Source organism: Crotalus tigris, unplaced genomic scaffold (assembly GCF_016545835.1).
Source record: "Crotalus tigris isolate CLP2741 ecotype Arizona unplaced genomic scaffold, ASM1654583v1 scf7180000018168.854452, whole genome shotgun sequence".
Classification (NCBI taxonomy): Eukaryota; Metazoa; Chordata; class Lepidosauria; order Squamata; family Viperidae; genus Crotalus; species Crotalus tigris.
In genome coordinates this window covers 660,275-804,453 of record NW_024096861.1, presented here as the reverse complement: position 1 = coordinate 804,453, position 144,179 = coordinate 660,275, and the positions used below count along the sequence as shown (strand labels likewise).

At 36.5% G+C, this 144,179-nt stretch overlaps 4 protein-coding genes across 18 annotated transcripts; 3 read left to right on the top strand and 1 right to left on the bottom strand.

Annotated features, from left to right (window-relative positions):
* Positions 1–32,643: 32,643 nt before the first annotated feature.
* RBM12B (RNA binding motif protein 12B) lies at positions 32,644–84,397 on the bottom strand. 6 transcript variants are annotated; one of them, XR_005557331.1, is made up of 8 exons: positions 84,074–84,397; positions 81,500–81,545; positions 45,748–45,816; positions 43,710–43,874; positions 41,872–41,961; positions 40,131–40,183; positions 36,267–36,516; positions 32,644–33,373 (listed from the first exon to the last, which is right to left on the bottom strand). XR_005557331.1 is itself a non-coding variant. In XM_039348697.1 (3 exons), the coding sequence occupies exon 3, from the start codon at positions 80,913–80,915 to the stop codon at positions 78,612–78,614; it is 2,304 nt and encodes a 767-aa protein (XP_039204631.1). In that variant the 5' UTR covers positions 80,916–80,943; positions 81,500–81,545; positions 84,074–84,397; the 3' UTR covers positions 78,171–78,611. The 6 variants fall into 6 exon arrangements, 2 of the variants coding, with proteins under 2 accessions (XP_039204631.1, XP_039204632.1); XR_005557330.1 differs by having other exon boundaries at positions 81,500–84,397; XR_005557333.1 differs by having other exon boundaries at positions 41,931–41,961; positions 81,500–84,397.
* Positions 64,816–75,980, top strand: CIBAR1 (CBY1 interacting BAR domain containing 1). Of its 5 annotated transcripts, none has more exons than XR_005557334.1 (9): positions 64,875–65,137; positions 67,913–68,147; positions 68,624–68,731; positions 69,468–69,569; positions 70,354–70,359; positions 71,702–71,806; positions 72,607–72,720; positions 73,738–73,869; positions 74,699–74,730. XR_005557334.1 is itself a non-coding variant. In XM_039348700.1 (9 exons), exons 1-9 carry the CDS (start codon positions 65,106–65,108, stop codon positions 74,786–74,788), a joined length of 912 nt encoding a protein of 303 aa, XP_039204634.1. In that variant the 5' UTR covers positions 64,951–65,105; the 3' UTR covers positions 74,789–75,980. The 5 variants fall into 5 exon arrangements, 4 of the variants coding, with proteins under 4 accessions (XP_039204636.1, XP_039204637.1, XP_039204634.1 ...); XM_039348700.1 differs by having other exon boundaries at positions 64,951–65,137; positions 73,750–73,869; positions 74,699–75,980; XM_039348701.1 differs by having other exon boundaries at positions 64,970–65,137; positions 68,624–68,692; positions 73,750–73,869; positions 74,699–75,980.
* A 2,198-nt stretch (positions 84,398–86,595) lies between the features above and the next one.
* TMEM67 (transmembrane protein 67) lies at positions 86,596–118,118 on the top strand. Of its 4 annotated transcripts, XM_039348689.1 has the most exons (29): positions 86,596–86,787; positions 88,061–88,149; positions 88,261–88,354; positions 89,212–89,311; positions 89,772–89,841; positions 90,442–90,516; positions 91,315–91,377; positions 93,013–93,167; positions 93,260–93,368; positions 94,249–94,335; positions 95,822–95,887; positions 97,910–98,069; positions 98,770–98,893; positions 99,955–100,060; positions 101,082–101,138; positions 101,235–101,333; positions 102,560–102,658; positions 102,764–102,772; positions 103,013–103,099; positions 104,172–104,271; positions 104,701–104,840; positions 109,142–109,282; positions 110,161–110,241; positions 110,905–111,021; positions 112,228–112,344; positions 114,078–114,182; positions 114,680–114,782; positions 117,031–117,173; positions 118,036–118,118. In XM_039348689.1, the coding sequence occupies exons 1-29, from the start codon at positions 86,613–86,615 to the stop codon at positions 118,114–118,116; spliced, it is 2,952 nt and encodes a 983-aa protein (XP_039204623.1). In that variant the 5' UTR covers positions 86,596–86,612; the 3' UTR covers positions 118,117–118,118. The 4 variants fall into 4 exon arrangements, with proteins under 4 accessions (XP_039204623.1, XP_039204626.1, XP_039204624.1 ...); XM_039348692.1 differs by lacking the exon at positions 95,822–95,887; XM_039348690.1 differs by lacking the exon at positions 102,764–102,772.
* Positions 118,119–126,529: 8,411 nt separating this feature from the next.
* Positions 126,530–137,370, top strand: PDP1 (pyruvate dehyrogenase phosphatase catalytic subunit 1). Of its 3 annotated transcripts, XM_039348695.1 has the most exons (3): positions 126,646–126,853; positions 129,153–129,187; positions 132,337–137,370. In XM_039348695.1, the coding sequence occupies exons 2-3, from the start codon at positions 129,157–129,159 to the stop codon at positions 133,989–133,991; spliced, it is 1,686 nt and encodes a 561-aa protein (XP_039204629.1). In that variant the 5' UTR covers positions 126,646–126,853; positions 129,153–129,156; the 3' UTR covers positions 133,992–137,370. The 3 variants fall into 3 exon arrangements, with proteins under 3 accessions (XP_039204628.1, XP_039204629.1, XP_039204630.1); XM_039348694.1 differs by lacking the exons at positions 126,646–126,853; positions 129,153–129,187 and adding an exon at positions 126,530–126,576; XM_039348696.1 differs by lacking the exon at positions 129,153–129,187 and having other exon boundaries at positions 126,652–126,853.
* Positions 137,371–144,179: the final 6,809 nt, after the last annotated feature.

The following is a 144,179-nucleotide window of genomic DNA, read 5'->3' as shown; positions in this document are numbered from 1 at the left end:
ATCCTTGCCAAAAGTCTCTTGAGGCTCTGAAGGCAATATACTCAGCACTTAATGCCTGCTTTCATGGCATAATCCTGAAAGAAGGAGTAATAAAAATGTATTTACTCCTGTCAAAACTAATCGGTTAATTGGGAAGTTTGTGGTGAGTGAGCTTTTTCACAGGTTGTACCTAAAGGAAAATAGAGCTGTTTTCCTTGAGCAGTGAGCATCTATTGTGCAGGTAATTGCAAGGCCTAGGCTGACCTGGGAATGAGGTAGTCTATATCTAAATACCTGAAGTGAAGGAGAAAAAAAGATATGAAAGCCGAGGCCCCATCTGCCAGACCGTAATGATTGTGCTTTTTGAAAGCAGAAAGGTACGTCTGAAGCAGCTGGTTTCTCTCCAAGTGACCTTTTAGCATTTCTGCTTTTGCCGTCTGACAGATGTGTCAACTCAATAATTTCAAAAGCCCCTGAGTAAATAACCAATTGTGAGCAAGGATGACCCAAAGTGACGACAAAATGGGTGCATGCTGCACATTATAGAGCATAATATCTACAGAAAGAGCCAGGAACATTATCAAGAGGAGAAGGAAGGAAATTTACTCTTATTTTTAAATAAATGAATTTCACTGCCTGTAGTTCCATTCTTTGCTGGGAGAGGTGGCAGAGAAAAAAGGACACACTGTTGAATGAACAGACTGGCATTGTGAGGTGGTTTGCCCTTGGAAGACTTCTGTTAGCTGGTTGCAGGACTCAGATGGTAGGTCAGAGCTCAAAATGGAGTCTGTGCCCTTACTCAGTGCACAGCTGGGAGAGAGTTACTAAGATCTATACTAATTGTTTTGGTGAATAACTGGAGAGCTCCATCAAGGTGATTGCAATCAAGCCAGGTCTAATATCAAATCTGAAGCCTTCAATGGATTTTGAGGCTCAAGGAGCTTTCCCCAACCAGGTGCATTCAAGGATAATAATGTGCTTCCCCACTCCTTCAGTCCACCGATCAATACAGCTTTTATTGCTTTTTATGTGCCTTGAAAAATGTTGCATTTAGCTGCCCAATCTGGATTCTACCAACACTGGAAACTAACTTTATACATTTTGAAGAGGGATTGCACATATTGAGGAGTCATTCCCTCCAGCCTCTAAGAAAATATATATAATGTGACATAGTAAATTTTATTATAGTATACCTGCAATTATATTAAGTAGTTTTCATGATTCAAACACAATTGTCTTTATTTTTCCTCTCTTCTGGGCCAACATACTTTGGTGCATTCCCTATGGTAATATTAATATTGCTTCTGTGTTTTTAGAAGAGAGGGACAATTCCTTTTGTTTCTAAATGCCAATTGTAGCCCCACAATAACTATGCCCTCAATCCCCAACCTAGGTGAGCAAGGCAGTGTAATCTAGTAGTTAAGGTGTTGGACTAGGAATGAGAGACCCAGGCTCTGTCTTCTTTTCAACCACAGAAGTTCCCTGTGTGACTTTGGGCAAGTTACTTTCTTGCAGCCAAACTTACATTACAGGGTTGTTGTGGAGAAAAAGAAGGGGTGGGAACATTATGTATGCTGCCAAGCTCCTATGTAAAAGATGTGATATAAATCTACGTACTTAATAACAATAACTGCTACCTTTGAATTGCATGCTACATTGCTGAAATATCTGTCTGATTTTTGAATTTAGTAGTTGCTTCTGTCTTTTCTAAGAATATGTCCATTAGGGATTTCTGGAGAAGTCTTCTACTGGCACATTCTTTAATGAGATTTTGGTTGTCCCTTAGAAAATTTATTACCAAAACTATGAAAGTGGATGTTAAATAACTGGCATTCATAATGCATTGCTTCTCTTAAGTTTTCTGAAAGTCCCCCAAATCTATCCAACAGTTACTCTGTTTAAACATATTTAGCATTATCTGTACCGTTTAACAAATTCTATAAAAAGGAGCACTCAGTTCTTTGAATTTGGCCTTCAAACAGCTGCAGATAAATTCATTTCCTCAGTCCAGAAGAGATGTTACAAAGTGGTTTAATAAAGTATTATCTTTAAAATTAATAAGTTTTCTTTTACAGTTATTTCCTCCCAAAGTGAAGAACAAAAAATAACAAACTAAAAATCTAAGAACAAGCATGAAAAAAAATGTTAAAACCAAAATCAATAGTTAAAACCAAAAGTACTCAATAAAGATCAGCTCCAGTAAAGTCTTGATTCTTTTCTAAATCACAGTTAGTTGATACGTTTTAAGGCTACTTGAAAACCTGTAGCACCAGTTGAAAGTGAATTCTTCACAAGTGCAAAACCATTTCAGAGAAAAGTCTGTCTCTCAAGTCAAGCAATTGAAGTGCTCATAAAGGCAACCATACAATTAGGGCCTCTGTTACATCTTAAGATAGAAAGACATAGGCAAAAATTATCATAAGCAACCATGGGGAAGTGGGGGAGAGAGGATTAAAAGAAAAAGTGATGAAATGTATGTTGTGATGTTGTGACTCAAATTCCATTCCCTACTGGGTTGCAATAACGTGATGCAAATATAAATGGGTGGAGTTTGTACCGTATTACAATGTTATGATATACATTTTATCATTCTGGTCATAGAAAAAAAGTCTGGGATCTGAAAACTTGGACCCAAATCATATGTACTTCAAAAGCAATAAAAGGCGTGAAATAGATCAAACAAACATATATCTGATTCTCAGTTGAAATTTCAGATGCATCTTTAATGTCACTTCCTTGTAGTCACAGCAGATAACATCATCTAGCAGGCCCTACTAAACTCAAAAATGTCAAGCAGGGTTGGACCTGGATAATATTTGGATGATAAATTATCTAGAAAGGCCAAGGCAGTAGGACTGACTAAGAAGTAAATAATATTAATTCTTCCCAAAAGGCGGAGCAAGCCACTTCTATGTGAACTACATGAGATCAGCAGGAAATGAATTGAGGGAGGGAGGGAGATTAGATAGACAAACCAACAGACAACAGACAGACAGATTTCTTTTTTTTAATAAAGATTTTATTGGTTGTTTTTTTTTCATCAACATATGTTAATTTTTCCAATCAACAAGTTGTCTGGAGTTTGCTGTGCTAATACATGTTCAATTCCTAATCCTTCATTCTTTCCTCTAGCCAAGAATAAAATAAGTTCCAAATTTGATAGTAGTCTGTATCTTCTTTATCTTTCAACCTCATAGTTAATCTGTCCATCTCTGCACATTCCAATATTTTCCTGATTATTTCTTCCTCTGATGGCAGTCCTTCATTCTTCCAGTATTGTGCAAAAATTATTCTCGCTGCTGTAGTGATGTGTAAGATTAAATATAATTTTTGCTTATTAGTCTTTTTAGGCAAAATACCTAGTAAAAAAAGTTCAGGCTTAAAATCGACTTATTCACCCAATATTTTTTCTAACCACATATGTATCTTTCTCCAATATGCCTTTGCCTTACCACATGTCCACCAAATCTGATAATACGTGCCTATATTATGTTTACATTTCCAACATCTATCTGACATATTTTTAAACATTTTTGCTAATCTTGCTGGTGGTAGGTGCCATCTATAAAACATTTTATACAGATTTTCTTTGTATGAAGTTGACATTGTTAATTTATAGTTTCTCTCCCATAACATTTGCCATTTTTCTAATTATCAAAGTAATAGTAAAGAACCTCACAGATAAACAAAAAAGGCAAATACTAGAGAAAACAGAGGTACAAATAGTGAAAAAAGTTAAATATTTAGGTATTCATCTTTCAGCTAAGTGTTCATCAATAAAAGAAGACAATTATACAAAATTATTGAAGCAAATAAAGCTAGACTTGGAAAGATGGAAAAATCTGCAGCTGTCAATATTAGGAAGAATTGCTACAGTAAAAATGAATGTGTTGCCGAAGATTTTATTTCTATTTCAAACGATTCCGATAAAACTTGAGAGAAAATTCTTTCAAGATTTAAATTCATTGGTTTTGAACTTTATTTGGCAGGGAGGGAAAGCTAGAATTAAGATGAAAACATTACAAGATGCTAAGGAAAATGGAGGTTTTGGGTTGCCGGAATGGACGTTGTATTACCAAGCATCTGTGTTAACATGGGTGAAAGAGTGGATAACACTTAGAAATAAAAGGTTATTGTATTTAGAGGGACATGATTTTACAATTGGGGTGGCATGCTTTCTTATGGTACGTGAAAAACAGAGTCCATAAGTATTTTCAAAATCATTTTATAAGAAATGCCTTGTCAACAGTATGGGAAAAAATTAAAGCTAAAATATATTTAAAAATTCCAGGGTGGTTATCAATGATGGAGGTATTTATACATCCGAACTTGGTAGACCTTGAAAAAATATGGACATTTAAAGATATTCTAGATATTGATGGGAAATTAAAATCTAAACAAGAATTGGAAAATCAGGGAATTAACTTGTCCCAGTAGGCACATTTACAGATACAAAGTAGATATGAAAAAGATGTAAAAATGTATGAATTTTACAACGATCAAACTGTGTTTGATAAGATTTTGTTAACCTCAGATGAGAAATTAATCAAGAAAATGTATAACTTTTTGTTAATTTTAGATATGGAAAGTGAACAAGTGAAAGAAACAATGACAAGATGGGCAAAAAATTTTGGCTATAATATAGAATTAGAAAAAAAACAGACAGATTTCTGAGCGCATTCTTCGATGTTTATTTTGGAGTCCAGCTCTGTCAATGTAATTTACCTATAAAATAGATCACTATGATTATGCCTAAGCTGCCATGTGGATGCTGTGAGACTACAGGATTAGCAGAGGCCACCAAGAGAGACAGGAAGACTTGAGATTTAAAACAGAGATCTAAAGATTCATACTACAATTTCCTAGAAGTATAAAAACAACAATAGCAGTAAATCTTGGTTGAAAATAGTGTTGATTGCGCTGTCCAATTAGTGGTGGAACCAGAAAAATCTCCTTTAGGAGAATGTTCCTAATTCTGGAAACCTCAACTAGAAAGGTCCTTTTCATTAATTTATATGGGTAAATAAGAACAGTTAAGTAGAGTAGTAAGAGCCTGGACTAGAAACAAGAGTTTGTGACCTAGTCCTTCCATAAGCATGGAAGGCAGCTGGGTAACTTTAGGCCAATCATATTCTCTCAGTCCACCAAGCTGTTGTTTAAAAATAGGAAGTAGAAACTTTTATAAATCAAATAAAAGAATGAGAGGAGGAGGCAGGGAGAAAGACATTTGAATGTCACAGAACAAAGAAGCCACCACAGTTGTAGTGGTAAATAATCAACTATTTCTGGCAACTTCCACTGGTGCTATTGAATGAATCAATCAATCAATCAATGAATCAATGAATCAATGAATGAATCAATGAATGAATCTACATTAAAGTCATTTGAGATTCACTAAAACAACCTTTCTGTAACAACATCTTGCATGAAACTGGGAAGTTCTTTGGTGCATGGAGGCCTTTAAGCTTATAAATGCCTTATAGATGCTTATAAAGCAGGGAGTTAGATGCTTAAGGTTTAAAAAGATGCAAGGAAGAAACAATTGTCTGAAGCCTTAATTTGAGTAATGATAGGAACTTCCTGACAAAATGACAAAGGAATCCCTATGAAAAGCAAAGCACCTAAGCCATGCTTAATCATTTTTTTCTTCCTAAAGCACTGTGAAGGAAGACAGATCATTTTCTTTTTCAAACAAAAGCAAAAAAGAACAGCTTTGAAAAGGTTGAAAAGAACAAGTGACTAAGATATAGATAGGCTACCCCTCATTGAGACACGCACACATGCACAAACACAAACGGAAAAAAAGAACCATAAGCCCAATATGCCATCTATGTCCCATTCTTCTATAGTATATGCAGATGTGGGAAGTGATTTTCACTCCACAAAAGTTATTACATCCCAACTGTTTTTACCCATGCGAAAGTTTTCTAATCCCTTATTCTTCCTGACAGTGTTTTTCAAGCACCGCAATGACATGGACATTCAGAGGATGTAGATTGTTATTAGCATTTTCTTTAAAGTCCTGGGGATGAAAGCTGTATAAAGAGACTCATGAACAAAATGAACACTAAGTTTTTTAGCAACCACTTTTGATCCTTTGGTTTGTGCTTGTGCTTGTGCTTTACCATCAATGTATTTTCAGAACTAATTTTGTGGAGGCCACCTCGGAGAATCTCTTTGGGAATGCTGAGATGCGGTTTGCATGACATTGGAGCTAACATTGCTTGGATCTGTTCCTTTTAAGGATTGTGTCTGTTGTACATTTGTAAGTGAACAGAGTATTATAACCCTTTTCTTCCAAAGGAAAATGAAACTATAAAACACGAAACAATAATTAATCCTCACAAGATTAATGATTTACAGTGGCAGTGACATATTCAACACTGAATGGAAAATGTGCTTTTAAATTTATAAATCAGCAATAGAAAGGAAGCCCAGCTTGTTGCGCTGTTATGAAAGGAGTAAATAGAAACAAATTATCTTGAGATGATTAGAGGGTTGACATAGAACAGTGGTTCTCAACCTTTTTAATGCCATGACCCCAACCGATCGTAAGTCGAGGACTACCCAACCGGTCGTAAGTCAAGGACTTTCCCTGTCCAGGAGCGCCGCGCATGCATGGTGCCGCCCCCTGTGCCGGCCAAGGCGTAGCTGGCAAGCGGCAGAGACGGAGCAGGCCGACCACCTGCTGGGCCACCAGCTGGCCCAGCCCAAGGGAGATAAGGCACCCACCGGGCCCCACACGCACCAGCAACCCTCCCTGCTCCCACCGGCCTCCCACCTCCCATCCCTGGCCCTCTTTTACTTACAATTTTAGTAGTTGCTCAGCAGGGAAGGGTTGAAATTTCTAGACAGCTCGCCTTTGCTGCAGACAACTTGCAGCACCGATTGCAGAATGGGACTTTTGGCGGGCTCAGCAGGGCAGAGACAGCCTGGACAATTCCTATTGGCTTTTGAAAGCCAATAGAATTAGACTCTATTCAAGAGAGTCTATTCTATTGGCTTTCAAAAGCCAATAGAATAAAAGGGAGTAGCACAGCTAAGGAAAAGGGGAAAAAATGGCGGACTGTGTTTGGCGACCCCCGTGAAATGGTCGTTCGACCCCAAATGGGGTCGCAACCCACAGGTTGAGAACCACTGACATAGAATCTTGCAAACTAGTATCTTCCAGAAAAACATATTAATATAATCTTGCAGGTTTTTTTTTAATTACTAGACAATCTGTGCTCCATTAGATCATTGTTTTAGAGATATTCCTTCAAGTAAACAGAGAAACAGAACTGACAAAAAAATATTGGAAACAGAAGTGACTTCCACTTCTCACTAGCTGCCCCGTTGAGTTTCCCTGTGGGAAGCTGGCAGGGAAATCTTTCTTCCTTCTGTTCTTCCCTTCCTTCCTCCCTCCCTCTCTCACCCCTGAAATGTCTGCTGGCTTCCCCATTTACTTTGCTTGTGGGAAGCTTGCAGGAAAATGTCAGTGGGAAAGCCAGCAGAAAGTTGTAAGTCTAAGGTCAGCAGGCAGGTAAGTGGTTGTTACTGGATGGAGTAAGGGGATACATGGGGATGCAGGTCAGGCATGGTATATTGGGGTGCACAAAAGGTGCTGCAAAGGTTAGATGTATAGGTGTGCATCAGTTGCCATATGAGCAGGGGAGGGAGCACAGGTGGACAGCATAGATTAAAAGGGTGCCCAGAGGTACATAAGAATTGCTGTGTGGGTTGGGGAAGTCAGGCAGGGAGGCAGTACAGGTCAGGAAGAGTGCATTGGAGTCACGAGGGAGTTCAAGAGGTGCTGTGCTGGACAAGTGGGAGAAAAAAGGAAGGAGATAAGAGGAGGTGAAAGGAAGAAGGAAAAGGGAAGAGGAGGAGGAGGAGAAAGAGGATAGGAGGGTGTGGAGAGGAGGTGGAGGTAGGAGAAGAGTTGTCTTCTCATATATAAACAAAATGCTCATTTCCTTCTAGCATTGAAAATGTTGCCTATTCTGGTAATGAAACATCAACAAGAGAACACCAAGGACTCTACAATTCCTTACTCATTTACAAAATGAAATGTCATGAAATATCTTTGATGTGTCTGTGGTTTTGCCTTTGGGTAGGCAGTTCAAAACGTTATCAAGGGGCCAGATTTAGCCCAGGAACTTGCAGTTGCCAACTCCTACATTATGGTAAATGTTTCTGTTTTTAACTTAATATCCTTGTGATGGTCTCAGAAAGGGACAATTCATTTACCTAGCAAGCACATTTCCTGATTCGAAGCCAAGAATCATTATTGTAGTTCTTCATTAGCTATTTTTTTTATAGATTTAGGAAACCATTGTAAAAAAATTAGTTCCCTTGTAAACCTTTTAAAAACATTTTTATTAGATGTGTAAATGTAATATTAAATACTATGCCTGAAGAAAACTGTATTCAGAAAATTGACAGATGTTCCCTATCAGTAATGAGAAACATCTTTTCTGTCAGACATTAATGAAAATGAACACATAGCCACATATATATTGTAATGCATTTGTCTTTAAAACATAATAAAATCAAAAGCTGCTTCCAAGAAGAAAATATATAAAAACAGATAAGCCTAAGACTTTTTTCCCTAAAAAGCTGTATTAAAATGTAATCCCAGATTTTTCACTTAAAACATTTTGGAATTGATTACACAAAATGGCAAAGAGGATTATTATAGTAATAGTTGCAATTAGTTTGCAATTAGTTTCAACAGTTTTGGTGAGGTATGATGGAGAATTACAATTTACAGCAGACATGTCAAACACAAGGCCCGGGGGCTGGATGCGGCCCGCAAAGTGGTTTCATGTGGCCCGCGAAGCCATCCTGGAAACAGTGAGGGAACGGCCCCCGCTGTCTTGGCCCTGACCCAGGCCAGCCAGGAGCCAATGTACAATTTTGTGGTGGCCATCTATGCTGAAATGTATTCAGTCTTAGCTCTACAAGGCTGTCTGGAAACAGCAAAGAACCAGCCCCTGCCATGTCAGCCCTGCCTCCTGGATGCATGCTGAGGAGGTGTCACCCTTTGTGAGGAATGAAGAAATGCACCATCACCTGGAAGTGGCCAGCAAATGGTCCTGGTCTATGTCACATATCCGGCTTGATAGGCTCTGCTCTGGTCTCACCCCTTTCTGCCAGAGACCCTCAGATCTGTCCCACTCCTGCCCAGGCACCCACAGGCACCCTTGACGCAAATGATGTAGAGCTGGACAGCCCATCCAGTAGGTCACACACACTATATCCACGCCCAATAGGTGCACCCACCCTGGCCACACCCACCCAGCCCCCCGAAGGCAACCGCAATGCTGATGTGGCCCTAAATGAAATTGAGTTTGACACCCCTGATTTACAGGGTCATCCAACATACACTGAGTTAGATATTGTTCCCATTGTACTTAATAGGACTTTTCCCCAGGTATGTCTTTTAGAACCAAAGGTTCTCTTGTGTTTCCTGGAATTTGTTGGTACCCTACAGGAGGGCTTCTTATCCTTAATGGTGTGGTTGCAGTTCTTGTATCTGGTCTTGTATCTGTAATTAGTCTTTCCCACCTAATCAGGGAAAGAAAGCAATCCTCAGGGGAAAGATTTCAATTGCTATTTCCTGATATTTCTAAGCAAAAGAGATTATGTAGATATACACAGTAGAAAAGCAATCTTGTTCTTTCTATGGTATAAGGGAATTTGACTGTCAGTCTGCTTACTTCAGCTTCCTAGACCATGGTCTGCATTACCTAGATGAAGGGCTACTGGCAAGGGATGGACTGCACCAAACAAGAGCTGGAAACAACATATTGGGAAAACGACTGGCTCATCTTATCAAAAGGGCTTTAAACTAAAATTGAGGGGGAGGGGGGCAATCTTCATAACCTATAGAACCTAATTCCAAACAAAAACCACTACATAACCAATCACATAAGGAGGAAGGGAGTAAAGAGAAAAAAGAAATAAAAAAAGAAAAACATAATGAAGTAGAGAGTGATGGAAAGGGTGTAAATCCCAGTTACAAAGTAGGAGATATAAGAAACATACACAAGACCAATAAAAGACTCAAATGCCTCTACATTACCACTCAAAGTTTAGGGAACAAAAAGGGTGAACTTGAAATATTAGTACATGAAGACAATATGATATAGTTGCCATTTCTGAAAATTGGTGGGATGAAACTCATGACTGGAATGTACTAATGGCAGGATACAAACTATTCAAAAGAAATGACCTAACAAAAGAGGAGGTGGAGTTGCATTATATATAAAAAGATCATTACATCTCTACAGAAATACACAAAACCAAGGATGAAAACTTCCTAGAATCCATATGGATCAATATAAAAAGGGGGGGGGGACACATTGCTATAGGTGTATACTACAGGCCACCCAACCAAGCAGAAGAAATAGATGAACTCTTTGCTAATCAATTAACAAATGTATCTAGGAAACATACCACACTAGTAATGGGAGACTTTAACTACCTTGATATCAACTGGAAATCAAACTCTGTAGCAAATGGGAGATCGGACAGGTTCCTAACCAACTTAGCTGACAACTTTGTCATCCAAAAGATAGAGGAGGGAACTAGAGGAACAGCTATACTGGACTCTAATTCTTAGAGAAGAAGTGATAAAGGGAGTTGAAGTTGCCAGAACCTTGGGCAAGAGTGACCACATCATATTGGAATTCAATATAATGCAAACAAAAGCAATAGAATATAATCCAACCAGTTTCCTAAACTTCAAAAGAGCTGATTTTAACAAAGTCAGAGATAGCCTAAGCAAAATTTCATGGATAAAAATCCTAAAGGGGAAACAATTCAAGAAGCATGTGAAACACTGAAAAATATGATCATAAAAGCCCAGTCCAACACAATACCACTAAAAAAGAAAAACAAGAAATCCAAGAAGAAACCAGCATGGTTGCACAAAGATCTCTCTGATAAACTGAAAGACAAAAAGGAAAAGTACAAAAAATAGAAAGAGAGACACATACCAGAATATGTGAATATCAGCAGATAGCCTGATTCTGCAAAGATGAAGTCAGGAAAGCAAAGGCTCAGAATGAACAAAGATTGCAACAAAAGTCAAAATAAAAAAGTTTATTTCAACATATAAATAACAAGAAAAAAGTCAAGGAAACTGTCAGTCCATTAAAGAGAGGAAAATGGAAAGAAAGTACAGAGAAAGAAAAGCTGCTTAGCTCATTCTTTGCATCAGTCTTCACACAAAAAAAACTATAATCCAACCTACCATAAACATAACTGTAAAAGACAGACTAGAAATAAAAATTAAAATAAGCAAGAAAATGATAAGAGGACACGTATCTGACCTTAATGAAAAAAATAACTGGGAGCTGATTACATCCCAGAGTTCTGAAGGAGCTGGCAGATGTTGTCTCAAATATATCTTTTAAAAATCTTGGAGCACTGAGGAACTACCAGAGGATTGAAAAGGGGCTGATATGGTTCCCATCTTCAAAAAAAGGGGGGGAAACCAGACCTAGGAAACTACAGACCAATCAGCCTAACATCAATTCCTGGGAAGATATTAGAAAAAAATAATCAAAAATCAGATCTGTGAACACCTAGAAACAAATAAAGTTATAACTAGAAGCCAGCACAGGTTGTTAAAAACAAATCATGCCAAACCAGTCTTATTTCATTCTTTGACAAAGTGACTAAATTAGTAGACCAACAAAATGCTGTGGACATAGTATATTTAGACTTCAATAAGGCATTTGATAAAATAGACCACAACTTACTTCTTGGTAGTACTCCAAGATATCTCTCACAGTCTGTGCATTTGTTTTTTTTTTTTGTTGTTGTTGTTGTTGTTTTGTTTTGTTTAAATGTAGAACCTTACTTTTTTCACCACTGAAGTTCATTTTGTTAGATATGTTCAATGTTCAAGCCTGTCAAGATCCTTCTGTATCTTAAGCCTATTATCTGGAATGTGGGCTATTCCTACCAGCTTGGTGTCATCTGCAAATTTGATGAGTTTTCCATCTATCCCCTCATCCAAATCATTGCTTGAATTGGGTATGTCTGGTTTAATGAAAAGAAGGACTAGGGGTGACATGATAGTAGTGTTCCAATATCTCAGGGGTTGCCACAAAGCTATTCTCCAAAGCACCTGAAGGCAGGACAAGAAACCATGGATGGAAACTAATTAAGGAGAGAAGCAACCTAGAACTAAGGAGACTGTAAGAACAATTAATCAGAGGGATAACTTGCCTCCAGTAGTTGTGAGTGCTCCAAGACTGAAAGTTTTAAAGAAGAGATTGGGCAAGCATTTTTCTGAAATGGTATAGGGTTTCCTGCCTGAGGAGGGATTTGGACTAGAAGACCTCCAAGGTCTCTTCCAACTCTGTTATTCTATTCTATTCTATTCTATTCTATTCTATTCTATTCTATTCTATTCTACTCTACTCTATTCCATTCCATTCCACTCCACTCCACTCCACTCCACTCCATTCCATTCCATTCCATTCTATTCTATTCTATTCTATTCTATTCCTCCATTCTCTTACTTTTTCTTAAGGTCTCCAAAGAAAATGAGAAAGAGATCTTTACATGGAAACAACAGAAAGGGAAATAAAACAGAGGTAGATTACAAGTCTCTCTCTCTCTCTCTCTCTCTCTCTCTCTCTCTCTCTCTCTCTCTCTCTCTCTCTCTCTCTCTCTCTCTCTCTCTCTCTCTCCATGTGGATGGATGGATGGATGTCATAAAGGTTTGTTTTCATGTTTCTGTTCTCTTTCTTCTTACTAATGGAATGATGTCATTGCCTGAAGTTGGAACTTGGTTGTGTTTTAAACTTCTCTGTACTATATATCATAATAATGATTTTATATTCATGTGTTCAAAAGCTAGAACTGATAAATGGACATGGACAGGTGGCTTTTCTAAACTGTAAAAGAAAAGTAAATTCTTCACCAAAAGAAAGAGTGAAAAAAAGTAAAAGATAGGACTTTTCACACAACCTCTCAAAGGTTCTAATGAATTTGTATAATGCAGTAAAAAATAATGGCTCAGGTTCATTCAGCTCAGTGTAATGAAAAAGACAGGGACTGAGTAATCTGTGCCTGTTTAATTTGCAGGAGTTAATAGGCAACTTCAAATGCACTGTTCAAACAAAAGGTTGTTTGAGAGGGAGATTAAAAAGGCCTTCAGCAAGATGTATTTATGAGGAAAAATCTTTTCTGTGGTGTGTGAACACTTCCAAGGCAAAAATAAATGGCCTGCTCTATAAACTTTTAAAAGAATCCTAAATATGTTTTCCTCATCAGCTTTTGTATTAAAACTATATTATTTGTTTCTCTTATTTTATGTAGTTATATTATTTTACATAACCACTTATGTATTTTGCATAATAGATAAAATGTATATGTTAAAGCAGGGGTGTCAAACTGCCGGCCCTCAGGCCGGACGTGTCATCCAGAAGCAGCGCCCACCCCATTGCCAGCAATGGTAAAATCGTCCCGATACGTTGCGCGACATCACGTGATGTTACGAGTTTGAAATGTCTGTGTTAAAGAAATGATCTTTTCTGTCTGAACTGCAATATTCTGAAAATTGGGATCCCATTCAACAATATCTTAAAACCAGTTCCTCTACTCTGCATCATGGAAAAAGTTTGTGCCAAAGATACTGGTTTCTCCAAAATGGCTCTAATGCTAGAAAAGGTGGAAGGAAAAAGAAGAGGAGAACCAGCAACAAGGTGGATGAACTGTGACAATGAATGCACCTTTGGAAGTCCAGGTTAGGGGCAGATCAGCAAGGAGAAAAATCTCTATCTTCTAAGAGGCAGCAATAACTTATTGGCACATAATCATCAATCATCAAAAATATTGGTACGGCTTAACATAGCAATGGGAAGATGCTGCAAAATAGAAGACAAGCCATAGGTCTGTACATGTTCCCAAGTCTTCCTCAAGCTATATTAGAACAATTACCAGCAAGTGCAATACTGGTTACTAGGTGGAGATACAGTAATTGAACTCTGAAGCAAGCATCATGGAGATGTGTGCTTACTCTTATATAGATGCAGCATTTGTAATACTGTACAATTTCTGGAATGTTTCTTGGCACTTGTTTCAGAGCTAGCTTTTGTTGATTCTTCCAAGAGCAAACTAATGAGTTTCTTGGAAGAGCTTTGGGGCTTTCTGTGATTTAAAACTGGCAGTAAAAGAAAAAGAAGACAGAGAAGGTAGTTGGTTAATTGACCTTTATTGTGCCTTCTGGTTCATTTAGAAATGGAAATTAAATTAACATGATAATTCAGTCCTACTGAGTTAAGGCTGCTATAAACCCATTAAATTTTATGGCAATTGATTTAGCATTTTTTTCTATTAACTGGGTTTAATTTTCAATATTGTCATGCAGATTCAGAGAAGTGGTTCATTCAATTGGGTTCCTTCAAGTTACCAATCTTAGCTGTTTTATGAGGGTAACTTAATTATGGGAGAGCACAGGCCTTTACCATCAAGAGCATGTATTAATCTTGAAAATGAGGTGGTGCAAAGAGCATAGATAAACAGGGGGAAACCAGAATATGGTGCATTAAATTCCATGATAAAACTCACTCTTTGGTACAGTTACCAATGCATTTCCTTTTAGTTCTGCTTTTAAATAATCTTTTTAAATGAATTGCATTGGCTACTCATCATTAACATTGCTGGTTTATATATCCTACATTTTGCAGCAACTTGCTTGAAATATTATTTGTAAGCCTAGTCTAATGGCATTGAGTATTTTTTTTTGTTCTGCTCCCTATACTTATTTTAGCTAAGCTATATTTTGAATCTCTTTCTCCTATATACAATATAACTGAAAACAGTTATATTGTGCAATGAAATAATTTGACAATGGATTAAATGGATTCAGAACCATAATCCCCAAAATAACTTTTCAGAGCACATAGTTATATTAAAGAGCCCCTAATCTGTGGCTCAGTCTAATCTAGTTCTCTTTACTTAAACAAAGAAAAATAAGGAAAAAGAGACTTACCTTCTGTTCCTGCCCCCCCCCCCTCTCTCCTTATCCTTCTGTTTCAGACATTACTGATGTAAAAGGAAAAAACTGAGAAATATAGGTTGCAAAGAACCAGGGTGAAGTGCTAATTGGCTCCTAAGAAACTGAGGCATCTCTGAACATTTATTTTTAAAGTAAGCTGAATATGACATAGAACAATCAAAACAACACTCCCCCCCATCATATCCATTAATGCATTTTTTCAGTTTGAAGTTGCAACATTATATATTCATAACCAGTAACCTATATAATAATATATCTCATGATTTTTTAATGATATGCTCTTAATTTTCTCTTTACTAAAGTATTAAAAAGATGCTTATATCTCTATGGCCTATATAGGGCATATCTGCACTTACTGTTTAAGCTGCTCCTGTCTTGTGCTTATACCAGTTTAGACTTTAAGCCAGTTTAAGAAATATCATGTGTATGTATGTATGTATGTATGTATGTATGTATGTATGTATGTGATTATGGCTAACATCTTTTGTTTTTTAAGACAGATCATTTGGATGGCATGGATATCCATGTTACAGTAAGGTTAATGTGAGATACTAGAACTTTGTCAAGGAGAACAGCAATAGCAATAGCACTTAGACTTAAATACCACTTCAAAGTGCTTTAGAGCCCTCTCTAAGTGGTTTACAAAGTTGGGATTTCCCCCAACAATCTGGGTCTTCATTTTACCGATCTCGGAAGGATGGAAGGATGAATCAACCTTGAGCCGGTGAGAATCGAACTGCCGAACTGCTGTCACTCAGCAGAATTTAGCCTGAAGTACTGCATTCTAACCACTGTGCCACCATGGCTCAGTGAATGTCATATAAGTTATTATTGACTATTACCAACTACATAGATTTTTTTTCATATGGCTTTCTAATGCCTTAAAGACTTACTCTTTATGAGTGTTATAGTAGCATAATGGTTAGACTGTAACTTGCTTTGTAAATAGAAATTTCCTCAACTCTCAAGGGAGGGGGGAGATCCTACTTTTTTTTTCAAGCTTTCTACTTATTCCCAAGGTTGTTATTTTAAAAAACTTCTGCTTTGTGCTGTGTTATTATTTCTTGAATATTCTAAAATAGAAGGGCTTCACTTTCACCTTACAATGGCCTGTAGGATTGCCACCTCATCCTTTCTTATCTTTTAGTTACAACTGCTTTTTGGAATCAGAGTAAAGAGCAGTATTTCTTTGGTACAGAATTTCAGATTATTTTATTTCCATGTAATATGTGTGGTCCACTACTGCAGCCATATGGAATTGATTTTGACGTTTATGTATTTATTCTAAGAGCAGCATCAGCATCAGTTTATATCATTCTAATGTCAGGAATCCCCAATATGAGGCCCAAAGCCACATTCCTTTTTGGGGTTGCTACTGCAACTGCTGAAAGGAGAGATATGTATTGTATTATCACCATTTTCAGTCAGAAAACTAACAAAAAATATATATTATGAGTTCTAAAATCTAAATCATATTAAGGGAACCCCATACATTTGGACAAAAACAAATTTAGAAAAGAAGAGAAAATACAAGGCCTGCCAATGTATGAGTGCCTCGTAGCTCATCTATAGTTGCCCTCGGCTTTCTCAAAATTATGATATTGCTTCCAGCCTCCAAAAAGCTGAAGACTCCTGGTTTATGTAGAGGCAGATGTAAATCAATAGTACTTGGGGCAGAGGGGAAATATTAACTGGATGTTTCAGCATAGATATGGCCATATAAAAATGATTCTCTCTAAAAGTTTTGGGTCTGGCTTTACTTACAAGGCCAATTTGGAAATAAACCTGCATTTGGTTATAAATGTCAGACACTAGCGGATACATAACTTTTATTACACACATTAGAAAACTACAACATTACATTCAAATTGAGACACTTACAAGGTTTGAAATTCCTTAGTAGTAGTCGCTTGGCACCAAATCTGGGCTATGGGGGGAAGTGATCAAAAACATTCCAATGGGGACTTCCGGTTTGTGTTGCAGTGAAACGGGATGCAGGAAGGCAGGGCTCTGCCTTCTGCACCCGATTTCGCCCTGCTTGGGCCCTAAAAAGGGCCTAAAATTGCCCCGAAGAGGTGATAAAGAGGAGGGCTGCCTTGTTGATCACAGAGAGATGGCAGTCTTTCCATTCAATCCAAGGAAAGCCCTCCAAACTGGCAGGGGAAAGACCAGCTACATTCTTGTGGCTGGCCATTAGCTGCTGACAACCAAAGAAGAAAAAAGCACTACTTAATACTCCTAAGCAGCATGTTTGGAACTGGGTGAGAATATTGATCCTTTCTTTACTATTTTACAAATGAATTTCCTGGGAAAGGTTCCCAATAAGCTAAAAACTCCAAACATAAATGGAAGTGGCATTTTAATTTTAATTTTTAATATTGAAGTGGAAGTAACATAAAACTACAGCTTTGATAAATTTGAGAACTGAAATAACTGTTAAGATTTTCTCTTTAAAAAAACAAACATTGACCGAAATATTTAAAAAAAATCAATCTTTTGTTTTAAGAGTGGAAATGGACTTTTAATGACATCTAGTGGTGGATTTGTGTATAGCACTACAATTTGCTTCCTAGCTGCTTGCTGATTCCTAGCTTGGGAGAACAGCTGGCAATAAAAGAAAATATTTTGGCATACCTATCACCCTGATCTTAGATTATAAATACCTACTGAGCTTGGACTTTTAGCTTCAAGAGCTAGTGGGATAGAAAGAAAAATTGATCTTGGACTATGCCTGGTGGGGAGAGACTTTTGAGCTGTTTTCAGAGAAGTTGAACATTTTGAACACTTCGAATGTTGTAGATTATGACATTGCCTGGTTGACAACTTTTTGAATATTTGAGACAAAGGATTAATAAAAAATATTGCTTTCAGAACTGAACCTATACTTTGGAATCTATTGGATTATAAAGGATACATATAAAGACCAGAAAACTAGAGGAAACTTTGATCTACTCTTACTGAAGCTGGTCACACTAGAGGATCTCCAGGAATGATGCCTCAAGAAAAAACAAACACCTTTCAGAAAGAAATATATTCTATGCTACAGCTAATTCATTAAACAATTGTTGAATGCAAAGAGGACATAAAAAGAAATCATAATGAGACTAAAAACAATTTAGACAATATAAACAAGCAAATCTCCAAATTAAATCTACAACTAGAAAGTTCCCAGATAACGACTACAAAGTATGAACAAATAATCCAGAAATCAGAACACAAAACAGAAGAAAGGGTTTAGAGATGGAAGAGATAAAAGAATACTGCAAGACTTAGCTATAACAATGAAAATGCAAAAGACCTTTTACCCTTAGGCCTATAAAATATATTTGATGGCAAGGAAGAAGATTTTTAAAAAGGAATATAGAGGTTTTAAGGGAAATGTCACAACTTGGGAGAGAGGGAATGAAAAGAGAAATGGAGGGAGAAAGGAACTGTTTAAGGAATATAAATGGGCAGAATTCCCTCCTCCCAAAAATACCCTACCTAAATTGCCTTCCTCATGCCAAGCAATTTATACAAAAATAAAAAGAAAATTCCTGGGTGATCTAATTGCTCTGGTTTGGAAAATGACTTGGCAAAGAAAGAAAGTGAGAGTTAGATTTAAAAAACAGAAGATTTGACCTTTTAGAGAGGGCATTATATGTTTAAATATTTTTGAAAAAGATTAAAAGAATGGATGACACTTAGATATAATTAGACTATTATAATGAAAGATATAATTTAAAATTAATATAGCATTTTTTTCCTTTTTCTTTGATATGGGAAACATGAAGATAAGAGGAAGATTGATTTGAATAAAACTTTTAGCTATATAAATGTAATTAGTATTGGGAAAATCATAACTGATAAAGATGTTTCCAATACTGATGGGAAATCAAACCTTAACAAGAGCACAAAAACAGGATATTGATTAATGAATTGACATTATTGATTTACGAATTGATATTATTGTTATTTGTATGAAATTAGTAAAATATGATGAAGATGCTTATATCTAACTTTGTATACATTAACAGTACCAAAAATTGTAATGAGGGGGAAATGGAAAAAAATACAGAGAAGAAAGGAGGAAAATATTGGATTGGGTAGTACTGAATTTATATTGAAGAAGTTAATGTTAAATACTTGAACCCAGACAACGTGTTGTTTACTAAGCATTAAAGACTGTAATTTTTAAAAAATAATAACACTTTTTTTAAAAAAAAAAACACCCCAACAAAACTGCTATGTGTGGGTGAGCATTATTGTGAACCAATTCCACACCAGAAGTGGTGCCATAGAAAATCCTACCAAATGTGAAGATGCCAAAGGAGTACTGCTAGTAAAGTTCATGGAGTGTGGTTTGACCATCAATTTAGAAGTCTACTGTCAAACGTTACGAAAACTCAGATGAGCCATCCATAACATGCGTTGGGCATGCTGATTTCCAGTATGGTGTTGGTTCACAATAATGCTCGCCTGCACACCACTAGAAACAACCCAAGAACTTTTGAAGCAGTTCCATTGGGATGTTTTTGATCACACACACACCCCAGAGCCCAGATTTGGCGCCGAGCAACTAGTACTAAGGAATTTCAAACCTTGTAAGATATATGACAAGTGCCTCAATTTGAATGACGATTATGTTGAAAAGTAATGTAATGTCATTTTCTAATGTGTATAATAAAAGGTCTGTATCTGTGAATGTCTCTCATTGGTAACCAAACGGAGGTTTATTTCCAAATTTCCCTGGTATTTGTGCTCTACTTGGTTTCAAAGCATGATGCCAAGGTATCTGAGAAGCTGTCTAATCTGATGAGACTATCCCAACCCATCTGATGGGACTGTCCACTTGTTCCAGCAGAAAGGACCTACTTCAGATCCCATCTGCCAAAGAATTTTGGCTGGCAACATCCAGGAGAAGAGCCTTTTCTGCTGTGGTCCCCTCTCTGGAATATTCTCCCATTGGAGGTGAGGTCTGCCCCCCTCCCGCACTCCTGGCTTTCTGGTTCTACCAGCTGGCCTGGCCCCCCAAGAGGTGTCTATTATGTTGGAGGGGGGAGCTGATGGAGTACAGAAGATCCCCACCCCCAAATTGCCTATAATCTTGGTTTTTAGCATTTCTATTTAATTCCTCTAATTTTAATTGTCTTGTAGGACTTTTATCTACTTTTATCATATTGTAAGCCACTCAGAGTTGCTGCATCAGTGAAATGGGTGGCATAAAAATTAATAAGTAAATAAATAGCTAGCACAGAATCCTTCTGTATGAAATGGAATGGAAATGAAAATCTGGAAGGAACTATTCCCATTAAATACTACTGCATTGGGGGAAAATGTTTCAACGGATTTGCTGACATTTTTTTCTGACCAAAATAATAGTTGAGCAGGCACTGAGGATACATTAGTAATTGTAAACATTGGCAATCAAGGTGAGGTTATGCCTAGGGAATCATGAGAAATATGAAGTTAGAACATGTTTCTTAATTATTGTGTATGTATATGTGCTCATGCACTGCCTGTCAATCTCACAAATGCATATACACAGAATTTGATTCAACTATTGCACTAAATCATGCTTTTGATTAATTGTGATTTGTTAAATAAGCTATACTTGGCTAGATTTCCTCAAGACAATTCAGTAAACCATTTAAACTAGCTATAAACCATGGTTTATATAGCAGAATTATTATATTTGGAACATGGTAAGCTGCAGACCATTGCATTACATCAGTATGGTTTACATGTATGCTATAAAACGTATAATGCAGTATGTGGATCTTAGCACCTACACAGAAATACACACACACTGAATCTAAAATAAAAATAGTTGGAAGTATATATAAAGGTTTGCATGATGCAATCTTACATATTTTGTTACATAAGATGGCTTGGATTCTGTGTCTTGAAACAGCTACATATTTTCCCATTTCAGTGCCCACTCTCAAAAGCCTGGTGATAACAGATTACAGTCTGACATACAACAATCAGTTAAATATACTTTGAAAATACTGAATTGCTGTATTGTTCATTTAAATGAATTAACATTTGAATGTTTTTAAATTCCATCTGTTATGTATTTATTCCCCTCCACAAGGATTTATTTCAGTTTCATCCAAATTGTTTTATATTTCATTCCATTCTGCTTTTTATTCTTTGTTTTTTAGAGATATATTTACCCTCACTGACACATCAGTGCAAAATTTATGATGTGAGCATTCTGTTTTGCAGAACGTCCCCTTTGATCAAATACAAAAAGCTATTTGCCATTAATTTCTCACTGTAAAATATTCACCTGCACACAAGAGTAGCTTCTGCAATATTTATGGTTATGGGAAATATGTCAGATTCAGTCATGTAAGAATTCAGGGGAATAGGATGTTGACACAGTTTCCAATTCCTACCAGCTAATAAAAAAACAACAACTGCTTGAAAATTGCTTCTCAGATAACTCCAGGGTAACTCAATGAACTCCCTGTACACTAACAATGTTTAATGTGGAATGGGACTGCTTTATCAATCATCATGGGGGGGGGGGGTGTAGAGAAGTGTCCTATATAGTCACAGGCCTGTCTTAATTATATTTTATGTGTGACACCCATAATTCACACCCTTATATTCTGTCCATGACACAATGTGCACACATGCACACTGACAAACTGGAGAAAAATAACAAATCACACAATAGCAGGAATTTTCAAACAGCATTTGAGGAAAAAAATGCTGAAATCCATCTAGCATTCAGAATCTCTCCTGGGGAATTTCTTCTTGAAAGTGTATCTGAATTTGAGTCAGAGAGCTGAATTTCATCTTGCACTGAAATCAGATTATTACTGCAGTCATTTTGTGTAAGCATCCAGGGTGTCTAACATGAGAAAGTTGTGATTGTTATTTTAATATAATTACAAAAAAGAATGAGAAAGAAAATAAAACAATAGCAAAAACATAGTTAAATTAGATAATTAGGTGCCATCAGATTGGGTCCAACTGTTCACAACTGTATGCAGCCTGTTCAGTAATAATCTATAGCAGTGGTTCTCAACCTGTGGTCGAGACCCCATTTGGGGTCGAATGACCATTTCACGGGGGTCGCCAAACAACGCAATCCACCATTTTTCCCCCTTTTCCTTAACTGTGCTACTCCTTTTTATTCTATTGGCTTTTGAAAGCCAATAGAATAGACTCTCTTGAATAGAGTCTAATTCTATTGGCTTTCAAAAGCCAATAGGAATTGTCCAGGCTGTCTCTGCCCTGCTGAGCCCACCAAAAGTCCCATTCTGCAAACGGTGCTGCAAGTTGTCTGCAGCGAAGGCGAGCTGTCTGGAAGTTTCCATCCCTCCCTGCTGAGCAACTACTAAAAATGTAAGTAAAAGAGGACCAGGGGTGGGAGGTGGGAGGCTGGCGGGCGCAGGGAGGGTTGCTGGTGCGCGTGGGGTCCGGTGGGTGCCTTACCTCCCTTGGGCTGGGCCAGCTGGTGGCCCAGCCGGTGGTCGGCCTGCTCCGTCTCTGCCGCTTGCCAGCTACACCTCGGCCGGTGCAGAGGGCGGCACCGCGCATGTGCGGCGCTCCCAGGCAGGGAAAGTCCTTGACTTACAACCGGTTGGGTAGTCCTCGACTTACGACCAGTTGGGTAGTCCTCGACTTACAACCGGTTGGGGGTCGCAGCATTAAAAAGGTTGAGAACCACTGATCTATAGCTCTTTCAAGGATATTGTCCATTGTCTTTCCCTTCTACTTCTACTAACCTTGCCAAGTATGCAGATAGTCCTTGATTTACAACCACAACTGAGACCAGAATTTCCATCGATATGTGAGGCAGTTGTTAAGTGAGTCATGCCCAGCTTTGCAACCTTTTTTAACCATGGTTATTATCTAAATCACCACAGTTATTAAGAGACTCAGATGGTTGTAAAGCAGAATAACAGAGCTGGAAGGGATGAGGGATCCTTGGTGCTCTCTGAGCTTGTTTTCTTGCAAATATTCTCCTTTAGATTGGAAGGGACCCCCTGCTCAGGCAGGAAACCCTAAACCAGTGGTTCTCAACCTGTGGGTCAGGACCCCATTTGGGGTCGAACGACCATTTCACAGGGGTCGCCAAACAAGGCTGTCCGCCATTTTTCCCCCCTTTTCTTTGGCCATGCCCCTGGCACCCGGTGATGTATAAATGGTTGGGGGTCACCACAACATGGGGAACTGTATTATGGGGTTGCAGCATTAGAAAGGTTGAGAACCACTGCCCTAAACCATTTCAGATAAATGGCTGTCCAATCTCTTCTTAAAACTTCCAGTGTTGGAGCATCCACAACTTCTGGAGGCAAGGTGTTCCACCGATTAATTGTTCTAACTGTCAGGAAATTTTTCCTTAGTTCTAAGTTGCTTCTCTCCTTGATTTGTTTCCATCCATTGCTTCTTGTCCTGCCTTCAGGTGCTCTGGAGAATAGGTTGACTCCCTCTTCTTTATGACAGCCCCTGAGATATTGGAACACTGCTATCATGTCACTCTAATCATTCTTTTTGTTAAACTAGACAATTCCAGCAATTGTTCTTTATATGTTATAGCCTCCAGTCCCCTGACCATCTTTGTTGGCTTCCACCGTTGGCTTTTCCGGAAGCCAGCTAGAAAGATCACAAATAGTGATAATGGATGCTGCAACTGTCATAAATACATGCCAAATTTCAAATTTTGATTTCAGATGTCATCTCTTCCAAACCTGCTATTATTTTAGTATAAATATACAGATATTGAAAAATATATATTGTTGCCTCATTTCCTGTCCTATTCTAAACCACACTGTTTCTCCAACCCCTGTTGCAATATGTATTGCAAATAGGAGAGGAAAGAGACAAGTTAGAATTAAATCAAGCTTCTTCAATTTTATGTTCTCCAGAAAGCGTGATGTTATTTCTCCAGCTAGCACATTCCTTGCTTTGGTGAGAATTTAAGTCTGGTATCTCTGGAGAGCACCAGGCTACAGAAGTGTGAATTATATGATGGGGCATCCATCCTGAAACCAGCAAACTATGTAAAGTCATTTCCGTCATTTTCAAACTGGAATTTAATATAGATATAGTTTTGGTTATCCTTGTAGATGACTTGTGCCAGAGTTGGTAATAGGGCTACATCATCTTTGTGTTTCTTGATCTCTTTGGAGTTTTCGTATCATTGATCATAGCATCCTTCTGAAATGACTTCACAGGTTGGGAATTGGGAAAACTTTCTCCTTCCTCCAAGTATAGTTTGGTTTGGGGATAGGTTGCTCATTAGGCCCATCCTTGTGGATTACCATAGAGCCAACTGTCTCTCCACTCCTATTCAACATCTACATAAAACCTCTGGGTAAGGTTAAGGGTTTAGGATCATCAGTACTGTCTCTTTCGACCCCAGTCGCAAACAAGGCTGCTGAGGTCCCATCCCAGTGCCTGGAGGCTCTGGAGATTTAAATGGGGAGGATCTATCTCTGATTAAATGCTACTCAGTGGCTACAGATTAGGACCACCTACAACTGGAGATATTCCATCTGTAGCCATGGGTAGGGTGGCATGTCTTTATTCAAGAGTAGTGGGGATTTTTCTAGACTCATAGTTCCTGCTTGTTGAGCAGGTGTCAGCTTGGCCAGGAAGAACTTTGCACAGCTTCTTTTGGTATGCCAGTTATTCCTATTCTAGATCTGGAGTTCCCTCAGACAGCCACTTAACCCCATGGGGTACTGCAGTGCACTCTACATGGAGCTATTTAGGAAGACTATCTGGAAGTTTCAGTTGCTGCAGAATATAGAGGAATGATCAATAAAGAGCATACCTCGGTATGCCCAATATGACACCCCTGCACTACTTGCCAATTTGCTTCCAAGTGTGATTCAGAGTGGCATTTATGACCTATTAAGCCCTACATGCCATAGAGCTGGTACCTGTTTCCCATGGTATCACACCAGCTAGTTTGATCCAATAGGATTGGCATGCTCTGAGTTCCTTCACTCAAGCAGTGCTAGCTAACATGACCTAGAAACAGGCCTTCTCTGCCACAGCATGGAAATGTGGTTCCCCCAGAGATATGAATGGCTCTCATCCTGACGACATTCCAGAGAACCCTTAAAGACCTGGCTCATCTCTCAAGCTTTAAGCTAAGATGGTTGGAGCCCCTTGTAGGACACATGTATGTTACTGCTGGCCAAATTTGCCATCTTGGTCTTTGTTTATTCCATCTGGATTGCATATTTTTTATGCTGTGAGTGATCCAGAGTTGACCAGGGTTTGGCAGTGTCCATATTGAAATAAACAAATAACACTTGATGATGTAGTAGAACTGTAGTATTAGAATAACAGATAAAAAATGGAAAAGAGAGAAGCTCAGAAAGTAAAACAGTAATTTTTTAAAATAAAAAATATCTGTAACAAGCAACTGCTTGTAGGAGAATAAAACTAGCTTTGCTTGTTTCAACAAAAATCCATTTTTTGCAAAAGGCTGGATACTATTCTTAACCTTTACAGAATTACAGAGTTGGAAGGGACCTTGGAGGTCTTCTCATCCAACCCCCTGCTCAAGAAGGAAATCCTATACCATTTCAGACAAATGGTTGTCCAATATCTTCTTAAAAACTTCCTGTGTTGAAGCATTCACAACTTCTGAAGGCAAGTTGTTCCACTGATTAATTGCTCTAACTGTCAGAAAATTTCTTCTTAGTTCTAGATTGCTACTCTCCTTGATTAGTTTCCATCCATTGTTCCTTGTCCTGCCTTCAGGTGCTTTGGAGAATAGCTTTACTCCCTCTTCTTTGTGGCAACCCTTTATATATTGGAACACTACTCTCATGTTACCCGTAGTCCTTCTCTACATTGAACTAGACATACCACCATGTTAAAATTTGTATCTTCATTTTTCCAATATTTAGAATAAATTCTATCAAAATATACACATTCATAATTTTGTTCTAAATTTTCACCATTATTGTATAAGCTGTATTCACCATTACTGTATTTTCACTGCCAAAGATAGCTACCTTGACCTTCAATACATTAATTTTCAGATCATTTTTTTTTATTCACAGCCTTACTGAGGCTTATTGACAGCCGGTTTGGTGTAATGGTTAGGACATTACGCTACGAACCGGGAGACCATGAGTTCTAGTTTTGTCTTAGGCACAAAGTCAGCTGAACCAGTCTCTTTGTCTCAGTGCTAGGAAAGAAGCAATGGCAAATTACTTCTGAAAACCTTGCCAAGAAAACTGCAGGGAGTTGTCCAGGCAATCTCTGAGAATTGGACACAACTGACTGGAAGAAAAAAGAATTATTGCATCATACATTCTCCAGCATGATTGGATGGAGAACCCACGGATGGGTTGTCTTAATCTATCTGCTCCAATTAGACTAAGTCTGAAATTTAGTACCGCCCCCTCTGTGCCAACTGCACCCCAGTTTTAGACTTAGTCTCTTTGCCCCAAGACGCGTTTTGTCTTCGATCCTGGAGCAGAAGACTGTTTAATTCTATTTAATTACTTAGCTCAGGTTATTATTATTATTATTTGTTATTTTATTATTGATTCAGAATCGATTATATCTAGAAGAAAGATCAATTATCCCAGTCTGAAGCCTATTCAGGCTGACAGACTCACAATCCTCTCCCTCTGCAAATTACTCCATTTATTCTCAAAAAGGGTTTATTTCCACCATAAGAAGAGAACTGAGGAACTGAACAAATAAAGTAAGTGCAACCTGCCTAAATAGAGTTTAGCAAAAGTTACCCAAATAGAGATTAGCTTTTCCCTAAGCACTGTAGTAGACCAGGAATCGCAGAGTGATAAACCTTGCTAGCTGGTTGTTCATCAATATCATAGAGCCTTTCACACAACTCAGTATAGTATTTGGTCTTTGATTTGTCTATAGATGGAAAGAAAGCTGCAACAGTATCAGAGTTCCAGAAAGACAAAAAATTGATTGAAACTCTGAAATCTCCCAATCAATCAAAAGCCCCCAATTTGACAGCTTGAATTATTCCAAATTAAAATTTAAAAGAGTAACTTCTTTCTGACTGATTTGTCCATTCAGAGCTTTGTTCATTCCTAGTAACCTGAAATTATGGCATAAGATTAACATGTGAAAGGGGCAACTTTACTATGTTATCCAATTACATTACAAAATTATTTATGAGATATACATCAAAATACACCATCCTCTTCCGCATTATATTTAATAATCACTCAGTCTTGCATTTCTTCTTGTTTAAATATAATGTATTCTTCCCCACTGGCACATAAATACACCTATTCAGATAAAATCTGAATTGGAGTCCAATTCATATAACTCTATTATTTTAATCATGTTCTAATATGTCTGTTCAAATAATAAACCTGTGTACAAATGTGCATCACTTGAGAACATTTGTGTTCATTGGCACTCAGGAAAATACTCCTTGTCTGCTAGGAAGAAGGGCAGTTGAGGGAAGAATGGTGGTGAAATATAATTTATGTTCAAATCGGTTTTCTGTTCCAACAATTTTTACACTGCATTCAGTAAATTATGGCAGCTACTTTTCTTTTGTTTGTTTTCTGTTGCTGTTTCAAGAAATGGTAAATACATTGTACTATACGGTTGTATGTTGTTGTTGTTTTTTTTAAAAAAGGTGACCTATACTTTCCATTTCAAATGCAGCTTCTTTAATGAAAATATTGTAATGTCAGTCCATGCAAAGCAAGTGCATATTAATATGCGTTTACATCTGTCTCATATTAATATTCATGCCTGAATCCACATCTCTACACAAAGCCAATTTTCTGACCATCTGTGTGATGGCTGGTGGATGCAATGAATAAATTTTATTTGTGAGGGGAGTGATAAATCATGTATCTTCGAGGTTTTTTTTTTTCATCCACAATCTTTGCTCTTAGGTGCTAAAATGTTTTCATCATGGTTTGGAATTTTTAAGCAAAACCAAGTGATTAACTCCTTCACACCTTTCTGTAGTTCAGCAAGCTTTTACAAAAGAATAGGAGAGACTGAAGGAGAGAAATATTAGTGGAAGGATGTGGAAGAGGCATTGTTTCACTAACTTTGTGTGATTCCTCAGTTGCATTTTCTTATAGGAACTCATCTGATTGGGAAATGTGCAATGTCCCTCTATTACCTCACACACTCAGGAATAAACATTATTTTGAGAATGTTGTCTTTAATTTTCTAATAATTAATGATTTATATAACATGCTCTAACATTATGTAACTTTTGCTACCCTTCTGGCTTTGCTTTGGGAAAAATTACCCAAAAAGGATTATTCCTAAATCACTCTGAAAAGATAAGCTGAAATCAAGACATAACCATTATGGATTAATTTGTGCATGAAGTTACCTAGGCCAAATCTGTCTACAGTGCCAGAATTCAGCTCTGGAATCAATTGTTTAATGAAGAAGAAATCCAGATCATTATCTTTTTATTTTCTAGAACTAAGCTCTTATTCCCATTTAACACATTCTAGACTGTCAAATCAGCTAACATAGCTCTGAGAAGACATCCATTTGCCCATACTTTTGATCACAGTTATTGATTCAACTCATAACAATTGAGTTGAAAGATTGGGTTAAACTATGGTTTATTTAGTGATATTTTATTGAATACTAACTAACCTCACCATTCCCTAAGATCTAAATGCAAATCTGTGAATGTTATAGTCTTCACTAAGAGAAACATTCATGGTATTGGTTACACACAGGGGTTTCATTCTCTCTCCCTCACACAGACACAAACATACATTCAGAATTTCATCTAAAACTAAGTTTATACTATTAAGTGTAACTGTTTCTTAATTAAATAATTCTTAGGCCTCTATGCCACAGATCTATATATATTTATATATATTTGTGTGAAAGCAATAAAACTTACTTCAAAATAGACAACTTTCCAATTGCTCAGAAATGTCTTCATTAATTACATAAAACTGTTTGTTTTGGATGTAAAAAACAATAATCCTAAAGAACCAGCCATGCATGGTTTTATATGAAGCAAAGTGCCTATTTTAAAAAAAAAAGCATTCTCTCTTTTCTATTGCATAAAAACAAAATCTTTAGTCAACTGAAATGTTTTAATTATCCTATATCATGATTATGCATATTTAAAACTATGTTTCATTGAATTGGACTTATCTGTAATTAAATGTATTGTGAGAGTTCATCTAATTTATTGCAGTCCTAATTCCTACAGTAAACCAGCAAAAGAAACCCAAAATCCCAAAGAAACAAATAGGTGCTTATGTGTACAAGCTTATGTGACCTTTTTAGGTAACATTTCTACATTAATTATGAGTAACAATTAATTTCAGCTTCATATTTTCTTCTTCCAAAATATACTAATTTACTTTCTTTATGCATAATAATATGAAAGTTAGAATGGAAAAATCTGAAGATTTAAGCTATAATTTCAAATATATTCTCTGATTCTCCTTCAGCCTGAGAGATCTCTTAGGATGAGACCTGTCTGAGTTTGGTCAAGTTAGAATTTATGCATATAAACATCTTGCATTAAAAATAATAATGTTATATTAAAATGGTTCAAAAAAATATTTTTGGTGGAAGGTTATGAATAAGACTATATGATGCACATGAATCTATGTATTTCATATGACCATGACTGTACAATTTTTTCTTTTTTTATAGACCAGAAGAATGCAGCCTATTTTTGACTTCAACCCAAAGGCATATTTCATTCTGAAAAAAATTTGCTCACTGACGTGAAGTTCGAAAAGGAATTTTAAATGAGTTTTGTACATCATCTGCATAATTAGCAAGAAATCATTTGTGGCTCCAATCAGTGCATGCAATTTTAATAAATTGCTCTAATAACAACTCTACAGAAATTAGACAAAGCCGTCATTGGGTCAATCAATGGCACTCAAGAAAATAGTGTTGTAATGAAACTTCAAATGACAGTGTAATTCAACCTCATTCTTCTTTTTTTCATTATTTCGACAAATAATATTTTACTGAACTCTTTCTCAAATGAAGGACAAAGTGGTTTGCAAGATTGTTAAAGAAGATAAAGTCTTTCATTAGTAAATTGTTATCCAGGCTGGGTAGATACTGAAAAATCTTGAAACTGCTAATGAGTGATGCATAAATTACTGTTTTAAAGATGAACATAGTTGATAATGCCATTACTACTTTCTTACTGTAACTATAAAAAATATAAGGACTTGGACACTAGCCTATGAAACCTGATCTTCAATACTTCTGTTCAAGAGGTCTCAAAGCTCTTTGGTGGTCTTACTATAATAAAATCTTCCATATAAATTAGGTAAGATTATTCAGCCCTTTTCCCCATTTTATCTTTATATCCATCCCATGAACTTTGCTAGATTGTCACGGTCTTCATATCCAGATAAAGAAATGAATGTAGCTCCCTCAGATCTAATTTAGGTTTTGTCCCTTATATCATGCAGGAGTTGGGTTCACATGTAGTGCTTAGTTAGTTTGATGAATAGATCACAATTGGCTGGCTTCACAGAAAATACAGAGAAGGCAACTTTAAATTCATGGTGACTAGACTCCCACAACCAGCTTAGTTAAAATGCTAGGTCTACATACCTTGGTTGCAGCAGCTAGAATTTCTCCCAGATTACTAACAAAGTTGTAATTTCATTTATTTGATTTCTTATTGAACAAATGAAGATCAAGATAAACTCTGGCTTAAACCAGGAGTGAGAATGCCTTAGTACTTGTGAATATATTTGTGTTCTTTTTCAGTAAAGGATGAGAAATAACTAGGTAGATCTATTTACAATTATTATTCATGATAGCATTATGAACCTTTTATATTCGCAGGCAACACAGTTTGGGGAACAAAGAATAATCAAGAATTCTTCTCTTTCAAGCCTGGTTGTAAGCTTCCTACAGTCACCCAACTGTAAAAGAATTGAACATTACGAACACTATTCTTAATGTATAGCCTTAAGAGATGTTTGATGATGGAACCAATTATCTTGCTGGAGGTCTTTACAGAGAGAGTAGAAATCTCTTCAGATTCTCTAGTTCTGGATTTCCTGCACTAAACAGGGAATTGAACATCCAGTGCTACTAATTGGTATCTAGAGAAACTTTTCTTTGCTTCAACAAAACTCAAAAAGACAGAGAGGAAGAGAGAGTGGTGTCCTAAAATGTCTTAAATACAAGTGTGTATGCTATTCATGGGTTTCAGGCATAAAGTTACATTTTATACCCCATCAGTCTCAGATTGTCTCAAAGGAATATTATTCTTCTTGATGTAGATAAGAGCATTTTTTTAATTAACTTGCCCAATAGCTAAGTTTCCAAACAAAGAATGATGAAGTTTGGCAGGATCTTCCTTTAAGCCAGAGAAAGAGAGAACTTATTCAAGCCACTAGGGAGCTGTCAGCTAGCATTCAGAGTGTATAAATTTGCAATATTAAAATCTACCAATTGTTTAAAATAACATTTCCAGGGATATTGTTAATGCAGAACCTAAACAATACATATCTAACTTTATTCATTATAATTAGGGTTTTTATTTGTTTGTTTCTTAATCCTTGTGGAACAAAGTAAAATAAATCAGATTTTATTTCCATTGCCTCCCTGTCCAAAAATTGGTTTATTTGTCATCTGACCAGGACAAAAATAATATTGTATGAAAAGAAACACAATCCTTCTTTCTCTCTCCCCCCCTCCTTCTTCATAAGGTTAGTAAACCTCCCACTGAGATTAATTATAGGAGAAGAGAGACCAAACCATTCTCAGATTGTCCTATTAACTCGTCAGTAGTGATTGGAATAACAGCAACACAAATAAAGGAGGATTCTGCATGTTCATTGCTCCTTTTTCTTAAATCCTTGCACTGAACTCTGGCTAGCCACCAGCCAAAGTTGTGGAATGATCCTGAAAAAAGGGTTTTTTTTCCAGGCAGAAATTCTCCATTGATCATTGAATGGCATTAGGACTGTAATTCAAACAATGGTAAGTCCAACCCAAAGAAGTAAGGCCAACACAAAAAATAAACTTGTTTTAACTATAATTGAAATTGTATGCATTATAGTTAGTATTATTCCTCCTGCACTCAATAATTTCTCTTATTTTAGAGATTAAAAATGACAGCCTTTGGTATCAGAGTTAAAAGAAGCTTGGAAGGCTTATTTAACCTATAGAGTTATAGCCCTATTTAGTAAAGTATATGATCCCCTGAGTAAATTCGAAAATTCCCAAGAAAAATCTTCCCCAAATCAGTGATTTTCCTAATTCAATTTGGTATACAACATGCGAGCATGCCTTCAAGTCAGTTTTTGATTCCTAGTGACTGCCTTGACAAGTCCTATAGTTTTCATGGCAAGATTTCAAAAGTGACTAAACATTGCCCTCTTTCTAGGACTGAGAGAGGATGTCTGGCGCAAGGTCACCCAGCTCTCTAAGGAGGGACTGGAATTCACAGACTCCCAGTTTTTAATCCAATATCTTAACCACTATACCAAACTGGCTGTCATTCAATATTAAATATTATAAGGTTGCAATGCACAATAAAAATAATTAGCCTCATAGAAATTGATTTATGAATGAAGGCAAATATATGTATCCCAAGGTAATGTTGCAGGATCCACTCTGGGTCAGTCACCGGGACCAGAATTTAGTCTTCTGAGCTTTCAGACTTGTGCTGGAGCCCATCCTCAGGAAACTTCTTTCTCACCAGAATGTGTGCTTTGGGTTATTCTATGCGTATTATTTATGTAATATCTGGTTGTGTGAGGGTTTTTTTATTCATATAGTTTAGATATAAAAATTGATTTTGTTACAGTCTCCTTACTAGCATGTGTGATATAATTCAAGTTCATTTTGAAGGGCTGCAGTCCTACTTGTGAAAAATAAAAGGTGAATTTTCTTTGCTTCCATATTTACTGTTTTGATAGCCAGCCATTCCTCAGAATGCCACAGTGGATAAGCGGGATTCACTCTTATTGTATTCCCTGTGGGGTAAATTGGACAGAGATAGAAAAACTGCACTAAAGAACCCAAGTTGACCAGCTCAGGACAGGACTTGAATTGTGTTCTCCCAGATTTTCCTTTAAATGGGTAGCTTTCCTTCTGTCTTTCTTCTTCTGTTTGATGCCCCTACATCATATAAAACTTTAAAATGTTTTGCTCTTGACTCTATAATAATGGTCCATCCCTGTACTCCAATTCCTTCTGAATATATCACCAATTTTTTACATCATTGAGGGTTGCTCATACATTACCTGTGCCAGGTATTGCATAGTTAAACAGAAGTTCAGAATCTGAAGCAGAGGAGCAACTTTCCTTCGGCCAGAGAACTGTGTCTCAGCAATCACACTTTTGAATGCTCTAACAGGCTCTGTTAGGGACGAGTGTTTGTCTATACCATCTTGCTTGCTGTCTCCTTCTTTCTGAGCTTCACTGGTTATAAAAAAAAGTAAGTTGTTTTGGAAAAACACACTGGGCCTCCATTTTCAAACATTTCTAAAGGGAGTTTGCCATCTTCTACCATAAACCTCATCAGGCTGTCAGTTATACAATCAACATTTAAGATTTATTTTGGCCTCTTTGGTACAGCTGGAAGGGAATAAGATCCCACTAATGTGAGCATGCAAATGTATAGTTGCAGCATACAATAAAGTGCCTAATTAGTTCAGAGATGGCATTTTCTATCCATTCCGATGTGCCAGCAGGTTTAAGGAGTAGTGTATGCATTTGCTTGTTTTGAATACATAGTGCTGTCTTTTCCCTCCCTCCTTGATTAAATTCCACTCACATTTTGCAGAGACAACTACATCTGTTCCATCAGTGCTATAAAATAGGTATTTCCTCAGGGGTATGTGAAGCATATATAAATCTCAGCTCCTGGTTGAGATTTGCATAGATACTGGCGCACAGGTCACTGGTGCATTTAGTTTTCATTGTGACTGTGGTGAGTTTTCAGAGGTCCATTGAGATTATGGACATTTTTGCTTAGGCAGGTAGAGTGCAAGTACTACAACAAAGAGGACCCTACAGTATTCTCAGCAATAGTTTAAGTCCTCAGTAGTCACTTGTACAAATATAGGAGGCTCACCCTGTATTCTCTAAATATGAACAAATGTTATAGTGTGATCTTTTGCTTGGTGCATATATACATTTAATTCAATCTTATGCTTTGTTGCAAGTAAATGATGCTATGAGAAAAGTATTGTTCTGTATAAGTCATTGGTGTTCAGACTTGGAGGGGACTTGGGGGGGGCAAGACTGCTTCCTCCCAACAAATTCCCCTTGTAGCAATCCTAACTGTAGGCCATTAGCCATGAACATCTGCCCATTCTAATGACCACCCTAGTGTACACATACCTGACTGCCATCAAATTCAAATGCCACCCAGAGGACATAAAAGTTAACATCCCTTGGGCAGATTGCATCCAGAATTATTGACCAGCCATAGTTACCATGTTATTTGGCTTTTTGTAGCTGAAAAGAGGAACCTGAGTTCACAAGAAGGTCACATGCTGATGGGTTTTAAAAAAGGATGACAGAATTATGGGGATCTTTTTCTTTGTAGTAGAGTCTACAAAGTACAATCTAAATTGATAATGTTTTCTTCCATGAAGTTATATTATGTTGTCTTCTATTGTTCTCAGAGGGGCATCAGGTTGTTCACAGTTTTTTTCACCTTGGTGGAGTATTTTTAAAAGATTATCTAAAAAGGGAGCTAGTATAAGACAAAGCAAAACACCAGCCTCCAGGGTAATCCTTATTTCCAAAAATGCCTTTGGGTTCCATATAGGCAACATAAGAAGATAAAAATTTTGAGAAAATACAATTCGGTGCATTGCAAATTTACCCATCTGACCAGAAAAAAATCAAAAGACAAATACAAGCTAAAAAATAATAGTATATATGTTGAAGACAAAGAAAGCTAGGAGCCATTCCAATGGTTTATTCTTCTGGCAAATGGAGATTTTGTGACAGGCCACAGCTACTGTGTCAGCCATTTTGTAAACTGAATAATCTCCCACATAATAGACATTTCCTTTTTTTCTAGTACTTACAATGTACTCTTTAAAAAAATGTTTGCAGTTATAGATCAAACTATTAAACATATTACAATACAAAGCAACCTAATAGAGTCAGGTAACACTAAAGGCCAAATAAAATTTAAAAAAAATATTTTTTAAAATTTATTAAAATTAAAATGATTTTTAAATTAAATTCACAGTTTGTTGTTATAGAAGTGGCTAGTATATATTGCTATGTAAAAGTAAAAAGTTGAGGCTGCAATGTTATTATCTTCCACTGTGCTAAAGAAAGTCGGAAATCGATGTCTTTTTTTCTTTTTTCCCTTTTAACCCATACTCTCTCGTCTTCCCTTTTTCCTCCACTAGTTTCCCCTTGTTTTTACTTTCTTTTGTATTTTAAAGTCTGAGAAACTAATAAAAAAATTGCAACTGAAAAATTAAATTCACAGCCAGAGTATGAAGTAACATCAAGATACTGCTTGTAGGTATTGTTATTTTATATGTTGTGCTGAGTAACAATACAATAGGCAAAAACTATTTTGGACCAACATTATTTTAGCTGATCTGCCAAAAACCTGGCAATTTTAAAGAAACTTTCAGAACCAGTAAAAAAAATGTTTTACCTTTTCACATTCAGAAACAGTTTTGTGCTTTATAAAATCTCTTATTTGCAGCTGTTACAGCATTGCAATGTCATTTAATTCTTGTGTCTACTCATACTAATTAGAATCTGTTTGAGAGATTTCATATTGCATGTGCCTTTCTTTGACATCTGGCTTCTATGTTTTGAAAGAACAGGCCAGAGAACTATGTATAGTTGTTCAGTCAATTGGGCCTATACAGAATATATCCATAAAGGATTTGCATGTTTCCAACAGGCTCACATCCATTTTGTCTTATTTTTGTTCTTACTGACTATATGTTAGATGCTACATCTCTTCTTTTAAAAAAACCAGAGAATATCTCAACACTACAGTACATACAGAAATAAGCCCAGGTTGCATAACAAAATTGGCCTGAAGATTCTGCTTATTCCGAAAGCATATTAGACCCTTGGGCTATTTCAGCTGTCTTCCTCATGTTCTCTGCTCCAAAAATATCTCAGGAAAGGGTAATTTCCCCATTTACAATCACACTTACTGTTTCTGTCATTCTACCCTGGAGTCTCTCTGACAATATTATGTCTCTCTAAGCCTCAAATATGACAGACAGAATGAATCTCATAAGCCCGCTTAATTTGAGATTCTTAAATTTTTGTACATTGTAGGAACATATGCATACAACTACAGGCAATGACCTTTTACCTTCAACCAATGCTGGATTCAGTCTAGTGCTCTGAGGAACGTCCATAAGAAGTTGATAGAAGATTAAAGGTTTGCAGTCTTGTGCAAAGTTGCTTACTTGGTAGTATTGACATGAGTCAGTATCTCACACTGGTGTGAAGGTCAGGACAGGCAAGGTCAGAAGCAGAGGACTTGAGGCAAGCTGATCCATTACAATAACAATGCACAGATGTCAGACATTCCTCCCATAGTGAAGTGATTGACTCTCAGTCTGTTAGGACACACAGGAGAAAAAGATGTAAGACTTGAATGCTGAGATAGTATATGTATGACTTCAGACTTACAGACCTCAGTCTATGGTTTTCTCCTAAAATTGTGGCTTTTCTTAAAACTAGTTTATGAAGAACTCTTTCTGCCTGTGTCAAGCCCCACATAGCTGGACAACCCCAAGAAAGTGAGAACTACAGAGATTTCAGTAAACTCTCCTTAATGCTAGTCAGAGATAAATACAGAATCTTGGAAAATATAATAGGAATTTTTAGTCTTGTTTATAATTAGTTAATTAAGGCAGAATCTCTGAAATGCTTCTTCCCAGATTTCTCTTCACCCCCGCTAAATTGTCATTTATCATATAAGGTGTCAATTGATTTGCTCTTGTGATTGTTTATGTCATCTGTGTTTTTGTCCATTACTTTACCAGACTATTCCCTATAACTGAAGTATTAATTCGGGTGAAAACAGTTCATGGGTAACTCCTTATATGGATAATCAATATTTCAGATATCTGACATGAAATTCTTATCAACTTGTCAGGATGGGTTTGAGACCTATTTTCTACTATGCATCCTGTTGAACATAGTTAACATAATAGCAAGGCCTATTCATTCATTCATTCATTCATGCACGCATGCATGCATGCATGCATGCATTCAATTGCAAGTAGATAAATAGGCACCACATTGGTGGGAAGGTAACAATGTTCTGTGCTCCTTGGGATATAATCATGCCCGCTATATGATCATGGAATGCTGGCTCCTTTGGCTAAGAAACGCAGATGAGTACTGCCTCCTAGAGTCATACAAGACTGGACAGAAGAAACCTTTATCTTTACCTTTAATTATTCAGCACCCATCTCGATGTCATGGAACACTAGGCAGTTTACAATCTGATTCAATCTGATACAATTCATATGTGGATAAAAATCAGGATTTTCAGAAATACTTGAGTCAAGGCACAATATCAAGGTTTTAAATGAATTTTCCAACATTTGATTTGTCTTAGAGACTTAGATACTGGAGGGGACAGGCTTCTATTTGAATTCAGCTGATTGTGGAATTGATTGTGGAAATTGGGCTACTCTGGAACAGCTGGTTTCCAAGTATTACAGATTATTATTCCTAAATTGATTACTACTCCCAAGATGCTTTTCCAAAACATCTGGCATTATTTTGTCTTTCAGTCCTTTGGCACTCAACACAAACGCATCAGCATTTTTGTGGGATTGGGAGATATATTTTGTCGGAATCAGAATAGGGGCTGAGAGACTTCTGTGATGATTTATCAAAAGCTCAGTGCTAAGCCCTGATATCATCAACTCAGACTCATTTGGCTTTTGACCTGGCTTTTTGCTCTTCCTCTCCTATACAGGAAAAGATTTCTCTGAGACAGCAAGGAAAGTGGTTCACTTTGAATGTGGCAGGAGGAGAAATATGGCTGCCTAGGTATGCATGCATAGCCATTTCAAGTGTGGCATGGGAGATGATCAGGAATAGATTCTGAAGCAGTTGCACAAGTCTTACAAAAGATACAGATGCTTTAACAATTTGAACAGAGGTGCTTCTTTTGCACTTTCTGTGTTGCAAAATGCCTCTTTAAAATGCAGCGCTGTAATAAACACTAAGATCTGCTCTAGCTTTGAGTTTGCAGTTCTTAGCATGCTGGTTGAGAATTCTGGGAGTTGCAATCCCCACATGCTCACACTACTTTTGAAATACCAGTCCTTTGACATAGTATGAAATTAGAAATTACTTGAACTGAGATACACTGTCCTTGGTAGAGTTATGCCCATACAGATCACTATGCATTCATAATTTGGAACATCTCCTTTAAATCATTCTTCCCTAATTCATGTATCTATCCTCCAGTTGTATGTTCTTTAGTTCCAGAATCCTCTACTCATCACAACCAAGTGCTAAACACACTACTGAGGTTGGGGAAGGCACTATGACAGGCAGCAAAATATTCTGAAGTTCTAGACTGATTCCATGCTTCCAGAGGGGCTTATGAGACAGGAAGTGCTATTGAAAACAACCACTTTCTACTGAGAAAGAAGTGGTGGCCATTCCCATTGTATTTCTATCTGCCAGTCAGACTGACCCTTTAAACGACATCCTCAGTTTTCCTGTGATTGCTAACTCCAGCTTAGTCTTCATAGTTGCTGGGCTGCTTACTAGATCTCTCTTTCCTCCCACAGACCCAGTAACTAAGAATACAGCTAGATAATATAGTCAAATCTATCATTTTTAAAAATGCAGCAGGGGGTGTGATGTGGGAGACCTAAGTTATAGTCCTGCATTAGGCATGAAAGACAACTGGGAGACTTTGGGCCATTCACTCTTTCTCAACCAAACTCATCTCACAGGGTTGTTGTTGTAGGGCAGGGGTGTCAAATTGCCAGCCCGTGGGCCAGATGCATTACGCCAAAACCGAGCCCACCACATTGCCAGCAATGGGGAAAAAGTCATGATACGTCACGACACGTCACGTGACATCGTGAACTTGACACCTGTGTTGTAGGGTAAATAGGAGGAGGAAGGAGTATTAGTTATGTTCACCTCCTTGAGCTATTTATAAAAAAATAATAAAGGCGGGATAACAAATTTAAAAATAATAACAACTAAACTTCCTCCTGCACTAAAGGAGGACTAATAAATCTGGGCTGGGGGGGGAAACAGATGATCACTAGATGACAGCAAAGAAAAATGGAAACTCTATCTCTCTGCTGCCATCTAGTGTCATCCTAGATCTAAAAGCATAACAGTGGTATTATCTATCCCGCAGGACAAAACCTAAAGGTATATTACATCCCCAGTTTACATAAAATCAGGCTTTTTTAAAGATGTTTTCGTAAAAATTAAGTTATGGAATTGCATGACATACACAATGCATACAACTGTCCAAGTCCAGAAAACCTATTACTGAGAACTGACTTTCACATGTAAAGCCAACATAATATATAGATAGAGTCTTACAGTCTTCTAATGTGCTGTAAACTTCAGCTATGATTATGTTCAGAGCTTCCACATACCTATAATGCTAGATTCAAACTACTACAAGGTGTTCAGATTCCTTTCTTTTATGCATCCTTAGATCTATATAGCAGCAAGAATAAATTATTGTGCCTACCTGACAGGTGCACCTTCCTTCAAGAAGATTTAGCAGGGGCATCATTGTTCAGATTGCTGGCACCTGGCTGTTTATTATTTAACACAGCCCAGTAAGAGTAATGGCAAAAATGAGAATCAATTTTGGAATAGATAAATGCATTAGACTCTGGGCATGTGTAAACCTAACATTATCCAGCTGCACTACATACATTAAAGAATTATAACATCTAGTTTTGGCAGAAATTCAAGACTCTGCAAATGTAATGTCCAATGGACCTATTTAGTAATTATAAAGATAAGACAACCAATCACCTTTGCACCTCTACAGCACTCTTTAAACAAAAACAGCAGCACTGGAATTGCATAGCTAGTATAAAAGGATCTCTTCCATGTGAAAATACTTGCTCTGCTATGTGTTCCTCCTATGGATCCAGCTGGGCAACTTTGGTCCAATCATGTCTTTAGCTCTATACTGCAAATTAAAAAAATACCTACCAACCTGCATTGGACTAACACGTTTGATTATAATCCACAACGTCCACTACTTTCATCCTGCAATGAAATGATTGAGCTAATTGATTTAGCAGTCAGAATTATTATTATCAGTTAAGTGAAGAATTGTATCCTCTGTTACCCAGATCGAATTTATCTGATATATTGTTAGTGCTTTTTTAAAAAAGATTTTCATCTCTAGGTCTTCCCCTGAAGCACTGGGATACAGGCATCCCTTGACTTAAGATTGTTAGTGACTGTTCAAGGTTACAATGGACTGCCCCAGGGTTATTTATGACCCAGATTCAAAGTTTCAATGGCTGTCCCCACAATCATGTGATCACATTTTGGGTGCTTAGTAACCAGCCCACATTTATTTTTCTTTTTATTAATTAATTAAATTAGTTTCCCCACCCCACCCCAATCTCGCCACAATGCAATTCTTTATTTACGGCCGTTTGCAGCATCTTGAGGTCACATGACTGTGATTTACAACATTTTTGTCAAGAAATCAGGAGTCCAGGCCATTCAAAAGAAAAAGTATATTAATGATCTCTATAAGAATCTGAACTACTAACGGTCAAAGCAAATTGGCAGTAGATAAGAGTCAACAGAATTCAAGTTGGGCTGAACTTAAATCTCTTATGGGCATGAAGGGACTCAAAACTGATGCTGCATTTGACCACTCCCTCAGGCTCAGCCTGATAATCTTCTATAATTTTTTGCCCCCAAAAAAGGTGTTGACTTCCAGTTTCCAGCAAAAATGCCCATTGCAGACAATATACTCACTGAATGACCACAGCAGTTGCTTATCAACTGCCACCAAATAAATCTTAAAATTGGATGGAGTCCTGTGATGACCTGCTAAACAACCAACACAACGTATGATTATAATTCCAGGCTCAATTACAGACGTAAGTCAAGAATTACTTACACTATCCTCCATAACTTGGACTTATTGTATATTGAGTCTCATTCAAAGTAATTTATTTCTTGTGGTTACAGCTCTGAAGCATTTTGCTTACTAGTCAGTTTACATCAGGCTCAAAGTTATTTCAAGCATGAACTGTCATCTTTTTCAACCTGTCCTCCAGTAAGTAATCCATACATTTACAAGATATAAATTGTATAACTAGTAACCTGAACCAGGATTATTTCTCCATAGGAAAAAAAACTAAAAGAATAAACTCAAAATACTGCAACAAAAAAAAAAAACAAACCCTAAGCATACTGTAAGTTGTTTAGGTTTTTTTTAATCATACTGATACTATACAAGCAGTCAGTTTTATGAGGAAAACCATTTTTTAGCAAAACTAAGGTACACAGGATTATTATTTTTAATATGAAAGGGCTACCTACTGTTTGGTAAATAGAGAATTTGCAACAGCCATGTTATAAAACTCCAGGAAACAGCAACAATAAAGGTATAATATATCATCCACCATCATTTTAATTTATGTTTTTCTTATGATTCCAATTATAATATTCGACATAAGACAGGAAGATCACAGCAAGACTGAAAAGGTTTTGTCACATAGACCAGCTGTTTTCACCACTCCTTTACACAAACTGCACATGGTTAAGTAAGGGACTCTAAGGCTCCCTATTATGGAAAAACCTGGACTAAAGAAGTAAAATGGAAGCCTGGAATAAAGAAGCAAGAGACTTTCTTAAAGTCTTTTATCTGAAAAGTTTTTTTGGGTTTCACTCTGGTTTGAAAGGAAACCAAAATCTTGTAAATGGCGTACCTGAGACTTGATTCCACCAGAAGAATGAAAGATCACTGAATGTTATCTCCAGTACTTACTTGTGACCATTTTGTTTCCCTTGGTCAATTCCTGAATAGTCACCATTTAAAAGAAAAGGGGGAAAAAAGAACAAGAATCAGAATAAAACTGATGTTAACTTGTGCACACTTCCTGATACCTATAATCAGTGCTTTTTTTGTAAAAAAAAAAAAAAGGTACCGGAACTTACAGATGTCATACAACCCGCCTTGCCTACCCTACAAGGCCTACAAAGCCCACCCTTCCATCCAAAAAAGGTGCCGGAACTCCGTTCTGGGCATTCTATGACAAAAAAAGCCCTGCGTATTATTTATTTATTCATTTATTAAAATTTATAGACCGCCCCACTCCCGCAGGACTCTGGGCAGCTAACAATAAAAACACAATATAACTTAACAAGACAAACAATACAGTAACATTCATCCAGGGGTCAGATTTTATAAACCCCAGGCCTGCCGGAAAAGCCAGGTCTTAAGCAGCTTGCAGAAAACCAACAGGGTGGAAGTGGTCCTAATCTCCGGGGGGAGCTGGTTCCAAGACGTGGGCACCATCACAGAGAAAGCCCCCCCCATGGCCCCGCCAAATGGCACTGCTTGGCCGACAGGACCTGAAGGAGGCCCAGCCTGTGGGATCTAACCGGATGAAGGGAACTATGAGGTAGTAGGCGGTCTCGCAAATAGCCTGGCCCTGAGCCATATAGAGCTTTAAAGGTAATAACCAACACCTTGAATTGGTGTAATAATAATAAGTAATAATTAGATACATATGCAGGCATCTGTGAAGGGTTGTTACAAAGATAGAAAATATACATGTCAATGTACATGTCAGTAAAAATCTAGTTGAGATTATTGTCCCCTGAGATTGCTTGTTTGTTTATTAGATTTGTATAGCTACCCATCTCATATCTGTGATTCTGGACATCAATTAAATTAGCAATAGCTGAATTTAATAAGTAGAAAATGTAACAATTTAAATTTGCTGCATCTCCTAGCATGCTTAGCTTTTGTATGCATTTCTCCTTAATTAACATATCTGTTAATCTAAATTGCTCAGCCTTTTTTCATGCAAATTGTTCTTTCATTCTTTGATACAAACATTTCCTTAATACAGATTTATTTAATGTAAATGTCCCTAATATAACTCTTTTTTCCATTGTACTACTATCATTTATATTCAATTTTCAATAATGTGCTTTCTTTCCTGACTCATTTTTTTTAGATTTTTGATCTGTGAAAAATGAACACTACTGGACCCTGATATTACTATCCATGCCAACCCAAAGTATATTGTAAACACAGAATATAAATTACTCTCATGATTTGTGGCCAAATTATTTCTATAAATTATATAGGTAATGCATGCAGATTTCCCATTCCATAATAACCTAGTGCACTGGGTAGTCACATGCTGAGGGACCCTAATGGGTTTGTTTTGACCACCATAAAGATATTTAAATTATATCACAGTCATACCACTTTTATAGTGCCTTACATATTTTAATGATACAAGAACTCAGTAAAATAGGACAATATAATTGTATTATGGACACTTAGAAAGGAAAGTGAGAACAGAAGATTTCATAGAAACCCACATCCTCAGTGCAGGAATCAAGTTAAGGCATCCAAATTAAGACAAACAGATGATTCGCTAAGCTTCAATGCACAAATCTAGTAGAGAGAAGCCCAATGCTTCTCTAATTGGTTCCACTGTTGAAATATAAACACATTGTTCCATGACCTGAATTCTGAAATGGTAGAGAATAGGTCTTGAATTTCTTTCAAGTTCTTGAAGAGTCTTACCTTCTGCTCCTCTTTATTCAAGTGGTTATATAAGTCTTTCAATCTCTCTTTATACATTTTTTATTCCCTTGTCATCTTTACTGCTCTTCTTTGAATTGTTCCAGATTGACTCAATTCTTCTCACAATGGGGTGCCCAGAATTGGCTATAACACTCAAGGTAAATTCTGTCCAAATAAAAGCATGTGGAACTATTATTACTTATGACATTCTGAAATGTAATATTTTTATTGTTGCTGAAAGCTTTCATTTAGGTTTTACATAACATATTCACATTTGATACCCTAAAAATTATCTGATTAACTTGCTCGTATGAATTATGATTGCAACATGTATTTTATTACTCATTAGATTCAATTGGACTTAAGTTTATCCAGAATCTATTACTATCTTCGCTTACTTATTGCCTCACAGAAGTGTTGTGATTGTTCCTCCTAAGAATCCTAATTAGTATGTTCATTCATGGTTTAACTTTATCTGTGAAATAGGCTGCCATGATTTGTTCAATCAACTATGATTTAGTCCAGCACCTTGGATTTAGGATTATCTGGAAAAACAGAGCCTCTAACCTACTTCATGCATAATGTTAAGCAATGAAACCACATCATTGCTAAGCACCTTCATGATCAGCCCTTTATTTCATCAAAATAGAACAAAGGAAGATAGATAGATAGATAGATAGATAGATAGATAGATAGATAGATAGATAGATAGATAGACAGACAGATATAGATAATTTATAGATAATGATTAATGTATTTTAAATAATAGCACAATCCATCTCTGTGTCCTCTCTTGAAGCTCAGATATTTTTGAGATGCTGAGTTTATATGGGCCATGTCAAGATCATTGTTATTCCCTCTTTGTAGAATTATTTCTTTTAAAACCGTATCTATAGGAAAACATCCACTAAATAGAGGATGTCTCAAATAGAAGATTGTTCTCTGTTCAGTAGGACCCATGAATATCCTTGTCCCTCTGTAGATTCTTTGCTAATAAGAATGATTAGCCTGGATTAGAGTAATCAAAATCATGAACTCACTATATATTATAATTTCACCAAATCTTTAAAATCATTTGAAGAAAGTACACCCAGCTAGGAAATCTGTTTTTGATTCACTGGAAGAATTAAAATGAACATTTTCACAACTGTAGCATGAAAATGAATTAAAACTGCACGCAACATAACCTCATGCTGTCTTTGTGAAATTATAGAAAAAAAGTGTTGTCATTAACTAGCTTTGTATGTAGTAGAAACTACAGTTTGTGTTCAAGCTATATAATATTTTGACCATTTGCCTAAAATATTTGCAAAGTAATTCCATGCATAAATGTTCCCCAAGGAGAGCATGTTCTGTAATCCTGTTTTGAGGGGTGTTAGATGCATGAGATTGCTGAGCCCCACACAAAACGGGGTAGGTCACAGCCAGCAAGACAATCTTTTCCATATCAGATTTCCATACACAGAGCAGAATATCAACAAATATTTTAGATACTATTTTGTCCCTTTGACAAGTAACATTCAACAATATAAGTCAATGTGTATAGATGGTCTTGAACTGCCTGTACTTTTCAGTACATACAGTATTTCTTCATTTTCACTTTTAAACAGAACTAATCATGATCTCATTTTGAAAAGCTTGTAGTAGAAAGTTTTCATTAAACATGATCCACTGTTGGGGCAAACAGAAATAGAGGCTTCTGTCAGACCTGTAAGATTGATTGATTGATTGATTGATTCCATCTTTATTATTTTATAAATAACCCAAAGCAGCAAACATACATAATACTCCTTCCTCCTCCTCCTCCTCCTCCTCCTCCTCCTCCTCCTCCTCCTCCTCCTCCCACAACAACAATCCTATGAGGTGGGTTGGGCTGAGAGAATGTGACTGACCCAAAGTCATCCAGCCTTTTATAAAGCCTATGATTGCACTTTAACTCACAATCTCCTGGTTTCTAGCCTGGTGACTTAACCACTAGCCTAAACAATTATCCCAAATTGTAATCTTTTCTGACTAAAAGAAAAGGAATTTTACTCACCTTAATGAAGCAGAATAAAACTGACAAAAGGGAGCAGAGACCAATTTGTGTAATCACCTAATGACAGATCTATAAGAAAAGATACCAGTGTAAAATTTAATTCCAAATTGAGGATACTTGATTAATCTCATCAGTCATCCACTGTTCATTATCAAAAGAACAACTGGCATTTCCAGTTATGTTGCCATTTTGGAAAAGTACAAGGTTTCTTAAAAACAAAAATGCCCCCATGTACATAAATAAGAACAATCCAATTTTCTTCCTATGATCCAAAAGGCCTATGGTCAACAAATCAGAGGTCTAGAATTCCACAATTCATAAATTTTACAAAAGTTTTTACCTTCCTATTATTCTCAATTCTTCTTTTCTGAAAGCTGGAAGCCAGCAATCATTGCTCCAATAAAGTGTATGATATTCCTCCTCAGATTTCTACTATCTTTCATCATCTGTGAATCAACTTACTGTTCAGAAGCAAAACATTACAGAAGGAAGGTGTTTTCTTACATAAATAACTATAGCATTGCCTACATTTAATGTTTCAGTTCTGAAAGTTCTATATTTCAGACATGAAAATGCTGTCTAAATTCCATATGTAAAAAGTACAGTTTGTCATTTCTAAAAGTGTATCTTGACTGAAAGAAGAGATCAACCTTAAAACTGCTTATCTTTTTTGAGAAGTGAATCTTATTTAGCAGTGATTTAAATCGCTTAACTTTATTTCAAACTGCTGATTGTACATATAGCAGTGGATATCCTAGAAATGTACTTCATAATTAAAAATTCTAGCTTTGTTCTAATCCAATACCAATTGGTTTGTTCTCTATTCAAATCTCAAATTACAAATTATGTTTCAATGAGACACATTGATGACATTTACTAAAATTCTGAATGATTTCCCTGTTCTCCCATCTTCTCTAAATTCTATTCCACACTGCATCCAATTAGAGCAGGAAAATATATCAAACCAATTTGTTGGTCTGACTATAATATTGAAAACACTTTTAAGACAGTTTCTGGTCTTGCCTTCAGTTATTTCCATATAACTCATGTAACCATGTTTTTTGTGCTTTTCTATACGTGGAAGTTCAAACTGTGATAGATCACATGCCTGGATCTCTGCATTTTGAATGGTACATTAGACAGAGATCACCAGGCTGAATATGCCTCTTGGGGAAAAGGGAGGTCAAGTATTGACTATTGGGTCAACTTTTAAAATTTTCTACCTATCTTTTAATTAGGTGATCGTCCTCCCTTTGTATTAGCTATGATAATGTATACAATAGATTAGTGAAAACAGAGGCAAAGAATTTGGCACCCTGAATTTCGAAATTAACACTATCCTAGGATCCAAGAGGAAAACATGCTAATGCTGTAATTCAATGGTTAAAGTCAGAATATACTTCAGAAATTTGCCCATGTTTAATTGCCAATTGCCCACAGAAATACAAGACTAGGTTGTACAATTTGCTGATCAGCAAATTTAAGTCAATTTTTTCCTCAGAGAAGAGGAAGCATCTATTTTTTCTTAATAGCAAAGCAACAATGGTTTGATTGAAAATGCCAGCAGCTCAAAGAGAGATTTAGAGCTGCCTATGTTGTTTACAAACTTTATCCCTCTAAGACCCTTTAATATAAATCAATCCTGAGGAAGAAAAAACAGACAGCTATAAAACATGCATGGCATCAACTTATCATTTTTGTCAGACAAAAGAAAATCTCTTTTCTGGCATATTTCTATCCAAGCGCTTGCTGTATTAATTGAGATCCAGGTCAATCAGAACCTTGCCCAAGTACATTATCAAGCTTTGTATACTGCTCCTAATTACTATAGTGAAGCTGGGTATTATGATTTTAGCACTCTGAATAGCTGATCTCTAGTTCCTTTAGAAGAAGTGGTCAAATTCATAGTCACATAAAATTAAAAATACCCCAGGTAATAAGCTTGTCTTGCCTGAAGTAATTAAACTGAACTGTAGCTAGTGGGCTCATTCTTGGCCTCTATATTTACATTTATCGACCAAGCAGGGCAAATCCCTAAAGATGGGGGTGGGGGAGAGAAGGGAGAGGGATAACAATTACAGTTCTTATTTACAAGAAAGACAATAAGATCCAGCTAATTATTATAAACCTCTATGAAGTGTAATGAGTGGCAAATCATATCCAAAACATCTGAGTAATCAACTCCAAGCTTGGATAGAATTTGAAGAAATGTTAGACTACAGATAAAACAAGTTTCGAGAAAGTCAGTCAACTGTAGATTATATTTTAATATTGCACTACCTTATCCTGAAGTATGTATAGAATTCAAAATCAAGCATCTATGTGGCATTTAAATCTGTGTTTGATTCTACAGCCAGAAAAATACTATGGATAAGCTCAAGAATATCATTGTGGATAAACATCTTTATCATCTGATCCAGGATGTATACACCAACTCTTCTCTGACAGTCAGGTGTAATAATCAAGGGCTACTTGCAGATGCAATACATATTTATAGGGGTGTACAGGAAGAATGTATTATGGTTCTGCCTTGTTCAATCTATTCATAAATTCTATAACTGAGACAGGGAACAATTTAGATGGTCATGTCCCCAAATTTAGCAGCTTATAAATGCCAGGTACTACTACATGCAGAAGATGCACTCCTAATTTCCTTCCTGCTTTCCAATAGGACATAGAAAGGCAATAATAACTACTATCTAATACTGCAAATGAAATATATTGGTAATTAACTTCCAAATCTAAAATCATACTATTTGTTCAAAGGGCCAAAGTACAAAGACGGACTATAGAGTGGTTTCCAACTGAACAGATTTCCACTCCTCGATATCTGAGTGATTAATTGTCATTTCACAAGAATTGGAAAGCTTATCAAGATTGTTTCTCCCTGTTGGCATCAAGATTCATTCTTTCTTTCTTCCTTTCCTTTCCTTTCCTTCTTTCTTTTTTTCTTTCTTTCTTTTTCTTTTTCTTTCTCAAACTAGCACCAGCACTAGCTGCCTTAAAACTATTCTTAGCTAGAATAGAGGTGCATTTTTATTTAATTAACCAGAATTATTTTTCCTAGTATCCAAGAGCTGCAATAGAAAGGTACTAACATTAAAATATTTCCAAAAGTAATGGTGCTACAATATTCATAATGATTTTTAGTGATCATTTTCTGGGATTCAATTTCTTTTTTATTTGTTGTCCTAAATAAATACACTGGAGGCTTAATGTACATATTTCACTCTTTCTTTTCCTTTTCTAAAAACAAAAGTGAAAATTTTATCTGCTATAATTGGGTGGTTTATTTATGTGCATAGAATAAAGAGTTTCAGGGAGCATAAAAATGTGGTTCAAAGTTCAGTGCATCTCTGAACTATGGTATCAGTACATCCATGTTCCAAGTTGACTTGATATCTAAATTTGACAGAAACTGATTGGCGATCTCATAGTCTTTTCAAGCCTCAGCTTCTATGAAACTCATCTCTTCTTATAAATTGCCTGCACAAGTAATAACTGTTCATGAATGTGCTGTTATTTTTCAAGTGGTTGAACTTTTAAGGATCAGCATGACAGTTATACAATTATTGCTGAATCCAGCAGTGGGAATATCCTGGAACAAATTAAATCAGGATATCTGTAACGTTCACAGCTCCCACAGAGAAAATATACTGGATACATCTTCAATTCATCTTCTTTTCCTCATTCTTACAAATAGAATCTTAAGACACCTCACATTTCTGTTCAGTACTTGTAGACTTCAAAACACATAAGAAGCTCTCTAACCTTTGCTCTCCTGCTCACAGCTGGGTAGTATTAATGTAATGCCTTCCTCAGTAGGGTTATTAGAAAAGCTAGTCAAATGATCATTATCACCTTCCTGTACAGCTTCTCCTCATGCTTTCAATTCATTTGCAAGTTGCAATCAATTGTGTGATTCCCCAATCTGATTTTAAAAGCTTGAATGCATTTTGAGTCCCTGTAATGAAATCCTTCTCACCATGAATTGCCCAGTTTAAACACACACGGAGTCTTTGTTCATTCAGCCTGCTCATTTTAAACACCAGCAGAAATTTTGTCACCTTCAAAATTAGGTTTGGTTTGTTAAGAAGATCAGCTGGTTTCTTTACATGGGTTGTGGTTTTCTTAACAAGGAGGTATTTTGACTTCAGCAGCACTTCATCCCTTCTTGCCATTATAAAAGAGAAGAAGACACTTACTAAAATGGTTTCAGTTTTGTCAGTTGAAATTATCTTCTCATTTCACTGGTTTTTCTCCCAATGATATGGAATCTTGCCTAAATTATTTCAGAGCAAAAATGAGAGCTATCAGACCTAAAAATTACAAGGTAGTACAAAATAGATTCAAAGCAATCTGTTTTACTTGAAGAGAAATTAAAATATAGAATCATGCAGCTGATATACAACCTGCAGACCCAAAAGTTTTCTACTTGCTTACTCCTGTCTTCTTCTTAGCTTCTACTAAATTTCAATGGAAAATTAAAATGAAATGTTGTGCTTTAAAGACTAGATAGTATCAGAAGTGGGGTGCAGATGGCGTGAGAATAAATCAACATTAAAAAATCTGAATTAATTTTAAAATGTGGGATTTGACACTTGTCCATTTTTGCTTTCTGCTTTGTCCACATCCAGTGTTCCTTTATCCTGGTCCACATATGTGGTCCCCAGCACATTCTGCAAACCCTACATATAACCCTTGACCAAAAAAGTGTGCATGTTCATGAGCTAATACATAAGGGAAGCATTCTATGTTCCATTCAGTGTTAATGGATGGGAGGTGCTTCACTGGCAGACAGATAGTTTTGCACTGATCTGTGTTAACTGGCAAGAGCTCTGCTAGAGAGAAGGTTCATATTATTGGAAGGCCCATAGCATTTAAGTAATTCTAACCATATTTCCAGCAGCCGCAGCAGCACACAAAAATCTCTTGTCAGGACCTTTCAAGTGCAGGGAGGAGCCAGTCTTGATCTGCTACATCCAAAGTTTATCTTATCCACCTTGTTGTTTGTTGTTAGTTGCGAAGTCGTGTCCGACCCATCGCGACCCCATGGACAATGTTCCTCCAGGTCTTCCTGTCCTCTGTCATCTTCTGGAGTCCATTTAAGCTCACACCTACTGCTTCAGTGACTCCATCCAGCCATCTCATTGTCTGTCGTCCCATTCTTCTATAGCCCTCAATCTTTCCCAGCATTAGGCTCTTTTCCAGTGAGTCCACCTAACCTGGACCAATCAGTGATGCTATCCCAAGAACAGGTTTATCTTGTGAATGATGGACTGAATAGGCCAGTTAAGCTATTTTTGTATGATCTTCTGCTTAGCTTTATACCCTTATCAGAATTTGAAATCCAATAGAAGTTCTACTTTCCCATGCTCTCTTGATTCTACTCAGGAATGCTTTGTATATTATTAGATAATGCAGAAAGTTTGACATAAATTGTTTTTGAGAATTTATGCTAAATTTATAGCAATGCAATTTAAATGTGAGAAAATATTTTTTTCAAATCATCTTGATTAAAGAAAAAATGTTAGAGGTAGGACAAATAATATTAACGTACTTGCTAAGCACTTAAAAAAAAGTCTTTTTAATTTCTGACGGCTGCAAATTTGCTACGTTTTAACCTTCCAACAAGAATCTAAGATAACTATGTTCCATGTTCAAGAAAGATGTACACATAAACAAAAAAAGTCTTCACAATGACTAGCAACCTTGAGTCAAACTCGTATTGTCTTTACAAAATTTCATTCAGCCAAATCAGCCTTGGATTGACTGGACAAATTGGATTTCAGATTATTGTCTTCCAAAAGTAGCTGCTGCAGGAACTGTATTGGGACCAGGGCATAAAGCAGTTAATACTCTTCCACCCTTAATTGGTACTACAATTAAAACTATTCCTGTCTGAGATTTTAATCACAGTACAGGAAACACCTCATCTATCATATTTGACCATGATAACTTGGCAGATAAATAGTGAAGTGACAACTACAAGGTGAAAGGAGGGGGCTTTGGGGGGGTATTTTTCCCCCTTTCCATTCAATTGTGCCTGATTTTTGGAGATTGCTAAAGCCAGCTGGGTGACCTTGGGGCCAATCACTTTCTCTCAGGCTTAGGAAGGTGGAAATGGCAAACCACTTCTGAAAAATACTCAAAAATAAAACTGAAAGACTTATTCGGGGTTTCTCCAAGAAGGGACTGGCAGTAATGATAATTATCTCCTGTCATCTCTTTGTACAGTAGCCTGGTGAAAGATAGGTGATCCATTCACAGAGCTGAAGTAACATTATTTTGTCTCTGTTTTCTCTCATGCAAATAACAGCAATCTGGACAGATAAGGGATTTATTATTTGCATCAGAATCAGCATTAGAAAAAAGGATAAAGCCAGACCTCTCTAATATGGCCACTCTCTAGATATGAGAACTTCATCTGTATCATTCTCCAGAAAACACAGCCTTCTCTGTGAATTGGGGAAGATTATATTTAAACCAGTGATTGAGTCACGTTTTGAGGACTTAAATCTTCAACAAAAACCAATGGTCATTTAGGAATATCTAAGTGGCTAAAATCAACTAGATGGCAGACAGAGCATCACAGTGCAAGCCATGCCTCTTTTGAACATGTGTGTGATAGTGATATCAACACACATACAAAAGTGGAAAGGTTTATATCAGAATGCCGCGCCTTCATCTTTCCAATTTTGAATCCTCCTACCCATCCTTCCCATCCCCAGGCTCTTTGTGTCTTCCACACAATTATGATCACAATGGCTTTCCATTTTTGATCAGGTTCCCTTTACACCTAGTCCAGAGAGAAAAGGGGACATAAATTAAGATGCTCCTGTTTTTCCTTTGATCATTTTGCTCTTCATTTATTCACTTAATGTAATGGTCAGCAATAGCTACAGGAGCCACCTCCATGTCTTGTCTTACTACGCATACACACATACAAACTAAGGGAAGGACAGTGTGCACATGCGCAGCCCCACACACACTATCAACCCCACTAGGTAGACCAGGCCAGGAAACTGGGAAGGCTAAAACTAATTTTCTGAAAGTGGCTATAATAACAGTATCTTGCAGGATTGATTATGTTGCAATCCTGTATTCCTCTTGTTCTGACAATTCAGTGAATCAGGGTGGTGTCTACCTTAACAGCTTCTGAATATTATCTTGTTTCTCTTAAAAAATGCTGTTTTAGATATCTACCTTTTGCCTAGATATCTCTAACAAGATCATCTTCCTTACTTTCCTCAGATGGGCATATATACATACAAACATACATATATATATATATATATATATATATATATATATATATATATATATATATATGTAGGTCTTTGGTTGTTCGGGTTTTCTCCCACGTAAAATTGGAAGTGTCTTGGCGACGTTTCGACGAAGTCCCATTCGTCATCTTCAGGCTGGTGCTTTCAGCTTCGTGCTTCGAGCAGCATTGCTGCGAAGCACGAAGCTGAAAACACCAGCCTGAAGATGACGAATGGGACTTCGTCGAAACGTCGCCAAGACACTTCCAATTTTACGCGGGAGAAAACCCGAACAACCAAAGACCTACATATATATATATATATATATATATATATATATATATATATATATATATATATGAAAAATATGTTTTCTCATTTTCTAGAATTAATTTTAAATTTAGGAATAGAGAGGTATGAGATTGTGATCACCATAGATACTATATATGCATATGCACCTAGGTTAAAATGTAACAGATAAATTAAATATAAAAGTTAGATTATTTTTATGTTTTAAATCTTTTTATGTTTTAAATCTGCTTCTGGCTAATATTTAAGTGTTGCCCCTGACATGCCATTCAGAGCTACTCAATAAATATCATACAGGTCTACTTTAAATGAATAAATTCAGTGCATACATATGGGGTGCATATAGACTTAGCTTTCCTTAGCTGATAAGTAATAAGCTTTTGTATGTGTTTCTCCACCTGTAGTATTAGCTGCATATGATAAAAAAAATTAAATATTTTAAAAATACATAATGTGAGAATATAAAATAAAGCTATGGAACCAATGAGAACACAGTTCACAGTGTCTTAATACAATCCACCATCATAAAAAATACTACAAAGGGTTTTTTAAAAAAAACTCTTTCAAAACACCTCATCTTAAACGGGTGTTTATTATTATTATTTATTCAATTTATATCCCAGTTTTCTGCCCAAAAGGCAATCAGAGCCTCTTTTAGCCACCAAGAGAGAAAATGGGTTGCTATGGAGATAATACTTTCTCATGAACTCTTGACAACTTGCGAGGAAACTGTAGAAAAAATAATAATAATAATGAACCTCCAATTTATTAGGTGCTAAGGTATATAGCTCAGCTCTCAAGAATATGTAAAAAAAGAGGAAAACATGGAGCATCACTTCAGTGACATCAAGAAATCGTTGTGAGATGGCCTCCCTGAATTATGTCTCTAGGAACAGCTATTAATTTATTTTATTCAGTTGTGACATATATAGACTTAATATATAAATATATAGGATGAAATGATGAGAAACAGACACTGGTAATTCCTGAGAGATCAAAGTATGTAAACAAACCCCATGACTCCTAAAATTGTTTCTTACCACCCAGCTAAATCTCCCAAAACTTTTTTCTCTTTCTTTCATGAAATCAAGGCAGCTTTTGCAGTCTATTCCCCCCAGGAACATGCCACTCTCCTCTCTCCTTCCTCCCCCCCCCCACAGGCAGATGCTTGGGCTAAATTCCCTGCCAGGGAACTGTGGCCTGAAACACAAGGTAACCTTGATTGTCTGCTAATTTACATTCACCACTAACAGCCAAGAAGCCACAAAGCAGGGCGCGTGGTTTTTAATATTTAGAAACAGCAAAGCTGTTATTTCTTTCTCGCTTCTCGGGGAATGCAGATATAATTTGCAGAGAAATTACCAACTGGAAAAAGGCAGCTACACAAGCAGAAACTTAAAAAAGAGGATAAAGAAAAATGATTTAATTCACTTTCATGCTTCTGCAATTTACTATAGTATGTATCAGCACCACATTTGTGTATTATACTGTGATTGCTATTCTAAGGCACTTTGTTTTCCTGATTTTGCATGCATAGCTTTCTTTTTTCACCTTTTTTGACCCAAGCTAAGCTTCATTTTGGCAAATTCTCTGATGCGGATCATCCCCAGAAGTCCATGAAATAACAGTGCATGAAGTTCTATAATTTTCTCTTCTATTCCCGTTAATGAGTGAACTTTTAGTTTTTTTCTGAGCTTCTGTAAATAATATTGAGAAATCACAGGACTGAAGGGTCACCAATGTAAGTTTTGCCTTAAAATGCGATCATTTTTTAATACTGGCAAGGATATGCAAAGGCCTCTCTAACTAAGAACCAGGAAGAAAGTACAATTTATTACCAGATTCTTATCATTCTTACAGCTTTTTTAAAAAAAAAACTTCATATGAAGATTTCCATTACAAAATTTCAACTTTGATACTTTTGCGTTCTTCTCCAATTGTTTTCTTATTCTATTATCCCTTGGTATTGCCAGATCAATTATTCATACTTTCTTCTTTTCAACCATAATTAAATCTAGTGTGTTATGAAGAAGGCTTTATCAATTTGTATTTGGAAATCCTACAGTATTTTAACCTGCTCATTTTTTTACTACTTTTTCAAATATATATTCCCACCAGGTTTTTGTTATTGGCACATGATAATTTTTACAGATGTTCCAGTGAATAATTTTGGTAACTCTGTTATGTCGTTGTTTATTATCACTTTCTATAATTTTCTGGCTTGAGCTGACTATATGATGTACTGTTTGTTCTGTTTCTTTACACAATCTGCACTTTGAATCATTTGATAATCTTTCAATAGTGACCTTGAGTGCATTATTTCGAATAGTTCCTGGTGAGCAGCCAAATCAAGCCTTCAGTTGTTTTTTAAAGTTTCAATTGTATCTTTTTCCAGGTTTTATCTGTATCTATTTTCCCCTTGATCTTTTGTAGAAATTGACTATGTAATGCTTTTTCTTGCTAGCATTCTGTTCGATATTTATGTTTTGTTTCCTATATAGTCAGTAAGTTCCAATGTTTAACTTATATCAGTTCTTGTTCTTGGCTGTCTTTTACTTAATCAACCATTCCATGCTTTTCTTCTTCAACACTTATTGATTTGAAGTAAACCTCCACCATTTCTGCAAGGGAAGTATAAGTAGGATAAGTTGAATCTGTCATTTGTGCCTCAAGTGAGAATTCTAGATTGGTCCAATGGTCCACTTGTTTGTTTTCTTGCTTATCCATGGTATTCTCAGGTATTTTCCCCAAACACCAAAGCCAACAGACCCCTCGGTCCATCCCTCATGGCTTTGCCTATTAGATCGGAGAGTCTCAACAGAAAGTTGTATAGCTTGCATTGCTGCTAATCAAACTGCACACCAGGAAAGTTTATTTACCTGGTGGGAGAGACAGGAGGATTGGACAGCTTGATTAAGTGCAAACTAGCCATTGAGATTACCTTAACACAATATAAGTAACTATTAAAACACAATTTTAAAGATTTTTTTTTTTAAATCGCCAAATTTCATTGTCTAAAAGCGTGAAGCACAAATGAATGGCAGTCTCATTTAGATGGCAGTCAGAAATAGCTGGATGAATCTATAGGAATGGCTACATCAAAATCCCATGGCTTGATATTCAAGCTTCATGAAACATTCACATATGAGGATAATGATGCTTGTTTGTTTGCTTGCATTGTCATGATGCCAACAGTCCTGGGAGAAAGTATAGAAACTGGATTTCTTAAAGCATCATCTATCAAATAAGCCTCATAGCCTTTCCACTGGTTGAAGAGCATAGCATAGTTTTAAAAAACACAAACCATTTTTTACATGGAGGGTTGCTTGGCATGCTGCTTGAAAATCCCTCCAAAAATTATAGAAAAGGCAAAATTAATCTGGAACACAAGCAATGAAATCTAAAAGAAATAAATGTTCTTATTGATAATGTTTTATTGGCTATAAAATGAACAGCTTAATGCTTTTCACTCAAGATATTAATAAGCACGTAAAAAGTGCATGCTTTTCCCAGAGAACTGGAAAAGAATTCTTTTGAATTTCTTAAAATTATTAGCAGCATTGTACAGAAGTATATGAAGTAGCATTGGCAACATTTCATACTTTAGCTTTTGATGAAAGCACAGATGCATCCCTCAAAGATATTTGGCCCTCTACTTTCTTCCTTTCTTTGCTTACTTGCTTGCTGAGGCTTGTGTGCTGCTCAGTTCCCACAGATTTTGAGTTTACAAACACCCAAAACATCTGAATACCTCCAATCATATAGAATACACCTAAGTAATACATCATTAGTGTAGTGTCACATAATCTCCCATATCCCCAAATGAGGGGCCTGTCAAAACCCAAAAATGTGGAGGGGGTCCTGCTACTTGCAGTGCTTGTTCTATAGAAGAGGAACATCACCTGAGAAAGTTAGTCCTCAGGAGGTAAGATAGCAAGAGCAATAGCAGTTAGACTTATATACCACTTCATAGTGCTTTACAGCACTTTCTAAGCGGTTTACAGAGTATGCACATTGACCTCAACAATCTGGGTCCTCATTTTACTGACCTTGGAAGAATGGAAGGCTGAGTCAACCTTGAAATGGTAAGCTGAATTAGCCCGCAATACTGCATTCTAATTACTGCGCCACCACTGCTGTAGATGGCATTCTCCTGTGGTAAGGATTCTCAACAAGCTTTCTCTCTTGAATGTTACCTTTCAGAAGACAGCAGATTCAATCTGGAAAAAGTAGTCACCTAGCCTTGAGATGCTCTGTCAAACTTCCACAATACTTTGTAAATTTCAAGAAATGATGAATGCTTCTGAATATGATTTAGTAGCTTTCAGACCTTCCAATAACATGCACTGGGCACTTTTCAGCAATTATTTACAAGTATAATCACATTTTGGAATACTTTGAGCAAAATAAAAATAGCAGTCTAATTTCTAAAAGTTGCTTGCAAGAGTTGGTTCTCAGATTGATACTTAAGCATTATGTAGAGAACCAGCTGAAAACTTACTTATTATCAGTGAAGACAGCTGCTTCCTGTCTGGTAAACCAGAATGCTATCAGAAAAAGACTATCTTAATTCACCCCAAGACTACTTGTTTTAAACTGAAAAGTGGTTATTTGTTAAAATTTTTACACCTCTATGTGTCCATTTTAAAGAACTCTTGCTAGAGACAGTTCTATGAATTTCCACTTGAGGAAAAATCACTTTAAATTTGAGCACCCGTAAAGGGCATAATATCAGCACAAAAATTTTAAAAGCATGGAGAAGTAAGTAATATTAAAAGATTAGAATGAAGTTTTGTTGAGGACTTCCGGTTTTGCGTCATGGCGGAACAGGACACAGGAAGGCAGGACACTGCCTTCTGCGCCCGATTTCACCCTGCTGGGGGTCCTAAAAATGACCTAAAGTTGCCCCAAAGAGGCGATGAAGAGAAGGGGTGCCTTATTGATCATGTAGAGATGGCAATCTTCCTGTTCGATCCGCCTTCCAAACCGGCAGGGGAAAGATTGGCTACATACCTGTGGCCGGCCATTAGCTGCTGACAACCAAAGAAGAAAAAGCACTAATTAACACATTGTAAACAGCATGTTTGGAACTGGGTGAGAATATTGATCCTTTCTTTACTATTTTACAACTGAATTTCCTGGGAAAGGCTCCCAAGAAGCAAAAAACCTCCAATTGTGAATGGAAGCAGTGTTTTAATTTTATGGGGGACAGAAACATATAATACTAAAGTGGAAGTAATATAAAGCTACAGTTTTGATAAATTTGAGAACTGAGATAACTGTTAAGATTTTCTCTTTGGAAAAAAAACATTGAGGCAAAAATAAGAAATCAATCCTTTCTCTTAAGAGTGGAAAATAGACTTTGAATGACATCTAGTGGTGTCTTTGTGTACAGCACTATAATTGTTTCCTGGCTGCTTGGTGACTCTTAGCTTGAGAGAACAGCTGGCAATAAAGGAAAATATTTTGGCATACTTATCACCCTGACCTTCTTGGATTATAAATAACTACTGAGCTTGGACTTTTAATTTTAAAAGCTAATGGGAGAGAAAGAAAAAACTGGCTTTGGTCTATGCCTGACTGGGAGAAACTTTTGAGCTGTTTTCAGGGAGGTCGAATCTTTTGAATACCTTGAACATTGTGGATTACAACCTTGCCTAGTTGATAATTTTTGGATACCTGAGATAAAGGATCAGTATAAAATATTGCTTTCAGGACTGGACTTATACCCTGGAACCTATTGAATTATAAAGGCTACATATAAAGACAAGAAAACTAGATGAAACTTTGATCTATTCTTACTGACACTGGTGATACTAGAGGATCTCCAGGAACAATGCTTCAAGAAAAAACAAACACCTTTCAGAAGGAAATATATTCTATGCTACAACTAATTCACCAAACAATTGTTGCATACAAAGAGGACATAAAAAAACATAATGAGACTAAAAATAACTTAGATAATATAAATGAGCAAATCTCCAAATTAAATCTACAACTAGAAAGTTTTCAGATGACTGCAAAGCATGAACAAATAAACCAGAAATCAGAAGATGAAGCAGAGGAAATGGATTTAGAGACAGAAGAGATAAAAGAAGGGAAATGTAAATGACCATATACAAACAAAATACTGCAAGACTTAGCTATAACGATGAAAATGAAAAAGATCCTTTATCCCTCAGGTCTGCAAAATACATCTGATGGCAAGGAAGATTTTAAAAATGGAATATAGAGCTTTTAACAGAAAAGTCACTCGGGAGACAGAATGAAAAGAGAAATTGAGGGAGGAAAGAAACTGGGAGTTGCTTAAGGAATATAAATGAGCGGAATTCCCCCCCAAAAATACCCTACCTAAATTGTCTTCACAAAAATAGAAAGAAAATTACTAGGTAATTTAATTGCCCTGGCTTGGAAAGCTACTTTGCAAAGAAAGAAAACAAAAGTTAGATTTAAAAAACAGAAAATTTAACCTTTTAGAGAGGCATTATATTTTTAAATACTTGTTTGAATAAGGTTAAAAGAATGGCCAACCCTTAAATACTATTAGACTTTTATAATGAAAGATATGATTTAGAATTAAAAGAGCATTTTTTTTCTTTCTCTTTTTTGATATGGAAAATATGAAAATAAGAGAATTAGTATGAATAAAACATTTAGCTATATAAATGTAATTAATATTGAGAAAATCATAACTGACAAAGATTTTTAAATACTGATGGGAAATTAAACCTTAACAAGAGCACGAAAAACAGGATATTGATTTATGAATTGATATTATTGTTATTTGTATAATATTAGTAAAATATGATGAAGATGCTTATATCTAACTTTGTATACATCAATAGTACCAAAAATTGTAACTGTGTAATGAGGGGAAAATGTAAAAAATATGGAGAAGAAAGGAGGATCAGGGGAAAAATACTGGATTGTGTAGTACTGAAAAGATTCATATTGAAGAAGTTAATGTCAAATATATGAACCCAGACAACACATTGTTTACTAAGCACTAAAGATTATAATTCTTAAAAATCAATAAAACATTTATATTGTCTTCATCATCCATGTTGCTTCAAAATGCAATCTGACATCTGAAATAAGCATTTCAATTTGCATATGGTAAAACTAAATGATATCAGAGGACAGTTTTATGGAATGACTAAAGTTAAGATTGTTTAAATTGGAGGTCCCAAGAAAATTATCAAGTGGATAAGCAATTTTATAATTACTTCATGAGCTGAAAATGATTGTGCCAACATGCTTTCAGAGAATGAGATTGGATGATGGAGGAGTCTGCTTTAGTAGCACAGTAGAATTCACTTTTGAAAATGATCAGGTCAGTTTCTTGTGTTCACAATGTGAAGATTTTCTTGCTGGAAATATAGGAAATATGTTCACACAGAAAAACTTTAACATATGTTTTTCTCTGTACAGTCTTAGAACCATTAAGTCAGCTGCTCTAAACAGGTCAACTTGCAGATGAAATTACAGCTAGTGCACCTTATTATACGTTTAGGTGCATTTTTAACAAAATAGCAAAATTATTTTCATCACAAATTCATAAAAAATAAAGTATATTATTTGTATTATACCTTCTTCGGTGCACTCAAGCCTTGGCAGACACATTTGAACTCTGCTTCAAAAAAAAAAAAAAAGGTTGCACAAAAGAAGTCTTGCACACAGTCTCCAAAGCTTTGAGGAAACATTGTTTCCCAAGTCAAATCTAGAACACACACTCATTCCTGAAGCTTTGAAACCCTTGAAGCTTCCCCCCTCCCAATAAAAATGATATTTTAGCCCAAGTGCTGGAGTTTAAAGAAGAAGAAAAGATGTAAATTCTACAGATACAAATGCATCATGACTGAGTTTCTCCATAACATAAAATAAAAAATAACCCAACACAATTTAGAGAGCAAAATTGTGTTAACTCATTTCCACAGACTTTCTTGTCTCACTATATCACTAGTTATGTTACACAGGGTAGAATCATGCATTAAAATAAGAGTGTTGCACAGCTGGTTTATTGTCTCAGGACCAGTTCTTCCTGATCATTTATTTTTCCAACAGAAAAAGAAAATTTAAAAAATAGTGTCATCCATAATTACAGCTATGTCTATGGCTGGGATGAGTACATTTCAATGTTAGGTAATAGCAAGTACAGTATTTTAAATCATTTAGCTATTTTCCTTATGAAAGGATATGGCTATGTTTCATGATTGGATATATTATAAATATAACCAACATTATTTAAACAGGCACTCTATACGAGATTTGGAAATTGCACCAAAGAAACAAAACTAACAACACCTAGCCTCTTTTCTTCAGGAAACTCAGCCTGGCAGCAATGCTGGATGTATTACTTCATATTTAGTCTAAGTAAGAACTAAGACAAGCTCTCCTGCTGTTCCTTAGGTGCTGAACTGAACAATTCTAAATGCCCAACTGAAAGACATCAGGAAATGTAATGCAACACCACCATCTGCTGACTGTTACTGTGATATTAAGCCTTCTAAAAAAGGTTTTCTACATGTCTTTCCCAAGCATTTTCCAGCTTACAAAAGGCTGGTAAAATGGAGTACAGTAGTCCTCAACATACAACCATAAATGGAGCTTGCCCCATCATGATTGTATATCCTAACAATCATAAAACAGGTAGATCACTTTGGCTAGAGGGATTCTGGGAATTTAAGTCCACAGATCTCAAAGTTGCTGAGGTTAAGAAACACTGCCCTAAGCTAGCCATTTCTTCCCACCTTGGTTTCTCTGGGTCTATTTCCCTCAGTGGAGTCCCTAGGTTTGCACTTGCCTCTAGATGTATTCTGTGCAACTCACAACATTACACCTTTTGTATCTTCTCCAAATTAGGTTTTGTTCATTTCTCTCGCTTCTCCTAATTCCAGGTTTCTTGCAAGCTCCCCTTTTTCTGCTAAGAAGCCCCTTGTCTCTCCCTGTGATCAAATTACTTTACAATTTTCCCCATTTATTTTTACACTCATGAGTTCTTTCTTACATCCTGATAATTACAAACCCTGGGCCACAGCTTCCTAATATACAAGGTATTTCCTCTCCTCTAATATCAAACTTCTGCGGCTTGTACCATTTCCCCCACTCCTCCCAACAACCTGCTGGGCTTTACCATCAATAAATTAAAACTAATATTTCAGGAATCTGTGGGCAAGTGATCTACCATCTGGGCTTGGGATTCAGAATGGAGAACTCTAGGGGTCTATTTTCAACAAAGTTAAGAAAAGAATTTTTTTTAATTTGTATACTGCTCATTTATTCTCTCCATATATTTAAATTTTTCACTCACCTAACCCTAAGCAATCGGGATGAATAAAAATATTATAAAACAAATTAAAATTAGTCATAAACAGCAGCCAAGAAAACCATACTATAAAAATTCAAATTATGCTAAGTGAATGCCACCTACTGTTTGCTTACCACTAAACAGAGAAAACAAATTCAAGCAAAATGTCTTTGCAGAACTTTAGGAAAATATTCAAGTGTATTGTCTGGCAGATTGCCAGAGGAAAAGAGTTGTACTATCGCATAATTTCCAAGACATATATTCACATAAGCACTGGAAGTCTGTAGTTGCAGAAAACAAAGCCCAGCCATAGTGATTTGTTCCTCCAGGTTTGGAATTTTACCAGAAATGTGCATTTTTAATCATTTTCAGAATTTGAGCTGATTTGATACCACATCTGCATTACCTGAAATATATTGTATTTAGTGTCTTAATTTAAGAATGCTGAGGTCAAAGCTACATGTTATATAGAAAATCTTTTAACAAAGAAAACATCAAAAGTTCCAATAGCATAAGAATGATAAATGGTATAAGTTGGCCTTATATAACATATATGACAATTCTCTGGCAATGCAGATGACAACAAGTACAATGCAGTGCCTGATCCTGGAATGACATCCTCTTGGGAAGCTTGGATTTCCCTGAAAGCCTTTAGACATTATTAAAAATCTGGGGGTTTTCCGCAAGCTCTTCCAATATGCCCATTTGTTGTTTTGATTGTGCTATGTGCTTCCCCTGTTAGGTGGTGTTTTTTGAGGAGTGATGATCATTTTTAGGTATTGTACTGGTTTTAATTTTACAGGGTTTAATTTTAAGCAATGTCCCAATATCGCAGGGGTTGCCACAAAGAAGAGAGAGTCAATCTATTCTCCAGAGCACCTGAAGGCAGGACAAGAAGCAATGGATGGAAATTAATCAAGGAGAGAGCCAACCTAGAACTAAGGAGAAATTTCCTGACAGTTAGAACAATTAATCAGTGGAACAACCTGCCTCCAGAAGTTGTGAATGATGCAACAATGGAAGTTTTTAAGAAGAGACTGGACAACCATTTGTCTGACATGGTATAGGGTTTCCTGCCTGAGCAGGGCTCAGGCACTAGAAGACCCCAAGGTCCCTTCCAACATTATTGTTTTGTTTTGTTTTTTTGTTGTTGTTGTACACCACTGATAGTGGTCTGTAAGGGCTGTTGGGGGGGGAGTGTCTTCAACTCAGTGTTGACTCCTGGCATGGAGGGGAGGGGAACTTGGCATGCTGGGGAAATAGCCCTCAAATCCAATATCCCCTCCTCTTGCAAACTTCCATGCTGAGTTGATTTTCTGGGGAAGCCAGCAGAAAAGTTTCCAAATGGAAATCACATGATCATAGGGCACTTTGCAATGGGTTGTAAATACCAACAGGTTGTCAAGTGACTGAAATGCAGGCACATGACCAAGGCAGTGCAATGTTTTGTAATGGCTGGAAGTGTTTTACAGGTTGTAAAGCACCCATTCCAAGGCCGCTGTGACTGTTAACAATCCTTAAGGACTGGTCATAAGTCATGTACTATCTGTACTGTAACTTAATAGAAAATGATTCCCCAGCAGAGCATGAAGATAATCACCTCCTGCTGCTGCTAATTTTTGAATAGTGTCATTCAATTTTAGTCATGACTAATAAAGTTAGGATTCTCTGTCATTTGTTCATTTGACTTTTTCTTCAGTGTGTAATGGTGGGGAATGAGAAGTAATATCTCCAAGGAATACTGAGGACTACCAAAAGTTATCTCTTCCATTTGCTTTTGCAGCTTTCAACTGGAAAGCACTTAATTCATACTTAGCAAAAAAAAACTGAGGCTACCCTTATCATAGTTTCTTTTGCCATTTCTTCATTCATTTACGTTTACTGGGCAGCAGCCATTCCTGCAGAAGTTGAAAATAAATGGTACTGTATTTCTTTTGCCACCTTTTCACAGTGGGAGGGAGATAGAAAGATTTATTCAACATTTATTCAGCAAACACTCTTGAGTTCCCGGAAGAAGAAAAAATAGATGCTTGAATCGACAGGGAAAATGAGGCTGAAGTTCCCGTCAGGTCTCCCTGGGAAAATCCCAAGATATAAGGCTGCCATATCTAAGCTGCAAAAAACCGAATCAGAGGGAAGTAAAGAGTTTTCCTATCACTTTACTGCCACCTAGGGACCAGCTGATTTAGTGCATCGGAGATGGGTTATCCAGAAATGCAAATAAGGTTTCACGAAGGAAAGAATGTAAAGTAGCACCACCGATTCTGCCATTGAGGAAAGGAGAAAAAAACATAGTAACAGGGATGACTCTAACGCCTCCAACCGCCCGTTCTGTTGAAAGGCAAAGAGGAACATCGCATCAGCCGCCGGGTGGGCGGTGCTTGGCTTCCAGGGCAACCGGAGAGAAGTGAAGCGCATGCGCGCACCATCCACTTTCTCTCAACCGTCAGCGGCAGCAGCGGCTGGTCGCAGTCGCCATGTTGATGCTGGGCAGAGGGCTGGACGCCAGGTAACGGATCGCGGAGGGGCAAGAGAGGGCTTCTGGTCTGGGGCATCCTGCTCGGGTCCCACGCTCCCCGGCGCGGGGTGTGTGCTCGCCCTGGCATGGAGGGAAGCGTTGTCCGGGTAGGGCGAGAGCCGATCTGTCCCATTGAAGGAGAAGAGGGGGAGAAGAGAAGAAAAGGAGAAGACAGAAGAAAAGGCCTGTCGACCTAAAAGCATCCTTCCTCATCTTGATCAGAGCATATGGGAATGGTAGTCCAGCGCATGTTTTACAACAGGGATGGGAAACTATGGCCCTTTGATGACTTGGACTTCAACTCCACAAGTTGAAGCCAGCCACAAGTCATCAAAGGGCATAGTTCCCCACTCCCGGTCGGCATCCTCGCCCTGATCCTGAACGAAAAGGAGTGAGGCATTCGAGGCCCTCGGAAAGAGCGCTCGCTCCTCCTTTCCCAGTTCCCATGTACATCATAGGCTTGGCAGCACTTGGGGACTCGTCTTCTGGCCCGCACCGCTGAAAGAAGCGGCGACGTCCCCTCATTCGAGCTCACCCGGCTTCTCTTCCTGGGCACAAAAGGGGTTTGCAATCTCACAGACAGTCCAGATTAAAACAATAAACTAAACCAAACCGGGGCCTGCATAAAGACGTGAACCCCAAGTCTTAAATGCTTTGGGGAAGGCTAGGAAAATGTAGTATATAGTTCAAAAGCTTGCAGATAGGTACCACTTTGGTGGAAAGGTAAGGGTGTTCTGAGCACCTTTGGTGTATAGCCATGCTGCCACATGACTACGGAAGTTGTCTTTGGACAACACTGGTTCCCTTGGTCAAGAAACTGCTCTAGAGTCAGACATGACTGATAGAGAAACCTTTACTATTAGGTCTTCAATTTTTAGCAGAATTTGCACTGACCATGGGGCTGGATTAGGTGACTCCTTGACCTATTTACATCTGTATGTTGATGCAGAAGGACAATTTTTGCTAGCATATCAAACACCAAATCACAGGGGCTATTTTTATGACTATAGGTATTTTAGTATGAGAATTCAAACCAATGCAGCTTTTCATTTATTAGCTATTTACCCAGGTATACACCTCTGATTGCAACATTTACCTTAGTCAGAAAGTGGAGACCATCTTAACCTTGGTAGCAATAAATATTGTATTAAGTAAAAATAAATTCAATATTGTTGTACTTTGGTAATTTGGTCATTAGATGTTTAAAAACATCCTCTGTGAAACCTTATTTCCAAATTTTGTATGTATGTATGATCAAAAAATATGCAGGTTTTGAATTTAAACTAAGCTAGTCAACCTAATCTATTACAATCCACCAAAACTGCTTGTTTATATATCTCAGTTGGTATGGTAGTAGCAGTATATATTTGTATGTGATCCATACAGTAAACTGAAGGAAATTACACATTACATTGTTTAAAAATTTAATCATAACAATATTCAAGTTGAAATATAGCTTTGTACATGAATGAAATTATGATAATTCAATAATTATCATTGAATTATGCATTTCAGGAAGAATGCTCAAATATCGAAGTCTAAAGGTTGGCTTAATGAGGCTTCCAACTTTTCAGTTAGCTTTGTACCGAAGAAGAGGCAGGAATTGACTCTTCATTGCCTGTTTTACTTATTGTTTAAAAATAAAACTGTTGATGAAATTGAAAAAAAAGTTATACAATTTCAATAACTTGTTCTTTTTTTCTTTTTAATTTAGCATTTTTGTCTTTTTGTTGTTTTGTTTAGCTGCTGCTATTTATTTTCAGGGTTATGTTCTTTTTCCTGCTCTGTGTAGTTCAGTATAGTTTTTTATTTTATCACACACACACACACACACACACACACACACAGGTAGCCCTCAGCTTACTACCATGGAGCCTGCCCATTACACTTGCATATTCCAATGGTGATTAGTGAATCATGTCATTTAATGACCCCATTCCTACTCTCCCCAATGTAATCCTTAAATGAATGTATCAGTTGTTAAATGGAGCAACAGGTGCCTCCGGTGAGGGACGTCCTTGGACGCCTAGCACAGGTCTCCAAAGGCCTCCTCCACTTCCAAGACACCTGGTGCTCTATTCCCTGTCCTGCCCCTTCACCAGGTCTTGGCCAGCTCTCAGCCCGGCTATTCAGCCAGGCAAGGAAATCTAAAGCTGGTCCACGGAAGCAATCGGCCCATGCAGGTCACTTATAGCCTGTAAACTGATACCTACTTGCCATCCAGCCACCCGAGACTTGCAGGACTTAGCCTGCTCCCCACCCAGCTCCAGAGGCCAGGAGTACTCAGTTTATTTTTTTTTGTTTTATGCAGAGAAGCCTGTCCAATGCAATGCAATGCCCAGCTTTGCAGAAGCTACCAGCTTCATGGCAACCTTGTGCTATTCTAGCAAATAGTTTCTCGTGAGACTACAAACAGAACCGCATTAAAAATAGAGAGCCCCATAAGTCTCACAAGTACTACTCTGCTGACCAGCTTTAAACTTCCATGCCTGCTGAATAGCCAGGTTAGGAGCCAGGAGAATCCCAAGAAGGTCAGCAGAAGCAACACGCATACAGAGGGCAGTTGCCATCTGTAGGCCAAGGCTTACTTCCCATCCAGTCACCCAAGGTGATCATAAGTCAAGGTTTATGTACATAGGTTAGATTTTCTATTCAGATTTAATGGAAACTCAGGTCTAACAAATGCTGCTTCCCCAAGTAAAGTTTGCTGGTAATGTTGGATGTGCTTATAATTCTCAACACTGTCCTTTGTCTTTTTTTAAATAGGGATAACCAGACCAGACAAATACGGGAAGCTGTTTCAAATGTGGAAAAACATTTTGGTGAATTATGTCAAATATTTGCAGCATATGTACGAAAAACTGCCAGGCTACGAGACAAAGCAGACCTTTTAGTAAATGAGATACATGCTTATGCAGCTACAGAAACACCAAATTTAAAGTTTGGATTGAAAAATTTTGCAGATGAGTTTTCCAAGCTTCAGGATTATCGCCAAGCAGAGGTATAAATTTACATGCATACATTTTCTTATATGTCAGTACTCAAATTTTGAATATTTGCACGTTATGACCATGATAATAAATAAATTACAATTAGAGCCATTGAAATCTAATACTATACAGTTTAACTTACCCATAGATAATTTTGATAATTTCTGATATAGTCCCTGATTCATTCCAGAATAAATTTTCAGGGAGAATTAAAACCCTTTTTTCAGTATATTAAAAAGATATTAAGGGTTTGTGAGTTTAAGTTGCATTAAACTTTAAAAGATGACAATGGCAAATTAATGATTGTATTTTAAACTAAATAATGAGTATACCAATTAACACATCATTAGATTTCTTTATTGCAGAAAAAAGGGTTTTTCCCTCTGTTACTTCCTTGATTGTTTTCTATATTTCAGATTCACTGAAAATAATGGGAATTTATGCAATGAAAAATTCTAGAATGATTAATCATGACCTCTTTTTATAGGTAGAAAGACTTGAAGCTAAAGTTGTTGAACCTCTGAAATGTTATGGGACCATCATAAAACTTAAAAGAGTATGTGACAGACTTTGTTTCCCTTTTTCATGTTTTAAGGTACTTCTCTAAGAACCTGGTGTTTCTAAGTCTTTTTTAATTCAAGTAATCAAATCCTAAAACCTATAAAAGGCCATGTAATTAAAATTCTGCATGTTTGGATATTCAAAACTGGCAATATCCAGGAAAACTTGGAAATTCAAAAGCATATATTTACTCAAATTCATTTAATAAGCATGTATATATAATCATAATTTCATTTGTTCATCCAAACCTACATATAAATATACTGAATATTAAATCAACTATTAACCAAACAGTACCTTCCAGTTCAGAAACAATAGGCCTGGGCATTTTATGGCCCATGGTCCATATCTGTCCTTTTTGTTGTCCCTGTCTGGCCATCAGCCACAGGGAAGCAAGGCCCTGGTGTCAGTGGGCAGTGGCCCTCCATAAGAGTCCCAGTTTCTCCTGTGGCCCCTTGGGAAAATTGCTCACCCCTGCTCCAGATATCAGTAGTGAAGATCCAATTATGATAAATGGCTGTTTTCCTCATATGTTGCCCAAGACATTGGAAAACAGGATGCTGGGAAAAAAAGCCTTACCTAATAGTTCATTCTACAGCAATTCTTGAAAAATGGGAAAAATACTTTATCTAAAAGCACAACCTTTGTTGTATAATTTAATCGACAATCTTAAGTAAGTTGAATTGCTTTTGAATTCCACAAAAATGTAAATAATTAGAAACCTCTTTTTTAAAAATATAGTTTTTGACATGCCTACAATCTGTTTGTAGGAAGATCTTAAAGCAACTTTAACAGCAAAGAACAGAGAAGCAAAACAGTTATCTCAACTGGAGAGGACCCGTCAACGAAATCCATCTGATCGGCATATTATTGTATCCTTTGCACACATTTATTTAAAACTTTATATGCAATAGTTAAACTCTTGAAAAGATTGATACATGTAAAAAAATCAAATGCAATTTCTTTTACATTGTTTTCCTAAAATATCTTAGTTCAGAGGTCTCCAACCTTTCCGGGCTCGAGGACCGGAGGGAAGGAGTAGCTTCAAAATTGGTGTGCACATGTGCACACGGAACCAAGCACACTGGCGTGGCATTAGCAGTTCCATTTGCGCATGTGGCATGCGCTGTGTGCATGCACAAATGGCCACGCTTCCCCCACAGTGGATAGCGGCCCATTCATGCATGTGCGAATGGGCCATGCAAATCACCCGGGCTAGCAGCGCATGCACAAACAGACTGCAGACACCCACACCGTGCTAGGATCCCCATTCCCACCCGCGTGCATGTGCAAATGGGGCTGCAGGCGTGAGGGGGGGAAATATGCGCCCACGCATGTGCGCGCACCGGGCAGCCATTTCTGCTGCCCAAGACCCCATAGGACCATAGGTTGGGGACCCCTGCCTTAGTTGACAAGTAGTTATATTGATTATTCAGCAATTAAAAGTAATTACCTGCTTATAGAATTCTTTTTCTTTACTCCCTAATTTTTTATAGTTTCAAGATTTACTAAAAATTGAAAGCCATCAATTATTTCTGTCTGATAAACTAGAAGCTTGATGAGTTGTTATACAGAAAGGATTCTTTAAATATCAGAAATACTGCTGTAGTATTTTCTGTAACTTAGAACATTTTCCTTTACTGTTAACACCTTCAGTCACAGGTGAGTCTTCCATCTAAAATGATAGCATAAATTCTATTGACAATTATGCTTTTTCATCTTTATAATTGTTCCACCAATAAGAAAAATAAGTTACATATACCTACAGATAACTAAGATCAGAAATAAGAGTAGAAGTAGATTTTCATTAAAGATCTCTTATTTTGGAAGGCAAAAAAAGGAATTTGGCACCATGCTTTCTAACTAATATACTGTATTAAAATTCATAAATTAGCTAGCTAAATTGATTTTTTTAATTAAAATTAATGAATAGTATTGGCATAAAACATTGCATAGCTAATATAAATTAGGTAAGAGATCCAAACTGCTGTATATCTTCATATTACACAATAAAATTTAGTCACATTTAAAGAAATATAATCATTGAAGTCCTAACGTAATATTTGTAAATAAAACTGATCAGAATGACCAAGGTTAGGAGTAAACGGCTCATGGTATCAGTTTCAGTAGCTTGTTCACCATATGGGCACAATCTAGATTTAAATAGAATGTTCTTATAGTATTTTAACTTTTATTTTTTATTGTTTTATTTCTTAAGAATATAGTAGTATAAATAAAAAAACAACTAAACATGAAATAAATTGAAAATACTAAGAAAACTATTACTCCCAAGATTAAAAACTATACCAACAAATCAGCTTAAATTCCATAAAATCTTTGAATTAAGTCTTAAGAATGAAAGAATAGTTATGCTTTATCAGCACATCTATTGCAAATAATGTTTCCAGCAAATATTTCTAAGTTACATGTGAGAAAAATAAAAGCATTTTCCCCTCTATATCTTAGAAATCTTTAGAAACATTTTCCCAAGGATCCTAAAACTACAGCAGTCTCTTGGGAAAATTGTGAGTCCCACTTCCAGTAAGGATTTATGGTTAATAGGTACTTTCAATGTCCAGAAAATATTTTAAAAGGTGTTTTAAAAAGACTGTTCCTAAATCTGTTTGACTTTGTAATTATTTCTCCAATAGAGCATACTTAATTTGATTAAGGAATCAAACTTTTCCAATTGTGAGGGTGGAGGTTCATTTTCCAAGCATGTGGGTTGGTTTCCAAACTTTTTGTTTACAGACTTATCCTACACCCAAGCTATAGATATTGGCACTTTTCCAATTATGCTAATTATGAATATGTGCAACAATATATTGGTGTAGTTCCACTAGGTAGAAGTTTTCCAAACTGTGGGAAAATGAATGTTAATTTACTTAGAGTATCCTATCTAGGACTATAGATCCAGCAATATGCTTTCTCAAGCAGTTTATCTAATTTTTAAATGGAACATTGGAAAACATCTGTTGTAGGAAAAAAATACTTTATTTTTAAGGCTGAAAGTGAATTACAGAGAGCCTCTCTGGATGCAACTAGAACGAGTCGGCAGTTGGAAGAAACAATTGACAATTTTGAAAAACAAAAGATAAAAGATATTAAGGTAGGTATGTAATTCTGGATCAATGCAATACAGATAGTGGGGTTAGAAGACTATTTCTGAAATGGGAACAAACACAATCTTGACACAAACCTCTCCACACATTTAAAGAACTTGTAAATAAGTGAGCCAAGTTTGTTAGCCTCCATGTGAGGACCCTAGAAAACATATAATTCCTGGTTTTATTTTTAAAGTTGTCATGTTCAAGTTTAGTGACAATTCAAATTAAGTTCGCTAAACAATTCAAACTGGCAGTTTTTAAATATTCATAGCATATGTCAGAGACACAGTTTAGCCCCAACAAAGTGCTGCTTGTTAAAATATCTCATTTACAGTGAAGAACAACACTGCTCAGATTTATTACTGAATTTGATCATACTAGAATTACAGTATTCTAGTGCAATTAGTATTTGAATAGATTAATATTAAAATGTATTAATTCTAAGGAGCAGGCAATTCCCTTAGTAAATAAATGAAACAGGAACTCTGTATTTAATACTGAAACAAATACTAGGATGAGTGGGAAAAAAATAATGCTCGGATGATCCACAAGAAAGTGTAGAAGAACTTTTCCCAGTTGAATAAGTTGTGGCTGCACTGGTCTCTTCGAGGCAGATATTAAATCAGCCTGTACAAAAGGCACCAATTATACAAAGACTGTTACAAACAATAAATTGAACATTCTTTTTTTCCCCCAAGCATAGTGAAGTTTTCTAGTTTTCATAGTGATGGCTCATTTATTGCCACAACTGTCATAAAGCAAAAGATAAATATATATGTAATATTGTACTCTTTATTTTTAGAACATACTTTCAGAATTCATTACAATTGAAATGTTATTTCATGGAAAAGCCATAGAAATTTATACTGCTGCATTCCAAAATATACAAAATATTGATGAGAATGAAGATTTAGAGGTAAGAGACCAAATGCGTCTTTGGTAAAGGTGTAGTCAATTGATTTTGTAGAATATTAGTTTTAAAGGCTAGCTGTTCAAAAATAATGTTTAAATATTTTATTGGATAATTGAAGATATTTAAAAATGTATATGCTTCTATTCAACATAAACAAAAACCTCAGTTAAGGAATAATTATAGTCTGTATATATTTTAAAGCAGATAAATAGGTTGAATAAGCAACAGAAAGGTTTCCCATTCTTGCTCATTCCATAAGTAGAGATGCAATTTATTTGAGTGTTTCCTATCTTATCAAAGTAGATTTGATGATAGGAAGCAGTGGGTAAGAGGAAGATTTATACTTAACTCTGTCTTCCTAATTTCAACTTTTTAAAAGTGTAATGTGCCTCCCGAAATTGTCTGATAAGGAATGTGTTGAAATTTTTGCTGGTTTAAGTGTTAGCACTTCAGCTGCTAGCAGTTCAAAATGGCTTTCTTTGTGACATGGAAGGCAAATAAATAAGCCTTTTTAACCTGATTTGCAGAAATTCTTCCGCATCTAGAAGTTGAGATATAACAATAAACTAGGCATAGGTAACATAAATTCAGCCAAAACTTTTTAAATTGCTTTTGATAATTTAAAACCGAATGACTTTCAAAAAATAGATTTCTAGCTTTTCTCTTCAGTACTTAAGAGATAAAGGAAACTTCAATTATACAAGCTCTCCTGCTTGGCCTACACATATTAATTAATATCTAGATTTTGGACTGACGTTCATGTCTGGTAACATTTATACTTTCAGAAAAGATGAAGTGGTGTTATTATTCAGCTTGCTCTCTTTGCAGCTATTTACAGTACATCCTAGAAACCTTATTACTTTGATTTACATCAGTCTGTTTAGATTAAAATGCGGTCTACTGGAGTATTCCAAGAAATTATGCATTGAAGTGATGTTTATATCACTTAAATCAGTATAGTACTAATAGTGTGCCTCAGAATTGCTGCATGCATTCCAAATCTCACTATCAACATTTAAGTTTTATTAACAGGTATTTCGGAGTTCACTTTATCCACCAGAACATCAAACCCGTTTGGATATTGTTCGTGCAAATTCCAAATCTCCCCTTCAGAGAACTGGTTCTTCCAGAACTTGTACTGGAATAGTCCAGGTAAAAAAAGATCTTGAATATTTTTCTTACTAAATGCTATAAATGTTTTAATATAGCCTTTCCAAATAATCTATTATCTCTAACCAGAAATCTATTGGATATCAAATTGTTCGAATGTCCAATTTACTTGCCACTTCAGTGAATAATTAAAAATGAATTTGCTGCAGGCCACTTTAGCTGACGATGTTCAGCAGGTCAGCGGTTCAAATCTCACCGGCTCAAGGTTGACTCAGCCTTCCATCCTTCCGGGGTAGGTAAAATGAGGACCCAGATTGTTGGGGGCAATGTAAATATATATATACATTGCTTACTGGTGTACACCGCTTAGAGAGTGCTTGCACTTAAAGCGGTATATAAGTCTCATAAATAAATAAATAAACCTTTTATTTCTAAAAGCGAATACGCACACTGAGATGTGTAAATCATTTATGAAATGATATTACACATACTCAGATATGTAAATTATTTGTGAAAACCTTAGAGGTAATAGTGGAATTTGTTTTAAGGGGCTTTTTTAGTACCATTTTCAAATATTGAGGTTAGCATTTGTAATGCAGCTCCATGTAAAATACATATATATGTTTTGGGCTAAAAGCAATCTGTTAAATTTAAAAATGTGCGTGCCAATTTATTTTTGCATCTTATCTGTATTTGTTCATTTTGGAAAACCTGGCTGAAAATACTTCCATTTGTAAGCCATTAAACATATAATTCAGAAAGATAGCTGATATGTAGCCAACAATGAATCCTTAACATACAAAAAATACTGTACAAACATGTTTTTCTTTTTCCAATGAGTGCTTTTTTCAGTTTTATTCTTTGGTGACAGATTGCTAGGAATCGCCTTAAGGAAGAGGAGGCAGATGAAGAGGAGGAAGAGGAAGAGGAAGAATTAGAAACCACTAAGGAGGAAAGATAGCTTTTGCCACAACAAAATATTCCTCAAATTAAAAATGCTAATTGTATTTACATTTCATGTTAAGACATCATAAGGACAGCCATTAAAATTATAACAAAGATACATTATTTGACCACCTTATGATCTCTTAATTGTATAACATGTACAAAAAGTTGCTAAAATGGAGATATTCTTTAAAAGGTGGTGTCAATTTTGACAATTACTGTAAGGAATTCACCAAGTTTGTTTCTTTGCTTTTCAAAACAGACATTCCCATTATTAACAAGGGGAATGAGGTATATGTTCATATTTATTAAATATAAGTAGCCATCCCCCAGTAACAAAGTGAATTACATAAATTTCTTTGATGTATCATGGAATCTATCCGCTGTCAAAACATCTAAATTTGCTTTGGCCTTTACACAATGCTATAATTCTAAACAAGTACCTGTAGTTCTTGACTTACAACTACAATTGAACCCCAAAATTCTGTTGCTAAACAAGACAATTTTTATTTTATTCATTTTATTATTTTTCCACAGTTAAGTGAATCGGCAGTTGTTAAGTGAAACATCCAGTCATTAAGCGAATCAGGCTTCCTCCATTGACTTGCTTGTTGGGAGCTGGCTGGCAAAGTTATAAATGATGATCACATGACCCTGGGTCAGTGAAGCTGTCATAAATACATGCCACTTGCCAAGTGCCCAAATTTTGATCACATGTCCATCAGGATGTTGCAAAACTAAAGTCATAAGTCACTTTTTTCAGTGCCATTATAATGAACAAACAAACAGCTGTAAGTTGAGAACAACTTAAAAAGATCTTGATCATTAATCATTTCCAGCCTTATCTTCCAGTATGCCATATAACTGGAGAGTTGTCAGTGAAGCCTGAATGTAATTTTCTCTGCTCATCCTTAGCCAGATTCTTCCCCAAAATCTAGTTTTTGGTGTTTAACTGAATAATGATATTTGATTTGCAACAGAAGCAGTGTGAGTCAGTATTAAAAGTTTACCTTTCAGCATTTTATGGTGTAGCTTTAAGCTTGTAGTCAAAATTCATACATGACTTTAGAAGAAAAATGGGATTTAAATTTTCTTCTCATTTCATAATTAGAAGTAGTGCATTATGTATTAGCAGTATTCTAACATCCATTCTATTTAATTGCAGGTTATCACATATTTTAAAAATAAAAAATGCATTTTCACATTTAGTTATATCTGTCTTAGTGATTCTTAAACTGAAGCCCATAGCACAGTGTTTTAAACTGTACAAAACACTAAGTTTGAAACTAAAGGGAATAATAAATAAGCATTTAAAATGCAGATGTGCAAACACCTAAAACTGAAGCATAATCTCTTCACATCAGTAACTAAAAATAAATTAACACTGTATAATAGTGCCAAGAATATTATCCTGGAATACAATGACTGAGCTTGCAAATCAATATTTGATAAACTACATATCTATGCGCCACAAAAGCAGTTTTCTATACTAGTCATACTTGAAAAACATTTTCCCTGGCTCAGCTAGAGTAATAAATACTGCAAAGATATGTTGAAGGAATTGGAAATGCAGCATTTTCTACTAAAATGTGAATGGCAGATTTTTAATATTACTATTAGTTGTTATTGGAATTCTACCAGAGGAATTTCAGAAAAAAGTCACCATTTCCCAAGGCTAAGAGATCATAAAGTACTGTACACATACAACTCAAGTTATAACTTGTATTTTCACATTTCATCTGCATAGAAAACAAGTGCCAAAATTTTGCTTTAGTATGAATAATTCAGTTATCATCCAGGTCCCTAGATGACAGGAGTTCCTTTTATTCATATCAAACGCTACCTTTAAAAGACAAGATTAGTGGTATATGAAATAAGATTCATTGACTGAGGAGACTGTCATTCTGACTTTTCCTTACTTATCCCATACACTGTGCATAGTTTGACCATATTTTGACCATATCATTTTCATGCATATTTTCCACCTCCAAGCTATATAAACTTGAATGTTTAACGGATACAAGCATATCAAGTAATGTATATTTGTGTAATGAGAGGGTGTAACAGTTTAAGGAGATCAACACCCTATATCAAGGTGTGCATAATTACTAGGCAGCTTCTTTTCCTCAGGCAAAATGGGCAAAAAAGAGATTTAACTGACACTAAAAAGTCAAAGATTGTAAAAAGTGTTTCAGAGGGATGTAGCACTTTTGAAATTGCTAAGATATTGGGGCTTGATCACAGAACCATCAAATGTTTTATTGCAAATAGTCAACAGGGTTGCAAGAAATGCAATGAGAAAAAAAAAGATGCATGTTAACTGCCAAAGATTTGAGACGAATCAAATGTGACACTATCAGGAACACATTATCCTCTAGTGCGGTCATATTCCAGAATTGCAACATACCTGGAGTATCCAGAAGTACAAGGTGTTCAATGCTCAGAGACATGGCCAAGGTAAGAAAGGCTGAAACCCAACTACCACTGAAAAAGGCACATAAGTTGAAATGGCAAAACTGGGCCAAGAAATATCTGAAGACAGATTTTTCAAAGGTTTTATCAATTGATGAGAGGGACACTTGATGGACCAGATGGTTGGGCCCATGGTAACGTGCACAGAGCTCCACTTCAACTCAAGACGCCAGCAGGGTGGAAGTGGGGTCCTGGTTTGGGCTGGTATTAAAGATGAGCTAGTTGGACCTTTTTGGATTGTAGATGGACTCTAAATCAACTCCTAAGAAAGTCAAAACCTCACTTTTACTTTAATCTCCAAAATACAACTTGCCTAATAATTGTGTCCACGGTGTATATAAGTATTCAACATTGCCTTTCACAATCTGATTGATATCTTCCAGATTATGTTTAATTCCCAAGCAAAGTAGTTGACTAAATTTGATAAGAATTGCAGTCTAATTGATTTGGAAGATACATGGTTGGGAAAGATTCGTCTAATACATACAAAGCCAATGTAATCATGTCAAAAAGATGCTGCAGTTGCAAGTGCCCAAGATGAGTAAAAATGCCCTTACAATGCATGCAGATCAACTTGAAAATGTTTCTAAAGCTTTAAATACTGGATACTTTTCAGCTGCCATTTCGTTTTCCTCCCTATCACAATGCTTAAGGGAAAGTGTTAAGGCTTTTTCGACCCAAGGATCATACTATTGCCAAATTAATAGAAAATGTAGGCATGAAACAAAATTGTAATAGTATACAGATATCACAGTAAGTTGTATTCTTTAGGGTATACTATGCAAAATTTTAGATTGTGGAAACTCCTCTAAAATTTAATTAAAAAATCATTATCTATGTCCACATATGCCAAGTATAAAACTGTTTTTAGAATTGCAAGATATTACTGCTATGAATAAGCAAAGCATCAATGACCCATCCACATATTTCAGTGCATGTACTTTTATTTTGAAAGAAAAGCTGAGCTGACATTAACAAAACATTCAAGCTATCACTGAGAATTAACAATGGACACGAATCCTATGGATTTAAGTTAATATATACAAGGATGACACAACCTATGTTTTTGAACAACTTTGAAAATACAATGTTTTACATCAAACCATATTTAGATAAACTGCAAATATACATGCAGCAGAGGGATGGAATACATGTTAAATTTCATATTTCAGCTATGCATATTTTAAAGATAACTTGTCAGAACTATCAGGTTGATCCATTATTTAAAAAAAAATCAATTAAAAATGCTGCAATTTTAAAATAAGACTTTAACGCTTTATAATGCTTAACATTTTGGGGTGTCTTCATTTTCCAAATAAAAAATTGTGAATTATGAAATAATACTGTATATTCTGTCTCATTTTCACCTATACCAAGGTTAATCTAATTTTGCGCTGGCCGATTGGCCTATTGTTCAGTTCATTAATAGCAGCCTCTGCCTCTTTGTAATTTACTAAAGCAATGATTGCTTCACCAGAAAACATTCCATATTCATTGTGCTGAACAGAAAGAGATTCTGGTATAATTTTATAGCCATGGAAAAAATCCAGAATTTCATTAGGAGAAGCTCGAAATGGTATATTTTTTAATTTGATGAATGTTACAGAATCTGAGTCACCACCAAAGTTAGAATCAGGCATAAAGTGCCTATCGGAAAAATTTTCAGGAATACCATCACCAAATTCTTTAAATGAGGGAGGACGTCTATCAGATGAACAGATAAAATCATCAGACAGGCTTCGATAATCACCTTCCTGCACAGAGGGTCCTTGTGAATCAACAGAGTAAAAGTTTTCATCTCTTTCGCGTGTATGGTGATGCCCTTGCATCTTTTCATTAGATGCTGGTGGAATATTAATACCAAACTTTTGCATTTGCTCCTCGGGTATACATCTTAAGAGTACCTCTGTCCCCAAAAAGCATCGGCGATTTAAGCTTTCAGCTTTTCGGGCCTCATTTTCTGTCCTGAATTTAACTAGTGCTTCTCCCAGTCCAACTCCTTTGTCATCATAAAGCAAATAAATGTCATTGTCATCAATATTAAATCCTGCAAAGAATTTTTGTACTTCAACATTTGTCACATCAAATGGAAAATTTCTTACATACACACACGTCTTTGAGCCAAGGTAGCCATCTTGATTTTTATCCTTTACATGGCGATATCCTTCTGATGATCCCATTAACTCTAGCACTGTTCTTTTGGAAACAGGGAAAATGTAAACTTGTTGACCAAAAAGATCAAGCTTGTGATAAGTCAGTGCTGATTCATATGCTTCTTCTGATCTGAACATAATAATTGCATCCTTGTTTCTTGCCTCATTATCGTGTGGTTTTAGAAAAGTAATATCCCTGTTCACTAAAGTTAGCTCCTGAAAGAACATCCGCAAGTCTTTCTTTTTAATAGCAGCAGACAGATTTTTAAGATGTATGTAATATTCCTTGCTCTGGGGTAAATGGGGCTGGTTTGGAGTAGAGAAAGGTGAATGAGACTGGGTTTTAACCCTCCTTGGAGATCTTGAATGGGTACTTGTTGTGGTCCTCCTTGGAAAATGTGAATGCATAGGTTCCATGACCCTCTGTGGTGGTGACCTTGAACCATTGCGTGCCATGACCCTCCGTGGTGGAGACCTTGATCCAGTGTGTGCCATAACCCTTTCTGGAGATCTTGAATAGGCATGTGCCATAACCCTTTGTGAAGGAGATTTTGAATAGCTGCGTTCCATAATCCTCCATGAAGGAGACCTTGAATTAACCTGTGATACTACTCTACGTGGTGGAGTTCTGGATCGGGTACGTTTCCTTGAAAACATATAGGTTGGCTCTTTTTTTGAATATTCTGTGTTTGAAAAATAATGTCCTTTATTTGAATTTTGTTGAAAGTGGAAAGAATTATCTATCTTCTCATCTATCTTGCCTCCATACTTAAGCCATGTTTCTTCCTTGGACGGACGGACTTCTATAAACCGTGAACCAATATAATTCCTATCCCGTTGCAGTCCTTTCATGGCATCACTTAATGTAGCAAATTTGACAAACCCATCTCCATTGATTTGACCATTCGTTTTTAACATAAGTACCTTCTCCACTTGTAATCCAGAAAAGAAATTGAACACATCATCTTCTGTTGAAGAATAAGGCATACCACGTATAAATAAATATAACCTATCAGATTTAGATACTTCCTTCCTAGGCTGGTTAAAATTTGATTTTGAAATATTTATATTGGTATTTCGAGGGCCACTAGAATGAAACTCATCCTCCAAAGGAATCCTGGAATCATGGCTAGATTTACCAATTCCCTTTTTAATGACTTGAACTGTATTTGAAAGGTTGCCAACATCAGATGTTCCTGAATTATTAGGAGCTGTCCGCCTAGATCCTACTCCTCTTCCACCACGATTAAATCTTTTCCTATTAATTTCTATTATGCTCTGCATTTCTGTCTTGCTACTAAGAAAGAACTGTATACGTGAATCCTTGATAAATCCTCCTGAATAGCTCATTGCTTGTCTGGCATCTTCATCTGTTGCAAATATAATAAAAGCTTCCCCCTTTTCTCCTCCAATAATATGTACACCTCCATCAGGAATATTCAATCCTGAGAAGAAACGACGAATATCTGCAGAATCCGCAACAAGAGGAAGTCCCTGTAAACGGATGACTACAGCCATTTTGAGCTCAACCCACAGCAATAATCACCTGTGGATAAAAAGGCATACATGATAACAAGCCTTTAGTATACTGGAAGAATGCTAGGCCTACACTACACCATTTAAAACAAAACAAAAGAAAATCCTGCCATTATTGAAAGAATAACGCCTACATTTCAAATCACACAACCTAATTTAATCTGAATGTTTATAAACACTGGCCAGTCTGAAATAAGTGTACAGTTCCCAATAATATTCTCAATCAAAAGCACCAATGTCATTCATAACATCTAAAATAAAAGCTATCGAAGCTTTCACAGCATCTTATAAAATCCAGTAAAAGAAAACATCTTGTTTTCCATTATCTGACATTCTGAACTACTTTGATCAAAAAGATGTCATATCACTTCCAAGCAATAATGAAGTTTAAGTATTTTCTGTCAGGCCGGCTCATCTCATAAAGAATTAAGTTCAGTAATCTTTTTCTCCATGTTTATTCTTTCCTATGATTAGATAGCCAACTGCACATCTTCCTTTCCAGTCATCAACTTGGATGAAAAGCCATCAAATCTGACAATATAAACACCAAGCTTTCAGAAGCTTACCTGGTTCTTCTTGGAAGGCCTGATAAAGACTGTGAAATCAACTTAACTGTGGAAAGAAAATGAAACAAAATTAATGGCCAAGAAGCAGATTTACATTTTAAGCCACATTCAGTGGGATAGCCAGAACTATGGTGAACATTAACAACCCAGAAATAAAAAATAACAAGTTGTTCTGTTCCTTTCTTATTCCAGAGATGTACCAAAAAAAATCAGGATTTGTGAATTTCAGTTGTATAGTATCTTGTTTTTCACATGTTTTGAGACAGGTTCATTATGTTCTCTACTCAAAATTGATGTCAGCAACAATGATATGAGATTGATCTTCAAATTTTGATACAGATAAAAAAATCCAATTAAAAATATTCTTTTCGTCAATGTCCTCAGTCCTTGAAAGTTCCACACAAAAAGAGTAAGTGTCCAATTGTTCTAACATGATTTTCTTTTAAAGAACATAGCAGAATGTTAATCAAAAATTGAGTAAGTGATCAAATTAAGAAAACATATTCCAACTTCAGAAATTCCAGGAAAATATATTGATGATATACCAGTTTCCCCATAAAGCTTGCTGTGCCAGTATGAATCCAGAGGAATCCAGTATGTTAGAATAACTTTGCATTTAGAAGATAAGTAGGAGTACACTTGTAATGACTATATGCAGAAATAGATTTACACAGCACTTGTAATACCCATATTTCACAAGTTCCAGAAAAAGGAAATAACAGAAAAATTACAACCTAAATAACCTTAGAGAGGTAAAGCTCCAATAAGCTCATCAAAGTCCACTTACGAATGTACACAGTACTGCAGTTTCAGTATCAAAGACCTAATACAATATCAAATGCATGGAAGGAAATATATTCAATTTAATATTCTATTAATAGAATATTAATACCAGATCCAATTACATATATCTTATGTACAAAAGTTTTAAGGCTGTAAACAATGATAAAATATACTAAACATTCAAATCTGCCACTATGCTTAAAACCAAACTACTTCTCCAAACCCTACAAAAGTATGGCACATCCATCATTCTTTTTAAAGACCTAATTTGTAAGGTCCAATCCAATCCATTTCACTGAAAACAATGGCAACTAATCTAGGGACATGAATAACAACTTGTTCAAAAAGCTTACATTAACAAATGCAAGCTAGCCAACTACAACTGTTACTAGTATTGGGCAGCTCAATTTTTCCCCTGAAACTGAATAATAAACAACTAGATCCAACAAAAAAAGATTGATAGCATTATGTCCTGTCCTTTATTTCCAAAAGAGGTTTACCAAGCAATGAAAAAGCCTTCAGGAAGTCCAACTGAAGTAAAATTAACAATTATTAACATTTCAATTCCTGATTGTCAAGTACAACTAAAACATATATACATTAATCTGTCAACAAAATGAGAAAAACATATATCAAACAAGGAGTTCAGGAATTCAGCAAAACTTATTTCTGAGCAGATACAATGGGACTCTATTAGTAAGCTTTAAAACTTCTAAAAACCAATTGAATACTGTAGATAACTACATGTCAAAAAAAAACCTCCAATCTTCTATGGATCAGTTCATATTATACAATTCCCTGCAGAGGATGAACATCAGCTGAAGTGGTTTATGTTTTTGCAGTTAAATATACACTCTGCATTTTATTCTTGTGTAATCCATATGTGAATTTGAGCGAGCAACATTGATTCCTGTTAAAACAGGCACATTCATTCCTATCCATTCAATGACTGCTGAAGTAGTGCCTGGTTGACTCTTTCCCAGGAAGATAGTTGCAAAGATTTATTCCTCCTAGAGAATGCAGAATATAGAACTCTGGAATATGAGGCATTACTTCCGTGATTGTAATCCTGGTAGAAAATACATCGTAAAAAGACCAGGTGGGGACAAAAAGCATGTCTTCGCTAGCAATTATTAATACCCATTCCTTTCCAAAGATATGTTGACTAAGATGAGATCAGAAATACCCATCGAGATGGAAATCAATCGGTAGAACAAGCTTGCGACTCCGGAGTTTCTTCATCTTGTACAGCGTTTATATACAAATTCCGTTTCTAGTATCATCCAACTCATTCCTCGGGAAAACGTTCGGAATGATCCAATATTCTCAGGAATGTGCCATTAAACCAGCGAAAGAAAATACAAGAACTACGAGACTTTCCGTAGCGTGTTCAATCCTGAAACGATCTTCCGACACAGAACCAGAGCGACTTTTTCCAAGTACACCGGACAGTTTTTCTTCCATCCCCGTCGTAACGGAGAAAGAATTCGCGTTCGGAGAATTGTTTAAACGCCTCAATATGTTATTAAAACACTGACCAGCAAACGCCTCGACATCACCGTCCTGGCAGCAGGAGCTGCCCGAGCAGTACTCAACGCCTTTGCCACCCACCCCTTCCTTTATCCATACCATTTGCCGACCTCGGTCGGCCTCTTAACTCAGAGCACGGAGAAAATACGGGATACAAAGTGAAGCTTAGACGCTACCCTCGAAGCCAGCAATCCCACAAAAACATACGCACACATACGGACACCCGTAACAATGACCCCTTCGCGTTTCGTTTCTACTAACCAGGCCCCTGGGAGTCGAAAGAGGCCTTGAAAGCGCCTTAGCTCCGTAATTTCCCGCGGGAAAGAAGAGCAGAACCCCGCGCTTGCTTTAACAGGTCATGAGGCAAACGCCGCAGCCTCTTCCTTCTGCTCTCGGGCGCGCCAACCTCTCCAGGCGTCCGTCAGGAAACAGGCTGCGGGCGTCTTGGCCTCTCAAAAAATACGGTGCGCCCCCCGCTTCGACCTCCCGAAGCGAGAAAAGACCGATTCGCAATCTACAAAATGGCAGCCGTGCTTCCGCTCCAGCTCCCCGCGTCCCACCCCAGCAAAGCCATTGAGCGCGACTTTCTGTGCGCAGGCTCGGAGGGATACTCTAAACGCATGCGCTATGTCCCGGAAGTTCAAAGTTTGGTCAGGAATTCGATTTGCCTAGTCGTTTACGATGGCAATTTTTTTACCTTCAAAAAACCGAAAGTTTTGTAAAGGGAATAGAAAGTAGGGAGGATTGAAAGATTGCAACTTTTGTTAGCAATCCGGTGGCATGTAGAATAGCGTTTTGCACGGAACTCGAAAGTTTAGCATAATATAAAGATTAACTCCATTTGGCCTCCTAGGCTTTTCTTAAATACAACTCAGATTTTTTTTTAAAAAAAAAGTGAGCTACTTATACAAGTAATGTGTAACAATGTGTATAATGCCATCATCATGAAAACCAAAGAGCTTTGATTTCAAATAGGTTTATGATTTCATGTGATTTATTTTTATCTCCATTTTAATGCAGTGCTCTTCTCTGTTTGAATATGAAAAAAATAATTTCGTTGATATTTTTGAGGTTAGATTTGAATAGTATTGTGATATAGATCAGAGGTCCCCAACGTTTTGGGTACCAAGGACCGGTTCCATGGAGAAAGGTTTTTCTACTGAATGGAGAGAGTGTAGTTTTGTGTACTACCTGCATCCCACAGATGGGACTTTGCTTGTTTGTGCGGACCGGTTGCTGGCAAGCCGCAGTCCAGAGACTGGGCGTTGGGGACCCCTGATATAGATTGATAATGGTGGTAATGAGATTATCCATTCGTATCTGATTCTTGACAATTCTGTGGGCCAGGTTTCTCCATGTGTTCCAATCACCATTAAAAAAGAAAACTTTTCCAATCTTCTGTACATATAAATGTCTAACATCCAAAGCGATGCAGCAATCAATCGTGCTGTTTCAAAACCTACAGTACAAATTGTCCTTGACTTATGTTAACAGTTGGGAACATAATTGCTAAACAACGTGCTTTCTAAGCAAGTCACACCCCATTTTTCTAACCTTTTCTGACCAGGTTGTTATGCAAATCACTGAAACGGTTAAGGGAATCATGCTGTCATTAAACGAACCCAGCTTTCCCCATTTATTTTACTTATCAAAAGCTGACTGAGAAATGGCAATCATGACCGTGGGATGCTGCAACCATGATAAATACATACCAGTTGCCAAATGCCCCAGATGTGACTATGGCAAGGATGCAACAATTGAAAATACAAAGAACAGTCATAAATCATTTTTTCAATGCCGCTGTAACTTCAAATGATTATGAAATGAATAGGGTGTGCGAGACAATATTCCAGGGGATGCGAAAACTTGGGTTTAGAAGTTTCAAAATTATAGTGTATATGCATAATTCATTATTTCAAACTGTTGTAAGGGGTGCGAAAATATATCAGAAGCGTTCTATTGGTGCGGGGTATAGAAAAGATTGGGAGCCGCTGCTGTATAGGAATAGGAAATTCAATGCATCTGGAGGTTTCAGTATCCAGGTGGGCAGTTATGTTCTCCAGCTGGTTATAAAATAATTTTATATTTAAATTTATTTATAATATTACAATAAGCACTTTTATAATTTTTAAAATACATTTTTTTAAAAATATGTGTTGCTTCAACAAATTGATTTTGATTTTGCCAGTTGTAGTAGCCTAAGAAATCAATTCAAAATCATTACCTGCAAAATGTGTTACTGCAAAACACTGCAAAGTACATAAGTAAGTACATAATCCCTTACTGGAAATTGCTCAGAAATTATTACACCAAAACTGTGAAAATGAAAACTAAATTTAATAAAATTTTGTAACCATCCATTTAATCATATAATGATGTCTTAATACTTACCATCATCTGTATAAGTGATGTTGACAATGTTTTTTTCTATTTGAGATCTCATAAGTAATAAAACAAACATTATATGCACCATACTCTCAGTTAGTGTTTTTTAAATGCAATATTTTGTTTTAATTCAACAAAAATAACATGGGGGGAAGAAATGCAGATTATGATTTAATTTTCATGGAATGACTGAAATTTAATCTTAAATTGCAAGGATTCCATTTAAAATTGAACCTCAACCATCTTTCGTTGAATGAGTCGCAGGACTTTGCGAGATATAGAGATGGAGAAAGTGATCCTGTATACTCTTGAGATTTTTTTTTAATCCTCTTGGCGTTCCGTAGTTCGAGTTTCAAACCCGCCTTTCAACCAGGGAACGCTCGATAGGGTGGGCGGGGTCGAGGCTTGAGTAGCCATGGCGACGCTGCGGCTATGGCTTGCTGCGGCGCTGGTGATGCTCCCCATGAGCGCGGGCCGCGGCTTTTTCCTCCCCTTGCGCGACCCACAGAGCTGCGCTGGGACTCAGTACTTCGATATCGCCAGCTTGGACTGCCGGGGTTGTGGGGAGTTCCAGAAGCAAAGCACTCAGGGTGAGACTACCTAAAGGCTCAACCGGATGGAAGATGGAGCTTTTTAAAAGGTTCATTCAGACGTTGCACTGAATTCAGTGGACCTTCTTGAACATAGTGCATGTAGAATTGCATGTTCATTTATTTCCTCCCCAAAAGCAGATACTTAATACTTGTGCTTGATTATTTACCATCTTCTGGTCATTATGTAACTAATGGTCAGATCCGGAAGAGTAGCTGCTCCTCGTCATTGGATTGCCTCCAGGAAAAAGAATGCATATAACCACAGGGATAAATTAAGAAAGATGGTGAAATTGCTTTAAAGTGTGTTTATTAAGAAGCAAATTATTTCTTAAATGGACAAATCCCCGCATAATATGAACAGCAAGCCTGATGTTCTCTAATTCTTGCTTCATACTGAACGTGTGTGAATAAATAGAAGTAGTCATCAGGTGCCATATATTTTGCTGGAGCTAGATCTTTTGTACAGTCACTCTCTGTCCAGACAGAGAAATACTATATGCTGGTATTATTGGGCAAATGCCAGCTATTTTGCCATTCAGAGACTGAAATTGCTGTAGTACATAGAGAACAATGAGAAGTAAGTGAAAGTTTCATTATTTAGGTGGAACCATCTTGGCTCACTTTCTCTCTGGATGGTGGCCAGGCATTCTTATTTAGGTCTGGAGATTGCAGATTGGTGGGTGGAAACATTACATGTATATATTTACATTCTTACATTTAAGCCCTGTTTTCCATTAATCTTGAGCATTATAGTTGGAAGAGAAAGTAAACTAACTTCTCCCAACTGCTATAAACTGTAGGATCTTTCCATGTAAAATAAAGAAGGCATCAAGGGTAGAAGAGAAGAAACTTAATCCTCTTTCCATCTATTGAGTCATCTCTTTATCAATGGATTCCCACTAGTAGGGAAGGACAGTGGAGACCCGCTGAAGGCACCTTGTTAAGAACATTTCAAAATCTCTCAGAAGTTTTGGGATCTCAAGATTGCCTCTTTTTTCAGGTTTGACTCTAGTATTGGAACCTGCTACAGAATCTACCATCAAACCAAAATTCTACCAGGAAACATGAAGATTACTTTAGAAAAATGATTCCAATTTATTTGTTTATATAGTCATCCACCTCTTTAATTGTTTCTCTGGGAAATGAACATAAAATATTTAAAACCTTAAAAACTTTTAAAGGCAACATATGTAGAAAAATTTAAGAGATCTCTTTCAGTCATATCCTTATTAAATATTTTAATTTGAAGCAGATATTGTGTATTTTTCAGGTACATCATGTGATTGTCTCCCAGGATTCAAGAAAGTTTTTGATAAAGGTGGAACATCTATTATATGTGAAAAATGTCCAGAAACTATGGTAAAATCAACCAAAGATATTTCTATTAGAAAAAGTAGGTAGATTAACTTTGTTTTTTTCTACACTATAAGCTTTAAAGTGAGTTTTAAATACTTGTAATCTTTCATTTAGAATGGAGTTACTCAAGATGGATGGGACTGCATTACTTGTCCCAGTGGCTTAACTATAGAAGGAAAATGTATATGCGCTAATAATGAGATTTTAGGTAAGAATTTTATAAAGTTATTTTATGTTTGTTTATTTTTCCAGGCAAATCTATGTAGAAAGTTATATGTGAGATATACTTTAACATTTTAGTTCAGTGAACAGATGAAAAATTGTAAAGTTTTATTTATTCCAGGAACAAAATGGATATAATTATGTATTTCAATTTGTGTTTTAAAAAATAAAACCATTCATATGTGTTTTTTCAGATCCACTGTTCTAGATAATAACTGAATGTAAATTTTATGGCTATTTTCTTACTTTGCTAAAATGAAAATCTCATTTAGAAATCACTGATAGTTTTACAGCAAAGCAAACCTGCTGTGTTATATAAGCTGTCAATGTCTTTGATTGAATGGTTTTCAGGATCTTCTTCTGACCTCTTTTATTTTCCCAAATTGAAAATAAAATATTTTCTCTGAAAATATGTTATTCTGAATTTACACTTTTGTTGCAAGTTATATTATGATACCATATTTCTCTTTGATGAAAGTTGCAACATAGAATAGTGTTGGGAGAGACTTACAACATAGCTTTTGTTGTTACATAAGTAAATATAAAGTTTCCTTTTAAAAACATGTTAACTGATTTTTTCCCTTAAAATAACTGGTAGTAATTAATGATCAAGCACTTCCATATTTACAAAAAGTTATTTCTTCATTATTCAGTGTAATTTCTGGAAAGATCATGACCAGGATTTCCAAATTGGGAGTCATGTATTAAGCAATGTCAACTGAATTTTCTGGATTTGCTCTTTTTAAATATACATTTTAAATATTCATGCATTACCCATTATATTTAAGTACATTATGGTATCTATACTAAGATTATTACTAATAGTTTTGTAATTTTTTTAAGTGGAAAGAAACATTAATGGTTCACTACTGAAAGTGGCATTATGTGTTCAGTGTGATGGAAAGGAACAGTCATTTTCAATTGCGAATGCATTAAATAACATGTAAGTATATTATTTATATAAGATGTATATTGGATTAGGAAACAACATTTGCCTTATTTATTCTCATGAAGTTTGCACAATTGAAAAAACTAATTGATGTTTGCCAAATGTAAAGATTTCAAAGTGTTTCCGCTTTTAAAAATGTATTGGGCTGATTCAAGAATAACACCTTTACCTTCCCTCTCCCCTTTCATTCAATTGTGTCCTCCTTTGAAGGCAATTCTCATTATTTTGCTAAAAGGGATAAAAGTCAGTGAAAACTTGTTCTATTTCCAGGCTGACTTTTCAACATTGATTTAACTCTAGTGCAGTATACAGCTTTACCATGATACCATGACACTGAGAGATATTGTATCCATTCATATTGATTATTAACCTAAGAACCATTGTATCCTTTATTTAAGGTTATTTAGTGTTAAACTCTATGTACATTCTTCACATTTCATTCTGTCTTTTGTAGGTGCAAAAGATGTGAACCAACGTTCATCAGCGTTAACAAATCCTGTAGCTGTTCTGAGCCAAATATTCTAGTAAGTGTAACAAATAGCAGATGATAAAAACAGCTGCTTTCAATGTTATTTGGGAACCAAGGAGGGGTATAAATTTAATAAGTAATCATAGTTCATTATACTGAATATGGGGAAGCTTGTTCACATAAGTTGCCTTCATCTACTTTTCATTGGTTCTCCTAGAATCATTTGGAGGAACCATTTATCTTTCAGGTCCAGACCATTTGTAGTGCAGCAACCCTACTCCCAGCCTCCTGACACTCCCAATTTGTTAGAGTTTTTACAGGACATACATGGGACTGAAGTAGAAGGGATAGAAGTTAGGATTTTGCATGCCTAAAACTGAATTAGACTGCTGTACTAAATCTAGATATCAGTGAAATGTTCACTAAAATGAGACATACATGTCCTCCCAAATTCTTTCCTCAGCTTTGCATGGGAGATAGGAAAGGACACTTAAATAAATGGTGAATTACTGAAATTCAAGTGGCTTGCTTTCTGAACTGCATCTATTGTTGTATCTTCAGTGTAAAAGAAACTTCCTTATTTTCTCTAGGTTAAGACCTCTACCTTTAAAATAGATAAATGTTCATGACAAGATTTATTGATTTTTAATTTCAGACAGGAAGTTTATGTTTTACAAGCACTGGAAATTTCCCTCCAAAGGGAATTACAACTGTTCGATTTGGAAAGCTAGTAAGTTATAGTCACATTTTTATATGATTTACGAAAGCATTGCACTCAGGCGTAAAACAATTGTTGATTTAAGCTCCTAAAACTACATAAATACATCATTTTTACCCATAGCATATTAACATAAAAGCTAAGTTTAATATGCAGTAGAACCATAGACACAAGAGTCAAAAGAAGATACTTGAACATGTAATCCAATTTAGTGCAGAAATCTGTCTGAACACATCAGTGTCATATAACTTTCCAGCCTCCATTTGATGCATCTAGTGAATGAAAATACACCATTAGATTTGATTTTACTAATGAATTTTCTTACCATTAAGTAAGAAAGCTGATACTGAAGATTTCCTCTAACGTTCATTTGGAAGCTGTCTTCCTATAAATCTGTATTCAAAGTCTTGACAGCCTTTCAAGTATTTGAGAAGTGCTATTAAATTTAATTTTGGTTACTATCAAGTGTTGCTGATCCTTTGAAGGAAAAAGTCATTAGAGTGCAGTCTTTCCTATACCTGGGACTGACTTAAGAGCAGATGTTTGTAGATATTTTTAACATGCATGCAAATTCATTAGAGAAGTCAACGATGCTAGGAATAGTTAGTGGAACAAGAACAAGGGGCAAGCAAAGAACATGCTAGCTTGATAACATCAAAGCTGATACAAAGATTAATATTCAACAATTGAAAGAAGCTGTGCTTGACAGGGCAGCAGTGAGAGCATTTGCCTATAAAGTCACTAAAAATTGGATATGACTGAATGGTTAAAACAACAAACCTGTAACAATTTAAACCATTCCATTTCTAGGGCATCACATTGAGATCGGAATGGTTTTATAAAAATCTGCAAGCATCAGCAGCTGCTTGCTGGGTATGTATTAATTTTCTTTTAAAACAAAATTATTGATAAACATTTCTAATCCATATAATTTATACAGCTCTGAAGTTATAGTAGCAGTTGGGACCAAAATTTCCATTGCTGATCAATGCATTCATAAAGTGTAATGTCACATCCCAGCATCCCTGCGGTCATGTAATCACAGTCTGAGCTCTTGGTAACAGGCTCACACTTAGGACCAGATACAGGGCTCTGTGGTCATATGGTAGCCATTTGCAATCTTCCATGAGAACTTCCCCAGAAAGTGGGGAAGCCAACACGAACGGACACAAGTTGCTGAGCTAAGTCATCTTCACAAATGCATCCTGCCTCAGGGCTTTTAGCTCAAATTGCCTTGGCCACTTACACACCCTCCATGCCTGCCTTGCACCGCTGTGCACTCTCCCCAAATCTTGTCGCACCTCTGTCATGCACCCTCTCCAAATCTCATCACACCTCCCTTGCACCCACATGTACCCCATTCTACCCTACCCTACCCTACCCTGCAGCAGCCTCTTAACTACCTGCTAACTTGCTTACAAGCCACCTAGGACTTGCAGCTTCTTGCTAGCTTTCCCACTGATTTGGTTGTGATAAGCCAACAGAAAGATGCCTCGCCTCAGAACCATTGGATTCAGTTAATGATGGCAACTGGGATGATTTAGGGCAGTGATGGTGAACCTATGGCACGCGTGCCAGAGGCGGCATTCAGAGCCTTCTCTATGGGCACGTGCGCCATGCCCCAGAGATGGCAACCGTCCCTCTTCAACCAGCCGCCCGCTAACTTACCGAGGTCCCATGTGGCTGGATGCATCCCAGCACGGCTGGTTTTCCTCCCCCCCGTCCAATCCCTCCTGGTCTTGCATGCTCTCTTTTTCCCACTGCATCGCCTCCTCAGCTGTCGGCAGGCCATCCAGCTCAGAGGCGGCTTCTCTGAACTGCTGGTGGTGGGCTGCGGAGCTCCAGCGTGTACCAGTTAAGGGGCCGGCAGGCTGTGGCTGCTGACGGACACTGTCGGCCCCCATGTGGTCGCTGGCCTCTGTATGCGGGGGCCGATGGTGTCAGGCAGCAGCCTCCCTGGCCTCTGCCTTACCTTGCCCTGCAACAATGGCACCCCCACCTCACCCCACAGGACAAGCCCACTGCCCCACCTGCCAGAGACCCCTTGGATCTCCCCCAACCCTGCCCAGCCCCCACAGGCATCTCTCCCCACGAGCAACATCAAGCTAACCACACCCACCTTGGCCACACCCACCCAGTCTGCCATGACCACCACAGCCATGTCTACACAGTGGGCCATGCCCACCTGGCACCCGGCGATAAATAAGTGGGTTTCGGGTTGCAGTTTGGGCACTTGGTCTCTAAAAGGTTCGCCATCACTGATTTAGGGATTGCCATCACTAAACAATGCAGTCACGCTTTACGGCCACATTGCTTAGCGATAGAAATTCTATTATTGATTGCATTGTAAGTCAAGGACTAACTGTATGGAGTATAATGTTAGAAAACAACCCATGTATTTTCTTTTGTTCAGAGGAGGGGGGGGACATTTTTTTTCTTTTTAAAATTTTTTTGTTCTTTTATATAATTTTGCACTCTGTTCATAATTGATGGCTTATTTTCTTTCAGCTATATTCCAATCTTACATCTTGCCAAGTCTTGGGAAATATGTGTGTTATGAACATGAATAGTTTGAGTTCTGCCACCCCTGATGCATGTGGTTTGTTTCAGTTTGTGTTCGCAAATACGGTTGGACTTGGTACTGTTCATTCAATATCATTTTGGTATGTTGTCTTTGTCAGTCATTCCTTTGAATTATACGCTATATGCTTTTGCCATAGGTAGGCTGCAGTGAACACTATATAATTGTTTACAGGAGACAGTCTCTTCCATGGCTATTCTATGGTGATCAACCAGGCTTAGCATCCCAGGTTCTTGATGGAACGGAGTTTCCTACCAGCTTCACTTTTAAAGAAAAAGACGAGGTAGGTTCCCTTCAGTAAAATTCTACTGTTTCCTGCAGTAAAAACTCTCTTTTTTCTCAATCTAGACTTGTCCCTGATGTGATTTTGTAGTGATTAATTTACCCAGGTGACTATTTTAATATATTAGTTCATTTCTTGAGGTTAGGCTGCTTTTGAATATGTATCTTAAAAATAGAATATGAAAATCTATGTTAGAGTTATATTGGAGTTTTTCATATAATTTGAAATGACCGAACTGTTTTTATTTTCAGGTTTCCATTATTTGAAGGGGATGGGAAATTAGCACTGTGCTGGATCAAAACAGCTGATTTATTAGGATTTAATTTTATATAAATTAATTTAATTTTCTTCACAGACATATATAAGCTTTTCTATTGGGGTTTGACTTTTTTTCTTGAAAACAAAAACATTTTAGGCAGGAGAGCGTTTGCAGGCATACTTATGGTAGGCAGACATTAATTTTTAATATATACAATGCATATAATCATGCATTTAATTAAGATCTTAATTAATTAAAAGTTAATATTTCCCCATATCTGTTTTGTTGAAAGAGTTCTATCTCATAGCTTCAGGTCTACATTGGTATGTTGTAACACTTCTTTGTATTAAAAATTATGGTCATTATTCTTTTTCATATTTTTAGAATAAGGAAATAACTTTTACCTCTCCAAGATAATGTTTCCATAGGGTGGGCTACACAGTAAGTGGAGTGGTAGGGATTTACATTTAGTACTTAATTCTTATGATAGTTTTTCTTATACAGTTGTACATTTGCAACATGAAATATTAATACTAATCTGAATTTCTTTTTGATCTTGCATAAAAGATATGCCTAAGATGCAAGAATCTAGATCTTGAAAGCACCTAATTTTTTTTACAGGATGTACAATTAAAATTTATTGCAGCTTCATACGATGCAATGGGAAATTTTCTGAAATGGCAACATTTAGAAGATGGTCTTTTACAGGTAAGGAAAGAGCACATTGCCTTGTATTAATTTGCGTTAGGAATATAGGATCAGATTTAGTCAAAACTGTCTATTGAAATCTAGTAGAACAAATTTGTCAAAAAAGGTTTTGAATAAATTTAAACAGGGCTAGATGTAGTGTTTCTTCCTCTCCCATCACCACTACTGCATACTTTGCAGGAACTCAAGAAGGTATGCCAGTCCTCCAAAGCAGATATGGGGGTATGCAGAAGGTGGGATGAGGAAGAATCTATTTGAATCACAGAAGCAGTTCCATGGAGAAAATGATACCATTGGGGCATTTCTAATTATGAATCCACATGCTTGCATTTTGAGTTCCATCAATATAGTTTCAAACTATAAAGTGTGGCAAAACATTCTATAGCCTTAATCATCTAAAATCAATTCTAGAAAAACGTACAGGTAGTCCTCAAACTATGACTACAATTAGGACCAGAACGTCTGTCACTCATCATTAAGTTGCATCTGATTTTAAGATCGTTTTGCTGTGGTCATTAAGCCGACCACATGGTGGTTAACTAAATTTGGCTTTCCCCATTGACTTTGCTTGTCAGAAGACCCCTGAGAAGGCCACAAATGGCCATCATGTGACCCCAGGGTGCCGAAACCATCAGAAATACATACCTGTTGCCAAGCCTCGAATTTTGATCATTTGACTACAGGAAATGCTGTGGCGTTAAGAGCTGTGGGAACCAGTCAAAAGTCACTTTTTTCAGCACTATCATAACTTTAAACAGTTATTAAACAAATGGTTTTAAGTTGACAATTACCTGTAATGGTATGTGGAAATGACCTTGGGAGACCAAGAGGAATTGCTGCAGAGTGGGCAACCATTATGTTAAAGGTATCTCAGAAGGAGGAGGGCATAGAAAGCAATACAGAAGGGACCCTCTCTAGTTTTCCAGAGAGTAAAAAGGAGAAGAGGAGCGAAATTCCTTAAAACTGTTAATGTCATCTTAGAAAAAAGATAGTGTTGATATTCCTGATATAGTTTAAATTTATGATGAGCCCCACAAAGGGTATTTATGGCCCAAATACACATTTCTGAAGCCACACACATGCAATCATGTAACTGCATTTTGGACACTTTGCAACTGGTCTACATTTAAGGTTTACTTGTTTGCTCTATACTTCAGAGCAAACAATCAGTTCACTTTGCAGCCCTATGTGTGTGTAACAGCTGTCGGAAAAAAAAGTTCATAAAATCGGGGGCAGTCACACGATGATCCCCTCGGTGCCTGTCATGACTTTTCACCAGGCTCAGTTACAGTCATAAGTCAAAGGCTAGCTGTAGTGCTTTATGTCAATTAAAAAGCCGAAGTGACAAGACTGCATTTTGTCTTCATGTACACATAACTCCTTTATCTTCTTTTTTTTAAAAAAAAAGGAATGAGTGTAACATTTATTTAAAAATCTGAGAATATTGTAATGAAGAATTCTAATTTTATTTTACTTTAAAAAACAGCTTTGTCCAGACACATTAATGAGACTCAATGCTGCTTATAGGTTTGGAACAACTTACCAACAAAAGGTGAACATAGCTTTTTTTAAAGATTCATAATATCTACATTATTTAATGCTAGAGAAGAAAGTGAATATCCAATTACTGTGCTTTTTCTAATGTAAAGCTCCATGCTCTCATATGGAGTGACAGAAATAAGATTATTCTGGGTTGTCACAGTATGAACACAGTTGAAAATAGTTTGGTATTTATACAGTATTTGGAGATCACATAATTTTAACTAAGAAGTGGCAATATACCGCTTATTTCGCAGTTGAGAATTTGGTGTTATTGTTGCTTTTTAAGCCATGCCTGAATTCCAAATATAGAAAATAAAAGGGCTTTTTAGAATCAGCAGGTCATGAAAAATCAGTACTACTTGAAAGTGCACACAAAAACACCATCAACAATTCATTCAGTGTTAAATTTGAGGGTTGTCCTATTCATTTTTTTTAATTAAAATTATCTAAACAGAAATGAGTAATGATTTTGGAAGTATAAAAATACTTAAATAGCAGTTAGAGAAAAAAGAGTGGGGAACAAAAGAGGATGGCTGTTTGATTGCTTTTCCTTATACAATTTTTTCTATTTTTTTAAATTATTTTTTTAATATTTATCTTAAACATATTAAATCTCATCTTTTGAATTTTCACTTTAATCCTCATCTCAGTGTAAAACTTATCCAACACAAATAATAGCTTTCTTTTTAAAAACAAAAACCAACATGGACATGTTAACGTTACCTTGCTATTATGCAATTGTATTATGCCTTTCTCCTTTTTGTTGTTTTATTTTTATTTATTTTTCATGTTTCTACTTAACTAATTAAATACTGAAACAGTAACATTACTATTATAAACCTATTGAAATGTTTTTAAAAACTTTTATCACATTTTAAATATTTAATATATTTAACTCAGTGATGTTAATCATTCTGTTCGATAGCTCATTAGATGAGGCATTAAACATAAAATTGCCAAAAATGTATCATAATGCAGTTAAATAAATCATATCTGAACCGGTGTGGACCGTTGTATTTGCAGTATTTCACTAGCATTATTGTAGCATCAGAAACAGTTCAGGAAAAGACCATCTTTCCCAAGGGAGCAGCCTTTCCAGGAGTGGATTGAAAGGGCTTACAGGAACCCCGTGTCGAAGTTTTAGAAATTATCAGAGTTCCTTGATCACAAAAGATAACAAGTCCTTAATGCTCTCTGAGCTTGGTTGTTTTCTTGCGGACGTTTCATTACCCAAACTAGGTAACATCATCAGTCCAGGATAGTGAAATGTCAACAAGAAAGTAACCAAGCTCAGAGAGCACCAAGGACCTCTTCTTTCAACCCTGAGCTATAAATATTCTTCTCTGTTAGAACAAAAAAATAGTTTGATAAAATGTAATATTGTGACTGTGAATAGTGGTGAGGCTGTTGTCATCCATCTACTGTTTATGACAAAAGAGTCCCTTGTTAGCAAATTGACCATAAACCCTGAATTCTTCCATATGGAAAAGTTACAGTGCTTGGCCCTTCTTCATTTAATGCAAAAACATGAGGGACCTGATTAAGACCCTAAACATAGAGAAAGTGAAAAGAGTGCATTTTCTCTCTTTCTCGTAACACTGGTATGTACTAAATGTTATTGGAGGAAGATTCAAAATAGGCAGAAAAAAGGACTTGTTTACACAGGGAGTCAAGCTGTGGAATGCAAGATGATTCTTAGTAGTTGAGTCCATCTTATCAAAATATGTCCAATTGATGGAGAATAAAGTTCTCAGTATCTTTCTAAATTGCCAGGTATTGGGGAATAGCAAAAGGGAAGTTGTCACTCTCATGTCCAACTCAGTGTACCCAAAAGATTCTATCTTGACACTTTGTAGTTGTATGCAGAGTTTTGAAGCCATTTGTATACTCTCTTTGTTCTGTCATTCTGTTTGCTAAAAATAATAGGGTACATGTTTTAAGGAGAAGGCTTTTTCCTTAAAATTTTTCTATTTTCGAGCTTTCTTGGATGTTACTAAAACACATTACACATTCATTTGCTCTTTTGATACAGTGTATAATTTCAGTTTCCAAGATTTTAAAGGATTACGCTGAACCCGTGTTTTACGATATATTCCTTGAATATCGTGATGAAGAAGATGGACAGCAATACCTTTGGGCTGTGCCGGTGTTAAATGTGAATCTTAAGTATAATGAAATACTTGTGAACCAAGGTAAGAATATTCTGTTGACATATCTCAGTGAATCGACTGGTAAAAAGTAGGCGTAGTAAATATATGATTCCGCTTTCTTGTTCTTCAAAAGTATTGCTACTTTTCATCAGTAACTCTACTGGCACTCTAAACCTCATTCATACATAAATGACCTCATTTCAATAAAACACAAAGCCATAATTTGGTATTAAGTGAACAAGAATCAGATTTAGACCTCCCTATTCCTTCCCTTTTCAGGCAGCCCTATCAATAGGAAAATAGAAGTCTTCATTCAGTTTTCAGTTAACTGAAGCTTAATACTTAAGCACTGTTAATTTAACAATGTTATTGAAATAAGCCCAGTTTGTAAATTTCAGTTTGAAATTGAATTGTTTTTAGTAAACTATAAGGCCAGCCACAGTTTATTTGAACATAAAATTAACTATAGTTAATTAAAAACAGAAACAGAAATTTAGTCTTAGGGCAGCTATGCTAGGAGAGAAGAAAAAGCAGCATACATGTGTTCCTGAAATAACTTTGGTTAATTTTAAAAGTAAATATATTAAAATGTATTTAATAGTATGGAACAACTTAGTTATTCAACATGATTTATATCATTGTTCTATATTAGTGATAAACAATGCAAGTTTCCTTATTTTTCCTTCTCGTACAGTAATTCAAAGTTTTTTTCTAAAGTTGTAATTTTATATGTTTTTCAAAGGCAGTAATGTGAATAACTGGTTTTTGACACGGCGTATATTTTTGGTGGATACCTTAAGTGGACGAGAAAATGACTTAGAAAGCCAGCCAAAAGTAATCCGAATTGCTAGTAAAATAGCAATAAGGTAAGGTTATATAAAATTTGGATAAGATGCTGCCCAGTTGTAAATTCCCAACTTCTAATTTGAATTTTCTTTGATCCAACATTTTGCTGTGAGAAAAAAAATAACTGCACAAAAATAAAATGGCCCAATGCCCTGCAACCATCAAAACCCCCACATATATGCTCAAAAGGGAGCTCTGTTGAATTTATTGGGATTTATTCTGCTCTTCCTACATAAAGTGTGATCATAAGTTGAAAAGGTCCATCCATACTGATGATAATATCCTCAATTCAAACAAGTATTTTGCCTATTCATACAACGTGAGTCTAAAGGAAAATTTCAGGAAGTTATTGCTATAAGTTTTACTCTTGAAGAGGGAACTTGCTACCTTAAGCAGTGAAATGGGAAGCAGCTTTAAAAATGCTATGATTCATACTCGGACTGCAAAGCAAAAGCTAATTTCATATTTGATTTGCTACAGTAAAGTCATCAGTCACTGATAAAAGTAAGTGCTGTTGATGAGACATGAGACCAGTATATCATCTTAATTTTGTAATCTGTACTTTGTAGAAGGATGAATACAAACAGAGAATAAGTTTGTTTTAACCCCAAACAAACACTCCATGGCCAGGAAGTTTAGCCAGGTAGATTGCAGTTTTGCTAAACCAGAACCAGAATATTTCAGTTCTTCTAAATTTCATCCAAGACAAAATCAAGAGCGGTTTTACCAAATAAGTGCGACAAGGCCAATGTACCACATTCCTTTCTTCTGCCCTCTTCTGTGATCTATACCCCCTGCCACCTTTTCTTCCCAGTCTCTGCCTTTGCCTATCTTCCATTAACAGTAATAATAATATTTTTTATTATAACAAATAACCATATTTAATCATAGTTCCATAACAAAAGTTCTGGGAGTTAAAAAAAGTAATGATTGTTTAAAAAAAAAAGAGATGTTAGGCACATTACATCAAGTGAATAAGAAAAGAAGTTTAAACAAAACATAGAACTGGGTACACAGTCTTACTTCCAATGGTGCCAATTGCAATTTTCTATCTAATGCTCCATTGCATTCCTTTTTGCAGCATTCGTCTTGTGCGGAACACTCAAAGGGGAGCCATCTATCCACCTCTGATAACAGTTGCCTATAGTGATGTTCTCATCCAGAATCCCAATGCTGAGAATATAATGGTAAGCTCTTCTCTGTCTCTCAGCTAATTTAACAGTAGCTTAGCCAGGCAACCAAAACAGCATAACTAAGTTATAGTCCTGCTGAATAATGAATAATCCCACTGATAAACTGGAAAGCCCTGAATTTTGATCATTATAAAGGTTTCACGGTTAACAAAAAAGTGCTTTACATATTTTTAAGTCAGAGCTTAGTAGCAAGAAATAAGCTCTTACCTGTTTAACCCAGTTTATTAAATCGGAATAAGACAATGAACTACAGGCACATAGCTGTGCCCACTTCACTATGCCCCCCCACCACAGCTAATTTATCACAGGCATGCCAGCTGAGGATAAATGCCCATGATGGGTCAGTTGCAGCAGGAAGTACACGGTGAAGGGACATGGCCAGGCAGCCACATTTAGTTGTCCTAGACCCTTACTGAATGGCCATTAAAATGAATGATTACAAATTGGTGCATCCTCAACAAAATCTCCATTCTGATTTATTTAAGCATTGATCAATTTCTTGGTTTCCTATTTTTTCCATAGTTGTGCTTAATACCTAGCCGTCCATTTCACAAATGACTGAGTGCCATATAACAAAAGCATGCCCAATAGTCTATGATAATATTTTATGCTTCAATTTTCCATTCCCAGATTACTTTTTTTTTTTGTAGATAAGAGTCACTGAGTTAGAATTTCCTACATTCTATTCTGTATTATTTTTTAAACAATCTCAGTACCAGTTTTACATATAAAGCCATGCTGTTTTGAAAATTCCTTACCAGTGACTGTTCAAATTTCTATATTGTAACACTATTTTTCTGACAACATCCACTTTATCTGTGGTGTTATGACATTCTTTTGCCAAAATCTGAAGACTAACTTAGCAAATAGATGAGAAGCCAATGATGTACATTTTATTTTAAGTAATTCTGTTTTATGACCCATAAACTTGTGTTGTGTGGATGGTGGTGATCAAGTACAGATGATTTAATTACTAAAATTATTCTTTTGACATTCTAACAATTTCACTGTTTAGGTTTCCTTCTCAGTTGACTATGAAATGAATCAATCAGAGGCTCACATTCACACTGATGTAAGCATTCTCTTCCCACCAAATTTTAATTTTTTTGGAACTTGTCTGCTCATTTCCATAGGCAAAGCCACATGATTTGCTTACTTGTTCCTGCAGATAGCACTAGGTGTTCTGGGCGGCCTGGCAGTTCTATGGTCCCTTCTCAAGACTGCTGGCTGGAAAAGGCGTATAGGAAGCCCCATGATTGATTTACAGGTATGAACAGTTATCTAATACTAGGTAATACTAGTTTATCTAGTATTATTTAGTTGTATATGTTAGGACACTTTCCTGCAACAGCTTTGACCTGGTTAAAGCATAACACCTGGGTAGTGTAACAAACTGATGCTACAGTACCCAGTACTGTAAAAATAAATCCTATTCAGTTTAATTATTTTTATGATGCACACTTATGCCAGGATTACAACTTTAAGGAATGTAAGCACTGCGTTAACAACATCAAACTGGAAACTCCAGTGTCAATATAGTTTTTATATAAAACTGCAATCCTAGTATATATGTGCAATAGTAAATTTCATGAAAAACAGCAGAAAGGTTCTTTTAATTACTCATCTCTGAATGGAAGGAGCCCTCTCTGTCCTGCATAATGAGGCTTATTTTCAAATAACCCGGCATTCTAAATCTCATTTTAGCAAAGAATGTATTTATTCTTTGGGGTAGTATAGCCTTACTTCTGCATTCTTTCAACCCACTGTTAATGACATAATTGTATGTTATACAATAAGAGCAGCACAGTATTGTATGCATGACGTATGTTGGTTTATTTGAACAGTAAGAAATAAGGAAAACTATTTCCTAAATACACTTCCACATTTGGGTGCTGAACTGTTATCTCTCCTACAGATTCTTTCAAAAATCTTCTGTGAAGCCCCTATATATTTGTTCAAGTATAATTTTTATTAAAACTTTTAAATAAGAACCTAAAAGCTAACACAAACTAATAGACACTAAAAGGAAAAAGAAAGGAGAAAGCAAAATGTGCAAGAAAAGGAAAAACAGGTAAAAACAAATAGAAAAGAAAGGAAAAAACATAAAGTGGCTTCCGATATTCTTTAAAGCATAGCAATTATAAGTACAAATATATTTGACCTCTCTCTAAAGTTACATCATAATACATTCCTTTCTATGATCTATCCTATCTAATCAAAACCATAAATTACAAGGTTTTTTTTCATTATTATATAAATAATTGATAAGAGGCTTCCTGTCAGCAATAAAAAAATAATGTGTTTTCTCTAATCAAGGAAGTTAATTCATCCATTTCAGCAAAAATTGAACTTTTCCTGCAATGTGAAGCTTCTACATGTCAAGAGTTTTTTGATAGGTAGATGTAGCTGTTTAAAAGTCACTTTTCTGATCATTTCTGTTGGGGGGAAAAGTCACTCCACTGCATTTTAAAAAAACATAATTTTGTATTTTAGACAGTTACGAAGTTTCTACTTTTCTATGCTGGAGACCTTGCCAATGTTTTCTTCATCATCACAGTGGGAACAGGGATTTATTGGCTTATATTTTTTAAAGTAAGTTTTTTTCCCTTTTTTGTAAATAAATAAATCATTCTGTATAATTATAAGACATCTGAATACTTAATATGTTTTACTTTCTCTTTTGCCTTTTCTGATCAGACCATTCAGGCAAGTTCTGCATGTTAAATGATCTTTTTGTTTGCTGTGATGCTTTTTCATTAGTTTCTCCCCTCTAAGTGCACTTGAAAAAATAATAGCTCTAGCTAGTACCTATTCTATTTTGCTTTCAAGTTCATTCACTTTTGCAAAACTGCTGCTATTCTGTAAGTAATATCCAAGCTAGTGTGATTAAACAAACATAATTGTGTTATATACTGTTTGATATAATAAGAATTTGTTGCTCTTCAGGCACAGCAGTTTGTCTCTGTTTTACTACCTCAGCCAAGTCAAGAAGATAAGTTCATTTCTTATGTTGGATGTGCTTTTGTTCTGAAGGTAAATATATGCCCTTTTGATTTCCAAAAATATAACTGCTACAATTTATCAGTGTCAGTTTGGAAACAGTTTGCATTCATTATTGTCTGATGGGAGAAAAGCTTTAATGGTAACTTCTTTTTTGGAATACTACTTTCTTATTAGTGTTCACTAAGTTAAAATTCAAGGAAAGAATCTGATAGCTGATGAAACAATTCTTGCTAAATGTATTTTTAAAGTCTAGTTGAAAACTCACTCACGTTTATTTCCTAATTTTCAGTGGGGATCTGAGATTACTTTTAGGGCTGCACTGAGTCAGATGTGATACGTGCATGTTGAAAATCTTAGGATAAGCCTGAATTTTAGCACAGTTGTAACTGAAAAGGAACATGTCTTTCTCCCCATATCCTTAAAAACAGAAGCATATGCTTTTTCTATTTGAAAACTCTTGGGTTTTTTTAATCAACCTATTAAGTATTTGAAAGTATAGTACATATGTGTACATTAGTGAAGCATAAAGATTCTGTATATAATTCAGCACTGGATTTGAGGTAGGAAAAAACATACCTTTTAAAAAGAATTTAAAAATTGTGTTCTTTAGAATTACAGAAATTACATTCAGTAAAAGGTACACCTCAAGAAATACATCAGGGATTGTGCTATTACTGGGAATTTCCTGCTGGAAAAAGCTGCTAAATAAAACAGTCTGTCCAGAACAGTAGTGGACTTCTGCTTGATGGAAGCTTTCAAATGGACCTGCATCACTTGCCAATCAGGGATGATTTATTGGAAGGCTTGGGGAAAAGATGACCTACAAACTCCCTTCTAATTTATACATTCTATAATTCTGAGATCTGATTAGAATTGCATAGGGAATTTCCAAGTCATCCATCATGTAGAATATACAACTCCTGTTGATGGCAATAGGGGGCAGAGGTATTAGACCGGACCTTTCTTATTATTATTTGATAGGTGGCAATGTAAATGTCTTTCTCCATGTAATTCTAAATTATGGTTGCTTTTCTAGAATTGTCTTCTTTTCCAAGACAATATTTTAACTTGTTTTTTTTTTTTTTCATCTAATGATTTTTAGGCGCTGCACTTTTTGCATCTGCTTGTTTCCCAACTTTCAATAGATATCTTTTTCATCGACTGGGAGCGTCCAAAAGGGAAGGTTCTTAAGGCAGTAGAAGGTATAAAATGTTTTTCCGGTGGTTGATTAATTTGCTGATTTCAGAAATGGTGCAAATCACATCCTAAGCATTCTATGCTCATATATATAAGAGTTTTACTTTTAGAGCCATAGGTAACCACACCTATATCTTCATTCTCATATTATATATGAAGTAACTGTACACATTCTTTTCATGTTGTGATGCTGTTTGTATGGTTTTTGGATAAGTAATAAATGCATACCCAAATCTTTAACATTTATATCCTGGATTATATAAAATAGACCTGGGGGGGAGAAACAAAAATGGATGAGGTTATTTAATTTAGTTAAACATCTATTATATGTTTTATATTAATTTTATATAATCTAATTATATTATCTACTAACTAGTGGTGTTTGTGTCATTGAAGCCAAAATAAATTTTTTCACATATGTTTCTTCTTTATAGGAGAAAATGGCATAAGAAGTGTTTCTGCACCAGTCAGCATATGGAGAACATACTTCATAGCAAATGAGTGGAATGAAATTCAGACCATTAGAAAAATAAATCCTCTCTTCCAAGTCCTTGCTGTTCTCTTCTTTTTAGAGGTGACATTTAAATTTTTTTTTCAATGTTCCAAGATGTAATTGGGTCATGAAAATAGGGTAATGAAAAAAAATCACATTTATATTACAATAATTGTCACAAACTGGGCCTCCTAAAGCACCAGTTTTGAACATTTTAAACTGACTTATGCAATCTGGACATCCAGCTATGAAATTATACATAATAATCAAAGCAGTATATATGAACCTAGTTGCATACAAAACAATCAAATAATCACTAACAGTCTATTGGGAATGTAATTCTGTTTTATGCGAGAAAGACAAGGGTGAAGTCAAAAAAAGGTAAGCAGAAAACACGATTTTAAGAGATTCATATTAATGGATACATAGACTGGAAGGGCATACAGCAAAAATGAAAACAAAGGTGTCTTGTTACAGCAAAGAAATCAAGAGATCTGCAGATATAACAGTTCAGGAAAATAGGATAAAGATAACTTTATTTGTAAGAAGAAAAAGGATTTGTGGTTCAGGAAGAAGAAAGGGCATGCCCTTCTTATGCAACTATCTGCTTTTGTCTGCTTGGTGCACTGGAAGATGGTGTAGCTCCTTTGGGATAAAGAGAAGTAGACAACGAGAAGTACAGACAAGTTTCTTACCAGAGTAGGAATCCCCATGCTTATGTTCTTTCTTACTTGATGTTTGAGGGCCATTTTTATACCTTTCTGAAAAATTTAAAGAAATCAAAATGACCATCTCATTTCATAATTTGAGAAATAGCAATAGCACTTAGACTTATATACTGCTTCATAGTGCTTTACAGTACTCTCTGGTGGTTTGTAATGTCAACGTATTGCCTCCAACAATCTGAGTCCTCATTTACCAGTCTCAAAAGGATAGTAGGCTGAGTCAACCTTGAGCCTTGTCAGGATAAAACTGCAGGCTGTGGTCAGAGTTTGTCTGCAATACTGTATTTAACCATTGCGCCACCAGGGCACCTAAGGTATCATACAAAAGAAGAGAATCTTTTTTTCCTTTTCTTTCCTACTTGTTAGTGTAAGTTGATAAGTAGCTTTTTTTAAGTTTGATTGCCAATAGATTAACTGCATATTTTCAATGATTATTCTAAACAAAGGGCAATGCTGAATGATCAGTCCAACATGAGGATTGTGAGCACTGGAACTGCCAGTTATTCAGGCACTTAAGATTTAGGGTTTTTTTCTTTTACATTCAACATAAAAATTATTAGCAGTGTCTATTTGTATATACCCATCCAGGCCACATTTATAGTTTTACTATTAATCATAATTCAGGAATCATTGGAAGAATTCATCAGGAGCAGGGTGTGCTTTCAAGAGCTGACATATAAATTTGGGTGCATCTTGGTTGAGTCTTAATAATGGAAAACCTCCTTTGATGTTTTTGCTAAGATTGAACTTTTGTTTTCAATTGCTGTCTAACGCTATCCAACATGGATAATAGCTTCCCGACAATTCCCTTTATTATTGAAACAGGTCTCATGCAATAACATTCAGCAAACCAAAGCTTTATCAACTTCTTCTTTATTTTTATAGCCACGTACTAAATGGCCACAATACAATAAAATATAATAAAGGAAGTCAGGCTACAGCCAAGAACCATTTCCCACTGAAAATGAATAGATACTGTTTGGGTTGAAATATGATTGATTTATTACTTACCTCAGTTCCTAAGACAGACAGGTTAATGGTTTTTTCTCTGGGCATAAATAAAAAATCTTGACAATATAGCAAAAGAATAGATGGGCTTATCTGTCAGACATGCAAATTCCATTCTGTTACTTTCATTATCTTACTAAAATCAACAGCTATTCAAAGGCTATTTGAAAGACTGGAAGGACATCTTGGGGCCTTTTTAGTATAATTTTATTCATGGTTTGGCCAAAGTCAATATTGAATAAATCAGGCAAGGGAGGTCAAATCAGGTAATCCAGTGTCTGGCAGAACTATATGCTTTTAAGTTTATATTATTTTCATTCATCATCTGTGTGTTCCTGGTCTTGAATCTGTTCAAGATACAATGAAAAGAAAATATATTTTCTAGAGAATAAAAGTTAGCTGATGCATACTTCCTATATGAGACGTAGATAAGAACAAATTTGTTTTATGCATATAAGTACGATAACAGAAAGGTCAGTACATTACTTCATCATACGCTCTAGGACTAGAGTTTCAATTTATATTCAAGCTGCCATTTCCTTTTGCAAGTTTACATTTTGGCTGCCAAATCAAATAAATAAAGCAGAAAGTGAAGCAAAGAACTGCAGAATACAGGGTTATTCATGTGAATTATGAAATTCCAAGTCTAATATTATTTGACTTCGGTTTTAATTTTTGCTAGGTATCAACATATATTTAGCTGTCTTTGGATAGGAATTGTAACAAATGTTTACAAAGTTCCAGAATAAGTTTTTCAACTGATAAGTATTACTTTCTGATTGTACCACTTTAATCAAGTACCATTTACATTATTATTGCAAGCCTTCCTGTAACCAGAGCTGTGATGAATTAGCTCCAGCATCTCTTCCTATAGGCCAGTGGTTCTCAACCTGTGGGTCGGGACCCCATTTGGGGTCGAATGACTATTTCACGGGGGTCACCAAACCACGCTGTCCGCCATTTTTTTCCCTTTTCCCTAGCTGTCCTACTCCCTCTTATTGGTGGCCACACCTACTTGGGGGTCACCACAACATGGGGAACTGTATTATGGGGTCACGGCATTAGAAGGTTGAGAACCACTGCTATAGGCCATTCTGACTGGGAATAATAATTTAGTAACAGCTGGAGAAATAAGTTCTCCACACTCACCTCAAGGGCTAGTATTATCTAAATGAAAAAAAATGATATTGAGAAACTATTACTTGCTGTTTTGTGCTCACTGAAGTATATTCAAAAATTGAAAGTGATCATCTAGGCAAATTAGAAAATCTTGCAGGATACAATCTGGGTCAATCACCAGGACCAGAGATTTTGTCTTCTAAGTTTTCGGACTTGTGCTGGAGCCCATCCTCAGGAAACTTCTCTCTAGCAGAGTGTGTGCTGTTCTGTGTGTGGTTTTTATAGGGTGCCTGTTGTATGTGGCTTTTTAGGTGCTGATTAAGGTGTGTTGATGGCAGGCTTTTAAGTTGTTGGCTGGGTGGTGCGTGATGCCCACTTGTAGATCTCAGAAGCTGCGTTCTACAGCTTCCGAAATGTTTTTGATGTATGGCAGGATGTGCCATGTGGTTGGTCTTGTATCTTGTTTCCTTTCTCTTGCCACTGTGTTGTGCAGACATCTTGTCAGACATTGTCAACACAGTGTACCCATGAAAATCATTCATCACAAGATGAACAAGTGACCATCACACACTGGCCAGAGGCTACCATACAATGACAAATTATGCATTGTAAAGATCGCTTAGAGGTGGGAGATACTTCCCATGTACTCTACTGAATCCCTTGCATGGATTGTGACTATGTAGGATAGACAGGGAGGAAGCTAAACACCAGATTACAAGAACACAAGCGAGCAGTCAGATGAGGAGACCCAAACTCATTTGTAGTCTCACACTGCATTGAACAAGGACATACATTCAACTTTGCAGCTACTAAGCTTGTTGGACGAGCAGGCACAAAAACAGCCAGGGAAGCGAAGCCTGGGAAACAGGCCCCTCGTCCATCAACAGGAGTGCTGATTTAGCACCAGCATATTAAGTACTTAGAAGGCGAAGGCTGGGCAGCACAAGCAAACAACAGCCAAAAACCTAAAAGTCTGCCATCAACACACCCTAATCAGCATCTAAAAAGCTACATACAACAGGCACTGTATAAATACCACACATAGAACAGCACACACTCTGCTACAGAGAAGTTCCATGAAGATGGGCTCCAGCATAAGTTTGAAACCTCAAAAGACTAAAACTCCAGTCCCAGTGACCGACCCAGATTGGATCTTGCAGTATTATTCTGGGACATGTATATTCACCTTCATTCGTTAGAAAATCTTCGCTAATGTAAATAGATATTTTTAAAATTTATCCATACAATGGTACTTCGGTACCCATCTGGGGTTCATTCCAAGGGCACAACAAATATTAAAAACAGGTACCGAGCAAATCATGTGACTTATGACATGACCCTTTATTTTGGCCATAAGTAGTGAGTCACAAGGCAGCTGATGCCAGCAAGTTCTACCTTGCGCATCCAGTACAGAGAGAGCAAGTACCCAGACAAGATTTTTGCTTCAAAACACATTGAGTACCCAATTTGATGAGTTTTGAAGCAGTTGAATACCGAGGTATGACTGTAATTTGTTTGTTACATTTATAGGTTGTAGGATTTTCAAATTTAGCCTTAATGGATTCATCTTCTGGTTTAACTAGAAACCCTGAAAGTTACATAGCACCCTGGAGCCGCATTTTGAGATATGGTATATCCACTGTACTTTGGCTATTAATTGCTGTAATTCAGGTAAAACTTTATAAAATCATTTTATTGTGACTACCTTCCCATAAGATGATTCACATTCATTAAATGATTTTATTGTGTATGAGTCATTAGAATAATGTAGATACCTACAATAAATTGATAAAACCTAGTTTCTCAAGTTTTTCTTCAGGAGTGGCTTTATGGACATTTATTACTTTCAAATACAAAATAGGAAATATCTCTCAAACAATAATATACCAAATTGTTATAATTACATTGACCTCTCTCATAATGAGAGAATAGTGACTTTCTCTCTTTCCACAACTAAGGACGATTTGCACCTATGTACCAGAATCTGCTTTTCTTAATATTTAGTCTACAGGAAGGACAAAGGGCCTTCTTATCAGTGATGTTCTTTCCTGTAGACTAAATATGATAGTCAGAGTGAGTTGCATAGACTTCAGCTTAATACATTTTATGGAATTAATTTCAATACCAGTAAATATGTTTTATTTCCAATAAAATCAAATAAGTTACATATAATAATTATTAATGAGTTTTCCAAGAGGTGGCTCTTAATTTATGCATACTTAGGGATGATCACAAAATATTAAGAAAAGCAGATTCTGGTACATAGGTGCAAATCCTTCTTAGTTGTAGAAAGAGAGAGAAAGTCATTATTAGAGAGGTTGGTTGGTAACTGTGGAATTGGCAAAGTTGGAAATCTCTTCAGTTTTGCAAACCAGTCACATGGTACTACCTATTTAATTGTTAGATTTATATTTATACTTTGCCTTTCCTTCTGGAGGTGAAACAAGTGTGTATTGCCCCAGCCTCGTCTGATGTCTTAATCAGTGTATCTTATTGGCTAAAATAGAAAAATATTTTTTTAACTTATTAGTAAATCTGATTTTTCACAGGTGATATATTTTTCTGTCATTCATGAAAGATTTATCGAAGATAAGATCAGACAGTTTGTTGATTTATGCTGCATGAGCAATGTAAGTATTTATACTTTCACATAGTGCCTTTCTTCAAAAAGGCTGTTCATATTTAAATGTTTCAAAATTATATTTGAAAAGGCGTGCTCTGTCAATATATCTATAGTTAGTATACTAATAATTGATATTCCAAACTACTTTTTTTGAACAACTTCCCAATTTTTTTACTAAAAATCATATGGGTTTCTTTATAATTTTACTGAAGTAGACCTGCAAAAAAGTTCTATCCATAGCAAAGCTTCTGATGATATTCTGAGATAAATTCAGAATTCCGTTTTTCAAGTGTCTAAATTTAGCTGTGAGCCAAAGAGAACAAAGGGCAGATTTTCATTTTTCTTCTTATTTTAATGCCCAGTGTAATGCCATTTGAATATTTAACGAAAGTCGTACCACCCAGTGTAGTTGTTGCTAAATTTGAGCTGTATTCCAGTCCAATAAAGAAGTTGTTCCTCTCATAGCCTCATGCAAGGAAGCGTCTCACACATACAATTTCAAAGGTGCTTCAAAATTAAGACATATACTGCTTTCCAAATATTCAGTTACTTACGTTCTGTAGCATAGGAGTAATACATAAATCATTTACAAAATGCAGTAGTGGGTAGAATTCTTCTTGTTATTTGAATGTATACTAAAATGCTCCATTTTATTTTTCTCATATTGCAGATTTCGGTTTTCCTATTGTCAGACAGATGTTTTGGGTATTACATTCATGGGCGATCTGTGCATGGCCATTCAGATACAAATATGGAAGAGATGAATATGAACCTTAAAAGGGAAGCCGTAAGTGAATAAACCAGAAGACTGGAAATCTAAAATGGTTTCATTCTATCAATTTTGCTTCTGCTACAATCTTAATTAAGTTCAGTTCATTCATTGATACCCAGTTAACAGTTTACTCTCTTCTACCTTCCCTTCATTTAATTTTTCAAAATACTCCAGTTCTGTCATAGCTTATGAAATTCACCAGAAAAAGACAAATAAAATATTTCACATGAACTTAACACTACAATGAACAATATTTAACTGGGAGGTGTTAATACACAATCCATTGTCTCTTTCAAAGGAGTTTTTATTTTTTAAATCATGTTATAATGTTTGCATTATTTGTATGGTTGCCTTATTTATTTATTTCGACCCTTTTTTGTAATTGTTCATATTTTAATTTTAAGCCATCCAGAAAAAAAGGAATAACTAAATTACCAAAGGTCACTGATTTCTTGCAACAACTACAGAAGCACAATGCTATTGAAGAAGCTTCTTGCATAAGAAGTGAATTGTCTTCAAAAAAAAAACAAGAAAGTCCAATTGCCTTGTGAAAAAGCACCTTTGGGATAGCAACCTAATGAATTTTGGTCATAGAGACAGGGCATCTGCAGGACAGCGATCAGAAAGTCAAGATGACAACCAGAAATGTACAATCAAAGCCCCATCCCCTTTTAATCTGCTTTGTAAGAGACAGGTGCAGTTGTGGCTGCTATCATTACTTTTTTGACTTTGATTCCTATAGCTCTCCCTGAAGAGACTATAGCATACCAATATTATCTTTCATCATTGGTGGTGACTGTTCTTACCATTATATAACTTATGAGCAGTGTTTTATATCAGAATTTTAGATTCTCTACAGTTCTGGAATCACATATTGTACATATTCTGTTGTGACAGAAATAATATGGGGCTCCCAAATCTGAGCTAGAAAAATCCAAATCAACCAAAGAGAAAGAGAAAATTAATTATTCCCATCCAGTGTACGTCCAGATTTTTTGTGCAGTTTGTATCTGATCATCCTGTATCAGTGTTGCTAAACCTTGACAACTTTAAAATGTGTGTATTTCAACTTTCAGAATTTGCTGTCTACAAAATTCTGGGAGTTGAAGTTCATACATCTTAAAAGCTGCCAAGGTAGAGAAACACTAACCTACATAATAAAGTGTTAAATTTCAATCTTTGCACGTGTTATTTCATCAGTTCTTTGTGTCATTTCCTCAGGAAAATCTGTGTAGCCAAAGAGGCTTGTTACCAAATACAGATGGTCAGACATTTCAGATTTCCATTTCAAGCAAAATGAGGCAGCAATATGACAAGATTCATGAATCATTGACAAGGGTATATATCTTTTTGTTGTTAGATTGATTGCTATCAAATATTTGAAATATAATTTTTGCAGGAAATATGTGATCCAATTCTTGCTAGAGTATGGTATTTGATACAATTACTTCTCTCATTTTTGTTATCCTTGAATAACCAAGAATTTATTATTCATTCTCTATCTGTGTGATGTATAGGTGGATCATCACTTTCTACTCATATTCCTAGTTTGAGTGGAATTTACCATTTATATTTGTATGTTAAAATGGTTGTTGAGATCCTTTTGGATAGTAGTATTAGTGCAGAATATATTCTTGGGAGAAAATAAATGTAGCTCAGGGTTGAACTGTGAAGTTCTTGGTGCTCTCCGTGCTTGGTTGTTTGTTGCAGACATTTTGTTACTCAACTAGATAACATCTTCAGTGCTAAAAGGGAATGATTATTTGCTCTGTTTGTAGCTTGCTCTGTCAGTATTGGTGGCGGTGTTGTTTTCCTGAGTAATTCCTAGATGTTTACTGCTTGATTGTCTGGTGTCAATTCCTACTTAACTTGGTGTTGACTGTTCTAATCTTTTTGTTTCATTTTTAGCTTTTTTATTGTCTATAATACAACCACAGCATCACCATAGAACACAAACCAATTAAATCCTCCAAAATGTCTTAAGTAAAGACCCAGTAGCCTAAGGGGAAAAAAACAGGAGTCATCTATAACATACAGTATGAAGACTTTAACAGCTATTATGTAGGACAAATCAACAGAAGATTAGCAGAGCGCATGCATGAACACTCACTAACAATCAGGAGACACAAGGAAAACACTTTAATTTCGTAACACATGGAAAGACTTAACAATAGTTTCAACTGGGAATCTGTGAGTATCCTATACCAAACTAAATCCTAAAATGCTGGGAAATTCCTGAAACTTTGGCACTCAGACAAATCAGCTAGAGATACACAACATTTACACACCATTCAAAAGAGACAATAAAGAGCTAGAAAGGAAACAAAAAGACCAGAACATCTCCTGATCAATAGTCAACACCCAGATAATCAGGGACTAACACAGGATTAACACCAGACAAATAATCAAGCAGTAAATAATATTGCAATCATTGCCTTCTTCCTGGGTCAGAGAAAGTGACTGGTCAAAGTTTCTCCACATTACTTTTGTGCCTAAGGCAGGACTAGAACTGGTTTCTAGCCTGTGTTTTAACCACTACACCAAACTGGCTTATTGTGTATTTTAATAATGATTAGTTCTGTGAATTTTGTGCTGCTTATGAGAACCTTTGCATATTTTTATGCATTGAGTTTGAAATACTATAAGAATTTAGTACAATTGTAAATGATATTGCCTTAATGGAATACTCAAAATATTTAATTGCAAGTCTTGAATATTTAGTATGGAGATTTCCTAATAATGTCACATACTAGTTACATCAGAATGGACCCACAAATATGCATGCTTCAGATCAGCGGTCCCCAACCTTTCTAGCTTGGCAGCCTGGCAGGTTGCGGAGAGGGAATGTCTGTGTGAGTGCAGGTTCACACGCTCACGTGTGCAGCTCCATTTACACAAGTGGTGTGTACCTGCCACTCGCACAAATGAAGCTTCACATGCAAGTGCCCATTACTCATGCAAGTGGAGCTATGCCCAAGCATGAGTACCTGCCATTCATGCAAGTGACGCTGCACATACACGGGACTTAGGGACCCCTGCTTCAGATTAATTTTTATTCTTTTTCCTTTCAGAAACATGGTCCCGTTAGGCTTCTGAATTCTTCTGCAACTACATTTGAGCAAAGCACAAAAGCATACCATACTATGAATAAATTTCTAAGCTCATTTATTGATCATGTACGTATTATAATTAACGTATAAAATATTGGTTTTCATGCAGTTGTGAGTTAGCTTGCTTTAACTTGTGTTTCATATATGTCTCTTTATTAGGTGCAATATATTTTTGTCCCAAATATGGCTCATTGTTGTTCGTTTATTATTGCTGCAATTCCTCTAAGATGCCTTTTAATATAATTTGTGATATAATTTTTAGCTATGATACCCAGAACATAGTGTTATCTGCTCTGACAATATTCTGCTAGCAGATGGAGCATTATTATATTATAGTTTTTTTATTTAACAGACTTTGGCTTGATCTTTCGGTTGTTGTTGTTGTTGTTCATCTCTATTATCATCATCCACACCATTATTTTACACCTTTTATCCTGTTTTGCTTAGTTTGCAAACATTATCTTACAACGAACACATTAATTTACTTTTTCTTTTGAAAGGAATTTCATAATGAAGAGGTTTTTTTTTGCTTTCTTCTGAGTTATGTTTTCCCTTTTTAATAGGTTCATAAGGAAATGGATTACATCATAAAGGACAAATTATTATTAGAAAGACTTCTTGGAATGGAATTTATGGAACCAATGGAAAAGAGCATCTTTTACAATGGTATTACCAATGTAGATTTCAGATGTTTAATTTATGAAGGCACAGGAATCCGAGCAATTTATTTCAATATGCAATCTTTTTTTTTGTCTTGCACAGCATTTAGTGTTTCCAAAAAATTATCAGCTTAACTACATAACATATAGCTTATAGATCTGCCTTCAGCAGTGTTGTCTCTGCTACATCTTTTGTTTAAAATTTACAGAATTTACAATTTTGAATAGTTGTTCCTTAAAGATGAGCACACATTTCACACTCATTTTTCTCTCTTAACCTGATCTCAAGGCATAAAACACTTTTAACAATTAGAGAGGAACAGTTCTTTCCTGTAGTATTTGTTCAAACAAAATTAGTCAATTTCTGAGATTTGAAATTTGTGATACATTTACCAAACAAACATCCCTAACATCTTAGTTTCTAACTAAGTTATAAGTTAGCCATAATGCAACCATCTAATTAAGTCCCAAAGATTTTAACTTGCAAAAGTGTTACATCCTATTAGGGCAGGGCTTTTTAACCTTTTCACCCATTGTACCACTTTTAGGATATGGCAACATCTGAGTACCACCAGTCGCCTAGCAAGTGCTCAAAAACTTGATGACCAAAAAAAAGAGAGAAAAAATGATAAAGTACAGGTAGTCCTCGATTTACAACAGTTCGCTTAGTGACTGCTTGAAGTTACAATGGCACTGAATAAAATGCCCCCCAAGCCACAGCCGAGCAAGACGCCTGCCTGCCCGCCCGGCAGTGCTCTTCCTCCTGTCTGAGGTTTTCATTGTTGTGAGCATTTCTGTTGAGGATTGGCAGCAGGGGTGGGGTGGGGGTGTTTGGTTTTTATTCCCCCCCCCCCTCCGTCTGCTGGGTGGTTGCAGCAGTTTTGGTCACTTCACATGACCCTGGGACACTGTGACCGTCATAAATATGAATCAGTTGCCAAGCATCTGAATGTAAATCACAAGACCCTGGAGATGCTGCAACATTCCAGCTGATCGGCACTTCTTCTGGGCTCAGCAGAAGCACCAGGATCAGTGCTGCTTTCCAGCTGATTGGTGCTTCTTCAGGGCTCAGCAGAAGCACCAGGATCAGCGCCAAGCTCCAGCTGGACTCTGGCACTGATCCTGGTGCTTCCACTGAGCCCTGACAGCCCCAAAGTGCCGATCAGCTGCAAAGCGGCACTGATCCTGGCGCTTCCACTGAGCCCTGACAGCCCTGCAGCTCCAGACATCTCTCACTCAGGCTTGTGCAGTGCTGCCACCGGTTCAGCTCATTCCCTTCCCCCACTACCACTTTTCTAGGATGGTCGCATACCACCTGCCAGGTGTCAATGTACCACAGGTGGTACCCGTACCACTGGTTGAAAAGCCCTGTATTAGGGTAATGATCCTCCATCTCTAAAAATAGCATGTAGATAAATGATGTTGATCTTTTTAAAATTCTGGTAAAAACACTTTCTTTACCAAAAGAAAAGGCAGAGATGAGATTAAGTGGTGAATCCTTCATCTATTCTATCACTTTGCTTAATGTCAGCACTAATTCTGAGAATGGAATTTCCTTTATAGAGAAACCAAGCAGCTTCCCTTTCTGTTCATACTAAACAGAAGTGTTATCACTTTTTCATTCTGAAGAGTCTTTGATTTTTAGGAATTTGGTCACAAATAGCCTATTGTTCAATGCAATTTAATTTTTACAAAAAGGATGCTCAGGTCAGGCTGGATTCCTAGCAATATGCAATTTTTGTGGCAATAATCTAAAAATAGTTTAGCATTTACTTTTTCCAGCTTGTTTTCAACCTCCCAGTATTATCTTGCAACTCTGACATTTCCTGATGGTCTCCCATCCAGGTTCTGGACAATAATTTTATAAACCTTTAGACATCAAATGCTTCTAGTTGTATTTTTAATCGTATTTTGCTTTTGAGAAGGGCTTTGAAACTCTTATTATGCTCTGGCAGAATTGCATATACATTAAACACATTACATTGCTTGCAGCCAAATATAACTTGAGTAGTGCTTTCTTTTTTTAAAAAAATCTATACAGATAGTTCATGTTTCTTTTGGCATTACAGGTTCTCTGCACTTTTTATCAATTCTCCAGTACAGTGAATTGGCTATGCATTATGAGAGATGGAACCTAGTTTGAAAAAAACATTCTAGTAGTAGTTATGATTTTATAAAATAAAGTTTGTTTTTTTAAAGGTAAGTTATTCAGATTTTTTAATTTTTTCCATTTTATTTATTTTTCATTTTTGCAGATGAAGGTCATTCTTTCAGCAATATTCTTTATTATGGCAATGAAACTACCCTTCTCATCTTTGATATGCTGTTTTTTGCCATTGTGGATATGGCTGCTCAGAATTTTGTTTTAGCAGCTGTTCTTACATATTTACAACAAGAGGTAAATCTCACAATTAGAATAACATAGATAATGCTTTAGGGTTCCATTCTGTCTTTTACTTACAGCTTGTAGTTATCCTATGGGAAAATGTACATTATTAAAATTATTAATATCCATAAATTGCTATATACTTTATATAAACATTTTAAATAATCCATCTTTCACAATTTAAAAGGAAATGGCAAAACACACTGGAACAGAGAGCAAAAGAAAACACTGAACACTAATTTAGTGATTTCCCATGAAAATAGTGTTTTAAAGATTTATATTTAGACTTTTTCCTGGGTTCTTTTATCCCTCCAAAGAAACATTATGCAATTATACCTGGCAATATATAACCTATTGTTATTTTATAAACTATGTTTAGTATTAAGCAAACTTAATCTGGTGTGGCATTTTCAGGAAGTACTCTGAATTCAGTTCAGAATCCTCTGATAAATTCTCATTTGTTAATAAAATCTGACTGTTCAAACAGCAAAGTCATGTGGTTTCATTTGTTTGGCTGTAGAATAGCTCTAGATTTCCAAGAAATTATAACTTGCTACTCTCTGAAAGCCTGAAATAACATATTTAAGACTGGTCACTTTAAATTGACATATCCTATAAAGTGACTGATCTTAAAGCTTTGCTTTTGATATATTTCTTAGAATTCCAAATTAATATGAATACATAACATTAGATAGATTTGGATGTCCCCCTTTTTCTCACGTACTGTAGTATCAATTTGTCACAATCTAAGACAATAATCTATATGAGATTAAACAGTATATAAGTTAGCAAAACAGCCTATGGACATTTGCTGCTACACAAAGAATATTTGGTTGTTTGTGACATATCATCTAAATCTGCTTTGTGTTCTTAGATTTTCAGGTTCATTCGTAATACAGTTGGGCAGAAGAATTTAGCATCCAAGACATTAGTGGATGAAAGATTCCTGATATAAATGAAAAAAAAAACCAGTACTTTAATGGACACTAATGTTGCTCTGAAAAAGAAGTTATGCAAAAGAAGAATCTGTTTGCAGTATTATTTAAATATTAATGTATCCTACTTTTGTTATGTGGCATACTGGAAAATCTATTTTGTATGAATTAAATATTTCGGTACTTGTAGTAGTTCATAATGAATACCATGCCCTAGAGCATTGATAAAATACCACAAATTTCTATTGTCAATATTACAAAATAAAATGTATGCATTAATTTTGTAATTGTATACAAACTCAAATTTGCTATTGTAATGTTTCTGTTGTGGCTATGTTGAACATATTTGCATACGGTGTAAGTAACCATTATGGGTTTATAATTTTATAGGCTCATGAGCTACTTGATTTAGAATATGTAAAGTATTTAAATACCATTTTTAATGTTTCTATAATTTTATAAATTTCTATAAACTTTTATAATTTTACTATGTGAAATGGTATATAAATTAAATAAATAATGGGGAAAATAAAGAAATTGGAGAGTTATGGCAGAAAATACTGGAAGGTACGAGTCTAAGAGTGCAAGGGCTAACATAATTACTTTTTCTTACAGAGTTCAAGGACCGCTGAACATTCAGTATATTTAAACAGAAAAAACTTGGAAAAAGGGAAAAGCTATAGTGTCCCTGGTTATAAAACAAGTATGTTGTTATTTCTGCTTTGTTTCATATGTCAACAAAGAATTCTGGAACTTGGTTACTTTAGTTGGTAGTTTTGCTGATCTCCTGAATAAAGGCATGCTGGGTTTAGCCTTCTACTAAAGTAACAAATGCTGACAGATGTAAAAAAAATATGCTGATCAAATTAAACAAAGCAGTTATGGAAGCAAACAAGCCTCTACTGCCTGAGTTGAGGGTCAATAACAAGTAGCCAGTCCCACACAGTGTCCTGACAAACCAATCAGCATGTAACTAGCCTTGTGCAGTGAAGAAATCACATGTTGATGGCTGCCATATATAACTGAGTATATTTTCAGCCAGTTTATGAGGGAATTTTTCCTCCCTATTGTACTCATTAAAGCAGTGGTTCTCACCTTTTTAATGCCGCGACCCCCAACCGGTCGTAAGTCGAGGACTACCCAACCGGTCGTAAGTTGAAGACTACCCAACCGGTCATAAGTCGAGGACTTTCCCTGCCCGGGAGCGCTGCACATGCGTGGTGCCGCCCCCTGCGCTGGCCGAGGCATAGCTGGCAAGTGGCAGAGACGGAGCAGGCTGACCACCGGCTGGGCCACCAGCTGGCCCAGCCCAAGGGAGGTAAGGCACCCGCCGGGCCCCATGCGCGCCAGCAACCCTCCCTGCGCCCACCGGCCTCCCACCTCCCACCCCTGGCCCTCTTTTACTTAAATTTTTAGTAGTTGCTCAGCAGGGAGGAGTGGAAACTTCCAGACAGCTCGCCTTCACTGCAGACAACTTGCAGCACCGTTTGCAGAATAGGACTTTTGGCAGGCTCAGCAGGGCAGAGACAGCCTGGACAATTTTGAAAGCCAATAGAATTAGAGAGTCTATTCTATTGGCTTTCAAAAGCCAATAGAATAAAAGGGAGTAGCACAGCTAAGGAAAAGGGGGAAAAAATGGGGGACTCTGTTGTTTGGTGACCCCCATGAAATGGTCATTCGACCCCAAATGGGGTCCCGACCCACAGGTTGAGAACCGCTGCATTAAAGCTTCTGAAAGAAACAAGTATTTCCTCATGAGTGTATATGTGCCTTCAAGTCAGTTTTTGACTCTTTGAAACTGCTTGCAGTTTTCTTAGAAAAGATGTCATTGTCTTTTTCCTAGGGCTGAATGTGATTGGCTCAAGAGTAATGATATGTGGGAATATTCTTGGGATAGAGACATAGCTAAGGGAACAATCAGATAAAGCCTATTTAGTACCTTAACCTACTGCAGGAATGTGGATATAGCAGATGTCTCAGAAGGGAACATTCTTAGTTTCTTGAGCTATAAAGACTGAGGAAGAAATGTACTTTCAAATTTGCAAGATTAATAATGAATAATTGAAAAATTACTTTCCTACTGCAGCATAGTCCCATGGGTTCCACTGTTGTGTATTATGTTGATTAAATTCACAATACTGCAAGTTCAAGGCTTATTATAACTGCTGTCTGGTAGTTAAAGACACCAGACTTAAAACAGGAAGACCATGAGTTTGAACCAGTCAATATTTAATAATAATAATAATAATAATAATAATAGTAGTAGTAGTAAAGTTGGAAGGGACCTTGGAGGTCATCTAGTCCAACCTCCTGCTCTCAGTCCTTGGAAGAAGATACGATAAGTCTATGTAATCACCAGGAGTCAGGATTAGCTTGAAGAACATACAGTAAAAATAAACTTTTTACCATAAGAGATACTGAAAATAAGTACTTTAAACAATAATGAATGAAGACCTAGCTAAAATCATGATACAATATCAGACTATGATCTGAAAAGTAAGCATTATTTGAGTGAATTGCTTTGTGAAACCATAGCACTGTTAGCATTTGTTCAGGGACAAAAATGCAACCTAAAGGAGAGTTTCCCCAAACTTCTAAGAGGCTATATAGAGTGAATCTTAAGAGTAAGGTAGAATGCATACAACAGTGAAGTACAACAGGTCCAAGGTGATTCTGACATTCATTATCTATTAAGGAAGTTGCCTGAAAGACTGCAGCTATATCTTCAAGCACTGTTCAAGATCAATTACCACCTAAATCACACTGCAGTTCTCTTGAGTTATATTGCCACAACCCTTGATTTCAAGATGAGAGTTAAACCTTATGGCACCAGTAAGAGACTAAATCAGACAAACCATTGCAGAAATAGTTTTCATGAAAGAACAGAAAACAAACGGCAGGTGGCTGGGAATAAGCTTTCATTCATGGTGATTTTTTGACATCCTATGGAGATTCTTGGATCATGCCATCCAGATTTAATTTAATGTACTCTAATGCATAATGCACAGTGATTAGCAAACAATTCAAGACTATTATTTTGGACAATACAGTTCTAACCAGCCTTATTCAAAGAATCACTCCAGTATAAAAATTTCTAGAATTTCTAGCGTTAATCATGATGACAATTCCTAGTAAATAATGGAAAAGCATTATTTCCTGATAAAACATGAAGAAATAAAATTGCAGAGATGGTGTTGGGTATTTTAAAGCAAATGATTGCACATGACGCTAAGAAATCCTATCAAGAATACAGCAATTATTGTCAAAGAAGCAATAGGACCAGCTGCACCTATGTAGGATTCAGGGTTGATTGGTTGATGGATATAAGTTTTATGAGACCTCCACATCATTAAAATGTTTTTGTTTTGTTTTGTTTTAATTTATTGTGTTTTGATTCTTGTTCACCACCCAGAGTTTATTCTGGTAGATGAGGAACTATATAAGTTTAATAATTGAATAAATATAAATGTTCACTTCTTGTGAAGTAAAGCATGGAAACTTTTCTATGAAATTCATTTGAATACAATTCTTATAAAGCAAGTTATGTTTTTGGAGTTTTTTGGATTCAATTGCACTCTTTTGTTGATTTTTTTTTAAATAGGAAGTTTGATTGGATACTGTAAGCTTTGTTTTTGTTTTGTCTGGGGGAGCAAAACTTAAAAAACCGAACCACTTTTTTAAGATTATTGAGGCCATTCTGAAAATGATAACATTTTGACTACAGTAAAATAAAAGATCTCCTGAGGAGCAAACAGCTTCACAACTTTTTTTTTCTTGGTATTCAGAGTAAGGTCACCATGACCCACTTTTTCTTTGACTTCTCACAGTTCCTTTTATCTGAAATGCTCTGAATCTGTAATATTATACTTTGGAATATTACTCAACCTTTATTTACAGCCATTTCTCAATTGATCCTTGCAAAATCCCACTTGTTGAAACTGATGTTGTCTGGACATTGGAATGTAAATAAGATAATATGAAATTCACTTAGAAAGCTGTTTACAGACCAAAGCCATTTGGAATTTTAAGTGTATTTTCTGTTCATGATTAATATATAAATAGCAGATAGTGGCTCAATACTCAAGTGTCCTGATAACATTTGATAAAATGGATGACTTGCTATCTGGACTGAAATGCAGTTCAGCAGATTGCCTTCTAAGTAGTTTAATTTCTATGTACTGGTTCAAATTGGGGGATTTCAGTCTAGAAAAATCATGCAGAGGCTGTAAAGGAAATTATACCTAAAATCGTGAAGAGTTCCATCAGAAACAAGAGGAAAACATGATAGAGAAATTGCAGGTTACGAAGGTAATGAGTACTCTGTAAGTGTCAACACTGGCAAGGAAAACAGGACAGATAAAACAAGAAGTGGGACTCTCACAGAAAGTTGAGAAATCATTTTTAAGTATTTTCCCTTTTCCCCGGTCCTGTTACAGCCAAACTGGTCAAACTAAAAACATTCTTTGGTATAGGGTTGCCACATTTTCTGTACATGATATTAGCTGAAAACAGTGTGTAGGTACAAACATTTGGCTACCTTGGGCTATTAGTTTGCTTGGTCAAAACTATCCTAAAACTTTATGCTGCCTCTGGAGAATAAATGGTACCTCTTCCTATTAAAACACCTTGTATCCAAGCCAAGACTAATCATGTTAAGTTGACACCTGAACCAATATGTACACAGATACACAAGTATCTTTGCCTTATGGCAATTATCAAACTCAACCAAAAAAGGGCAATGGGACATACATACATAGACCCATGGAAAACAATGAGACATAATTATTAAGAGACGAGAGACTAGACAGTAACCTGTTTGAAATGGTATAGGTTCTCCTTCTTGAGCTGGGGGGTAGACTAGAAGACCTCCAAGGTTCTGGTCTATTCTATTCTATTCTATTCTATTCTCCATTGCTCTTAATTGGTCTATTCTATTACTAAGTTTGAATCCAGCCAATAATAATAATAATAATAATAATAATAATAGTAATAGTAATAATAGTAGTAGTAGTAGTAGCAACAATAAGTTACTAGCTTAGCAATGGGCCTTTTCACGATGTCAAAAGTGAGTACTAAAGTCAGCCAAACTCAGTCTACCTAATGGAAGGGTCAAGTTGCTTGCCTGGGACTTAAAAGACAGGGTGAAAATTTGAGTTTGAATGTATGATTTGCATTCCCTTACAATTCGAAACATGAATCTTCTATCCCAGTTCTCTCCCACTATTTATCTTTTTATTCTGTTTGTCATGGAAAACATAGAGGTTGATATGTGGAAATTCATTCCATTTGCTAAGGCAAGCACTATGTGAAAAGAATTCAGCAAGTATCAGGCCTGGGTAAAGACTGAAATGCAGTGCAATTTCAATATGATAGAATTAGAACATGGTAGAATTCTGTTATTCTATTAATTCTACCACATGGGTTTATCCAGTCTCTAGGTCACAATAGCTCAGTCATATTTTGCCAACCCGTTAATAATTTTGATTCTCACCGGTTCAAAGTTGACTAGCTTTCCATCCCTTTTGAGGTCAATAAAATCAGGGCCCAGATTGTTGGGGAGCAATATGCTGACTCTGTAAACCATTTAAGGGTATAAAACACCGTGAAGCAGAATATAGTGCTATTACTATAACGCAAACAATGTTATTAGAAGTTCAGATTCAGATCAATTCAATTTAGTTCAAAACTCCCTATCATGCCTTATTACTTGAGGACAGGAATGGCAGGATTACCGTGTTTCATTTGAGTCATTTTCATCATGCTATTCTCTTCCTGCATCATCCTATTTATGTAAAGTTAAATAAAAATGTCTTTTCTAAATATGTTTTTATTTAAAAGTACAAAGGAAGAATTGCATGGCAAAATTGGCACAGCATCTCAAGAGATACCAATAAAGATTTTTTTTTTCACATTTTCAGAAATGTCCATTGTTTCATACCCTGGGTCTCTTTAAGAATTGTGATTTCCTTCCAGATAAATCAACATAATTTTGTGCACTCAGCATGTCTCTTCATAAACTAACTGATATCTTTTAAAAGTTCAGACTTTGCTACTTCTGGTCTTTTAAAAAAATAATATTTCTTCTACTGTAGGCCAATGGAAATGGCTCAGTCACACAGTATGACATCTAAAACCAACGGTCTTTCTCCGTGTCACTTTTCCAGTTCTGGCTGACCTTCAGGGTAGGAAAGCTTTTAAAATCATAACATTCATAGCATAGAACAGTAGTGGCGAACCTATGGCATGGGTGCCAGAGGCAGCACTCAGAGCCCTCTCTGTGGGCATGCGCGCCGTTGTCCCAGTCCTAGGCCTTCAGCTGGGTTTTATAAAACCTTTTCACTTTAGGCCTCTGCCGCCGTGTGCAAAAAAAAAAAAAAGTTCAATCAATCAGTCAATTTTAACTTCTTGCAGGAAAAAAAAAGATCTTGCAAAGTTGTAATTCATTGATTTAACTTTTTAGTCCCACCCAGTCTGCCATTACCACCGCAGTCACGCCCACCCAATGGGCCACACCCACCCGGCACCCATCAGTGCATAAGTGGGTTTTGGGTTGCATTTTGGGCACTTGGTCTCTAAAAGGTTCACCATCACTGGCACAGAAGCTTTTGAAATCCAGTAGTATTTCATATTTTAAAAAAAATACCTTCACCCTCTCTTTTGTGACCACAACATCTGAATCAAATTACAAAATAAAAGGAAGTTTTAAGGATGGCAAGGAACTATGGGAAAAAAGCAGACCTTTGATTATCTGAGAACCAAATGCCTAGTTCTTCCATTTTTAGAAAGCAGCAACTTATCAAGTTCCTAAAACTAGCATTTTAAACTTTTTTTCCAATGATATCCATAATTCTGATATTGGAGCAAATTGTTCCTCAAATTAATTCAGAGCTCAGTCATTATTCTGCAGTGCATGGAACAAACATTATCTTTTCCTCCAAAACAGAGATTTGTGTCTGGGTTATGTGAGATCTAGGACAGTGGTTCTCAACCTTTTTAATGTCGCGACCCCCAACCGGTCGTAAGTCGAGGACTACTCAACCGGTTGTAAGTCGAGGACTACTCAATTGGTGCAGCACCGTTTGCAGAATGGGACTTTTGGCGGGCTCAGCAGGGCAGAGACAGCCTAGACAATTCCTATTGGCTTTTGAAAGCCAATAGAATTAGACTCTATTCAAAAGAGTCTATTCTATTGGCTTTCAAAAGCCAATAGAATAAAAGGGAGTAGCACAGCTAAGGAAAAGGGGGAAAAATGGCGGACTGCGTTGTTTGGCGACCCCCGTGAAATGGTCATTCGACCCCAATGGGGTCCTGACCCACAGGTTGACAACCACTGATCTAGGACAACCTACATTAATTGATTCCTTTTGATCAATTCCAACCTCTGCTTCTGCAAGCTGCCAAAGATTAAATGAAAACTATGCTTTTTGAAATATATATTTGCTTTTTATCCTATCTTTATTACTTTATAAGTAACTCAACCCTTTCTGAAAAAAGTTTGAAATATATAATAGCTCAAACTAGCTAGGCTAAGGGTAGGCTTTCTAATGGCCCTGTTGAGCAGAACCACATGCTGTATTTATCTTACTCTTATATGTAAGAGTCTTGGGCTGAATCTTATGCACAACTTTACTTTTATGAATATCTAACTACTGCAATGCCAAATAAATGTTTTATTTTTTCCATTATGCAGGCAGTAATCCTAGAAACCTTAAGCAACAGAGTCAGATCTGATTAGTGCTTGGATCCCAGGATTGGAGTCTAAACTGGAAAGTCAAAAATCAATTCCAGAAGGTAAGTAGATGACCTGTGCCCACTCACACCCAAAATGTACTTGCAAAGGCTACATCGAAATATCTGGATTTATGTTAAGACCCACGTATCTGCCGTGCAAACAAACAGTTTGGTTCGTTTTCGATTTAGTCTATTGTGCAAACCCAAAACATGGGGTTAATTATACACACCCTGTGCAAACACATACGCTGAGTGTCCATTGAGATTCTTATTCAAAGCAAAATAGAGTACAGCTTTCATCTGCACCTCCTGCGGCCCCACCTCAGAAATATAGACCACGCCCCTCCTCAGAAAGCGTTCTGATAGGCCAAAAGCTATAAGAAGGAGGACCTTCTGGGAGATCCGAGCCAAATACAACGCCGGGTGAATCCGCCCTTTTTTCCGGCTCCCGCCTTTTCAGATTAGAAAATAATAAAAGGAGAAAAAAAGACGTCCTCAGCGACAATTTGTACAAGATGCCTCCCTCTTCCGAAAGCTAGTAGCAGCAAAGCGATCGGCGGACGCGAATGTAAGATTTGAGATTCCCTCCGCCAAGCCCCAGCATTAAAACAGGAAAGAAAAAAAAAAAGCGGGGGGGGCATGGGATAAAGCGAACGTGACAGTCACGTGATCTGCCCTCTCTCTCCCCGCCCATTTCTATCTTTAGCCAATGAGCATGAAGACGGCCGAGCGGAGTCTATATAATCGAGGTAGCGTCACAAAAACCGCCCACGATCCGTGAAATCTATCTCGGTTTTATATTTTGTGTGTCCGTTGCGCGGCTGCAGCGAGAAGCTCAGGCAGCCGCGCGGTCGCTGCTGCCCACTCGGGCTTCTGGGTGGGGGGGGGGGAGAGCGCCAGAGAGGCCGAGTTGCTCTGTCGACGGCGGCCGCGGAAGGGCGGGACGGCGGTCGCCTCGCTCGCTCTCCTGTTACCCGGCTGTCCTCGCCGGGTACCGTCACATTCCCTCTCCCCCTCTCGGGCCAGGTCAGTATCTCTGGGTTAGACCCGGCCCTGGGGCTGGAGTACCGCGGGTGGTCCTGGGTAGCGGCCGCTGCCATCTCTCGGCTCCGGTTTTTCGGGCCCGAGGCGGAGGAGTGCGCGCAGACTGGGCGCGGGGGTAGTGATGCTGCTGCTGCCGCCGAGGCTGTAGTGCAGCTGCCTCCCATTGGTACAGGCGGAAAGGCCCAGAAAGAGACTGGGATCCCTTGCAGGAGGACGCGGGCGTTGTTTCGGCAACAGACCCGAGTTCACGCGTCTCTTAGGGAGCCCCCCGAAAGAAAGGCGTTGTAACCGGGCATGCAAAAAAAACATGCATCCCCGAGTCCGACTTGAAGGTGACATTTCGGGATCCACCAAAACCAGGATCCGTGTTTTGCCTTCAGAAAGCCTTGGTTCACTGTGCGGCATCTCTGGGTAGTGGGAAAGAAAATATCCTTTGGGTCAAGCTTTGGTCCTGGTTTGCACCCATATGGTTTGCATAGTAAGAGTAGGACAGGAAAGCCCCAGCTTATCTGCAGGCCCTGTTGAGCAAAATGGGCCATATTTAAAAGTTAGTTCTGAGTTCCATTAACTGTTCCTGTACTTGTGTATATAATGTGCATGTATATATAAGCATATATTGAAAAATCTCAAGTTGAGAAAATTAATTATATAGACAGCAACGGTGAAGATATTGTGAGAAAATTAATGTTTTCTTGCAATATCTTTGCCATTGCTGTCTATATCAGGGGTCCCCAACCCCCAGTCTGCGGACCAGTACCTGGCTGCAGCATGCCTCCACACAAACAAGCAAAGCCCCATCCGTGTGATGCAGGCATCACACAAAACCAAGCACCTCCGGTCCGCAGAAAAACCTCTCTCCATGGAACCAGTCCATGGTGCCCAAAAAGGTGGGGACTCTGGTCTATATAATTGTTTGTTAGTCTCTCATCTCTTCATAGCCTGTGATATTCTCTACAGTTTACTTCTCCCAGTACTAATCCAGCTCAATTCTTTTCTAAGCTTTCAAATTCAAACATAGGCAGCCAGCTATTTCCATCTGCTGGAGTTGTGCTGTATACATCTATTAAATTAATAATAATGAAGTAGGCATATGTTGCTTTTTAATTGTTTTTGTCTTGAATGCAAAAGAACAAAACTAAGATGTCATTTTATTTATTAGAAGTTTTTATGATACTTAAAAATGCTGCCTTTCTCCCTGGGGACACCTCTAGTATACATAAAAAAGCTTTTAATCTGATTGGCAGATCATTGCATAAACTAATCATTTTATTTTCTCCTGCCTTGTATTCAGAAGAACTCATTTGTGCAGCCCATTTTTCTTTAAACCACTAGCTGCAATATGGAGAATAATTAACAGGATTGACAGAATCCTGGGAAAGATATAGTTAAAATCTCCTGTTAGTTTGTTCCTAGTATAAGGGCATTCTATCTTTTGTGGCTAAACAGCTGATGTGGTCTTGCCAGGTTTGTGATTGACCCCCTTTTATCTCATGAATATGCAAGGAACTTGGAAAATAGGATATATGTCTTATAACTGGATTGACCATATTCAAATAAGGAAAATTGGGACATGTAAGAAGGGACTCTTGAAAACACCAAACTCTGGAAGAGATAGTGATAAACTGTTCTTCACCTAAGAAGCCTCATTTTTTCTGTGATATTCATATGTGTTCAGGAAGATTGAGGCATACTTGTTATTTTCAGTACTAATACTTGTTTAATATGGACATATAGTTTTGATTTAAATGTCAATCTGGTCAGAATATGTCCTGTTCGTCTCTTTACTAATCTCTGTTAGATCAATGAAGCTGGAGAAATCTTGATCATCTTAGTTTGTAAAAAATACTAAAGTGAAAACTCGATATTACTCTACTCAGCTGTATACCCTTTGATGGTGGCTTCGAATAATTGAAGCTGGTGCTTAGCAGATTATTCCTCCAGCCTCATTTCAAAACAGTGTATATGCCTGTTGCTTTTCAGAGCCTGCCATAGCAGATGAGTCTTGTGTGAACTGGATGCTATGTTGCAAAGCAAGTGTGATTGAGATCTGCTCTGTGTTCGGCTGTAGAAAGCTTAGATAGTGCTGGTTAAGAAATGGCTATGCTGCAAGTTGCTTCTTAATGTTTGTCACTACAAACAAACTGCTTGTATTTCTGTCTTTCTTTTTCCTGTCCCCCTTCAATGTTGGAGACTTCTTCTTCCTCCCTTAATAAATCTGTCCTGTTCCTTGCTATCCCTGGGCTACTGCTTTGTGGATGTTGGCGGCTTCTTGTTGTGACAGGAGAATGTGTGTGTGTCCTGGGCCCAGGAGAATTGGTAGGTATTTTTTTGCTCCTATTATCTGAGAAATAGAATTTTAGGGGTGGGTAATGGGTTAATGAGGGAGTGTATTAAATAAATATTACTGTAGATGACTTCTGGAATTGTTGGCTGTGAATTCTTGGAATTGAAGTCTTAACGATTCTGAAGAATATCAATTTTGAAAAAGGTGCTGTAAGTATTGTCTTTGTAAATGCTTCTTTAAGCTTAAATCAGTATTTCCCTAGTAGTGTATACTCTTACAAATAAACTTACCTTGGATTTCGATGTCACAGACATCAGCTTCATTGTACAGTAAAAACAGATTTCACACAATACATTAAACAATGCAATTTGTTTAATTTGGGCTTAAATGCATGAACAGTATGGTTCTTTGTGAAATATGCTTTATGATTTCACATTATAGGTAGACCTAACAATTACGGTTTATTCAACAGATTATGGTTTTAAGAAATCCTTAGGATGCGTGTGCCCAACCATTATACATGTGTTGAATATGGGTTGAATAAATGTACTTATTTGTACAAATGCATTGCTCGCAAGCATCCCAAGTATCTAGAACATGATATAAAGATAAATTCTATTGTTACTACCTTCACTCTTGGTTTTTTGAATGCTCTCGGGTAGGATTAATTTTAACTTGCTTCATTTACTGGAATAAATTGGGCATGACACTGATATATTTCTCCCTTGCCTCCTCCCCCCATCCCTGTTTTCCACCTTGTATCACACTCCTGGTATGATATTCTATCTGATACAGTGCTGAGACTTACCTGGAAAGTTAAATATTGGTCAAGGTAACCATAAGTGACTCTACATATATCAGGCTTTCAAATTGTTTTATTGATAGTCATAAGCTGCTTAAAATTGATATGGTTGTCTGGGGACCTGACAGTAAAGAAGTAAAAAACAATAGCACTTAGACTTAAATACCGCTTCATAGCCCTCTTTAAGCAGTTTATAGAATCAGCACATGTCCCCCAACAACCTCAGAAGGATGGAAAGCTGAGTCTGGCAGTCAGCAGAATTAGCCTGCAATACTGCATTCTAACCACTGCACCACCACAGCTCTGGTGGTAAAATTGAGGAATTAAAAGAACCTGAACCTGGTCACTTGTTGGCAATTTCTAGAACTGTCTGACTTGATTTATTTCTGCCTTTCATCTATTAAAGGTAGAAATTTTCAGAATTTGAAATCATATACATATTTAAATTGTGCAATGAGAGAAGCTATCTCTGCTTCACCCCAAAAAAGCTCTCCACAGTAGCATATTACTATTGACACTGTAAAAGTCAGTGTAGGGTATGATTGTAAGAGAAACAAAATAAAATAGGAACAATGGATCCATCTTGTGTGTTCCTTTTATGGTTAAGGGTTAAGGTAGCAAAAAGCGTCTTGGCATTTGAGAAAGACTGACAGGTAAACAAAACACTGAGCAAACTGTGTGCGATCAAAAATATAGGAATACAGAAGCAAGAAATAAATACAGACTGCTCAGATTAAGACAGTTTGACTATTTTTTTTGAAATTCTATATGACTGAAAAACACAAATTAGATAGTAATACCCTAAATTCTGCATTCTCTACCAAACCTTGTGAAATAACTAAAATATTTCTGTAGATCTATGGAACATAAAAGATTTTAGATTAAGAAAATTATTTTAAAGTAATATTACTAGGAGAGTTTGCTGCAGTTCTTGAAAAGCTGTCAGTTGAAACTGTGGATTAGATCTGTGGCTCCCAAATTGACACCCAGGTTATTACAATAATTTCACAGGCACTGTAGGATATTTTACTACTTAATAAACTGAACTGTCCCAATGTCTTTGGGGTGCTATGGAGCATATGTCAGAATTGATAGGGTGCAGTGAGAAAATTACATTAAGGGCACTATGAAGCAAGAAAGTTTGGGAATCTCTAGGCTAGATGTTAGTTCTAGCATACAATAATATACTCCATATTAATTCTGAAGTTGCTGCTGCTGTCATAGACCACTAACTGTGTAATAGTAGATAGTTGTTGAAAAATATCTACAAAATGGTGACTAATTATTTTTTTGATTTGCTTGAAGACTATTAAATGACTAAGTAATTGTTTAAAACAATCTGTTGGAAGTTTTGTAATTCCATACTGTAATCTGCTGTACATGATTGTTATTATACACAATAAGTATCCTTGGTCAATTGTAAATGGTGAACTTAGAGCCAGATTTACTGGTGGGTAATGCAAAGATGATATTTGCCTGTTCCCCTCAAATTTTGGTCGCCATGATATAAAAAAAGATGTTGAGACTTTAGAAAGAGTGCAGAAAAGAGCAACAAAGATGATTAGGGGGACTGAAGACTAAAACATATGAAGAACAGTTGCAGGAATTAGATGCGTCTAGCTTAATGAAAAGAAGGACTCGGGATGACATAGTAGTGTCCCAATATCTAAGGGGCTGCCACAAAGAAGAGGGGGTTAGCTTATTCTCCAAAGCACCTGAAGGCAGAACAAGAAGCAATAGATGGAAACTAATAAAGGAAAGAATCAAGGAGAAATTTCCTGACAGAACAATTAATCAGAAGTTATGGGTGCTCCAAACTAGGGGTTTTTAAGAAGAGATTGGACAACAATTTGTCTGAATTGTTATAGAATTTCCTATATAGACTAGAAGACCTCCAAGCCCCTTACAACTTCGTTATTCTATTCTGCTATTAAGTTTGTGAAATTTTAGAGGAAGCATATCAGAGAAAACAGATTACAATAATTAACACAAATAACAAATGTGGCAATTTCCTTCACGTGGCAGTCCAAATCCTTCTTACATGTATAGAGATTAGAGTCTTTTCAAGGACAGGATTTCAGTTGTGGTTGTTTTGGTGCTTCAGCTTTTGAGATGACTTTTGTTCTCCCAACTTGAAGCTTCAATTAAATAATGCTATTTGTAATTCTCTACTAGTATAATAGGGTGAATTGAGATATTTAATCTTAGATTAATACTTTAAAATATTCTTACTTCCTGCAAGTATCTGTTGAATTAGCAAAGCTGTACACATTAAAGAGGTATTTAAATAAAAGTATATGGGCACATGATATGATGTATATATACTTTTTTTAATGAAATGGCCATCCTAAGTTTACATTGTCTTGTGTTTTCTTTCAGCAATTCCAGTCAAAAGCTCCAGACTACCATTGTTCTCTGATGCCATGCCAGCACCAGCTCAACTACTACTTCCATTAATTCGCAACTGTGAGATTGGCAGGCTATACAGTACTGCATGTTACTGTCACCACAAGCATCTATGTTGCTTGTCCCCTCCTTTAACTCACAAGCACTTGAGATATGTTCCTCAGAAGAAACTTGCAACACTCTGCAGACCAAAAGAAAACTTCAGTCAGTTTATTCATGCAAGAAACTATGTCTCCACACCACAGCGATTTTACCTCACGCCTCCACAAGTCAACAGCATCCTCAAGGCAAATGAATATAGTTTCAAAGTACCAGAGTTTGACGGCAAAAATGTAAGTTCTGTTCTTGGCTTTGACAGTAACCAGCTGCCAGCCAATGCTCCCATAGAGGATCGAAGAAGTGCAGCGACTTGTTTACAGACAAGAGGAATGCTTCTGGGTGTATTTGATGGCCATGCAGGATGTGCATGTGCCCAGGCTGTCAGTGAGAGATTGTTTTATTATATAGCTGTTTCTTTGTTGCCTCACGAAACTTTACTTGAAATAGAAAATGCTGTAGAAAGTGGTAGGGCCCTGTTACCTATCTTACAGTGGCATAAGCACCCTAATGACTATTTCAGTAAAGAAGCCTCCAAATTATACTTCAACAGCTTGCGAACCTACTGGCAAGAACTCATAGATCTTAACTCTGGAGAAACAACAGATGTCAAAGAAGCTTTAATTAATGCATTTAAGAGGCTTGACAATGACATTTCTTTGGAAGCACAAGTTGGAGATCCAAATTCTTTTCTTAACTATTTAGTATTGCGTGTAGCTTTTTCTGGTGCAACTGCTTGTGTGGCTCATGTAGATGGTGTTGATTTGCATGTTGCCAATACTGGTGATAGTAGAGCCATGCTTGGTGTCCAAGAAGAGGATGGCTCTTGGACTGCTGTTGCTTTATCTCATGATCATAATTCATACAATGAAAGTGAAATTGAACGACTTAAGATGGAACATCCAAAGTCCGAAGAAAAGAGTGTTGTCAAACAAGATCGGCTGTTGGGTTTACTTATGCCTTTCCGAGCTTTTGGTGATGTCAAATTTAAGTGGAGCATTGACCTTCAGAAGAGAGTAATAGAATCTGGCCCTGATCAACTCAATGATAATGAATATACGAAGTTCATTCCACCAAACTATCATACTCCTCCATATCTCACAGCTGAGCCTGAAGTGATACACCACAAATTGAGACCACAGGACAAATTCCTGATATTGGCAACCGATGGTTTGTGGGAAACCATGCACAGGCAGGATGTAGTTAGAATTGTAGGTGAGTATCTTACAGGTGTTCATCATCAGGAGCCAATAGCTGTTGGTGGTTACAAGGTAACATTGGGACAGATGCATGGACTTCTTACTGAAAGGAGAGCCCGTGTCTCTTCAGCCTTTGAAGATCAGAATGCTGCTACTCATTTGATACGCCATGCTGTAGGAAATAATGAATTTGGCACTGTTGATCATGAACGGCTTTCTAAGATGCTCAGTCTTCCAGAAGAATTGGCTCGGATGTACAGGGATGATATCACAATTATAGTAGTACAGTTCAATTCCCATGTTGTTGGTGCATGTCAAAATGAAGAATTCTGAATTGAAGTGACAAACTAAACTTCACAGAACAAAATGAAAAAATGACCAGTATTGAGTGCATCATAGTAAAACACTTGATTATCATCAGGTCATTGGAATTATAACTGGAGTAAATACAATTTGCAAAAACCTTGGATAATGGCCAAAATGTTACTTATCTGATTTAAACTACCAGGAGAACAAAACAACTTTGCACTAAGTAGTTTATTTGCTTGAACAATGGCTTGTAATTTGGGATTATTTGATAGAAGTAAATCTTCATATGCATCAGCGCAATGCCCTTTAGGGCAAAAATAGTATATTTATCACATGTAAATTCCAATGTAGGTAGGTATCTAAGTTGCTTTAGAAAACTTTGGATGATAATTTGATCATAAAATTGAACTTTGAATAGGGCTGTTGACTTTTATACCTACGAAGTAGCTGTTGGGTCTTTCCTTCAGGAAAGGAAGGGAATGTATTTTTAAACAGACAGTAGATGTCTTGAAATTATATCTAATTATCTTATCTTGGGCAGTGATATATCTGTTGAAACACATGCCTGGAATATTGATAAAAGTCCAAGTTTAAGCCATAAATATCCTAAGCCTATCCAGAAGTATTAGAAACTAAAGACCATTTTGCATCAAAAGCTAATATATTTTGCACAGTTCAAAGGGCAATAAATTATTAGAAGGTTAGATAACTAAATGGAAAAGTGCAAAAAAACACACACACACCCATCCCTTGGCTTATGTTATAAACCTAAAATTCTATTTTTGTGAATCTTGACTTTCAATCAGAATCATATCAAATCTATTTCTGCTCATCTTGAGTTTAGTGTTGTACTTAGACAAATGGTAGTGACGGTAAATTTGTGCAGTCACATGTTTATAGTCTGAATTAAAGTCTGGTCTTCTGGATGTGTTAAGTATTCCAAAGCAAACAAATATACCTGTATTGTTTGGTTGCCACGGTGACTTAAAGAAAACCATGTAATAAAAATTGTAAATAGAAATAGTGGCAGAGAAAAGTCTGCATGCTATATGCTTAATTCCACAGGCAGTGCAACATCAACTCCTTTCAATTTTATTACTGGTGTGTAAACTTGCTTACATCCCAGATCTCTTCCTAATGTTGTATGACTGATCTCTGAGGTATATGCCATATAATGGTATATCTGGAAATGGCAGATAAATTTAAAAAGTTTTCTTAGCAATTACAATTTGAATGGTTTGAATTTAATATCAGACTCAAGGCTTCACAAATGTCACTTGCCTTATAATATTGAACTAGTTTTTATTCACTTCATAAAAAGACAGTATAATTATATGAATCATTGCTTAATATTTTTCTCAAGTTCATATCTATATTTGAGGCATTTGCAAATAAACATTAATATCTGCTTCTCTGTTTAAATATCTTGTATGTATTCCACTTGAACTGCATTTGACCTTCCATCACATATGTGATTGTTTAAACTGACACATTTTAAAAAATGTCAGTGCTCTTCACAGCATAGATGTATAAAAAGAAAAAAGAACAATGAGCTAACTCTGTCCTTAGTAAACCAGTACTATGTGTATGAATGTTTCCAGCACTTAGGTTTTGTAGCACTAAAGCTCTCTTAGCTCTTTACTGTACACTAAAAGTCATATTTGGCTAAAAGATTGCAAGTATTGAAATGCAAAGACCATACAATATGTAATTGCATCACTTTCCTAAATGGATATTCTTTATAAATTTATCTCGATGGAAAATTCCTATCTGCAGCCTTAAAAGGGGGGTGGTCTTTCTTTCTGTGTCCAAAGAAGTGACTGTTCTAGCTTTTGTTTATATTTCTCATCTAATTTTGTTATTTATTGTATTAATGACAAAACTGAGCAGTTTAACGTATCACGTTTATAAATGGAGTAGAATTGTTAAAACCATATTTTATGTTACGTTGTTCATTTTTTTAGATATTTGTGACATCTATAATACATGTCAATGTATCTTTGTGGCTTGGTTCTAGTTAAAATGAATGATATTGAGTCCTGGCCCTATATATTCAGCATTTTGGAGAGAGTTGGTCTTGTACATACAGATATGAACATAAGAATTAACTTTTAAGTTCTCAGAATAGGTTTGCATTGTAAAGGGAGGGGAAATGGCTTTTTCAACACCACACGATATAGTCAGAGAACAAATACCTTTTTGGTAAATTTCAATAAAAACAATTATTGGAAACATGCATTAGAGTCTTTGAAAAGTTGTGTTGACTTTATTTTCCTGAATTCATATTTCATATTTGATTGTTAGACTACATTTAATAGTAAAATCACTGTTATACATGAAAATATTTGAAATGAAACAGCCTTTCCCAAGAGAGCTCACAACTGGAACAAATGAGTAGCATCAGACCAAATGGATCACAATATTTGCATGTATTCTACTTCACAAATGTGATTTTTGTATTATCTTCCAGCTGATTAGAAGTATTCTTGACTTCTTTTTTTTTTTTTTTGAAGTGAACAGAAGAGCTCAGTTGAATATAGCCATCTACAGCATTATCCAGTTTTCCTATGTTTTAGCATATACTTTTACCTGATCCATTATAACTATAGAGTGCTGGATTATTTAAATCCCTTTAGTTTCCAACCAATGAGTAGCTATTATCTTTTCAATTATGTGAGTTAGTCTCATTTATTGTCCTTTGCATTATTGGCATCTTAAAAATAACCTGGTTCCTGTTGAAATTTGGGAAAGAAAAACAATCCTTAAAACCAGCCATCCTCTTGTTCGAAATTCAGATGTTAAGAATTGTTTTCTTAAATTGCTAGAAATTAGGAACTTGGGCTTTTGGATCAGTTCTAGTACAGAGTAACCTTACAAAACAGGCAAAGTTTTTGAGAAAATAAACATGTAAGACAAAGGGGCAAAATGTGTAAATCTTAAAAGCCTAGGCATTCTTGCTATTATTGCTTCTTGGCCACTATAAAAGAAAAATGCATTCTGTTTCAAGCAAAGGCCTATAACTGACATATTTGTCTATTTTTACTCTATTAAAAAGTAAAACCTTTGGTTGACCAGAATTAAAAATGTCTTGACCAGCATGCACAAACAATATTGCATAAACCTGTTTTTTTTTTCTGCTAACTTTTCAGACAGGAATTTGGGCTGCGGTTTAATTGTTAAGTTGCATTTATTATTTGATTTTGTCCTCCCCCTTATTACTTTATAAGCAATCCAAGGCAGCAAACATATATATTAATGAATTCTCCCAAAAATCTAGATACAAAATACCAGGAGTTAATCTGATCTTGTTGACATAACAATATAATGCCTTTTAGCGTGACTGTCAATGTAGTTCTAAATTATTGTTCAAAATGCTAAAAAAAATTCTGCAAAAAATTCAGATGGGAAAAGTAAAACCTACTGCTAAAAGACATGCTGTATGTAATCTTTATCAGAAGAACATCATTTTATATTCAGAAGGATTTCTGCTAGTAACTGTTTAGAGTAGTAGTATACTATAATGAGATATTTTTAGATGAGTTCCTAGGATCTATGCCAGAAATTAATAAGGCCATAAAATTATGTAATTACCATTTAAGCAAAAATATGCTTAAGGCTATTTCTTTCATAAGCAATATCAAATGTCAATTATGAAGTGAATAGTCTTGCATCTCTTGTGTTGGAGTGCACCATCATGATGGCAAGACTATTATTTGTTTTTATAGTAATATTGTTGGTTGAAAAACAAAAATTTTTACACAATTATGCCTGAGATTAAAGAAACACAACATATATAGTACTCTTGCTTCTAAATAAAATAAAGAATGGTATGGAATAATGGCTTTTTATCAATTCTTTAGTGACTTCTAGGAATTCTGTAGGTCCTTATCAGGTGTCTTATTACTCGTGACTTTTCAATGGCTTGTAAATTGGGTAGTCATTTTGAACAGCTCTGTAAAAATCAGTCTTTTATGTTTCATTCTGCCAATAATATAATTTCTCTTTTGATTTGGTTGCCAGATGTATTGGACAAATTAATCACTGAAAATCTAGTCATTTATAAAAAAATTGAAAGCATGGGCTTTCTATGATATAGGGTAAGAGGTAAAATTTTATTTACAATATTGTTTAACGTTCAATACTCTGGTGAGTTTTTCAGGTGGTTTATAGTAAAAGTTAAATCCATACAAATATGTTTCCATTTGTAATTTCTGGTTAAATGTTGTAGTTAATCAGATATTTGGAAGGCAAAAAGATCTTCATATTTTGTTAAAATATATTCTAAAACATTTGGAATATTTCATTCTGTGGAGAATTTTGGCTATATCAAGCTTGGGCAGTTATGAAAAAGCAGTTATGTACTCATGAAGTATAGATAATTCTTGACTTATGACCACAATTGAGCCCAAAATTTCCACTGCTAAGCAAGGCAGTTAAGTGAAATTTACCCCATTTTATGACCTTTTTTGCAGAATGTAGGCGAATCATTGCAGTTGTTAAAAGAATCATGCAATCATTAAATGAAACTGGCTTCCCCCATTGACTTTACTTGTCAAAAGTTGGCTAGGAAGGTTACAAATTGGTGAATATATGACCCTGGGACAGTGTGACTGTTATTTGTTTGTTTATATCCCGACTTTTCTATTTTTACAATTAGCATGGCAAACATATCCAGTACACCTTCCTCCTCCTATTTTCCCCCCAACAACAATTGTGAGGTAAATTGGATTGAAAGTGAGTGAATGGCCGAAAATCACCCACCTGACTTCCCAGACTAAGGTGGGACTTGAACTCACAGCTTCTTACTTTCTAGCCTGGTGCCTTAATAAATTCCAGTTGCCAAGTGTCTGAATTCGAATTTTGTGACCACGGGGATGGTGCAATAGTCATAAGTGTGAAAACCAGTCAAAAGTCACTTTTTTCAGTGCTATTGTAATTTTGAATGGTCACTAAATGAATGGTTGTGAGTTGAGAACTACCTATATTGAATCAACTCTTAGACTTTGTACCAAAGGAGACAGGCAATATGATTCTGTGTGTGCTAGATTTAATTATTCAAAAATTGATTTAAAATTTGAAGAAAATTATGTAAATTTGAAATTTTAACAGCTTGGTCAAAAATTTAGATAAAATTTTAAATGTTTAAAAATAAATATAATTTAGATGTGGGTTTGAGCTTTTAGTTTAGTTTTAAAGGTTTGTTATCTGTACATCCACACAGTCTAGTACCGAGGTCACCAACCTTTTGGGCACCAAGGGCTGGTGCCATGGAGAAAGGTTTTTCCGTGGACCAGAAGGGGTGTGGTTTTGAATACTGCCAGCATCCCGAGGATGGAGCTTTGTTTGTTTGTGTGGCATGTTGCAGACCGGTGCCGGACCAGGGGTTGGGGACCCCTGGTCTAGTAGAACGTTTTCTTTATTATAGGCTAGGTTTTTCTTTTGTCTTATACAATATAATTATGTTACTCTTTTAGTATATATGTAATATTATTACAAAGTAATGGTCTTTTATCTGTCTTTTAGCATTAGCTGATAGGTAGGTAGGTAGGTAGATAAGTAGATAAGAAGATAGATAAGTAGGGAGGGATAGTCAATAAAATATGCCAGAATAAAAGTATACTAAAAGGAAATTAAAACTTTTTATTGTGAATGATAGATATGGCAAAATAAATTGGTTTATCTGTCAATTTATATTGATATATTCCATGCATATCATAGTAATACTTGTACTTTTTTTTTTTTTTTTTAAATTGGAATTTCCCAGTAGGGCTCTGCCTTATGGAAGAAAAGCTTAACCTGAATTTCCCATCCTTTTCTCAAAAATGTGTTTGAAATTGTTCTTCAATCAGCCTAAAGAGAAAAAAAAATACAATTAAAATTATTGGGGCTCTCCTCTTTCTATTGTATTTTGATTGGTATTGTACTAAACAATAGAATACAGTACCAAACAGTTACAAATCTGCAGTGGTTTGAAGAACTGATAATTTGCAATTCAAATAGTAAACTGGATTCCATTCTGTCAACCGTCTTGTGACGAGCTTGGCCAGATGGACGTCAAAAATGGGAGCAGGAGGGTAAGGTTAGTGGGACTGACTGGCCAAGCACCTCTGCCAAAAGCTTTTCAATAGGTCTATTGGATGGATGGATGTGAGCCTGGGCATGGATGTGAGCCTGGCCCATCTGCATTGCTGTTTCTTAGTATTTTCAGTTGTATTCTAGCCATAGCTTAATGCTGCTAAAGCTCTTTGGGGCTTCAGGCTGTTCTTGCACAATAAAAAGAAGAGCCTCCCCTTAATATAAGTCAATAGTGCTTACAAACATTTATAAATTGGACTGCAGCTCTCCTATCTGAGAGTGATTCATAGTGATCTGGATGCACCAGAATGTAATCCTGGGATGAGATTAATCATGGTTTAAAATTCTACTTTTCTGCAATTCTGTCTGCCATTGCAACTTCATTCACAACTCATATCTTGGTCCTTTGAATCTGATAAGGTTGGGAAGCTATTCTTAGCTTTGATTAATATCTGGCTCAGGACTTTTAAGAGACTGGGAGAAGGTCATGGCAGATTTAAAACATACTGATGATACCAGACCTTGAACTTGTGGGTCACTTCACCCACATGTTAAAACAAGGATGAGAATGCTGAGCTTTTTGGTCCACAAATGAGGGACTGTGCATACAACCACCTATACTCCCCTGTAGAAGAAGAATACTGTGGTTGATAGTATTGAAAGGCACTGAGAGATCAAGAAGTGACATCTTCCTCCTAACTGCCAAAGGTCATCAACAAATATGATATTGATGCAGGCTCCATACCATAGCCTGAAGTGAAACCTGACTGCAACAGATCCAGATTGTTTTTGTTTTCCAAGACCTGTAATTGTTTAATTATCTTCTCAACCTTTCCAAGAAAGGGAATATCAGAGACTGGACAATAACTGTCCAGAAGAGATGGGTCCAAAAATGGCCTCTTGAGAAAGAAGAACACAATTGCTGCCTCCTGAGAGGCTGACACCTTGTTTTACCAGGTGTCAGGGCAGTGATAGATGTCCAGGCAATTGCTTCTTTTGGATCCAGAAACTATGAGCACACAATGATTAACTCAATAAAACATTTAAAAGCATGCATACAAAGCAAGATGACACCCAAATCTCTTACAACCTATTAAGAATACCTTAATAATGACAGCAGATATAGCCCAAGGATAGCCAGCCTCCACGGTACCTAATGCTAGTTTCTATACAGAAGTTCCCACAAATAACAACTCCAAGGATTTTATCAAAACCTGGCACCACAGCTTCATGCCCTACTATGGTCATGAGACTGCAAGACCTGACCTTGACTGGGTGGCACACGACTCTGGGATGGGAACCAAAAGTCTGAGAGTCACTTTTGCAGCTATGTGGAGATTCCCCCCCCCCCGCTTTATTCAGCAAATGAGAGAAAAACAGGTTACCTCAGAATGAGTTCTAAACTAGATTTTTCTTAATGTGAAGTCAAAATAAGACACTAAACTCCTTGGCACAATGGTCTTCTGCAGTGCCACCTCACGCCTAATTACAGGTCACCACTTGAACTACTTTTGCAATGCAGGAAGGACCTGGGTCTAATAAACAGTGGACCAAACTTTGTTGGAAGACTTTGTCCACTACCTCAGGAAATATCCTCACATGACTCTGCTTATGCTCTTTCTTCAATTTTGATTTATAGACCTATCAAAATGAGAAGTTTCATTACAAAGTTACATTTTCATCACCACTGTAATTTCAAAAGGTTGCTATACAAGGCAGTCACTAAACAAGGACTACCTGTACATGTAAGGTCAGCACCTCATTGACAAAATCATGATTTAGGGCAGATTTATTGCAAACCAAACTGGCATTCACAAGTAGCAGATAAAGCCCGGGACCACCAAGGATGCAATCATTTGGTACCAAGAGTGAACACTGAGGACAAAACATGACTGCTGTCCTCTAATTTGACTTTCCACTTTATCTTTCTCTGTTACTATGGCATTACCTGTCCTCTATCCTCTCTTTACTCCCACCAACAGACCCTCTGGATTTCTCTCCAAGGCCAGAATACTCAGACTCTGTATCACTCACCCACCAGAAACTCATCACCACCATAAACCACACAACCAAATAATGCACAAAATAACCTTAACTAAATGGTGAAGTACATGCCTGACCCCCTTTATGGATTACTGCCTTGTCGTGGCGAAGGGGCTTGCGTAACTCAATGAAGCTATAAGCTATGCCGTGCAGGGCCACCCAAGATGGACAGGTTATAGCAGAGAGTTCTGACAAAATGTGATCCACTGGGGAAGGAAATGGCAAACCACTCCAGTATCTTTGCCATGAAAACCCCATGGACAGTACTAAAAGGCAAAAAGATATGACGCTGGAAGATGAGCCCCTCAGGTCGGAAGGTGTCCAATATGCTACTGGGGAAGAGCAGAGGGCTAGTACTAGTAGCGCCAGAAAGAATGAAGCGACTGGGCCAAAGCCGAAAGGACGCTCAACTGTGGATATATCTGGTGGTGAAAGGAAAGTCCGATGCTGTAAAGATTTTTTCTCCATAGGAACCTGGAATGTAAGATCCATGAATCAAGGCAAGCTAGACGTAGTCAAAAAAGAGATGACAAGACTGAACATCGACATCTTAGGAATCAGCGAACTAAAATGGACAGGAATGGGTGAATTTAACTCAGATGACCATCAGGTATACTACTGTGGGCAAGAATCCCTCAGAAGAAATGGAGTAGCCTTCATAGTCAATAAAAGAATAGGAAAAGCAATACTGGGATACAATCCCCAAAATGACAGAATGATCTCAATTCGAATCCAAGGCAAACCATTCAATATCACAATAGTCCAAATCTATGCCCCAACCACTGGTGCTGAAGAGGATGAAATTGACCAGTTTTATGAAGCCCTACAGCACCTTATAGAATTAACACCAAAAAATGATGTCCTTATCATCATGGGGGATTGGAATGCTAAGGTAGGAAGCCAAAAGATAACCAGAATAACAGGCAAGTTTGGCCTTGGAGTACAAAATGAAGCAGGGCACAGGCTAATAGAATTTTGTCAAGAGAATACGATTACAGGTCACCACTTGAACTACTTTTGCAATGCAGGAAGGACCTGGGTCTAATAAACAGTGGACCAAAACTCTTTTCCAACAACCCAAGAGACGGCTCTACACATGGACATCACCAGACGGTCAACATAGAAATCAGATTGACTATGTGCTCTGCAGCCAAAGATGGAGAAGCTGTATACAGTCAGTAAAAACAAGACCAGGAGCTGACTGTGGCTCAGATCATGAGCTTCTCGTTGCAAAATTTAGGCTTAAATTGAAAAAAGTAGGGAAAAGCACTAGGCCACTCAGGTATGAACTAAATCATATTCCTGATGAATATACAGTAGAGGTGACAAATAGATTTAAGGAATTAGATCTGATAGACAGAGTGCCTGAAGAATTATGGATGGAAGTTCGCAACATTGTACAAGAGGTAGCAACTAAAACCATCCCAAAAAAAAGAAATGCGAGAAAGCAAAATGGCTGTCTGAGGAAGCTTTGCAAGTAGCTGAGGAAAGAAGGGAAGCGAAAGGCAAGGGAGAAAGAGAAAGATACACCCAATTGAATGCAGAATTCCAGAGAGTAGCTAGATGAGATAAGAATGCCTTCTTAAATGAACAGTGCAAAGAAATAGAAGAAAACAACAGAATAGGGAGGACCAGAGATCTCTTCAAGAAAATTGGAGATATGAAGGGAACGTTTCATGCAAAGATGGGCATGATAAAGGACCAAAATGGCAGAGACCTAACAGAGGCAGAAGAGATTAAGAAGAGATGGCAAAACTACACAGAAGAACTATACAAGAATGAGCTTAACATCCCAGATAACCACAATGAGATGGTCACTGACCTCGAACCAGACATCCTAGAATGTGAAGTGAAATGGGCCTTAGAAAATCTGAGCAACAACAAAGCTAGTGGAGGTGACAGTATTCCAGCTAAGCTATTCAAAATCTTAAAAGACGATGCAGTAAAAGTGCTACACTCAATTTGCCAGCAAATTTGGAAAACTCAACAGTGGCCACAGGATTGGAAAAGGTCAGTTTACATTCCAATTCCAAAGAAAGGCAATGCCAAAGAATGTTCAAACTATCGCACCATTGCACTCATTTCACATGCTAG

Bases quoted from the DNA above. Each gene is read 5' to 3' on its own strand.
- CIBAR1 (XM_039348700.1), top strand. From the start codon at position 65,106: ATGTTGATGCTGGGCAGAGGGCTGGACGCCAG. The intron at 71,807-72,606 runs GTAGGTATGTAA...CTTTATTTTTAG, and splicing joins AAAAGATAAAAGATATTAAG to AACATACTTTCAGAATTCAT. The intron at 72,721-73,749 runs GTAAGAGACCAA...TTTTATTAACAG, and splicing joins ATGAGAATGAAGATTTAGAG to GTATTTCGGAGTTCACTTTA.
- TMEM67 (XM_039348689.1), top strand. From the start codon at position 86,613: ATGGCGACGCTGCGGCTATGGCTTGCTGCGGCGCTGGTGATGCTCCCC. The intron at 103,100-104,171 runs GTAAATATATGC...AATGATTTTTAG, and splicing joins GATGTGCTTTTGTTCTGAAG to GCGCTGCACTTTTTGCATCT. The intron at 104,272-104,700 runs GTATAAAATGTT...TCTTCTTTATAG, and splicing joins GGTTCTTAAGGCAGTAGAAG to GAGAAAATGGCATAAGAAGT.
- PDP1 (XM_039348694.1), top strand. From the start codon at position 126,537: ATGAGCATGAAGACGGCCGAGCGGAGTCTATATAATCGAG. The intron at 126,577-132,336 runs GTAGCGTCACAA...GTTTTCTTTCAG, and splicing joins GCGGAGTCTATATAATCGAG to CAATTCCAGTCAAAAGCTCC.
- RBM12B (XM_039348698.1), bottom strand. From the start codon at position 80,915: ATGGCTGTAGTCATCCGTTTACAGGGACTTCCTCTTGTTGCGGATTCT.